The 144179-nt window shown below is 38.8% G+C and overlaps 1 protein-coding gene across 3 annotated transcripts; it reads left to right on the top strand.

Moving 5' to 3' along the window:
• Positions 1–57036: 57036 nt before the first annotated feature.
• Positions 57037–125740, top strand: mvb12bb (multivesicular body subunit 12Bb). 3 transcript variants are annotated; one of them, XM_041786776.1, is made up of 11 exons: positions 57046–57078; positions 59971–60064; positions 61779–61878; positions 72756–72851; positions 77805–77895; positions 78899–79028; positions 79180–79290; positions 92201–92262; positions 109289–109347; positions 113628–113687; positions 125467–125740. In XM_041786776.1, the coding sequence occupies exons 3-11, from the start codon at positions 61786–61788 to the stop codon at positions 125506–125508; spliced, it is 744 nt and encodes a 247-aa protein (XP_041642710.1). In that variant the 5' UTR covers positions 57046–57078; positions 59971–60064; positions 61779–61785; the 3' UTR covers positions 125509–125740. The 3 variants fall into 3 exon arrangements, with proteins under 3 accessions (XP_041642713.1, XP_041642710.1, XP_041642712.1); XM_041786778.1 differs by having other exon boundaries at positions 57050–57078; positions 92204–92262; XM_041786779.1 differs by lacking the exon at positions 113628–113687 and having other exon boundaries at positions 57037–57078.
• The last annotated feature ends 18439 nt before the right edge of the window (positions 125741–144179 follow it).

Here is a 144179-nt window from a genome sequence, read left to right as displayed (position 1 = left end):
GCCGCTGTTTGGCTCATGCCAGACTTTTTCTCAGGTTCACAAATGGATAGGGGTGCATGACACTGGATCTTTGCAGATATCTGATCCTACAATGACAGTAGGGCTGCAACAACGAATCGATAGAATTGATAATTAAAAGAGTTGGCAACGAATTTGTGTAACGATTCGTTGGGTCGTGCGATTATGGCGCTACTTGGCATGGCGCTGAGCTGTTTACGTCACACAAAGACGGCTGATAAACTTTACTTTAGCTTAGTTTAGTACTTCTCTGATTATAATCTGATGAGCAGTGGAAACATTTAGTAGATATATTCACAGTCAACCGTGTCTCATGATGGAGATGAGACACTAGTGATCTAAAAATAGCTCATTGTCATAAAAACTCAGGCGGGACTTTAGTTTAGTTTCTGTTAAGATAAGAGACTGGATAAAAACAATAGCGATGGACTGTCATACGTTCATGTAATCCATGATATTTGCCTTACTTTGTTTTCTGAATGTGTGCTAAAACTTCAACAGGAGAGAGGAAGGAAAAGCATGAGCTGCAGTCACAGGGCGAGAGGAGTAGTTGGGTGTGTGTGTGTATGTGTAACAGAGAAGAGAGATAGAATGTGTGTCCATCTGTGAGTTACTCGCTTATTCATCAAGCGAACTAATGTTAGCTGTAAGTGAGTGGCAAATGTTTGTAAGTTATAATATCAATAACTGTAAGAGACTATGACTTACCTGTGGCTCATCAGGGATAAAATAACTGCAAGAAGACATAATGAAAGCAGAATCCCACTATAAGAGTCTGTCATTCAAATCATATCCCCAGGCTGTTGTCACTAGTATGATCTTAGAGTGTTTATGTATGTGTTTAAGGAGGGAGCCAACGTAAAAACATAAAAAACATAATTTTCATTTTTGAAAAAAAAAATCAGTTTTATGATTTTCATGTTTATTCTGTGGCATGTTCAAACTATTAAATTTAACAGAACTCACAATTCAGTTTAATTTTAGCTTGAAGAATGTACACATTTAAACTCTAACATTATCTTGACAGCTTTCTCTTGACAGAGGATTTAACCCCCGCTCTAGAAAAAAAGCATCCGATTCATCGATGAATTTATTATTAATTTATTATGCAACAAAACTGCGTGGTGCTTCTTTTTGACAATCATGGAAAAAAGCTTAAATTAAAACAAAAAAACACATTGTTCTCGACTGTAAAAAAATCATCTAGTTGTTTCCCAGACATAAAAATTAGAAAAAGAGTAAAAGTTTAATCGAGGACCATTATTTAAAAAAAAAAAACAAACTCCAGCAGAGGCAGATGTGTTGATTCTAGTTTTAACTGCACAAACTGAAGCTCATTCTGGCAATATACACGACCAATATCAGTTCAAAATATCTGCAGAAACTGTATCCAACGCAAACAATAATTACCTTTATAGCTGATATCTGCCAATTTTAATAACATACCAATTAAAATGTGCATGTCTACAAACAGACTGCAAGTTAATACAATACAGCAAGTTGTTACACCACCTCCTGTAATGCAAACCAGTTGTGCACTGGTGCCACATGGTGGTGAGAGCTTTTTACCAACTTTCACAGACTTTCTTTCACGACCCTCCATGCCTAACCCTAACCCGCTACACATAAATGTGAGTTTAAGGAACCAATATGACATTAATGGAAAACAAATGTGGCTGGATCTTAAACATCTCCATATCGGGTTTCAAATACATTTCATTGTTTAAAATTCAATTAAAAATGTAACACTGATAATAAACAATTTATAGATAAATGACATGTGCCCAGCTCTAGTTATGACTATTGCTCAAATCTAATTCTTATCCCTAGTAGTGCCTTTGAGTACATGGTATGAAAAAATATTAATCACACAGTAACAGAAAACCACACAATGCTATTCATATTAAGAGACAATGAAATACATCTGAAACAATAAAACCATGCATAAAGTCTGTAATCCAACAAAACATAACTATCAGAAACAACTCTTATCAAAGTGCTTTGGTGTCTTAAACCGTATGAACTCTGCAGGCTCACCACCTCCTACTCCGCCTTTATACATTATATAATGTACAGTTTATATTTAATGTAGCTCTTCCTACACATGACAGGGATCATGATCCACACATGTAGATCCTGACAATACTCAACTGGCAAAACTAATTAGTGCTCTACATTAAAATATAAACTAATTAGATTCTTCTGGTGTCTCCTGAACTTGAACTCCTGAACAACCTTGTGTGACCTGTGAGTTCAGTGTTTACATTATTTCTTCAAGTGAAATGAAAATCATGCAGCTTGTTAGACATAGTCTATATATTTGAAATAAACTCTATAACATTTCTTTGTTGGAGCCTGTCATAGCTGTGTAGAGACAGCACAAGCTCAAGGATGTAGGAGATGCACGGACAGGGAGAGCACCTTTGCTCGTATGTTATGGAGCTGCAAGAATTCTGCAGTGATATTCACAAAAACGTTTTTGTTCTTCACCTGTCATATAGGGACTTTATATCCTCTGATGCTGAATGGTCACAGGCTGTGTATGCACAATAGAAGGCCCCACCTCTGTAAATTAAGGATGCACAAAAATAGATTTTTGCTGATTTCTCATTGGCCGATATTTCCTAAGACATTTAAGCAGAAACTGATGCCAATGTATGCGTGCACAATTGCGCTAATTCGATTATCAGGTAAATGATTCAATATCACAGTTTGTCACAGTGCATCATCCATACCTTTCTATATCACTGCACAAGGCTTTTATCAATGGAGGCAAGCTTTCTGATAAATATGAACTCCCAGTATCATTGTAAATTTCTTTCAGTTACAACCCAAACAAGGTGAAACCAGTCGATGTTTTAGTTTGTATTTATAGGCTGGCAAGTGAACTGAAATATTTCCATTTCTGAGAAACCCATATTTGAAACATTGAACGTAAATCCCTTCCTTCAGGGCTTCTGCAGTCCCAGCTGTAATATGTAAATCTGTAATATTGTGACTTTTGTCTGTTTTGAATTAATAAATCATTGTCCATGTTTGATATCTGCATGACCAAAAATGTAAAGTGGAAACGTGCTGTATTGCAGAGCGGGTTTAATTCACAGGTAGCCTCATGATAGCTGAAGCAGAAATGCAATATGTCATGCAAAATTAGTTCAGAGAGAATAAGTTTCAGGGGGAAGCAAAATGTTATGAGGGAGTCCATAATGGCAGAGGCAGCTTTATCTGTGCTGCTCTCTCACACACACTCTAATTACATTTCACAGATTGTACCACAATAGCTGCTGGTAACCTTTAGTGGATAGGCTTTTCAATAATGCAAAGTACACATTTTCATATCTATTTTTCCCTCTGTGCTTCCCATTTATTAATTTGCTGAACACAATAAAACAAAGACTCGCAGTAATGTGCTCCTTTGCTCAAAAGGCACCCAACAAGATAAAAAACACAAAGCCGTCCCTCTGTAATGAAGAATGGGCTCGCATGCAAACCAGCAGCGTAATGTGTGACGTTTCCAGGCTGAAAGGTCGTTTGGTCTGGAACTGTAAAAAGATGCAACGCTCTTTTGTTTCTAAAACCTCTGCTTTGTTTTTATCATGTTCCAAATATTTCATACATTCAGTTCAATTTACTACCTAAACACATATACAATACTGCATCAAATACAGTAAACATCATTTAAATATTTTCAGTTGATTTCAGTATATTGTTCTTTTTTACATCTCTTTGTTTTTGTTTGGACAACTTAGAAAAAAACAGCTGGCTAAAAGGAGCTGGACTCATCTAATGATATCAAAGGAGATCAGGGAGCAGAGTTCATATTTCTAAAGAGGAGTGGACTGAGTTTCAATCTGGGGAGATAGCAAGGGGAATGACATGGGACAAGCCATGAGTCAGATCTGAACCAGGACCACCAACCTGGTGGACTAAGGCCTCAACACAAGCAGTGCAACCTAACGACTGTACAAACCAGCATCCCAGAGTCAGTGGGTTTAAAGTGGATGTTAATCTGCTAAGGACTTGCAGCTACTTTCACCAGAATCTAAAACCACTGCCCAAATAACAGAATTTCAACTCTTAAAGCAAGCTACTGATGAATGCAACACCAATTTTTACATTCAAATGGTCAAGACTTTTAAATTCCACACACAAAATTGTTATGTAACCATCTGAATGATGTAAAACTGCTTTGACACATCAAAAAAAGCCTTATATGCACAGTTATTCATTCTAGTTTCATGTCTTCTTTTGAAATGGTAAAGGGATGTTTGACAACAAATGGCCAAACACTGGAATATGGTTCCTCTTTGTAAAGTAGGAGGCATGAAGGTTCATGAAGGTTATTTCATTTCTATCTTCAAAATTAACAAAAAGGGAACCATGAGACTAAACTAAATATGCAAAGTAGATAAATCTAGCTCCACTCTTTAAATGTTTGAAACTAAAGGTTATAAATAGCTTTGTTCAAATGATCAATTCAGGTCCAAATCCTGACATTTGAGTAAATATGCATAGCAAATGCCATCTACAGGTTGAAACCAGACAACTGAGCTCCTGACCTGGAGGTGGTGGTGCCCACTTTTGTCACCGTGTGATTTCAGGTGGAAATGTACCCATTAAAATCCTCAGAAAAAAAGGTTACTTCTGTTAAATCTGTTATAATTATTTCATTATTGCTAGAAATCAAATTTGCACATGCAGCATATTCATCCCATGGTGTGAAAGAACTGACATACTATAATAGTCAGGCATTTATCCAACATTAAAATGTACAGATGCTGAAAGGAAGCAGATATTAGCCATGTGTTTACCACAAATTCTCATATTATATTATATTGGGGATGAGTGCGGCTAGCTGGCTAAACAGTTAAATTTTCCAGATCAAGATAACCAGCACAAGAGTTATGACTCAGTTTAACAAGTTGTTTTTTTTTTTTGTTGTTTTTTTTTTTTTTAATAAACATAGGCCTGACATCCCGGTCACATGCTCTTTTACAACTGTAACCAAGTCTCCCTCCACCGCTGTAGATTCAGTTAATAGCCACTGCGTCCTGTTAGAGCTTGACACCAGATCTAGGCTGGACCTTAACTTGAGATGCTCAGTGTTAAATGTCTTGCAGGACCAGCGTGTTATGGGAATATATTGAACTGGAAAATGGACAAAAAGTTATATTTAGGTTGTTGAGGGTTTTGCTCACTTAAAACCACTCAACTGAAGCGATGAGTAATCACATTAGGCACAATATTAATCTGCAAAGAGGAACAAAGGCTGGTGGAGCTAGCTGCTAACTTTAGCCTCAATCTACTCAGCATACTGGCCTTTTAAATTTTTCAATTTAACCTTTATTTAACCAGATAAAAAACCCATTGAGATCACAAGGGTGACCTGGTCAAGAGGTCAGCAGCACATGTCAGAAGAACAGTTACAAAGAAATGACAGTATTGATCAAAACATACAATTTTTAGAGGTGTAATAGTGTTTTCAATAAGAAGTGTGGGAGCTATAACACAAAAACAACCAACAATTAAGGTTTAAACCCCAGGCACTGTTCAATGGTCTCATGCTGTCTGTCCCTCAGGATAGAATGGAAGCCCCCAAGTGGAATAACCAGAGAGTTTCAGTTCAGTCTGTAGAGTATTCCATGCAGAGGGGGCAGCAAAGCTGAAAGCTCTTCTACAAAATTCAGGCCTCACATACACAAACAGACACAATGACCCTGTGATGAATTTGACTGTTACCTTAGTTTTTTTTTTTTTCAAACTTAACACAAGACCATCAAACCTGATTTAAATGTGAATTTAGCCGGATACAAAAATAGCCGCCTAGGAACATCACTAATTGTGATAATGATGAAACTGCAATTGGTGGCCAAAAAAAAAAGGTTTTGCAGAGGCTATAAAAGATAAGCTTTGACAAAAAGGCCACTCAGTCAAGTTTCCCTCATGGACCCCTCCTCTGCAGGCCTTTTCCAACTAACATCATAATCTCTGTCCCATCCCAGCCTGGATTAACCTGGCGCGCCAGATAGTTTGTTTCACACATCCATCTGGGAAAGCTTCAATAGGAAACGTTTGAGAAAAGGCAGAGGCTTTGAAAAACATTGGGTGAACATTCGGTCTGTCACATCTCTACGGGCCAATCAAAGCAACACAACACGTGACATAGCCGCTATCGAGCTGCGCGTGCGCAACTACTGAGGAATAACATGAAACATGGTGACTATAAACATGTAGGTACTCGACCTTTGTCGTTTTTGAAAAGCAAACAACTCACTGCTGTTCTTTGTTCTTCTTTTAACAAAGAAATGTTGTCAAGTTCTGACAAAAACTGGCGCTTTAGCAGCATCTATGCTAATCTCTTCCTCCATAACTGCACCAGCTCTTGCTGCTTGTTTACATCACGACTCTGCTGCGCCTGAAAGTACTGCCCCTTGTCACTAATTGGTCTTGTCACTTTCTAACTGGGCCCAAACGGTTCAGATGGGAGCTTTGCAATATGGATTCGCCAGTGAAAAAACATGGAAACGGGCGTATCCATCTGCTTTGCAAGGTTAAGCCTGGATGGCAAATGGGATCTGAAACACTGAACAGAAAGAACAGGAACAGAAAGATAACTAGTAAATGCCTCTCTGTGTGGTCTGATGAGCTTATTTTGGCATTTTGATCAAATTAAAATGTGCAGGTTCAGCCACAATACTGTGAAGCTCTGCCTTTTTTCCCCTAATACCTACCACGTGTGTGGGATACTGAATGACAGCAAAAAAGAATAAATCAAACACAGTAGTCAGGTATGTTACTGAAAGCACTAGAAAGGGTTACTTTAAAATTTGAGAGACAAAATATTTTGACTTCACACAGATATTGGCATCTAGTGTCAAAAAAAAGACAAATACTTCCTGTTCTTTTTCTGCACTTAACATCAATTATCATCAGGATTGGAGGCAAATAATCATTACGAGCATATTTTGAAACACTACATGGTGCAGGTGGATAAAACATTACTCTGTGCAGACAGACCAGATTGTGGCCTTTGGTTTAACAATCCCCTCATACCACAAATAACATGTTCCTTTGATCCAAATCAGCTGTGGCAGCTGCTACAAGGGATTTTTAATTGAATGATTATTGTATTAAATAGTTGCTTTTAATGGAGCGTGCACCTCTGCAATTATTTCCGCTTTAAGAACCTGAACCCTGGGCAGGTCTTTACAGCCACGGGCGCTATGTTTGCTTCCAAATGAGTGGTCACTGTTGGTGTGAAGCCAGCCTTTCATCTGCAACGGCAAACAAACACCAGGCCCAGACTACCACACAGATACACTCCCATAAAGATCTATATAAATATACACAATCGTTTAAAGGCCAGTTTGTCCACAGTAGCTTGGCTGTGACTGGAAGCTGGCAGCAGCAGCAGGAACAGATTCACAGCACAGACGGCCCTTTCATGTATTATCTCTGTCTTATTCTTTCACAAGTTTAAAAAAAGACTCTAATAACCACTAATAGAACAAATCTGACTAACTTCTCTAATCCTGTGATAGGATCAATATTTGCCAGATCAGTCCTCTTATCCACACACAGGATGAAATATTGAATGTAAAAGAGGTGATAATGTTAGCTGGAGTCTTTTGTAAAGCCAAGCACGAGCCCAGATTATGGGATCATTGATGGAAGATTCAGCTGTTGTCTGAGACGATATTTTCTCTGACATTAGAAAGATGGAAGGCCTACATGATCAAATATTTGAAAGAAAGTCTCCTAGACTTCTGAAAAGATATTTAAGGAAGTTTCAGTGATGAATTTGTCTTATCTTGAGTTTAACTTTTACACAAAGACACAAACCGGACACTTCAAACATAACTGGATCCAAATGTTTAAATTTAGAGTCATATAAGCACATTTTTCTTGATAAAGAAAAAATATTATGATACACGAGTTAGCTTTTTTTTTTAAGAAAGGGTATCAAGAGTTTCTGTTGCCTCGTATTTACTGGTAATTTTACTATAAATCAACTACTTCCAGTTCCGTGCAGAGGCTGTTTGTTGGCTAATTTAGGTGATGAATATTCATGTCATCAGTGTGGATGACGTCAAACTAAGCTTATCTCTGGGTAGTGTAGAGCTACTGAAAACTATGCTTGTAAATTAGCACTATTGAAGGACTTTAAATTAGTCATCACTGCTGGTAATAAAGAAATCCAAACAAAAGGAACTGCTGAAAGCATAAAAAATGATGCAGCGGCCGGGATGAGGACAGACCTTGGTCAAGCAGAGGGCTGTAGTGGACTTTGATGAGAGGGTAAATTTACTTATGACTAATTTTCTGATGAAGTGGAACCGTATTCAACACAGAATCATGTCATGCAGAAAGGCGGCGATCCTTAGCACCCGATGGTGGGAGCGCCATCTTACCTCTCTAAAGCCGGGTGTTCATGCTTATCAGCAGCAGCAATGTGGGAAGAGCCATTTATAAGAGGAGGGCTGCACTGAACTATCCTTTCTTCAGGATAACTCCGAAGAAAGCACAATGTTTAGATTTAATGGTGGCTACAGTTGAGATCATCATTTTATGAAAACTAATATGGGACAACTGACAGTAAGACTCAATTTTCATTTGAAATGCTGAGTTTGAAGTTGGTGTCTACTGAACGTAGCATTGGTTAGTTACTCATCTGGATGATTTGTTGGTGTTGTTAGTGTGTTATTTGGCTGTTGTAAGTTGAAAGTTATAGTTGCAGCTAAAGTGCTATCAGGCTAACGTAGAGCTAATCATGCTAATATGAAGGTTATGTGATTGGCAGGGTTTGTTAGTTTGTTAGTTAGTTTGTTAACAACATAACTCAAAAAGTCATGGATGGATTTTGATGAAATTTTCAGGAAATGTCAGAAACGCCATAAGGAAGAACTGATTAGATTTTGGGAGTGATCCAGATCACTGTCTGGATCCAGGAATTTTTTAAAGGATTTTTTACTATTGAGAGATAGGGCTAATGGCAGAGGTCTGAGCTCTCCAAGTGATACTTACCTCCACCAAAGAGGTTATGTGATCGGCAGGGTTTGTTAAGTTTGTTAGTTAGTTTGTTAACAACATAACTCAAAAAGTCATGGATGGATTTAGATGAAATTTTCAGGAAATGTCAGAAATGCCATAAGGAAAAACTGGTTAGATTTTGGGAGTGATCCAGATGACCATCTGGATCCAGGAATTTTTTAAAGGATTCGGTCCAATTGGAGATGGGGCTAATGGCGGAGGTCTGTGTTACCACTTTAAGCCGGGAGATGGCGGACATGAGTAACTTCAATCCCAGCAGCATTTTGGGTGTGTTTCTATTCAAAGTTTTGGAGTTTAAAGAGTTTGAAAGACACACGCCCGGTTGAGGAGATGAGTCACGAGCGTAACAGAGAGAAAGACAGTGAATTGTAGCGAGAATACTCACAATGCTGGGAGGAACAGAGGAATATTCACCCTCTGCCATGATTTCCAGTGAGACCATGCGTGAGACCGTCAGTGTATCTTTTGGAGGCCGCCTGGTGATGTCAGAATATGCACATTAGATGACTGAATTTACTCCCATCACAAGTAGAAGTCTTACACCAACAAAATGATGGGGGAAAAAAAAATGTATCATCCTGTTTGGGGTTTCAGGGGGTTGGGGGCAATCCAAGCTGTCACTGGGTGAGAAGCGGGTACACACTGGACTTGTAACCAGTCCATCACAGGGTGGCATGAAGTCACACTCAAATGTATGGGAAATTAAGGGTCACCAGTTAACCTAATGAGCATTTCTTTGGTCTGTAGGAGGAAGCTGGAGTACCTGTAGAGAACCCACACATGCATAGGGAGAACATGCAGACTCAACATTGATGTCCATTGTATACAACATTCCAGCTAGCCATTGTAGAATGCAGACCTTTCAAATCTGCCAGAAAACATAACCATTACACAGTCGGGGGCATAAGGCTGTAATTGCATGGAAATGTAGAAGTTGTGAGGCTGGGTGTGCTCTGTTTGATAGTTCAATATGTAACTGATTTGCTTTAGATTCTATGAGATCATGTGACCAAAAAAGCTCCTGTCAGACAAAGGCACAAAAAGAGAAGAAGACATCATGGAACCAATTAATCTTTTTACAAAAGACACTTGGTGGGAAATGACTCTACAGGATTTCTAAATTCATTTTTTAAATATAAACCATGGAGATAAATGCCTGATGTATCATAACGTTTCGATTTGAGTAGAATATTTAAATCTAGTGGCCAAGTGGCCATGTCAGGTGGAGCGGTGGTTGGTGGAGCAGGGTAACATTAAGCACAGACAATATTATTTCCTTCCTACATATCTCGGGGTCAGACAGGACCCATTTCTCATTTCACTGTCTTTGATTTAATAACGCAGCCATTCTCTGGAAAATGAGAAGCACGAGTGATCGCTTTTTTACTTTTCTCTGAAGTTAGCTTGTCATCGCTCTCTCTCCTCTTTAACAGGCCTACCCAAACTTAAGTCCACCCTCTTCCCCCAGCCACTCGAAAATCCATCACCACACATCTCTGTCAGCGCCGCAGAGACTCCTAGTCGGGTGCACTGAATTGTCCACGCTCACCCGAGCACCGGCGGACCTCCGATGTGGGGGAAATGCTTGGCTGCAGAGAAACCTGCACGAAATTAAATTCTCCACTTGGCTGACTAGGGTGACTCGTCCTGGTCTGCCGGCCTGTTCCTTCATTATTCCTGGGCTGATAACTGACTGAACGGGATGTCTTGTCTGTTTAATGCCAGCTCAGCTGCTTCATGGGAGGAACGGGCTTGTCACTCTCCGCTATAACACACTGTATTACCATCTCCACTTCATTTATTTGGCTCAGATTTCCTGCGCCCGTCAAGGCTCACACACACCCCCCCAAAGACACTTGCAATTCACCACTGCTCAACCTCCTGCATCTTTTAGGAAACTACTCAAAATAACCTGTCTAAAATTTTCATTAAAGTGTCATTTAGATGTCACACCTTCGATTTAGATTGGAAACAATAAAGGTGACCTTAATTGTACTTTTTCATACCCGATCTCCCTCTCTCCCTGTCTCTCTGGAAAGCACTGGATGCTTGAATTCTCCTAATGCTCCCCCTGATATTCTACACTTGTGTTATGATTCGCTGCTATATAAATAAAATTGACTCGGCTTGACCTTTTATCGGCAGATGGAGAAACACTTTTCTTCTTGCATTAAGCACAAAAGCAGAAGCATGAAAAATACCCACTGACCACAACAAAATAGTCGCACAGAGGTTGCAGACAGGAGGCTCTGCTCGCCTGCATTTATGAGCATTGAGTTAAAGGTTTCTGCATGAGGGCACTGCATGATTGAACGTTGTGATATGGAAACACAGGCAGGCAGCCACTGTCAAAGACATGGCGTGCACTTGACCCCGCAAGCACTCAGCCCCCTACGCCCCCACCCCCACCACCACCTCACACTTTAACGTCTCCAGAAATGGCTGTCTCTCTTTCTCAGCGAGCTTTGTGGCATTTGCAGAATTTAAATGAAAACATCCCTTCCTAATGCACTGGTTTATATACTATGCTTATCATAATTCATAAGCCTAATGCAGGCTTTTAAGCCTGCATGCTGGTGTTGAGTCCTTGGTGCTCATTACGGCTAATCAATGGCTAATGCTTTTGTCTTATTGGCACGCGGTAGCTCAACAAAGAGCATCAAACATAATCGAAGGCTCGCTTCAGAGCAAAAACCATCTCGGAGTGAATAGTAAAAAGCGTTTGGAAAAAAAGAGAAAGAAATCAGTATTTGGAAGTCATTAAACATCCAACGCCCACTCCTTCTCTGTAACCACAAAGCCAATAGCATTGTGGGACAAAATGCTTTCCAATGTGACAATTGATTGCTGTTTGAGCTAGTTGTTGGTTGATTTCATAATTGGTATAATTTTTCACGAGTACATGAGTGTCATGCCATGATGGGCTTTGGAATCCTGGTAATGCAATGGCCCGTAGTTCAACCTTAAGATCAATAATGTATTAAAACCAAGAGCTTATTGAAATAATAGAAGGGCTTTTCGCCAAGGAAGAAAGGCAAGGAGAGAAAAATGCAGCAAAGAGGAGTGTTTGATTCGACGCCAGGCCTTTTTTTTATTTTTTTTTACTGTGAAGAGCATTGTTTTTAATGCCAGCGCTTTTACTCTGAGAAAAGAAAAGGACACAGAAAGTCTTCATGATGTAAAAACTCTGGACTCTGTGTTATTGATGTACAAGAACAATGTGTGAAACGGCATAAATAAAAGCAGCACTTGATAACTCAGAGTCCAAATGAACTGCAACACCAAAACTGTGAACACAAACTGTTCATTTTTTTTTCTTACTTGGAAAGCAGGCGGCGTGTTGATGAAGCAAATGATCCCAGACCGTTTTGCCTACGCAGGTCATTATTTGCAGCGCCTGATCAGTGTGTAACATTTGGCAATCTGTGGCTCCCTGCTGCTATCTCTTCCCTGTTGGATCTGGGTGTTTTGACAGTGTTTGAGAGAGGAACACTCTGTGAGGTGTCAGGTGAAGACTATATGTGACAGATTTGGAGGGGAAATCAAGAGAAGACAAACAGGCAGCTAAATGCCTGGGAAATGTCTCGGCGCTCAGACAGGAGGCGATAAGTGCTGTTGACGTGGACATGACAAGCTAGCAACAGTAAACCTCAGGACACGCAGTCCCACCGGAGGCCTGCGAGTGGACACGATTCTCCATGACTGCTGAATGTGCTTACATCTTATGAAGAGAATTATGAGCAAGGAGGAAGACCCCCCCCCCCCCCCCCCAGTACAACCAAACACACCCAACTTCAACCAGCCGTGCCTTTCTACTGTACGCTCTTTGATGTTTTTCCTGTTCCTCTTCGACAGTCAGCTTTGGTTTTGATCAAGGTTTGATTTCCTCCGACATATCTGATACATAATATGAAAGCCATACAAGCCCTCACAGAGAGGCAGGGTGTCTCTAAACTTTAACTGTTGCAGAGTTTGATGCCAAACAGGGCAATGACAGAAGTACATCTCCTTTCAAACAAAATAAAAAATAAAATAAATCTGTGCCTAAGAAGTCATACGAGTAATACGAATGTGTAAAGTTTGTGTTGATTTCTTTTCAAAGTGGCTGTATACTGTCATGAGAGCCTGACAGAGGAAAGAGAATATTTTCCTTTCATTCTGAAACATCAGAAGACCTGGCTTTTCTTTTCTAAACACAGGAATACAATAAAGAATCTGTATCACATACATGCCATAACAATAAGACTATTTAAAGTAGCCCAAATCAATGTAATGTCAACAAAGAAGAATAGCATGTCATCGGCATACAAGTATAATTTCTTTTATGAGCCTGGTTTTCTGTGGTATTTGTTTTTTCCTTTGTTAATGTACTCATATTCAACTTTATATCAGTATTTTGATTTTATATGAAGATTGTAGTAGTTTGGATTTAGGGTGCAAATACTGTGCACTTGTATTTATTTGATTGTTTGAAATGTAATGACTTTGTTAGAAGTCATCACTATTATTACATTAAATTAACCAGGATACTACTGTTGTCAAATGTTTTACATAATATCACATCTTGTTTTCACGTCACATCAGAGTTTGATAGAAATGCTGCTCCATTACTACTTGTACTACCAATACAACTTCTACACTGAATTTTTATTGTAACAGGTGAGCACCCTGCATTAAAAAGCTGAGTTTCAACTTAAAAATACTTTCTCTTTATGAGGTTTACACTTGTTACACATGCACTAGTGTTTATCCATTATGTATTTATATAATGATATAAAACCCCTGAGCAGTTAATATCAGTGCAGTCTGCTATCAGCCAATATCACTGCTTTCATTTAAAGTTAACAGACAACCAAATGCTACTTTTTTGTTCATTCTAAAGTAATTTTCCCACATTTACCAGCCACAGTCAATGGATCATTAAAAGTATCATAACAGAGAAATTTGTGCCAGAAAACAGTAATATTAATCCCCCAACTAGAGAGTAGCTTCCCCATAAGGTCAGGGGGAAGGCTAGTTGTTATTTTTCACCTGAACCAGGCGCAGCAGGAACAAACATCTACCTACTGAAGATGTGTTTTAATCCATATTTCACTTGTCTTTAGTCCTGGGTGCCTGAAAGAGGCAGACTGTGGCTTTGCATCTGATGATAGACACTGTCTATTCCTGCCAAGTCTTTCACAATAAAAGCCTTCAATGCTAATCATTATTGGGGACTTTTAATTTTGAAGAGTGACATCAGGAAATTGAGTATTTTCAGCAGCAACTTAACAACAAAGCTAAAACCACAGCATCCTAGAGCATGCTCATTCTTTATGATTTTGAAGCTTACTTTTATAACCTTTGAGATATTTTCATGACTGAAATTTGTCCTGGTGGTTCATGACACATTGGCCTGTCATATAACAAACCTAAGACACAGATTTTTTTGTATCACTTTACAGGGACTTTAAGCCAGTTTGTTGTACTCAGAAGGTGGGGGATGGAGTAGTCGGGAATCCCTCCCATGATTCTCTGTTTTTTGCCATCATCTTTTGTTATTGTTGTGATTGAAAGCCCACAGGTAGAGGAAACTTCTGTTCATGTTACCCACACGAGTCCCGTGTAAGGAGTCTCGAGTGTTGCGTCAAATTGAAAGGGAAATCTGTTCAAAGCAGCATTTTTAATGGAATATCAATGTCTGGCAACAATGATGTGAGGAAAAAAATAGAATGATGCTGTGGCAACATTTTTCCTACCCCTACTTTTAACTGGTTTAAGTAAGAAACTGGATAGCATTTTCCACCAGTGCTAGTTTTGAAGCTACAACATATGCTAAATGGCCGCCAGCTTCCTTGCTCAATCTGTGAGCATCCCTGTGTTTTCAATAACACCCACATCACACAGCTTTCACCTCAGATGCCACAGCTCCATCCGCATAAATAATGCCTATACAGAAAAACGATGCATACCTTGGTTCAAAATGTCTGCCCAGAATTGTACGGTGAATCAAAATTGGGATAAAACATTTGAATTACAGAACACAACTGTGATGTCTGCCCTCCTGGACTGCCAGATCATGAATATATATTGCATTATGAAGATGTGATGACATTTAGAGCAATCACATTTAACCCTCTCCTCTAGTGCCTCTGTTTCTCCTCTCTCCACTAATGCATTTTGCAGCAAGGGATGCATCTTAAAAGATTCAGGGAGAAATGTCAGCCAAAGCAGACACTGCCTGAGAGCTGGGGTCATTTCAGAGCGGTTTCTGAATTCTGGGAAGCACACACAAACATGCACACACAAGGGTGCTCTATCCTTCACGTCCCCCTCCCCTCCATTTTCCTTTTTCCCTATTCCTTTTCCGTCTCAGCCCCCTTCCACTCCAAATATTTCTGTTGGTTTACCCTTGTCCATGCGACTGTGTTGGAGGTACTGGCTGTGAGAGAGAGAGAGAGGCTTGACCAGTTGGGCGCTGTCTCCCACCTCATTACCAGATGCAAATGAAACGGGTACACATGTTTAATATTTAGTGGCAGCAGAAATGTCAGGCTGGCACAAGATGGAATTAAACAGCACTGTCAGCGCAAGTGAACTCAAGGCTTTCTCAGCTATTTCACTTCATATTGAGTTACTGTCACAATTTATTTCACAGCGCCGGGACGACTAGTGTGAAAATGTTCTGTGATGCCTTTAAGGACGGAGGGGGAATCAAGGAAGAAGTGTGAAGGGTATTGTTCAGATGAGGCTTTGTGTTGATTTCAGAGCTCTGTGACAAAGCTTTATTGTCTTAACAAAGAGCTGCTATTCATCACGACTGTTTTTTTAGATCATAGACGAGACATTGCTGTTTTTCATTGGATAGTATAGTGATAAAACACAAGTGAGAGCTGGCAAACTCACAATAATGTTAAATACAGTTATACTCTACACTTCTAATGGACCTCCCATGAGAGGGCTCTGGTTTAACTAATCCTAATGATCCATACCCGTATCAAATGTGTCATCCAGGCCACACAGAGAAAGCATAAGGGATTTAAGGCAGCGTGGCTCAGAGAAATATAAATGTACCCAACAGCAGACACAAAAATATGTCCAGCTTGATTTCGGCACTTTTGTCACCACACACAGATGCATGTTATCAGACTGAGGGCTAAAGCAAGTTAATGTTCAGTCTAATCAGCATGGCAGATAACACCAGGACCCACAGGGACCTAATTAAAGATACTGTATGGGAGAGGTTTATCTTCGCTGCTCTGGTCCCCACGTCATTTTATCCTGGAAGGAGGAAGACTTCAGGATTTATAGTTATCTTAAAGCTATTATTCTTCTATAATATTGGTTTATATCAGCGCTATGAGGATTAATTAAGTAACCGTTTAAAAGGAAATTAATCGCCAAACATTTTGAAAACTGATCATTAATGTAAACATAACTTTTTTAAATTATCTTTTTTTAAATTGGCATTATGCAAACATCTTCACAAAGTGCATCTCAATCTTTTATGTGTCAAACATACATTTTTACCACGGGTTTATCACACAGGAAAACAACTGAAAGCTAACATAAAAAAACTACTGTGTAAGCAGGGAGTGAGCTTGCCTATACAACAGAGTAAGGTATTTATGAAAATTATGACTGATACGTCCAACCTTTCATGCATTTTTCAGGCATGCAGATTAAACACTAACTGATTCCAACAACTTAGATAAAAGAATTTGCTTTTCTTATTAGAAAATCTTGGGTTTACACTTTTAACTTAAAAGAATGACATAAAGATACCATCAAACACTGAAGCCTGTACAGTTGTGCAAAAACACTGCAGTTCCTTTAGTGACCACTGGAGGCTGTCTCCAAAACCCAAGAAAGTCAGATCAGTTTTTACTAAGTACTTAATGCATTTTAAAATGTAGTGAAGTACAATACTTCCCTCAAAATGTACTTAAGTAAAAGTGAAAGTACTGATTTTGAGAAGTACTCAAAAGGTACAAGTACACAAAATGGTACTGAATTATATTAACTTTAGTACAGGTAATTAGTTACTTTCCACCCCTGATTTCTCTTTGTTTTGTACATAAATGAAAGTTATTACCATTAACACATTAAAAAGATTGATTTTATTTTTTTAGTTTGGATGTATGCTGATAAGGCTGATTATCAGCCTGGCTGAATATCAGGACAGATATGCAATATCTTAACAATATTTATCATGTTTAAAGCCTCTTCACACCCTGGCAGAGGTGCTGCTGATGGATAAGGACACACATTCTAACAGCATTTATTACAAACATGCACTCATTGCACAGCACTATCTTCATGATGGTAATTAAAGCAATACTGTGGCAATTTTCTAATACTTCGAGCTATGGTATTATTGTTTTATCACCCATTCTTAGTTGGTCAAAGTGATAACTCATATTTTCTATCAGTTTAGGTCCACAATTGTGGTCAAGTGCTCCGTATAAACTGTAGCACAGCTGCCCACAACTGGAAGCCATCATAGCTCTGATTATTTCTTCTGCTATGCCACAATGCTCCTTAACCCAAATATAGTCTAATCAATGATGAACTTATAGCAGTGTTAGCATCTCGAAGGACCAGCGCTGTTTAGCACTATTTTGATCAGGAAAATGGGGTTAAGTTGTCCGTAGGCTGTGCCTGCTTACACTCACATACAACCAAAGTGCTGAGGGACAGTTTTCAACTCATGAGTATGAACATTTACCTGCAAAGAAGATTGAAGGCTAGCAGCGTTAGCTCTGCTAATGTTAGCTACATTCTGTAAACCAACTTCACACCATTTAGGAGAGAATAGGGTCGGTTGTCAAACTCACAATATCTCGCCACCAGAAGGTGCTGTCTCCCAGAGTGGAAATTTCCAGAGATGACTTCAGAGCTGACCTAGTTTTCTCCTGAGTAGGAAAGCTGAACTTGAGTTCAGAGGACTTTTTGTGTTTTTATTGTAATGAAACAATCGTTACCCTTAAAATCGTGAAGGGAAAGCTGTAGTTTAGATTGTTGTTAGCTAGCTTACTTGTTGTTAGATGGTAGTTAGCCTTGATGCTAGCAAGAAATTTCAGTAGGGGTTGGTTGTCACATGTGACAATGTTGCTATAGGCTGGCCTAAACATGTTCCTATTCATGTTTCTTGCTCATTTTGTGTTAAGATTCATTAAGTTATGTATTTGTCAACTTGTCAATGCAATTCAAGTTTCAAATTTGGTTCTGCATTCTTTTCAAGATTTTTCCCATTAAAATAACAAACCCCAACACATTATGGGGATGTTTGTCACAGTGTGTCAGTTTTAATGATTAGGATAGTTTTATTTAATGACAGGCTTGAGCTCTATCACATGCTGTAAATCTAAAATCTAAATTACTAAAACATTCCAATGGCTCATATTTACTCAAAATGCATATTGTTTCCAAATATTGGTTTCATAACTTACCCCTAACGGGGGTCTGTGTTGTCCCTGAAAAAACAGTATCGGTCGATCCCTAATAATTAGGAGCACGGCTGTTCTGCATGAGTTTTCATATTCTTTTTTTGCATGATGTTTTGCCTCCTAGGACTCTCCTGACCCCCAATCATACTCTCATGCTCAAAGGTACATATGTAAACAGCTGACTCAGGAAGATTTCAGGGGCACTTTGCCTATAATTTTCCAATATTTTTAAGGAGTGCATATATGAAAAAGTTTGTCTATGGTTGCAAGTGAAAGCTCTTTAACTTTATAGAAAAACATTTTTTTTTTTTTCTTTTTTTTTTTAAGCAAAAATGATTAGTAGGTTAGTTGACAACAGCATTAATCTTTTGTTGCAGCTCCCATTAAAAGGGCTCAGCCAGAGATGTGGGGTATTTTCAGGCAGGGTCAGATTAAAAAGAAAGGGGACCTTGGAAAGACAAAAGAAAGACCTTTTAGGTTTTTAATTAACTGAAAGTATTACTGTACTATAATATATGAGTGAAGGGGAAATGGAAAAGTTTTGCTGTGGACAGGCAGTCAATGAACTCCCACTGCCTTCTAAAAAAATTGAAGCATTTCATTATTCCAAGGTGAGAGCTTTAAAACAGCATTTTAAATGTTACCCCGCTGTTCAAGATCATGAAAACCTTTAATTTCATGCAAATGAACAGCAAGGAGCAGGGAGCTTAATGTAAACGAATGCTTCTTTTGTGCCGCCCTGGAAGTGAGCTGGAGAGAGAGAGAAAGAGAGGGAGGCCAGGAAGAAAATTCCCAAGGATTCTTTAATTGCTATCTGAAATTATGTAAATCCCTCTGCTAGGCTGAGTGCAATTATCCAGCGCCTCTCGCTGCCAGCTTTACTAATGTCTAACAAAATATCGGTGGCTGACATTTAGACGTGGTAATGCAAATGAGAATTAATTTTTCTTCCAAGACAAAGGGCAGTGGAAAGATCACACCATTTTATACAATAAAGGCTGCAAAAAGCAGGGTTTGCAAGATGACAAAAATGTTGATCAAGAAATGAGCCAAAGCAATGAAGGCCATTTTAAATCAGTGCAGCGTGATACTGATTAAGATCATTGTCTCTATTCTGCATTATTAATCTGTTTCTATTGCCATGGAGAGGTATGCTGCAAGCAGTAGACATTCATTTAGGCTCAGAATTAATTGCAGAGTGTGTCTCATTTTTAGTAATGATATGGGAAACCCCTCCCTGCTCTCCATTGTTAGAACTCGCTCCTGCCATGGCTCTGATGTTGGACTGTTTGGGTCAAATTTTCCCATTTATCTCCCCAGGTACAGAGATGGATGTAGGCCAGACACTGCAGCCCAGTGAGACTCCCCTGTGTGCAACTCAGAACACCTGTCCCGCTGTGTGCCGGCACCCCCAATCTTTACCAGGCCAAGGAGGTGCACCATCTCTCTCCATAACACTCTCCATGACCTGAAGTCTTCAGGGAGCCTAAAGGAGCAGGGTGAGAAGGAACCCTGGGACCAGGGATGTTGACTGGGAGATCTACCGCCCAAAACTGCATTTCTAAATCTGAATCGAATCATAACCTGCTGACGAAGAGGAAACGCAGGCATTAATATTTTAGTATGGAAACTGTGTGCGAGACACTCCCAGCTGTGAGAAGGGGGAAAAAAAACATGATACACCAACAAGTGTGTCTACGGTGTTTTTACCAAACCAGCATAATCTAACAAAGCTACTTATAGCAGAAAAGCACAAACAGCCTAATGATGCACACATGGAGTCATCCAGGTGACATACAGTGATGCTGCTGTGTAAGAAAAAGCCAAAACTATTCTTATAACAAGTCACAGTCTGAAATTAAACTAATTTTTTAAAGTTGGTGACTTTCTTCCATAAATACTGACTGACTATATGATCCTTTATGGATTAAGAACATTCCAGAGAAGCTAAATAAGCCATTTAAAATCCCAATGCATTAGCAGGAGGATGATTTGTCAAAGCTGAGAATACCACCATTATTCTTAGCTCTGAAAAGTTGAATTTTGGAGTAAGTTTGTTTGGATTACATGAAATATACAGTGCTTAACAAATTTATTAGACCACCACCCAAAGTAAGGTTTATGCCACAGCTGCCCTAAATTAACAGCATTGTTAATTATCAAAATCATTTTTTATGTTTCTGCAATGGTTAATACACCAATATGTAGAAGCTCTTTCACCCAAATGCTATTTTTTATGCTAAAATATAATTATTATTGTTATCCATGAATTTTCAAATGTACTGTAAGTAAGGCACATTAAAATTTCTTGATTAATATGTGAAATTATAGTTATTTACTTGCATTCCTGAACAGAAAAATGAGTTTTAGTGCTTGAATGTTACGCTTGATTCATTTCTGACTTCTCAGAGAAGCCCAGTGAGCCAGCTCAAATTTGAGTGAATTCAGTTTAAAATTCCTCATTCCTGTTCAAAATGGTAAAACGTGGAGAGCTCAGTGAAAATGAAAGAGTCCGTATTAAAGCACTTCATGGTGCTGGATGCTCTCTGAGACAAATATGACAGGTGGTCTAATAAATTGAACCATGTGTCACTGTGAACTGTACTCACGAGTGGGATGGCCTTCTCTGTCCACTAGGAGGCAGGGGCATTGGTACACTTTTGTTTACAAGGCCATGCTTGGATTACTGCCTCCCTACATTTGCACTTTAATCTCACAGAGAAGTGTTGACTCTTACTCTTTACAATCAAATGATCAGCTGTTGCTCTCTGTTCCTTATGCCTGCACAGAACTGGAAAAGAAAGCCTTTGTTTACTCAGCTCCTTTTGCTTGGAACATGTTGCAGAGAGACTGGAAATTGTCTGAGTTCTTATCCTTACATGCTTTTAAAAACCAAGCTAAAAGCATTGGAGTCTGCCTAAATAATGTGCACTTGTTTTTCATAATCTGTGATTCCTCCTTATGTTTTAATGTTGTTTTAATTTTGTTTGTATGTTGTAACTGTGTGCTGAACTTTGCTGCCTCTTGGCCAGGACTCCCTTGAAAAAGAGGTATTTTAATCTCAATGGGATTCTCCTGGTTAAAAAAAATTGTTAAGCACTGTATGTACTAGTCACTAACTAAGCACATCCTAAATCGGAAGTCATTGTACACAGTGTCTACCTTATGTCTCACAGTTCTGTATAGGAACTACTGTGTGCAGATGCATGATGAACCCATACAAAACCAATACTCATTTCAAATTAAAACTTTGTGTTTCTTGGGGTCAAAAATGTCACTAATAAATCTTCAATAGCAAAGGTGCAAAAACACTGCAGTTCTTTCAATGACCACTTGAGGCCATCTCCAAAATCCACGAAGTTCCTATTTGTTCCTATATCTAAATGTCCAGTTTTTCGGCAAAAATAAACATGTTTGTAGCCTGATTTAAACAACTAATTTGATATTGGTAGCCAAACCTTATTGGTAAACATTGTACAGGCACTATCATTTTTAAACAACTTACTTATTTCAAGTGTGATAGGGCAAAGTTTTTCATAAATTTGCAAATCACTATGGTTAAACCTATTATCAACCTGGCAGATTACCAGGTCTAATATTTGACACATGGCCAATAATGTCTATCTAGGGATGCTAGATATTAACAGTTAGCTGCCTAGGCTGTTAGATCTGAATCCATCATTAGTTGGCACCAAAATTACTAGTAGGTTGAAGTAATCATTCATAATTTCTGTTTCAGTGTTACCTGGGGTCAAAAATGACCCTAATAAATCTTCAACAAAAGCAAAATCCACCAGAATGATCTTTCATCATCGTGAGATTTATGAATAGTCTAAAAGTTACTCCAACAATAGAAAAAGGGAAACATTATCTTGACTGGTATTTTGCAGCTGAACTGTAAAGTATAGGAATGTGTATCATCTTGCCTGAGAAGTTAAACTTTCTGAACATTGTTGCTACTTTTTCAGGCTACAACAGTATTTCTGACAAAACAAATATGCAATAGCTTAAGGAATAATGTTTATTATGACCATAATAATTCAGTTAAGACAGCATTTTTAACTGAAGTAGTGTAATAAAAGTGAGTGGTCTTCTGTGATTAAATGTGGTCTTTCTGCACTGTGGAGACTGAGAAGTTTGTGATGGTTAATGGTTGTTTTGTCATACTAAATACATTGAGGGTTTAAAATTAAATTAATCTACGTTCCTTTAGGGTAATTTTTGACCCTTAGGACAAGGAGAATATAACGAATTTTAAGGTAATAAAAGGGTTAAGTTACAGAAGAAATACAACTTGTAAATATATCTTAAACTGCCTTGAACCAACCAATGTTCTTGGTATTATTTTATGGACTCTTTAGTTTTATGGTTCAGTAAATCTTAAAACTGCACAGATAATTGAAAGAGCACTTTCTTCCCGACTGTATTCAGGGATTTTTTTTTTTTTTTAAATCAGAGAGGGTTGGTATGAGCAGTAATCTAAAAAAAACAAATAATAAGGACAAATATAAAGCAGAATTGTGCAGCCATTAAATGTAGTAGACTTGTGGAACAGCTTTGAAAAGTCAAACATACATTGTTGATTGAGTGTGTATTTAAATGCTCAAAATAAGGTCACAAATGAGCTAAAAGACACAATACAGAACTATTTTTATAAAGGCTTTGATACTAGTCAGCCTTTCTGTGCTTTCTGACTTGCCAAATGCAATAAGAATTTAAAGTTTTTATTTTATTTTTATTTTGTATGAAATGTGTGAAACACAGATGCAATCTAATGCAACTTAAACTAACTTGGTAAAGTGATGCATGTTTGGTAAAAAGGGTAGACAGAAGAAGCATTAGCTTCTGCCAACACCTTTTTTTTTTATCTAACTTGTTTATTATGTACTTTAATCCTCTGTGTACCCTTGCCATAGGAAATAAATTAATTTTTAAACAATAAAAAAACCAAGACTTTTAAAAAAAGGAGTTAATCTCTTAAACTTCAATTTAATTATACTAAAAGTTAGAGCAACTGTCAGAAAGGGTATTTAAAATTTTTCAAACTGCAGCATTACCGTTTGACTGATGAAGACGCATTGCGCGTCGAAATGTTAGTCCTCTGCACCTGATTAAACAGCATTAAGTGATTTGTTTCTTGATCAGTGATCAGTTTCTTCCTTGGGTTTACCTGTTAGATCCATTCAAACACCTTTGTATGTTGCTGGTCCTCTCTGAGAGCACCGACCTCCACCCGTGGAGGGGCTGAAGTGCAAGAGACTCTCTTCAACTGTCAGAAACATCGGTTCTGTTTTTGTTTTTGTGATTCCTGTAAAGAAAATGACACGTCTTCTATTCACACACTGCTCATGTAAAGGCAGTGTTCTCAAACTGAAATAAAAACATCCTTTCAATTTATTATTTTCAATAATCATATCACTTAATCTTTATTGTAGAACTATAATTAAACTAACTTTTGGTCCACATGTGGCAAAATTTTTATCTGACACTGATTCAGTGGAAGAAATGATGAAGGCAAATACAAATATAATCAATGCTATCATAATGGTCTTGTTTGCTTCACATTGAGACTTCAGCTTTAATGCCAGTAGGTTTTAAAAAGACAAAAATGTTAAGACCCTGAGTGTAACGTGTGCTGAAACCACACAGTGCAATTTTGAAGACAAGTTTACAGCTTAAATTTTAACCTAAAAGGGGAATTCAGTTTAGGTTTGTTTAATATTATTGAGCAAATAAAAGCAAAACTTGTTTTAAGTTGTTTACTTTGGACCTGCTACCGACCGGCACGGAGATCTCCGTTTAAGATTTGTTTTAAGTTGTCTTTTTCATTTGTAGCTTTTTCTTAAGCCGAAATAAAATAAGTTACAGAAATACAAGTCAGGTTTGGTGTGAAAAAATTCAGAGATTGTGTTAATAGGAAGTATCGCCCTGCACTAATGTAATTTATGTAATTATTACAACATGAATCAAAATAAACTACTACTAAACTATTAAACTGTTCAAGTAACTACCTTAAGGAGTTTCTACTATAACATTTGTGTTGTTGAGTTGTAAGAAAAACTATCATTTAAAGCTCCTGTGACCATTTTAGCTGGATATGAAACAGACTGAATTTTATACTGATGCCTCTTTATGAGTCACAAAAGTAAAGGAGACCATCTGGAACAACACTGTTTCTATAGAACAATTATTTAATGCCTGAGAGCTCAGCCGCAGGGTTAGTGTAAGACCATGCAATTCACAGCACATGGCAGAAACAGCCTGTTATTTACTATTTCTAAAGCAAAGATTCAAAATGAATGATATATTCAACTGTTTAAAGAGCAGGATGGGTGCAGGTTTAGCTCAGTTGGTTGTTGGGTGCCCATGTGCAGTTGCTGTAGTCTTCAATGTACTGGTTGTGGGATCGATTCCCTGTCTTGACGCCGTTTGGTGCATGTCTTTCCCCCTCTCTTTCTCCCCATATTTCCTGACTCTTAAATTGTCCTATCTGAAGGCAAAAGAGCACAAAAATGATCTTATAAAAAGAGCAGGATGAGATTTTCCATCAGAAATCACTGTTTATGTCAACACAGAACCAGATAAATAAAGAAAATAAAGGTAGGCCGACTACAGGAGGCACAAAATCGACATAAAAGTAAGTTTAGTCCAAGCAGGTTTAATAACATGGCTTACACGGGAAGCTACAGTTTTTCCAATCTCCCTTCCATTCAATAATTTTTACTTTCCTATAATGTCAGGAATGTCTTCAGCCTTGCATCATGACTCAAATTTTGATGTACAGATATTTTGATTTCCTAAATGACTTTCAGATTGCCTCTTATCATCAGTCTGTTTCATATAGAGAACAAATCATCGCAGGTCATAAGGAACAGGCTCTGAAAATTCACCACACAGGCCTTTTATTTTGTTTCGGAGATGGCCTGTCCAATCCAAAGCTTTATCGTGCATGCTAATGCTATCCCGGGCGCTGCATCTACTACTAATGCGCTGCATTTGTAGGTATTTACTATAGTATATAACCCCCGCCGCACCTCATATCACCCTCCTTCTCCTCCTCATCTCCTGCTTTCTAACCTCCATCTTCCCTGCCCCTCCACCACCTGTACATCCATCAGAGCGCTGTCATGGCAGAGGGGCTTCAGCGCTGCTTCCTGATGCGGCCATCAAGGCCCTCCATCTAACACAAGCCGACACATCATAATAACAGTAAGAGGCCTTTCCTGTCCAGTGTCATGCTTGGAGAGATTAGTTCCCCTCCACAAAACCCAGGTAATTTGCTTTTGCTGAAACACATTTGTAGATCGTATTCTTTCGGGTTAACTAGTTCATGAGAGGAGATGAGACACTTGCTGCACACTGTTTGCTTCTTTTACGGCGTTATTCCCCTCAGCTGTTTTATGTGCAGACCAAACAGCTTTTTTCACACCTTTATGGTGTGTGTCTGTGTGGAGGTGAATGCATTTATGTACACCTTTGGTGCTTTTTCTTATCATTTATTTATACTTTACATGAACACACACTAGGCCTGCTTGGCATCAGAAAAGCATGCTATGTGGGGTTACCTTGTTCAATATTGCAATAATGATATGCTGTTTGAAAGGTGTACACTGTCTTTAACGCACTGTTTCTATGTTGATGCTGTTACTTATGTTTCTCCTCAATCCAAAAAGCAACCTTTTAAAACACAGAATTGGCTCTAATAAGTCAGAGGATGGTTAAAAGCTAGTTTGAGATTCACCTGGCTGCATTAACACAATTTAGAAGCTTGACTGCAATACAAAGACCTCTATCTGATAGGTGAAACACATTAAGAGAGAAAAAGCACGGCTGTTACATTTGATTTCATTCAGTTCAATAAAAAGAAGTTCGTTTATCTGGTATCTGTGCAGATTAAAAGCTTTCAGTAAAAAAGAATATAAGTGCAGATTAAGACAGTCTAAAATGCCACCAGTAAGAGAAAAGCTGCACTAAAAATGTTGATGTATAGATAATAAATATTGCACTGAAGCTGGGTCAGGCTCAAAGGCAAAGTCAAGCTTTATGAGTGATACAGTAGTGTGCACAGAGCTTGTCATGGCATGCTTAGGCTCAAGAAGAAGGTAGCTTCATCTTACATTAAATTACTTTATTATTTATGTTTTAAAAATCTGACTTTTGCTATGCATTTACTTCACATGATCAGTTTAAGACAATGTGGAAGCTCTGATTTATTGTGCAGCTATGCTGCATGCCATCCTTGGGTGCATCAGCAGCAAACAAAGCTGATCAGTAAGCACACATGTGAACTAACTTTCCCATTATCCCAAAAAGGCAAACCAGAGTTTTATAATAAAAACATGTGTTTTTCCTCTTACAATTAAAAATGGCTGCTCTGTTTAACTGATCATGTGATAAGATGACCACAAGTCATGGATGTTAACAGCTGTCATTGATTTCACTGTATCTGAGTTACAGATAGGTAAGAATTTGACTATTTTGCTTATTTAATGGAATATAAATGCACTGATGACTCTGATAGAAAGACTGCCAAATATAAAAATTCCTCCTATTTATAGAAATATATCTAAAAGATGAAGGAGTTCACACTGAATAACATTTTCTGGCTATCCAAAGCAAAAGCAGAAGTCTTAATTTCAGCAGGTCTAATGTCGACCTCATCCTTTATTAATCACAGAGGAGTGCTCTAAATCCCCCCTGTGTATGAATGGGCTGTGCTCTGTGTCTTCTCACATTTGCTGCATGATCATATTTCATAAACACTGCATTTGAATTTTTATGTACAGAGTATGCAATATTCATGATAAACTGAATATGTAAATAGGTAACCTTTATTTATGAGTCCCTGCCAGACTCGTGCTCTTAAGTATTACTTTGGATGATAAGATGGATGGACAAAAATGTTAGTTAGGGGAATACTTGTGTGGCTGTGGGATGATTGATAATTAACAGCTTCATCTAAACATGCTGAATTCTCCGGCTTTTTTCAAGGCTGAATAAATAAATCGTATTTCACCAACAGAATATATTTATATGTAATTCTACACAATGGAATAAAATCTACTTTTAATATTCTCTCTGATATAGGGACAAAAAGATGTTCTTTTATGCTGCTTCCTGACTTCTATTAGGATGTATAGTGCTGTAGTACAGAGCTAAGAATATCCCTACATTTATTTGAATGAATCACCCAGGAAAGGGCCCAAAACTAGTCAAGTCTGTATCTTTTAGTCACACATTTAATCCTAATGCTACATTCCATTACATTTCCAGCCTGTAAGTGCTGCAGAATTACACGTCCCATCCTGGAGGAGTCCTTTTTCCCTATTGTTTAGAGAGCGGTTAGCATGCCAGGGATGCTCCAAATACGATTTTACATCCACTTATGGAAATCCATTGTTCCTTGAACATTTCCACATACAAACCAATATATGCTTTTCTAAGAGGTCTAAGACCTCAATTACATCAAAGGCAGTTTGTCCTGCTGCTGGCTGCCGGCTGAAGGGCTTAAACAACTGTGTCAATGCTACCCCCTTGTGACCGCACTGCAGCAGAGGCTTTTTCTAACAGCTATCTTTGAGTGCAGGGAACACTGGGAAAATGGTCCACTTTAAAAGCACAAAAACAGTCAGAATACAATATTTAACTTGTATGAAATATCTCAAAAGACTAACATAACGCAAGAGTCATTACTGCAACAGTAATGTGCATTAATCTGAGCATGCATCTCTAGTATACATGCCTTTAGAACAATGGAATCAGTGCTGTAAAGCTTGTTTAAAAGAGCAGTTGTCTGATGTCTTCACTGCAGTTTGAACAGTGAATAATAAAGATTAAAAGAAAATCTCGATGCACACTGAAATTGAAATGTGTCATCACTGCACCTTCTACATTTGTATCTCCCACATCTCTTTCATTAAAACCAGAGAGGAGAGACGAGGAGAAAGTTGCCGTGTTGACGTGCAGACAGATGTGCATGTCAGAGGCATGAGAGGGAATATTTTGGAGGGCACTCCTCCTGCTGTCCTCACCCCGTGAAGGGGAGGAGGGAAAAAAAGCAGGCAGTCTTTTATTGTATAGACTTGAAAAGAAATAATTAGACACACAGCTATATAATTCTGCAAAGCTGCATGGCTCACTTGTCACCAGTGGCAGATAAGAAAAAAGGCTGAATTCTCTGAAGTGCAGTTTGCCATTGGGCGCTACTTTTATTTCCCAAGTTTGCTCTTCCTTCAAAGACACAGGGCTGGTTTGGGAACTTTCAGCACATGGGTATTTATTTTGTTATTTTAGAGGAGCCTTGGGAGGGAAGCAGAGAGATTTCACAAATATTAGTATTGTCTGTGAAAAACCCCTTACTTTAGTTTAGAAGATATTTCATAGGCTCATTGTCAACCCCAAAGTGATTTTTATTAACCTTTTTTGGAATTGATTGACAATAAATCACCAAACAATGGTTTAAAAATACAATAATCCAGTTAATTTCATTATTTTAGAGCAGATGTATTCAGGAAGCATCTTCTATCACTTCCAACATAAAGTGCTGAGCTGTGGTTGATCAATCAGATATGGTATGTTGATATAAATAAGCACTGATAGTAGTCTGAACAGGAAAGGAAAAATGTCTCTCCACTCTTACTCCTGGTTAGGTTTTGCTTCCTGAAGAATATTTTTGATTTATATTTTGGCCACATTTAGAAAGTGTAAAGTTAATACAAAAGATTCAAAGGACATCTGTTCATCTGATCAACTTCACACTGCTCTATTAGACTTCAACACTGGAAATCAGGTACAGGAAGTCAGATTTAGCGTTTAAAAATAAAAGGCCAACAAAAAGACCTAACATGTCAGTAAAAGAAATGGGTATTAAAATGTTAAGAAAGGGGGAAAAAACGTTACATGGACAGAGATGATAACTCACAATAAAATTGAAAATCAATACCAATATGGGCAATTTTCCATTCAAAAAATATACACTGCAATACTTGATCTGATTTTGACCTTTCTTGCTTAAGCAGTTAGAGCAGCGTACATACACGGCAGAAGTGAAGATTTTTAAACTTAGCAGTAGTTTTGTAAATATAAAATTAGATAAGTGGTAAAAATACAAAATGATTTAAATAAGAAAAGGCAACAAAAAACAACATTTTAAAAACACAGAAGATATAAACACTTAAAAGTCTGCGCAAAAAAACAATTAAGGTGTCACATGTTGACATAAAGTGATGCAGTACCAGGGTGGATAAGTACACCACTATTTTACTCAAGTAAAAGTGAAGTTACTCTGGTTAAAATTTACTTCAGTAAAAGTACTGCTCCATAACTCTACTCAAGTAAAAGTAAGAAGTATTACATTTAAAGTTGACTGAAAGTACTGAGTAGCTACTAGGGCTGAATGATTTTGGAAAATAACCGAATTTGTTTATCTTGTGTGTTTTTCAACAAATGTAAGCAATGAATCTTTCAATATTAAAACCACAAAATATTAGATTAAACATAAACTGTTCTTTCCTGTAGGCGGGCATAAATGTAAGTATGACATGAATCAGTATGAATTACGCATCTTTATTCATCTATATTGATCACAGTATAAATGTACTTATCTTTTTTAATCGTACAGCCTTGTAGAAATCCTCATGAAAACTAGGGCGATTTGAAAAAAAGATCTAACTGCAATTATTTTGATTCATACTGCAGATGCAATGTACACTCTAGGGGGCATGATCATTTTTCTCATTCTAAATAAGACAAACATACAAAAATAAGAGAAGTGAGTGAGTGATTTTTTTTTTTTTTTGGCAAACTATTTCAGAAAAAAAGATTTTGATGTTTTCCTGATGTGTAGAGCAAAACATCTCCACGCAAAGAATTCTATGAAACTGTTTTTTTTAACTCATATTTCAGGTAAAAGAAATATCGAAACTTCTGCAATTTAAAAATTGCAGTACTACATACTGAAAATTAATCAAAATTTAGATTAATTACCCCGACTTAGCAGCTACTGAGAAGTTGCACAGTACAATATAAAATGTCCTTATTTGATTAACAGCATGAGAATACGGATCTCCAACCTGGTTGTTCAGGTGAAGTTACACCTCAATAGTAAAATAAAATATAAAAGCTATCGTCCTATGTGACGTGGAATCATTGTCTAACTGTGCTACTGTGTCGTCAAAACAGGTGGAAAAAGTACAAGACTATTGTAGTAAAGTTAAAGTACAGTATTTAAAACTTACATGAGTAAAAATAAAAGTATTGATTTCAAAATGTTCACAAAAAGTAAAAGTACATTAAAAAAATACTCAATTACAGTTATTTAAGTAAATGTAAAAGGTTACTTTCCACCCCTGCATAGTACTCTTAGTAGCAGCGGTTTATGTCGATAGGGTCCTATACAATCTGTTTTATTTCCCAAATTCATTTTTTTTCCATTTTAATTTTTTGTAATTCCAATAATTTTACCATCAAAGAGAGAAAGTGTCCTGTTTATTTAAATAAATACTCACTGAAGAGAAAAAAACTCAGATTTAGTTGACAGGTCAGAGTTGGCCAAGAGCCATAGTTTGGGCAACCTCGATATAAACTAATGACATTTAATCATGATTATAAGATATTTAAGATATTCATTAAACACTGTGAGGGTTTAAACACTTGTATATGGTCATTACACTGGATCCTGGCTGGTGTTTATAATGGAAATAAAGACATCCTTCAGCTCCCTCAAACACAGTAACAGTGAAGGTAACTGAATAAGAAGGTAATATTTGAGTTAAGTAGTACAAAGATAACCTGTTACCTGAACTCATCTTTCCTCTCACAATACAGCAGCAGTATGACATGAATGGGACAGTGCAAAAGAAGGAGTCATAATTGCAGTACACAGTACATCAGAGCAACATATAAGTAATATATCAGTAACACAACAACCTCAAAATAAAAGTTTTATTCATAATTACAAAGAGAAATTTGTAGGGATGCACATTATTGGATTTTTGCGGCTGATATTTATAAACTAATTTTTGCCAAAACTGATTGCAGTTCTAATATATGAAAAGTTCTGCCTAAAACTCCACAAACGTAACACACAGCGCCTTATAAGGTAAAGTAAGAGACATAGCAAAGGAAAGGAAATGTTTTTCAATTTCATTTTAGTCTTTCTAAAAATGATTTAATAAAACTATTATATTAACTTAGGAATATTTTCTGTATTATTTTTACTAGTGCCTGGTTGTAATGTAGTACTACTGCTGGACAGCAACTGTAGTGAATCTGAATGCTGTTTGCTAACCGCCGTTATACAACAACAGAAGAAGAAAGCAGTCATGTCTGGTAATGTTACTGAACCTTGAAAACTATCTTCCCTTATCTTCATACTCTTTACTGAACATCTTTATAAAAAAATAAACAATCTATTTAATTTAGTATTGTCAAGCAAACTATATCTTTTCCTGGGTAAATACTAGTATAACTAGCAATGAAAAATCTGTTAGCCTGTTAAAGGCAATTTCTGTTATGTGTTAGCACCAAGCTAACAAACAGATGTACATCGTTCGTGATATTTTTTGAAAGTGACTTTTGATTGGATGTTTTGTTTTTACTGCACCAATGTGTATGGCTACATCTTGGCTGTAAATGTTGACAGTCTACTAATACTGATAATCCAGTTTTTAAGCTATCATCTGCTGATATTGATATTGTGATAACAGTGGGCATCCCTAGAAATAAGGAAGAGATCTTTTTTTAATCTTATGCATTTTTGTTAAACAAAAAAAAAATCATAAATTGTGAAATTTTATCAGGTTTTGTATCATAAGTTGACCATATCATACATCCCTCTGTGGCACATAGCCCACAACTGAAAAACAGCAATTCTGTGATATCAGCACGTTGCATAATAATGCACCATGATATCAACATTAAAATATGAATGTTTCACACCATGTTTGGCTTCTGAATCACATTAGTCATAAGTATATCAATATTGCAGTATGGGCAAAATGCACTGTTGTTGAAAATGAAGGTTAGGTAGTAGGAAGAAGCAGTTCAGGTTTACTTTTCCTGTTGTTATCTGCATCAAGTTATAAGAACTGCCAGTGCACATGACATCTACAGGTGTGTAATTTGATATTGCAGTACTGATTTTGTTTGTTTTCCCCACCCCTATCTCTACACCTTTTCAAATATTGCTACAGCAAGAAACCCAGAAGTCACTTTCTGTAACCAAAGACACTAAACTTTTCAAGTTATTACAACAATATCTGTCTTTTCCCATGATACTTGACTTCTCTTTGCTGTTCTAAAATATTAACTACAGCAAAAGTTTAAAGTAGATAGTTTAAATAAAAGCCAAAGATTGCTCTGTAAAACTCCATAGTAAAAGAGGCTGGGTCACATAACCTCCTGTACACTCCTGGCCCATAATTCACTCTGCTCCTATGAGGCCATGTTGGCTGAGGCCATATTAGGAGGCTGCACGGCACTGACACACACGCAGCCCCCCAGGTTAGGCCGTGTCAATCATAGGACATGTGATTGCTCGAGCCCCCGCCTGCCCTCTCATTGACACCTCCCATTGACTTTCCTTCACGCAGATCAGTGAGCCTAAACCATTTCATTCAGGGTGACCCACCGCCCACCCCTCACACACTCAGTGGACAGGTTGATTTGTGCCTCTCAGGCTCCTTCACAGCTTGGACTTTTCTCCACTTAAGTATTTATATTATACCTGACTGTATGCTTCCATTTCTCATTAATAGTCCATGCACACTGCAAAGCAACACTCCCAGCACCATGTATGTACACTCGCCAAACAATGTTCACTTCAAAAGCAGTGAAATAGTGTTTGAATTATTTTCTCCCCTGACCTTAGGTCCCTGTATGTAAACATGTGACCTAATATCATGCTACAGCGCTGTTATTTATGTCATATAATCATTTCAACTCCCTCAGGACGCAGTCGGCACACAAACATGACCAAAATACATATTTAGATTTATTTGTCTGCAACTGTCCAATAAAACATATCCTTTGCTTTTCCATCTCTGGGCTTTGGTCCCAGTGGGAGTTTGCTGGCTGAGAAATGTTGTGCTTTCAAGCTTCAGGGAACAGCGATGTGAGCAATGTTCAGCGTGGAAAATAAAAAAAAGAAAAAGTGGTACGCTGCCTAAGTGTTGTACTATAAAGAGAGAAGAAGTAGGTTTTCACGTTCCAAAAGCCTCCAAGGGTTTTAGCTCTGCAGAGGAATGTGGCTGCAATCATCAGACTCATCTCAGGAGAGCCTCTCCACCGCTCACTCTCTCACTTTCTTTGTTTCATTCGGCTTTTATTTCTCTGTCTGCAGCGTCGTTTTGTGGCTTCTCGAAGTTTGTCCATCCTCTAATGCTCCCCCTCTCTTCAAATGAACCGTCTTTACAGCATGTTTTCTATCAAGGGGAAGCATTTTGAAATACCCAAATGAGCCTTGCTTATGTCATTCCTAGCCGTGGAAATAAAATGTACGGCTTTCTAATGAAACAAGTCGATTGTAAAAGGCGAAATGAAATATTTTATGGCGTGCTTATGAAGAAAAAAAGAGGAATGTCTTGATGAGAGCGGTGCCCTTGTGTGGATTGTGGATTTCATCCTCATGCCATCCACACATGTCTGAGGGTGTTTGTGGTGGGACAGGCATCCCCCCTCTGTGACCAGAGTCATAAATTAATTACTATAAAAAAGGTTACACAAGGACTGGATGGCTTTTACGTAATTGTGCAGCGGTGAAAAGGGGGTGAGGGTGTTTCCATAAAACTTCAATAAACTGTGCATTTTCTCAATGACTTGTTGCCCCACTGTACAGAACAGCAAGTACACAAGGCTGGGAGGAATGGGGTGCAAATGCTGGCAGAGGGGAGGTCATTTTGAAATGTTTAAATCTGATAACACACTTTTATTGAATGTGCATATTTAGGCTTATTTAAAATGTCATTAAAGGTCGTCTGCATACGTGACATCTGTGTAAAAATAGAGTGCTAAGTGTGCCTCACATTCTCACACAACATTACAGGACTAAATGAAATTCATGACCAGACGGGCGATCTCCCTTGAGGAAATCAAAAGCCTTAACATGGTTTAAAGTAGAACATGGATTTAACTGTGTTTCAGTTTAAGACATTTATATCTTACATTCAATCATGGAACTCTAAATTGGTAAGGTTAATAAAATGTTTTAAGCCCAAGTGAATTTTACTAAATCACACTCCTTAAAACCACAAACTGTGTCCTTACAAGATGATGCAGTTATCTATACAATCACAATGAATACAAGTACATGAGCATCAGCCAAAGATCAGTTAGATATTTAACATTATCTTCTTCCCACTTCTTACTGTAGAAATGTAAGAAAAAGAAAAGCTCTCATATAGAAAAATTATCTTAATTTAGTTGATTTCATAAAACTTAAACATGCAAACATTTCTCTTAAAGATAAATCATATTGATATCAACTATGTACAGTAGGTATTTCCAAAATAATTGTAGCTGATAGCAATATTTAGATGTAGTTTAGACCTGAGACTTCAGTCCTTAAAACACAAGAGTAGGGCTGAACGGTTTAAGAAAATACTCTAATTGCGATTATTTTTCCAATATTGTGATTGCAACTTAGTTCTAGCACAAGAAGTAAGTTATTCTATATTTAACTAGCATAGCATTTAATAGATTAAACCAGGGCAGAATGATTTGGAGAAAATATTCTAATTGCAATTTTTTTTAAATGGTATTGCAAATTCATATGAATTGTTGTATTGAAGAGGATGATCATTTTTATGTCATTCTCATTTTGATTTAGAAAAACTTGGAAAAATAAGGAAAGTGTAATTTTTGTAAACTATTCTAAAAAAAATGGCAGATGCTTACATAATGGGTGGAACATAATTCACAAAATATGTGTTAAACTATTCTAACACATTTCATGTCAAAGAGTAGTAGGACATATCACGATTTAATCTAAATCTCAATTAATTTACTTTAGAGTGTAAGAAATGATGATGGATTTAGAAAAAGACTTCTGCTGACTTCAGCCTAAAACTTAATTGACTTATTTGTTTGCATGGCCAATTACAGCTTACAAAAGCAGAATTTGAAGGTCCAACATAAAAATAATTTAGTTTCACAGCATTATTGAGTGGAGAGGCCCTGCTTAAAACGTGATGGCCCCGTTTAGTTGACAAGTATGCTCACAGCTAAACATGTTCAGTTGGCAGAACGTCTATCAAATTTACTGTAAACCACAACATCAACTTTACTCAGAAACACTGAGTTGAATTAACTCAGTTTTTTGTAACCTGTTATAAATACCTATTATAAACAAGTTACTTGTACTTCTTGGCCATATCAGCTAAAGGGCTCAATTTACTTTAGTTTACTTGAAACAATTAAGTAAATTAAGTAAAAGGTGGTTAAAATTGAGTTGTGTTTACTTCAAAATCCAAAACAGCAATTTCATCTCAATTTTTATGAGCTGACAGAACTCATTTTAGTTTTAAGTGAGGATGGCAAGAAGCTTGTCATCAGTGAGTGGGTTTAAAACAAGGTAGTCTCAACACTGTTCAAGGTACATCAGAGGATCTGCACAATCTCCCATTTTCCCAAAGCTTGGAAACTGTAACTTGATTGGAGTCTTTCCCAACGACCTTTCCCTCAGATCAGCCTGGATTGGAGACCCTGCCAGAGACGGAAAAGGCTCAGGCTCACACCCAGTCTGCAGAGTAGACTGTAGTTGTAGACGTGTATTGATCCCCGCTTGGACTGGAGGTAGGGAGATAGCCAGAGGAGGAATGTTGCACAGCTGAGGATTGCAAGGGCAGTTGGGTTTTTAAACAGTGCTCAAACAATTTAAGTATTGTTTTATAACTCAAATTATTTGAGTGATGACGGATCGGCAAAGTTTTCCCAGAATGCCTTTGGGCACTAAACCTTTATGCACCACGAGTGAAGTTGCTGTCTCAATTACAGAGCTCCCGCCTATTGGGGGACAATGTTAATGTTATTAATGTCCATGAATGTTTAATGGCACACTGACGTTAATGGAATATCAACTACTGGTTCAGTGGGTCACAGCCGTTGTTGCAAATGGTTGCACAAGCTAATCCACCTTAAGTGGAATGATAACTTAAAAAAAAACTTCATCAGTTTGACATTTTTGACATTTTAAGGTAAGCAGTTCCCTGATATTTTGAGTGTTATGAACTTATCAGTGTTGATAGTGCACTAAAAATGTTAAATATTGCACACTCATAGATGATTTAGCCTAAGTCCAGCAAACTTAAATAAACATTTTAATTTTAGTTCTGAGCACTTAAAATAACAGATTTTAAACTAGCAGTGAATACTTCAATAGTTAACAAATACTATGCACTAAAAATAAACACATTTTTTAACTCACAAAACTAGGGCTGATTGATTATGGCAAAAGTCATGATCACAGTTACTTCTATTGGTGTTGTGATCACGATTATTAAACACGATTACTCACCACATCTGCATCACAGCTACTGGTCAAACTAAGACATTTGTACCACTTTAAAAAAGGAAACAAAAATAAATTTAACCAAAATCTATAAAAAATAATAGTATATTTTAAAACAATAAACAAAAAACACTATTATTACCAAAATGTAACAACAAACACTGAAACTCTAATGACATGATTAATGGACAAAACAAGTGCAACACTTTATGCATTATTTTGTTTTCATTATCATATGAAGCCAAAATTGTGACTGAAATTGAAATGCGATTAATTGCCCAGCACTGGCCAATACTGATAATTAGGGCTGGGAAATTGAATAAAAAATAATCGAAACCCACATTTAAGGCCTCTGACCGACATAAACCCGCTGTGTCAATTATTTCAACTTTTAAACCCAGGAGAAGAAGAAGTACTAGTCATGTGACACCATCCCATCCAGTCCACTAAAACTCAAACACAGAGCTGACTGCAACATGAGCAGCAAAGTTATTTTCTACTTTTTATAAAACAGTATAAAATTTATTTTGTTAGCAAGATGTGCAAGTTCTTGATTTTCTACTTTTCTTGGAAAATTTGACTTTTTACAAAATAGCCAATGTGAGTTTTGATTTAAATTGTTTCAATAAATAAACGTAAATTGTTAATCTGTGCATGTTTCTTCCATTATTTGTTTTAAATTATACAAGTATTTTCAGAACAAACAGAGTAGCAGGTTGGGGGTGGAATAATCATTCATTAATCGTAATCGTGATCATCCGATGTTGATTTTCACCATAATCGCCCACCTCTACTGATAATTAACTTTTTTATGCTTGTATCTGCCTCTACTGATATCATGCAGATACAGGTAGTTTGGACCCAAAACTTTAGTCCTTAAAACACACTGGTCCAGCCTAAAACTCTTTCATACATTTGGCAAATACCTGCAGTTGCTATATCAGTTGTAAATATCAGCAGAAATGCTCACATCTGCTGATAATTAACTTCAGATTTCTGCCAATACCAATATCATGCTGATAATGTAAATCCAGCCTGCTGCCATATATTTTGACAAACAAAAGCAGGTATTGATTAGAGGCCCCTAAGCATTTAGTCTCTTAGTAGTTGTTGATTAAATATGAGAAGAAAAAGCAGCAAAACTAAATAAATAAAGATGAACTTTAATACCTGTCTTATAAAGACAAAATAATGCAGGTACCTAGGTGCACCAGCTGGTTGTCATGTTTAAAAGCAAATTGTCATAGTTATTTTTAAAATCTAATTATCATTGCCATGTTTGCTGTGCCCCATTTTCTTGCATGATAATTAAAGGCTAGCCTTGTATTGACAACTACTCCAAACAAAGGCTGAAGTTAATAAAAGCCCAGGCCATCAAACTAAGTTTTCCAGTATCTAGTAACCATATTGTTTAATCTCTATTGATCCATGCAAGGGCGTAACATCACCTTCTAACATTGCAGCCCCACCCACTTTAAATTGTAAAAATTTCTCATAGTTACTAAAATCAACAACTCTGGTTGATCTTTTAACCTTCAGGTAACTAACTACACTAACAAAGACATAAGCTCTCAAGGATGGTATGTCTTTAGAGCAGTATATTTATGCATCGTAGACACAATGCATGTCATTTTTCAAACTAACCGACCCCGTCCTGCCTCTCTGAAATGGTTGGCAGCTGCTCTCTTCCTATCTGGATTATTGGTTTCTCCCACTTTCTGTAATTAGCAATGATCAAGAGGAATTATAAGTGGCGGCTAACAACATTGGACTCCTCAATGACCCTGATAGATGGTCAATTATAATGATCAGGTCGTGTCGTTTATTGGATTTAAAGTGGCAGTGATGGGCCCTTTTGCCCCAGTGTGGGTAATTATCACATTTATGCATGATTTAAGGCGACAGTGTAGAACGAGGAAGACTTGACTTAAATTTAATCATTTTCTTATCTATGTATTTATGCAAGAGTTAACAATGGAGGGGCCATGAGTGGAATAATGCAATGAGACTGGGATTAGTGTGATATGCACGTATGGTGTATGGCTGCTGTGCAGGACATGTCATATCTGAGGCTGCAGGAAAATGTAATGCTGCCGACAACTTGTGCCAAAAGTGGGCTCTTTGCTGTCTAGTTTTGCATGCCGAATGCATAATTTACCTCAGTGTATCAGAAACGTGTTTTTAAATTACACTTAGACTTGTATTCAGCTTTATTTTCCCCATGTTTGACCTCCAAAAGGTCTTAAAGAAAGCTCAGACTAAAACATCTCATGGCCATCAGGCTGTAGTTTTGCTAGCAGGAGGAAACATGCCAATACATTGTGAATGCTGTCAATATTTTTTTTCTCCTTCTTCCCATGATCCATTATTCTCAGCCTACTTCACAGAAAAAGGCATCTTGCAGCTCTTTCTTAGGCGTCTGTAGACAGCCTTCTGAATCCAGACACCTGAATATGATCAACTGAAAAGCTGCTGCTCAGCTCCTCTGGTAACGCGGGGAATACATCAGTGCCTTGTTTATTTACTTTTCCCCACATGCCAGAAAAGGTCAGAGTCTGAGGATTATACTGCACGGACCAAGTAGAACTCAATAAAAGCCCGGCAATGAAAACAATATCATCCATATTTTAAACAGCTGGCACCAAGCTGAGGGAGCCTTACACTGGGGTGCCAATTATTCTCCTTCTCAGGGTTTTTGCTGCAAACCACAGAAGCTCAGGTGTACCTCCAAATAAAACCATTATTTTATAGAGTTTGTGAAAAATCTGGGACAAGTAACCAAATATGATAGCTATCATTTACACTTAGGTGTGTTTGAATCATAAAGCACTAACTAATACTTAAAGCTAAGGGGGAAATGTGCAGATTTATTGGTGTTTAAATGCAGATGTTTTTCAGGCAGCGAGTGTGGTTGTTTTCATAGTCTGGGTTTGTTTTTCCTCCATGGACTTATTAAAGTCAGCGCAGCACAGTCTGTGCTCTATAATCCTGATGTATTATTAATCATGTCTTCCATTGCAACTTGGAAAAAAAACTTCCTTTTTTGATTTTTAACGTGAAAGCGCACTAAATTTGAAACCGAGCCAAGTCCAGGGTGACAGGCTGCTTTATTTTCCTCCTGCTGAAGAATCCAAAGAAAGGAAACACAATGGCAGCATTGTTTGCTGTTGGAAGTAGTATTTGGCACAGTGTAAGCCTTGTCTGTGCATAGTATAACATGTGCATGGAGCATTGTGTTTCCAGCTTCCACTCTTGTAAGCTCAACAGTGCTGTCATGCTATAGAGATAACTGTGACAGGTCAGAAAACATTGTGCATAAACAAGAAGAATCACAGCTGATCCTTTTGCTTGAGCCACGAGTTTCTAGTATTGTATTAAACTGTCATGTAAACAAAAGTTTGCATCTAATAAGGCCTCATTGATTTAAGAGGACTAATGACTTGTTTCATTCATATCTTGTCAAATTTTTCTCCAGGGAACTTTTCAAAATGCCATCTGCTGTGATGCTAAAAGCCCATACTTTGCTCTCACAATACACAAAAGCATAGATCTTTGTGAAAGATGAAGGAAATCATGTTTGTTTGATGCTTCAAGCTTTGTCAAAATAAAGAAAAAGAGCAGCGCTGTCTGAACTGAATCCCTCAGAAACAGATTTTTATACGACAGACTGTCGCAGTGACATTCGATGAGGGAGGATTGTTTTTTATGAAGACAGCTACGCTAATGATACACATGTCAAATATACTGAAAATATTTTGTCTGAGTCATATTGTGTCTTCCCATTTGGTTAACACTTTAAGAAGAAATATATTTGTTATAAGTTTGTGCATACTTTGTGGTAATAAAAATTAAAGGTGGGTATAACGGTTAAACTTCAGGTATTGCATGATAAAATACAATAAGATACAATGAATATGATACAATAAGTTAGCATATGATACAATGCAATATGATACACTAAGATATAATGACAAACAATATCCAAAGAGCCTTGCTTCAGACATCCATAAACCCAGGCTACAGCCCCAGTCTGTTTAATTAAAAAACACACTTGAATATAAGTAATGAGTAAACTACCCTTCTCTATTTATAAAAGATTTTCTCTCACTAAAGGAGAAAAGCTGTTTAAAATAGCCTACACCTTCTGACTTGCGCCTCCAGCAGGCATGAGCTACACACAAAGCATTTTGGGAGTGCAAGCCCAGAAAGTGTCAACACTTTTAAACTTCTTTTCTCTCTCAATATGTCAAGTTCATCAGAAATGAAATGGTGGTTTACCTACACATTATGGAGTTCAGTCTTTTAAATGAAAGATATGAAACTAAATGAAACAGTAAGACAAAATATGACAAGAAAAATACCACAAAACACAATCTGATATGATACAACACGTTAATATACAATACAAAACGGTATACTATATGTGATACACAGCCCAGTAAAACATAGGGGTGAGCGAAAAATCAATACAGCATAGTATCATGATATTTTGCACAGTGATCTATTGTATCGTATCTTCCGCCAAGTGTCTTTTTTTTTTCAAATTAATTGCTAGTATGAACTGAAGTCTGTGATACTGGATAAATAGCGTCAGTTACTTTTCTGTCCGCTTGATGATGATGTTGTGCCCTTCGTCCAGTGAGGTCAGCAGAGGCGATGTTCATACAGCAGGAGGTAAGTACAGCCAATATAGCAGCACCAGGGAAAGGACATTAGGAATGCCAGCAGGGCGCTGTAACATCACCACTCCAGGTATCTGTGGTGGAACTTTAAGATTTTACATCTATTAACTGTCTGTCAAAAGTCATGATATTAAACTATGTGTTATGGAATAATATGATGCGTGTGTGACCTTTGTGAGTTTTTCAACACTAGAGGTTGCCACTTACAAGAATCACATCAAATGTAAAATTCTGGTATCCCCTCAGCCCTAATTGTTGTTTTGGCCCACCACCTGATGATGCTGTACATGAATGTATGACATACTGTAGGTGCTCAACAGTCCCAATAAACAACTTTGCAACAATGTGGAGCTCATGCTCACAAATACCATCCTGTCATCAGGTGCTCATGGCATTTTTTCTCCCTTTTTTTTGCCTCGCTTGGGTAAGATGATAATCCAAGCCTAGTCCACTGACAGACTGCAACATGATTCACTTGGACAGTGACTGACTGCACATCCAATTTGTTTCAACTCCGGAGCAGCAGCTTATTATCTGAAATGCATGAGATGTCTGTGCATGAGAGGCGTGATCAGCTGGGGCATGCGCCGGGGCTGCTGGGAAAGTAATCAATAAGGGATTGTCTCTTGTAGTTTAGGTCGACACATTATGACAGAGCTGAAAATTAAACAGGCAGATATTAATAATAATGGAAATCAGAGGCTCACGGGTGAGACTGGGGGGAGGGGTGAAACTCAAAATATGTATCGTGTTGTATGTGGGTGCGTGTGGGGGGGAGGGGCAGAAGGGTTCAGTATACATGGTATTTTGTTGCACTGCTTTTTTTCTCCACTGAAAACTAATAAAGTTTAAGACATATGCAACAGTGATGACTTTGTCTTTGAAAACTGGCACACAATCTATCTTTTAACCAATTAGAAACATTCATCTACAACAATCAAAGCAAGCGGCTTATATACAGACACGTTTTATGGAGTTGCTGGCTAAGAAATTAATTCTGGCAGAAGATTTAAGCTAATTGTGGACTTGGTGTGTATTGATCAAAACAGAACAATTAATTTTGTTTCTATAGAAAAGCAATAAGTGAAATGACAAAAGAAATCAGACATGTTCTAGATGAATAAGTACAAACATGGACAATTTAAATCAATTTGAGAAAAAAAAAGAATATACTGCAGCACTTTAACAGAGGCTGCTATCTGCTTTTGGCCTCTCCTTTTCATTTCTATATATAACCTTAAATTTATGGTAATATATAGATATGAAAACATTTAATTTATTAAATTATTATTTAAATTTAATATGTATTACCTAAAAGTATTACCAATATACAGTGCATTCAGAAAGTAGTTGTACCCCTTTCAATTTTTCCGGTTTTTAGTTGCAGCCTGATGCTACAATCCTTTAAATTATTTTTTTCTCTCATTAATCTACACTCAGTATCCTATCATGACAACCTGAAAATAGAATTTTAGAATTTCAGAATTTTAGGATGTTTTTTATTAAAATGAAAAACCTGAAATATCACACTGACATTCGTATCCAGACTAGGAATGGGCGGTAATCAAAAGGCAACCTTTGGTTCTGAAAAATGAGGCAAATGTTGAAGTGCAAAAAAGTAGCTATACGGCGACTGACCACTTGAAGCTGGCTGCAGGAACACCGGAGATCCTGCCTGAACACCTGTCAAAACGCCAGTTTTTACACTAGAAATAAACTGGTGTACAGCCTGGTTAAAGAAAACAAACATGTCTCATCAGCAAATGTCTTCATGTGCTCTCACTGTACGGGGGTTGAATGTTTTTGTACCACAATGGTTTAAATTATATTTAGGAGAAACCTCACTGTGCACTGATTGTCACGTCTCATTTGATTGACAGAAGCTACATTCCTGTCAACCAGAATGCTAGCTAGCTGACAGGAAGTCGAGCTCAGTGGGCGGGCCATTAGGTTGGTCCAAAGATAGGTTGAGACATTGATTTCAATACGGAAGCAGGGCGCGGCTTCAAGTGCTGTTTGAGTCCACCTATAGAGTGGTGCAGATTTGAGTCCTAAAACATGAAAGTGAGTTAGCATTTTAGCACATTTTAGCATTCCCTCATCTGAAAGTCTATGGGATTTTTGAATGAGTTTTTGGTTAAATGTCTGACATAAGGCCTGTGGTGAACACACGCGCAAGAGAGTTTTAAAAACCCATTGAAAAATCCCATAGGCTCAACACAGAGGGAACCCATGTGATGCTAACTTCTGGGTTTGCCTACAAAATTACATCACGACTGCACCACTCTATTGTAAGCAGATGGCTGACATCACACAGGCTTTGTCTAATTCTTTCTACAGTCTATGGCGGTAATACGGTAATACTGTATCCAAGGCTATTAAAAAATAGCCATGGTATTGTTTGAATTATCATTATGAAGACAGTGCTGTGTAATGAGCACACTTTTATAATAAAGTATGAGAGTCAATTCCCACCTGCAGCCCCTCTGCCTGCATGTGAGGTAAAAGTTAATAAAGAACTCTTGTCAATGATGTTGGGCTAATTTGGCAAACAACGAATGTTTGCATCTATACCGGCAATATATATCCTTGCACGACATGGCATGCATGGCTGGTACCGCAGTATGGTCTTCTCTGTAATATGGTCCATAAGTGAGTTTAAAAACACTTAATTCTACAGAGCCAGACCGTCAAAGTTTCTTTAAAATGTTGAACCATCTTTATCCTTTTAATGTGAAAAGTGGATAAAGTTTATCAGTGCTTAGTGGTTATTTTAGATGCTAAAGTATTCTGTAACTATTTATAAGCTTCCTGTGAAGTGAAACTCAGGCTGGAGGGAGCTTGCCATTGAAGCACAACGTGAACATAAATAGAAGAGTGCACATATGTGCAAAAAACGTGAGGAAAAAATGAGGAACTTTGTTTGCTCCTCTGTCCTGATGTAGCTCAATTTATTTATTAAGTAGGAAGAATCCTTCAACTATGAATCACTTCCAGCGCACCTGTAAACCTTGCCTTATAAACTTCAGGGTTTTTTTTAGACTAAAAAAGTTTTGATAAAGGACTTAATGAAATGCCATGGGAGGCATGTGCGCTGCTTGCTGTGCTTGTTTGTGCACACCTAGAAGTGCCTGTCTAGTGTGATTTTGTAATGTATAATGCGAAAAAAATGGCGGTGATACGGTATAACCCGGTACAATTTGAGGAGGGTATGACTGTAAAAAATTAATACCCCCAGTCCTAATCCAGACCCTTTACTCTATACTTAGTTGAGGTTCCTTTGGAAGCAAATACAGCCTGGAGCCTTTTTGAGTATTACACAAGCTTTACACATGTGGATTGGGGCGGTATTTGATAGGGTTCAAGTCAGGGCTCCAGAGGGGAAGAAACACATGCAGAGGAGTCAAAGTAGCGAATAGCAAAATATCTGCACTGATAACCGGCCAGATAGATTATTGGTCAACCCCTAGTTTGTAGTAATTTCAGCAGTGTCATTTTTAGAGAGCCGGGAGTGCAGGGACAGAATTTGCAAAACACAGTTGAGGAGATGTAAGATAAAGCCATTCAGGCCAGTCAGTGGATTTGGATGAGGAGGAATAATGCCAGCTGGGGGCAAAAATACAGGTTGACAAAACCCCTCCTCTATTCATCATTTTCTCAGAATCTCCTCTTTTCTCTCATGAAAATGAGGGAGTAGGGGGAGGTAGATCCTCAAGCTACGCCAGGTGGGTAGTGTGCTAGCCCCAGTCAGGAAACCTCACCTTTGTTCTGCCTCCACCACCCTATTGCTAAGATCTCTCTCTTCCCATCAGTCTCATTTTCTCACATGCACTTTGGGCAGTTTCCAAATGTTTGTACCAGGAGTAGTTGTCTTACTGTAGCTGTAATTATGAGTGATGTTAGGGTAGGCATTATCAGCATTGTCACTCCCTGGAGACGCATGGAGCCTGGGTCTGTTGAAGCTGGCATTGCTGTTTAAGCCGTGTGGGCCATGTTGTAGGCCAGGTATGATAACGATTTCTCCAGGGTGCGAATTGCTGGGGCGGATGAGGGGGATTTCCCCCCTTCTGGTTCTAATACCCCCCCCCATGATAAATTTTCATCCCTGGGGGGATACATTTTATCCCTGCCTCTGCTCCGACTTAATGCTGAGCCATGGACACGCATACGTACTGCTGGCGCACCCACATTTGCCCATTGCAGCACAGTGGCGTGGGCATATTTAGCATGTAAAATTATACATCGTAACTTAAGACAGCTCTGCCTGCTTGGTACAGTCTGCCTTTTGCAAGCACAATGAGACGCTGACAGACATGTCAATCAGCACTTCCAGCCTCATCCAATCCCCGCCTCCTGACTCAACTCTCACGAGCCAATGAAAGCCCGGTTTGCTGACACAAACTTACCGGTAGTTTGTTTACAAACTTAGCTGATACAGCAGCATGTTTGAACGACCACAACTATCTACATGTGAGCACAAAAAGGACATCACTAAAGGAGGAAGGACTTCTTTAGCGAAGAGAGAAGTTTTTAGATTTATCTTTTTACAGTGAATGTTTGTGGGAATCCTGATGCTCAAACCCTGCAGCTTTAGGTGCTGTTGTCAAACCATGTCATGATCACAGACTGATAGAACATCAATTTCTTCAGAAACTCAACGAGAAGCAACATCACCGGATCAGAAGCCAACCTCTCTTTAAAACCACCATCAAGTCCAGTCTTGAAAATGAAACTGCATAAAAACCCAGATTTCTGACCCTTAAACGGCTGCAGCAGCAAGATCATGCCCGTTTCAATAGAGCGCAGTTTCAGACTGATTCAGAAATCACCATCTCAGCAGTTTGATGGAACTGAAGAGACTTTACAGACTTCCTACGAACTGTACAGAGGACTAACTGGCTCAGAGAACTGAAAAGATGCTCCGTGAGGCTGTGTAAGCTGGCTGAGTTAACGTGTAAAGGAAAACTTTATTTCACCTGTGATTGTCTGTGATAAAATCAGAATTATATTCTGCAACTGTGCATGTTTGGAAGTTGAGTGGTGATCGTATGGCATAGAGCCTCTGTCTTTGTTTTCCCACATCTGCTGTTTAAGTTTAAATGAGGTTATAAGCGTTATTGTGCATGGCTGTTATTTTTCTGTGTTCAGTACGCAGTTGCAACAGGCCTGCATGTTGACTCACGTAGACTATAATATTGTTGACATTTTCAGCACCTTTGTGTTGCAAAAGTTTGTTTGCATTTTGCTTTTGACGTGCTGTCATCGTTCTGTTGTTTCTTTTGCAGCTTTATTGCTTCGTGCTTAGCAGACATTGGTGCTCCTCAGTATTGGCATGAAAAATGAAAAATTTGTGAATTGTTCCATGCTTTCCTAGAAATAAGAGTTCAGATGATTGTACTTTAATAACTTTTGACAGGCCCTGATTGACAGACAGAGAGAGAGAGAGAGGGAGGGAGAGATTAAGAGAGGAAAAGTGAGCGAGCGAGTCCATGCATGCATTATGCAGTTAATAGGAGGACAAATAGGAGAGAAAACAATCATTTGAAGTGCATGAACCTTCTGCATATAACTGCGTCAGTTATCGTAATTTCTGATAAAGTAGGTGTGCCATTAATATACAAAAATCCAGAGTCTTTGGAATTTATCAGGTGAAAATCCTGGTCTGCGTAAACTTTATAATTTCTTGTGTATTTCAATGTTGAGCCAAAAGGAGTGCCGGCTGTTGTGTCCTCACAATGCACTGCACTGCAAACTCAAAAACCAGGTGAGAATTGGCTTGAAGGCTCACAGTGTATGCCTGACTATAGGTCAGTCAATAACTTGCACCCTAGATGTCTCCATGTTGGCATTGTGGGTGGTAAGAGCTACCAATGAGGGGAATAGCTCTGGGACACTGCATCAGCCCTCTGGAGGTGTTGTAGGACAAACTGAATGAAATACTGACGAAGGAGGGTTCCCACATATCTGCTCAATTGACTTGTGAAGGAAAATTGCAATAGTCTTAGGGATTTCTTCCTTGAGCACTGATCCTTTTTGTGCAGCACAAGTATCTTGTGTTTAGTCAGAATGATACATTGGTTTAAGGTTGTTTTTCTTGCATTGTAAATTACAGGCTTTTTTAAAAACATATCATCTCATCTTCACACAAATTAATAGAAAAGCATCAACTGAGACCTGCTAAGGAGTCTACCAGGGTATCAATAAAAATGAAAGACACCTTTGTGTCATGGTTTCATTCATTATTGTTACATCCTTACATAGTTAACAGTTAAAGTGGACTTAATTACCTTAATTTTACATTTGTATTTGTCCGCCTCCATTGCCTCATATGTAAGCATTCAAAATGCTGGCAAACAACAGTAAAAAAGCATCTCAGAGTCTGTGCAGTCAGGAAAAACACAGAGACAACTAAAGAGAGATCCTCCTTCCTTGTCAATTAGCCGTGGCAATCCGTTTCTATTGTCTGAGCAACAAACGTGCCTTCCTGGGCGTGTAGGGGAGGGGGGCGGGTTGAAGTGGAGGAGTTAACAAACTGCATTACAGGCCATTATAGATGCAGTGTCATTGATTATTTATACCCTTATAAAATGCCCCAGCTCCCTGGTGGACTGGGCTTGCTTGGCTAGCTCTGATAAAATGTTCACTCTAAATCACCATACCGGGGCAAACAACGCATTCAGATCCATGAGAGGGTTGAGTGACAGAGTCCTGCGTGTATAATAGATGTGAAGATCATTGTATAAAGAGGAAGGAATAAAGGAACTCTTGTGGTAGCTAAAGCCTATCATTACATCTTATTAAAGGAATAACTCTTTGTGTTCCCCATTTTTGACATCTGATACCGTTTGTGTGTGGAAGAAGAAGAATTGGTTATTTGTATTGTGAGGATAATAAGACAGTGGATCACCTCCCCTCTTGGAGATTTGCTCACTGTAGATATTTTGCATTAGTTAGCAGGGGAGCAGATGGCTGCCGTGCTAGCTGTGCTCAGGCTCAGCACTTTTTTGAACTTTCATGTTGTAGGTGTCTGCTCAGAGCAGGACCTTCTCCATCCCGTCACCTCACCCTGGGAATATTCCTTCTCAGATATTAATGGTTGCCCTTGCCGAGGCCACCACCTCAGCAGAAAGCCCACCAGGATGCAGGAAAAGCAAATGGCAGACCTTTTTAGGAGCCTTAATGGCACTATATGACATTGTGCTGCCTTCAAAAACTCCCTGAATAACATATACCCACCGCTTAGTCGACTAAAACACCCGTGTAGTAATTTGACTTGCTACCCTCTGATATTTGTTATCAGTAAGATGTATTACTGCTTATGAGATGCATCCTTCATCAAACAGGTTAAAGGTGCAAATGCCAGATGTCCCGTAACACAGCAAGAAGAAAAATATGCGCAAGAGATGCAAGCTTCGTCACGACGGTGACAAACGCATGCCAAGTGAATTGCAAAGAGGTAAAGTAAGTCCATATTGGACACACTTCCCAGAGCACGGAAAGTATGAAAGAGAGGACAACATCTTGTATCATCTATCTTCCTTAAAGGCTGAAGCCGTGACAAAGTGGATGGAGAAATTATGATAAATGATAAGACGTATTTAGTCAATATCTGTAATTCTCCTTCTTCACTCCGCCGTGTTTCTATTCGCACATTGTTTAGTCGAGAAGACACCCGCTCATTTAAATAGCACTTTGAAGGCCAGATTGTGATCAAATTGAAATGGGCATAGTACATGTTAATATCAATATCTCCACCCAGGAGATGGATTGTCAGGGAGGGCTTTTTGTAATTTTATATCTTATTTAAAAAGTGAGAGGAGTGAATCTGGATGCAACATAAAGGAGACGTTTCTTATAACCTGGCTCCTCAGAAACACAATGATGAAACTCCACACTGTTTCTAAAATTTAACAACATTATATGCTGACTTTGAAAATGAGAATACCTCAGCCTATAATTTGATTAAGAGGAAAACCACTGCACAAGCACTAAGCAATTCAGTACAGACAGACAATGTTGGCATACCAGAGTGTGCTTGCATACAGAGCAACATTTTCTGTATTTACTTTGTCATTACATGCATAGAAAAATAAGAAAAGGGTAAATCAGATATTTCTACATTTATCTCACTGTTCATGACTCTTAATACATTATAATATTAAATGTATTTAGAAGGAGAAAAAATATATTTTAGTTATCATCCAGCATTACAAAATATAACATGCATTCATGTCACCAGGAGCACTTCAGTGCCTTAGATGGTCATGACATTTTTTAGGTTTATGCATCTGATTAAATCATAATTGAAATTGAGAAATTTGAGTTCTCTAAACTATGGTAAACTGTATAAGAGTATTCTACTATGCAATTTCAGCAAACAAATAACATCTGAAAGACATCATCACACAATGAGAAACATCCTATTATATCAAGGTTTAACAGCTAGAGGGCAGAGTGCAGGTGGGATAATGCTTTGCAGGAGATAAACTTAAAGAGTAAACATCCAGAGCCCTGTTTTCCACTGGAAACTTTGTGCAAATTTTGACAACTTAGTAAAAGTTATTAAAATTCTACATACTGTATTTTAAATACCTGTAGCAACTGCAATTGAATTTTTGTACTGGCTAGTTCAGGAGCTTCATAACCACAGAGCTTAACAGTGTCTTCCCACTTTTCACATACTGCTGTGGGATGGCATCCCATTTTTCAACCAGAATTTGTCGGAAGTCAGCCAACATGGTTGTGTTGGTCATTCTGGCATGAACAGCACGTCCAAGCTGATCCCACAAGTGTTCAATAGGGTTGAGGTCAGGACTGTTGGTAGGCCATTCCATCCTCTCCACTCCCAAGTTCTGGAGGTAGTCTCTGATAAACCCCGCTCTGTGGGGGTGAGCCTTGTCATCTTGGGGGATAGAGTTCGGCCCCAGACTGTGGAGATATGGGATTTCCATTGGTTGCAGAATCTCATCTCGACATCTCTCTGCATTGAGACTGCCTCCAATGATGACAAGCCTCGTTTTTCCAGTGAGGGCGATGCTGCCCCACACATCACACTTCCTCCACCAAAAGATGTTACTCTATCGGTGCAGAAATCAGCATAGCGCTCTCCACGTCTACTCCACACGTTGACTCTACGATCCAACTGCTGTAGCCGGAATCTGGACTCATTGCTGAACATAACGTTCCAAAACAAGAGTCAATAAAAACAGCAAAATCAGCTGTTTGGCATTGGCACAGAAGATTTGGCACATTTTTCATGGGCGCAACCCACATACTCAGCTCTGCTGCTCATCCCACAAATGCATGTTCCTTACAGATGTGTCACCACTTTAAAGGGTAATGAACAGGCTTTCCAACAGTATAAGATTTTTTGCCAAGAAGCATTGTTACAACAAAGATAACATGTACCAAACACAAATTTCTTTACTTTTTGTGCTATGTGTATATTGAGAATACATTCTGAGTACTACTTCACAGTTTTATTGGGGCTGTAGTCACTGAGCAGGACAAAAGCATTCTTTTAAAGGGGACATATTATGCAAAAATTACTTTTTCAGGCTTTTCTATATATATAGATAGATATATATCTATATATCTATCTAGATAGATCTATCTATCTAGATAGATATATATCTATATATCTATCTAGATAGATCTATCTATCTATCTATCTATCTATCTATCTATCTACCTATATATATATATATATAAATATATATATATATATGTGTGTGTGTGTGTGTGTGTGTGCCCCTGGCTTGTCCACAATCCCTCAAATACCAGAAAAATCCATTCCCCTCCCCCCTCTCTTTCTCCACCTTTCAGAAAATATGTGCTAAAACAAGCCGTTCTCAGATTTTCCCCTTATGACCATATGTGGGGAGTAAGCACCACCCCCAGCTTTGGTTGGCCCTCCCCACTTGGAAGAAAGTTCAGCCCTCGTCTTCTGATCTTCTTCTCACCCACCAGCAAAGATGCTGGATAGCACAGTGGGTTACCCTGCTGACTTTGGTCTGGGAGATTGATGGTTCAAATCCCTGTCAGGGCCTTAGCTTTGGATAAAAGTGTCCATAATATTGTAACATCAGGAGTGCCACATCCATTTCCTGAAAGGGGTGTGGTCAGGGGCAGAGTCAGACTCATTAACATTTAAGCCACTGACATAGAAACGGCTCATTCTGAGCAGGGCTGAAACAGAGGGCTTTTAAGTGAGTGTTTTTTCAGCAACAAACATCCCAGGCATGTTTTGGGGACCTCTGAGAACAATATACACTTGTCTTAAAAGGGTAAAATATGTCCCCTTTAAGTCTGAACACAGAGCTAAGAAAAACAAACCCAGAGAGCTTTTGCTTCACTGTTCATTTAGATGTCATTATTCAGTTTTTGCTATCCTAACATTCAGAATTTTGCACAGAAAGCTCTCAAATGACATTGATGATGGCTGAATACAATTTAGTTTTTCATGTCCCAGGCTGTGTTTGTGTGCATTCTGGCCAGCTCATTAGTGTTATTAGCAACACCTGTGCTCCCCCTGCTATGATGAGTTCAAATGTTTCTATTAATGCCCCCTAAGCAGAACAGGGGTATGTTTTCATATCCTCAATAACCATAGTGTATTGGTTACAGATAGTGGCTCTGTGTAGCCAGTGGGTTGAGAGGAAGTGCTGTGAGCTGGCAGTGAACTGACTGAGATGTGTGTCAGAACAAACAGCCCTGGGAACTGAGTACATGACAGGAAGATGAGTGAAAAGTAGCATGCAACACAACGCAACATCCCCTCTGAGGAGAAAGACGTGATGGTGGCTCATAATGTGTAATGTCTTGTTAACCTGCACTCACACACACACACAACTAAACCCAACTATTCAGAATCCATCAAGAATTTCAATTTCCAGCACAAGATACCTGAGAAGCATCTAATTACTGGAATGAAGCATGACTGAATGCTGTTGTAATGGACTGAATGGTGAGGCTGTGAAGTACCTTGTTACTAACTGTGCTTTGGATGCCATCAGTCACACTGCAGCAGGGAAAACACTGCAGCAACAGGTAGATGTCTGCACAGTCAGTGGACTCCGACCTCTGTGTGCTTTAGCACACAAAGTGAGAGACTCCAAAGGAAAGAGGACGAGGACAGGGAGGAGAGCAGAAGACAAGGGGATCATACTGCCCAAAAATGTTTGCAGAGTCGATACTGAACACCGTTGTTGAGGTTACTATTTATCTCATGCCAGCCAAGTTGGCACGCACATCTGGCGCTGGGTACTTAGTGCAATTATTTATGATTTCCTCCAAGATTTAAAAGCTCTTCGCCCGGCCTTGTAATGCAGTAACTGATTGCACTGCTAATGTAATTAAGGGGAGATTATGATGTCCACGTGGCACACCAGATGGTGGCATTCACAGCGATGGGGGAAGGCACAACTGGCACACCACTGCACAAGGGCAGTGAGGCGCAGTCAGTCGGAGCAGTCCAGACTCCCCACCAGACGGAGGAAAGTATATGTGTGTATGCATGCATGCGTGTGGGTATGTGTGTGTTGTACATGCACGGGCTCATGTGGGTGTATGGGTGTGTGTTAATGATAGTTAAGCACTAAAGTATAAGCTGGTAAAAGATGAGTGTATATAGAATACTTCCAAAGGTATTACTTAAGCTAGACAGAGTGAAATGGATATACATTCCAAAAAATGACATATTTACATCAGATAAAGACCTGCTGCCTGATCTAGGGAGGTTAAACCTATCAGAAATCTCTTTCTTTCTGGCTGTGATTTATTTTTAACTCCAAATATGAAGAATTACAAAATGAACCTGACAGTTCCAACATTTTCAACTTGTGCAATTCAGTCCCTTAGCCAAGAAAACAGATGGCATAAATGGAAAATTAAATCACATTTGGCAAAGCTATCATGCGTCGGGAGATTTTTCAGCCAAGGAAACAATGAGACTGCACCAAACTGACCTTTAATTAGAAAAAAAGCATGATATTATAGCGGCTTGCAAGGCAGTATCCTATGGGGGCACTAAGGGTAGGCTTCTTAAAGCTTGTTATTATAAGCTATTCAGGAGACACAGGGACAGAAACGGAGGGCGGGATGGTGGGGGTCATATATGAAATGAGACCTGCAGATTTCTACACAGCCCATAATGGGTTCATGCGGGTGATGGGGACATTGGGCCGCGGTAGATTTCCCAAGTTGAGACAGGGATATTATTACTCTCGGGGTGGCAACACAGAAATCTCCATCTTCAGTCCCCAGACTAGTGTCAGCAAATTACAAAACACAGGGAATGACCTTTACACATGAAAAGAAAACCTTTGCTGTTTTTTATCATTTGGGTGCAAAGTTGCTCACTGAGGTATAATTTTGGTCTGGAGCTCTTCTGTCATCCTCTGATTACCCATCACTACCATAACATTGTTAAGACATACCAGGATGTGAGATTTTGCACATGATAGGATGATCCAAGGTTTATGGGGTCGGCTTCAACTGAGATGTGTCATAAAGTATACATGAAACAAAGCGTGAACAAAGGAATCACAGTTTTAATGAACCTTTTCAAAATGCCAGCTGTAATGCTATGCATCCTACACTGGCTGCTCCCCCACAGAAAGCTGCCACAGCCATCATTCATCTTCACGCACAGTCCTCAGCGTGCGATGTGGCGCACATTAAAACACTGTAATAGCTGATGGCTTTCACAGTTAGCATGTGTTGCTGATATCTCCAGACTCCCGACGAGTGTTTCATCACCTACTCCATAATTAGACCATTACTTTAGCAGGTGTACCTCTTCTCAGCCAGAGCATGTGTTGTTTTTTTTCTTTTTCATCTTTTTTTTTCACTGACACCTGAGATTTTATCTTATCAACTTCAGCACCACCACATATTCAACATAAAATGAGCATGCCTGTTTTAGAGGCTTGTCAACACCTTGATGTGGGAGCATGTGTTTGTTAGATTCCATGTGTGGATGTGTGCATATGATAGGTGGGCGGTTGTGGTGTTACAGTAGATGACAAAGTTAGACTGCTGTACAGGGAAGCCCCCTCATGCATTGTTAATTTCTATGCAACAATTATAATCACTGATATTGAAGAGGATATTATAAACATCTGTGAGATATATGCATAGACCAAGGTTCCCCAATTAGTTTTTCCTGGGGGCCAAAAGTTTTCAAGGACAGAAAGCCAAGGGCCAGACATGATTTCTTAAATGTTCACATATATACACACACAGAGTATGGCTTAATTAGCTACTTTAGACAGGGGATTTATTTGCAAGTAATCTAAACAGGTCAGTCATAAATATGCTGTCCTTGTATCAGGTGGGAATTTTTAACGTTTTTAAGACCCACTGGAATATGGAAGACTGGAATATTCATTTTAAACATTTATTCAGCATGACTGTTTATGGCTTTAAACCTGGCAACCTGTTGTCCACAAAATCTGATCAGACCCTGAGATTATTTCAGCCAACCTGGGATTAGTGCAGAGTCCAGAAAGAGTGTAAGTAACCAAATTTAGTGTAAATGTTTAGCCTTGAGCGTTTCTACAGATATAGCCTTCTGTGATGGTTTATTTTCTAAGCTTTGCCTTGATTTAAGCTGAGGTAACTTTACTTCCTATTTAATAGTAGCAGACTTTTACTTTGAAGCCCATGTCTGAGCCACAAGAGTCGTTCCTCTGCATGCTCGTTTTCTCTGAGTCCCCCTGACATCCCTGGCGCATCATGAAGTGGCGCATCTCCGTGCGTAATTATGTCTGTGAGCACTGCACCAGGACCAAAAATGCCGATCTCTCATGTCATAGGACAGCCTGTGTCCAGGTTAGCAATACATCTTTAGTTATAAACCATTTTTTTTCATTGTTATGAGTGTAATTTTTCACAATTTTTTTTGACGAGACCTTGAGTTAAATACACATAGGATTTATAAACTATGTCCTGTTTAAATGTAAGTGATCAAGACCATAATTGCATGTCTTGTTGACATAACATTGAATTGTATGTAAATAATTGTAGTTGATATTAGTTTGGCATTACAGATTCTTTGTGAGGGATTAAATCAGGCTGACATTAAATTGTATCACCAAAGTGAGATACGCTGCGTTTGTGGCTGACAGACAATTACACAGGTAAAGTGTCTGCTATCCTGAGAGCAGCTGTTTTAATCCCCCACAGGCATAGAAGTTTGGTTTTACAAGGCAAAAGCATCGTTTAGGCCCGAGATACAGAAAACCTATCAGAGGTGCAGAAAGGACTGGACTCAATGAGAGTCTGTGCAGCTGTGCACGGGGGTTAAATTCTTCTTTTTCAACAAAAGAATCAATATTAAATTAGACAATAAATCCTTCTCCTTCAGTCTAAAAAATCATGCAGTCTGTATCAGCCTCTTTTTGGGCAGCATGTTTGCAGAGTTGAGGTGATGAAGTTGCGCTGCTGTGCGTCTTTTTACGATTCTCCTCCCTGCTCTAAAGAGAGTCCAACAGACCATATCTAACTCATTTATTGCATAGTATTACGATCCTTACTTTCTATAATTATAGAAAGATCATCATAAATGAGTGAAAATTTTATATTTTTTACACCAAAAAGGGTAAACATTAAAAATTAATATTTTTTTTTAAATTTCCCTTTTTTTCCCCCAAATGTCTCGCGGGCCAGATGACACCTGCTGGTGGGCTGGAAGTGGCCCGCGGCCGCCATTTGGGGATGGCTGATGTAGAGTAACTCTATAATGTACAAACTGGCTGTAATTTTTTAATATGACAATGAAATGGAAACTGTCAAAAGCTTTATATTTTGAATTTACTTGTATTGTTTGATAAATATTATATCCATAAGTGTAAATGGACTCAAATGTTACCAAAGACAACAATTTAAATTCTAATTTCTTGGTACCCCATGTAGTGTATTAATTCATGAATAATTTTAATAATGTTTGGAAGTATGAATGTATGTGCTTCACATATATCAATAAAAACAAGTTGGAAAAATGAGGGATGGCGTTCTTTCTAGCCTGTCATTATTTTTAGCATCATTGAAAAGCTGTTAGCTGATATGCTTTTAAAACAACACATTGCACAGTATTTCATATATGAAAAGACTGTTGCTGCACATGACATGCAACCGCAGGGTAGTGCTGTGTCTACCATTTCTACAAATGCACTGAGAAACAGCAAAAGGTTCTGAAAACAGGTCAAAATCAAAGTTTTTACTACACTTAATACTTTGTGTCACTATGTTGTGACTTTAAGGTCGGGGTGCTCTGTGCAATACCGAGTTCACGACTTGTAAATACGACTTGGAGAGACGTTCTATCTGCCACTTCCGGTCAGAGGTGGGGAAAAAAGTCGGATTACCAGTTACATGACAAATGGAACATAGTGTAAGTGTTATTTACAAAATACTTGAACCCTAATCAAAAACCGACACCACCATCAACATGGCGCTCTCATTTACTTCGGCAGAAGCTCTCAGCAGCTCTCAGCTAGCTTGACTGTTATAGTAGTTAAAATCAACCCAAGTCACACAGTGGTAACAGAAGCAACTTTCTCAAACTCAAAGCTTACTTACATATTGATGCAGCTTCTTTAGGCGGTTTCCATCTTCATACTTTTCCCCGTCCTTCCAGTAATCCATATTTGCCATCCTCTATCGTGTTCGCAGTTAGCATCCTCTTGAGGGAATCAGCCGTTGGTAAATCTTAAACCTCGTGCACGCTGAGACCCACTCCTTTTTCATTAGCAAGAAAAAAAGCGGTGAACAACCAGCATGTTTATCATACAAGCATGCCAGAACTTAGACTTCAGTGTAAACTAAACTGAGTCGTGCTGTTAATCAGCTGTAGTACTACAAACTGTCGGCCTTACCTTAGTATATTAGGGCTGTGTGTAGCTGGCTAACTACACAATAAACGTTCAAGGGTCACCGCCATGACGTCACAGAAACGTAACATGTAATTTCTGGTCACAAAACTAAAACAATGTTTTGACTTTACATGTTGATAACTTGATTGTATGATCAGCTGAATGTCCTGACTTTCAATGCTTAATACAGAGGTAAAAGGCTACATAATTGCTCAATAATTTTGTATTTATGAGACAGTTTACTATATTAAACCTTTGAATTAATTTTTTATTTCATTGAGTTTTTCATCACAAATTATTCTTGAAATTTCAAATAAATTAAAACTTTTAATGGTAGTTTTCAAAGGTTTGAAAGAGTGCACAGCTATTGTACTGAAGAAAAAGTACATTTAATCTGGTGAAAATGTACTTGAGTAAAGGTAAAAACAAAACAAACAAACAAACGAAAACTGGTGTATCAATCTACTCAAGTAGCCTAAAAGATTTTGTGCTCTACACATCATGCAAGCATTTAAGTGTCAAGTTTTTTTTCACAGTTTGCAAAAAATCCAACTTTCCTTCATTTTGCACGTTATTCTTATCAAGAAAATTAGAATGATATAAAAATAATTATACAACAATTCATGCTGAATTTGCAATATGTCATTCAGCCCTAACTGTTACTGATTTTAGTATTGATATTTACTCCATGCATGTTTAGCAGAGCCTTGTTTTGTTGCCTACAGGGCTGTAAGGTAAACTAACCAGTCAGTTTACTAGTGTTTTTGAAGTAGATAAATAAATTTATAGCAATTATATTGCTTAATTCCTCATCTACTTTCCTCCTAACATAGGCCTGGCCTACAGGAAATAACAGTTTATGTTTAATCTATCTAATAAGGTGTTGCGTACAATTCATTCATTCATTACTTGTTTTTGAAAAAAAAAAACACAAGTTAAGGGACTTACAAAATTACTGCAAATCTAATCGCAACTGCAATATTAGAAAAATTGAGGCCCAAATAGACTATTTTCCCAAATCGTTCGGCTCTAGTAGCTGCTGAGGAGATGTACAGTAAAATATGATCTTTTCCTTTCGACAAGAACAACATGATAATATTGCTATTCAGTCAGGTTGTTCAGTTAAAGTTTCATCTCTATAATAAAGAGAAAAACAACAGCTCTTTTGGGATGTAATGTGGAATCATTCTTTCTCTATGTGCTCCTGTGTAGTCAACAGAAGTGGAAAAAGTACAAGTACTCGAGTAAAGGTATAGTTACTCTGGTTAAAACTTAAGTAGAAGTAAAATTTATTTCAAAATATACTTAAAAATGCAAGCACCCAAAAATCTACTCAATTACTGTACAGTCACTTGAGTTAATATAATTAGTTACTGTCCGCTGCAGTAGTTTAATGGAAGATAAATCAATCCTTCTCCAGCAAGGGACCGGCTGGTTATTTCTGAATTGCATTTAAAATGTAGGCCTACCACAGTAGTCATATCTATATTAAGGACAGATAATATAGCAGCACATTGAGAATTTCATAAATTAAATTTAGAAACCCAACCAAACACTTGTCAGCAAACACAGGCATGATTTTGCCACCTTAATAAACATCAACAGAGTGTGGGGGGTGGTTGCTGGTCTGTGAAGTGGTAGGCTATTTTTACTCTTTACACTCTAGACAACAGTTTTTATGAAAATGTAAAACAACAAATAGAAAGGAATAAAGGGAGGGGGCCTGATCTCATCATGTACAGCCATGTAAACCCATGAAAGACATTTCACAGTGTGAAGCCCCAATGAAGACACCATGCTGGCATATGGCACCATGTCACAAAACAGAGCAACAAGTCTACGATTTGAATAAATTAGGATAATAGTTGCAGAATGAAATCATTTATTTGATTGGTATGATAGGAGAAGAAATAATAAACTTGTGATGGGATAGCATCTGTCGCCCTGTGGTGTTTTGGAGGGACTGAGGGAGATGTAGCCTCCATCCCAATGTTACTGCTAAGCTGATATATTTCTCTTTATCTTGCTTGTATCTGATTACAATAATGACATGTGATGATTGGAGAAACAACCAACTGTCAGAAGGCATGACCCATGGATACATTCATGTAATGATAGCCATCAAGTGAAGCACAGCCTTAATGTAGTTACCATGGCCAAATTAGATCTCAAAAGTTATTGGAAAGACATACACACGGGTCAATTCAGCTGCTGGCTTGTTTTTTTTTCCTAGCACATAAAACATTCATTGATTTTTTTCTGTGCTGCCATGAAAATGGCAGGCTGTTTGTTATTTATTTATTTATTTTTAAAATAAATTAGCTTGAAAACCACATTTACGGGAAAGAGCGCTGTTTTGCAAGTGTTTAGATATGTTTTTTTCTTATATTAATAATTAAAAGTTGTTCTAGGGATTACATCACTTCCGGCTGTTTGGCGCGGCTCGGTGCAAAGTCCGAAGCTGGAAAGGTAACAGCACTTGGGAGACCGACACGTTTATACGAGGTAAACAAAACCAACTGTTCACAGGTTTAGTGCCCAATTCCAGCTTAATACGTATTTTCTAATGGGCCTTCTCCAATATATTTAGCTGCAAGTTGGCACCTGCTTTGAGGAAACGTTGCATTTTTATCAGAAACGCGTGTATTCACCGGAAAAGGTGTTTCGGTTTAAAGAGTAACCATGTTGACTGGTGACTTTAAGAGACTATGGTTTCCATTGTTAGAATAGATGTTGAATAACCTGTTTTAAAGATTTAGATTTTCGTTATAATCAAAATATACTTTTGAGATAATTATTTCTATATTTTTTAAACATGTGTTACCAGGACAATCACTGACGCATTGGACGGAAGTCACCGGTAAGAAGGGTGACTTTTAAAGTGATACACCTGTAGGGCATCCTTCTGTTTACCTCCATCCTAGCCTAACAAAGTATTGCTATTATGCCTGCAACAAAGAGCTGTGTCATATATAGATGTAAACAGAGGAAAAAAATGATACTGGATCAGTAACCACCTTAGATAATGTCAACTACATCTGCTCAGTTTTCCAAGGAATAGATTTACTGTAATAGCCTGAGTGATAACAGAGACAACATGCTCATAAACTTGTATGACAAAAAGTTTTTGATAGTTCAACATGAATATGGCTCCTTTAATTGTGCATCTCCCTATTTTATGAAAGACTCAAATTTTATGAGACTTTGTTGTCATAAGATAGTACATTATATAGTAATAAAAGATATAGTTCCAGTGTAGAATATTTAAGATTGCATACCTTTTATCTACAAATATGGGTATTTCTCTGAGGGGTTGGAAATCACTTTGGATAGATGGTCCTTTGGTCTAGAAGTGTTTTTAAGCCCTCATGCTTTGCTGCATGGTAAACAAAGCTCATTTTGAGCAAATTAATGGTACAAAGAGATCCTTCATTCTATTAGCTAATTTGCTATCCTGTTTCATTTGAATAAGTACAGCTAGCTAACATTTGTTAAGGAGACAGCTGTTTCTGGAGCAAATCCCCTAATTTGATCAGCTTAATTGCAATAGATTTTGTAAACATCAAGATTGAATGTTGCAACTTTGTCAGTTAGAACAAGGATGCTTTAAAACTAATCCAATCAGATTGCATAAGGGAGCCATTGCAAAAGCCACTTAGACTGTAAAAGGCTTGCATACCCATTAGGGAAAAATTCCCTTAGACAGGAGTAGATAGCAATTGATTGGGACTTCCTTGAAAATATGTGATCGCTCCCTCTAATTTGTGATTTGTGAAGTCGTTGGGTGGTCTCCAAAAGCTGTTTGGTTGTAGGTCTCACTTGTCATTGGAGCCTAGATTAGGTGCCCAATTTTTCTTCTAGATCCTAATAAACCTCATCAAGAAGTCAATAATGTGGTCATTTTAGCCAAGGAAAGCCTTGTACATTTTCCATCTAGTGACCCTGAAGGCAGCCACCCTCATTTAGTTTCATTAGCTGCATTTTGTGCATTTATTAAATGTTTTTAAATTTAAATGAATGCCTTTTTGTGAGTGTAAAGTTGAAGTTTGCTTTGCACCATATTTTTTTCAATATTAACGAGCAATGCACTTGAAGTATTGCACTAAATTGCATGCTGTCTTAGGTTTATATTCAGAGAAAAATCAAACGTGCATCTTTCTTTAATGTTTTCTCACTAAATTCCAAATGTGAGATTTGCCTCTTCTCTTGTCTTCCACAGTTTCAACATGTCTGAAGTGAGCAGCCAGCTGCCCACAGAGCCCATCTCTGCAGTCGGAGTAGTCAGTTTTCTTAACAAGGCCCATGATGGCTTCTATGCTGTGAGTTTTCATTTTAAACTATAGGGAGCATTTTTTCATGAAACATCTTGATGTAATAAGGATGCACTAAACAAAACAAAGAGTTGTTATTAATAAATGTTGACATAATGTTTATTATAAAACAAAACTGATTCAAATGAGAAATTGATTTCCACCAGGGAAAAGCAAGGGCATTACTGCTGATTCTTTCACTCTATTCCTCTGTTTACCTGTACATTTTTTTTGTGTTTCTGCTGAAAAAGATATAAAAAGACCAAAAATTATAATTTAAAATAGCTGCATTTGGTGCACAACAGACACCATTAGAGTAAAAAATAGCAAGAACTATGACAGAAACATTAACAACTATTTTCCCTGAAATTAGTTGTGTGGCAACAGTTTGCCCCCACTATGAGACTCAACTGTCTAAAAAACAATGAAATGATGGCTCTAATGACCTATGATAACTACATTACATGTAGAAAATTATCCAGTTTTGCAGTTTTGTATGAATATATACAGCTGATGTATGTAGATTTTTTTAGAGCCAAAATCTCAGCTGGAAATATCAGCAGAAATTTTCATATTGGCATATATCAACTAGAAAAGCACTCAGAGAGTGCAGACCTCCGCCATCAGCCCTATCTCCCAATAGTGAAGAATCCTTTAAAAACATTCCTGGATTCAGATGGTGATCCGGATCACTCCCAAAATCTAATTCGCCGATTACTCCCTCCCCGGTGAGGTGGAGACACGGTGAGGCAAAGCATTGGCTTCGCTACATGTGGAAGTCATGGCAGAGGGTGAATATTCCTCTATTCCTCCCAGCATTGTGAGTATTCTTGCTACAATTCACTGTCTTTCTCTCCGCTATGCTCCAACTTGTCTCCACGACCGGGCGTGTGTCTTTCAAACTGTATAAACTCCAAAACTTTGAATAAGTAACTCATGTCCGCCATCTCCTGGTGTAAAGTGGTAACAGTGCAGACCTCTGCCATAAGCCCTATCTCCCAATAGTACAGAATCCTTAAAAAAATTCTTGGATCCAGATGGTGATCTGGATCACTCCCAAAATCTAATCTGTTCTTCCTTATGCCATTTCTAACATTTCCTGAAAATTTCATGAAAATCCGTCCTTGACTTTTGAGTTATGTTGCTAACAAACAAACAAACGAACAAACTCACCCAATCACATAACCTCCTTGGTGGAGGTACTAATTACTTTATAAGCTAATATCTGCCGATACCAATATTGACTGCTCTCCGATACCAGAATCTTACCAATATTATCATGCATTCCTACTCTATACACATATTTTTTGTTTCACTTCAGCTGTCCTGTCCAATAGTAAACAAATCCCTAAAATTAATCTAAAGAGAAAGAATCATTTACTAAATATCAGACAAATACTTGAGAAAAAAATCTCTTAGACTGAGAAATGGATAAATAAGCAGTAGGTACAAAATAAACCAGAATTACTCATCATAGCTGCCCACCATGCAGTGTGCCTAAATATGCTGCATGGAGTCTCTGACAAGGGCTCTGAAGTGAGTTTTGGGGTGAGACCTCAGACTGCATCAGTGTGGGCGAGAAGTAGGTCCAGGGTTACCAGAAAGGTCCTTACTGACCTGATCCTCAGTTCAACCTGAACGTGAGTCTGTTCATTTATACGACTGACATCATATCAGCAATTCATCTTTGAAAAGAAAGGGGTGGATCTCCAGTCTCCAAGAATGAAGCTTCATTTGTACTTTGGCATTAGACCTATATCATTCTCTGCTCACTGCAGAGTCAGATTATCATTGAGGAAAATGTCTAATTTGACATAATGTGCTTTTCAGTGTGTTTTAGTCCTCTGTAGATTGTACGTGTTATAGTTTTAAGTGATTATGTATCATAACTTACTTGCGGCATGCTGGCAGCCAGCCAGAATGATGTTCTTTTTTTGAAGATGATAGATGACTTATTCATAAAGTTTACTTTGATGATCAGTAAGATTTCCTTCCTGACATTGTTACTGGTTGCCACCAGTGTTACAGACACACCAGAGGCAATGGTTTAATGATGTTTGCTTGATGCCCACCAGTTTACCCCCCTGTTCTCCTTACATTACCAACAACTTTAACAACAGTGTGAGTATGTGGGCATGTAATGCAGGAATCAGTTGAACCTCTCTTTGTGTTGTAAAGGTTGGAGGGAGTTAAAAGAAAAGATTGTGTGTGTTATACAAAGCACAAAGCAAGCTCAAGGGCAGATCTCTCTTCCTCCATCTCTCTTCCTTTTCAGACTTCTTCTTGCTTTCAGCCTAAACCCCAAACCCCCCCAACACCGCCTCAGTTTTTATGTCTTCCTGCTCCACCCTGCACACCCAGCTTGTTCTAATCTCTGGCAGATGATGGTGGGTTGGCATCAGAACGGAGCCACTGGCAGGGAAGCTGCACGCACACCACACGGTAGTGACAAAGAGAGAGAAACCCCTTTAGACTTCCTCCTCTGCTGCTCCTCTGTGCCAGTGCATTTCACATGATGTGCAAATACTGTGTGCTTTTGTTAGGGCTAATGTCACCTGTTTTTCTCAGTTGTAGATGTTCAATACGATTTTAACACTTTTTTCTTTTGTTAGCCAACAAAACATAGTCAAGCTGTCTGAAATTTGGAGACTGCTCAGACTCCAGTTATTAAAAGCTCTAATAAATTAACATTTTAAAGCTGTAACAGTCACTGCATCAAGTATAAAGGGTTTAGGAATTATGAATTGAAAACCAATTAAAACTTCCACACAACCTCTATAAATCTTCAAAACATACAGATAGTGTTGTTGGCTAAAATCAAATTATTTTCACCTTATTTTTTTATCTAATTATTGTTTAACCGTGCTAGTAGTGGATTATAGCTTTAACTCTAACTCATTCTGTGAAAACTATTGTGTAGACTGAAATTCTTATTTATTAAAGACCGAAAGCTAATTATAGCCACCTACCCTTCATTTTAGTGTCAAAATCAGGTTTTCATTTAACTTTTTATTGTTTGTTTATTTTGGGGGGTTTTGTTTGTTTTGTTTTTGCATATCTGGAATATCTTACAAACATTTATATACACTGCCATGGAATTTGGTGCATATTTATATTATATTCATTGTACCCAGTGAAGAAAAATACTGAACAGATTTTGCACTTCTCTTGACTGGCTTTGGTCTGTCTCAACTGACATTTGTCCTTAGAGTCTTTTTGGCTGACCAATGAGGTCAGCCCTGCATATGGCTCTGTCCGTATACTGACTGACTAAATGCCTGAGTGAGTGACCCTACTTTATAAGCCATAGAATACAGGTTGGGTTTGCTTGTACTGAATGCCGTCGGTAATGGCTGCCTCCACTGTGTTCACTAGAGCCATACATACAGAGTTGCGCTATGGGTGGGGTTTAGTTGGACTGAAAGCCGTCTAATGGCTGCCTCCACTGCTCCAAATACCTCAGATATAGCTTTAGCATTGTGTCTGTTTATCCAGAACTGTACCACATTTCTGTATAAAATAAAGAATAAAAACAACCCTAACAGCTTTTCATGTTGGGAAAGATGTTTTCACTTTTCTCCTGACCTGCTTTGGCATCACTATATGATAGTTGAGGGGGAAAGGGTACCTTCTTGTATGAATATGAGTCCGCCACTTGGACTTGAGTCGCACTTAAGTCGCACACCGGTGACTTGAGACTTGACATGGACTCACACGCACAAGACTCCAGACTTTACTTGGAATCGTGATTTGAGACTCCTGCTTGAATCTTCGGTTCTTAATTTTTCCATCATGAGCTCCTGTCCCCCTGTCACTCTTTCTCCTATCGTCCCTTTCTCTTTGACTGTTCGTGTGTCTTTTACGCGGCAGCGTTGGCTGCTCTCCTCTGATCCTGGTCTTCTTTCATTCTGCATAACAATGACACACACAAACGTGACACTCACACAAACACCTACACTGAAACGCAGGCTAACATGTTGGTAGTGTAGACTCAAAGCTTCTATCTGTTGAGGTAAAAAGTTTCAGAATACTTGAGGACAAACACCTGAACTTCCTCCTCTAAAAGCTCCTCTCTCACCATGGAGGACCAGTGCATCAGCACTGTGTGTGTGTGTGTGCACTCCAAGTGTGTGTCTCTGTGTCACCTGCATGAGCCAGGGTTGTGTGCTATGTTAAAATATATTTAGTAAATATTTCCTTAATACTATATCTGTATGGGGAACAAATAAATGTTAAAATCTCTGCATTTGTTTTGTTAAGAGAATGCTACTTGAACATTTGACACGTCTTCATTTGCAAGGAATACGATAAATGTGATGTTTATTGATCATTAACGGATATAAAACACAATAGAAACACTAAAGTAGAAATTCAGCTTAATTTTACACATATAAAGACCCTTACACACCTGTCTGAGGAGAATTACAATCGTTCATGAAACCTGCTGTAGTTTTATTTTGTTTAGAATAAACGGTTCATTAACAGTAAGTTTTTTATTGTTAGTATAAACCTACTACCATTTAAGACTTATATCTGACAAACAAAAACATTTAACCTCCAGTGACTCAGTGTCTGTCTTTATCAGTGAAGTCTGACACATGTCTCTGTAGAGTTTCATATGCACACAGAGAAGAGCTTTATTAAGAGGAGAGACAGAGAGAGAGAGAGAGAGGACAGCATGTAGCTATACATTTAAGTAGCCACAATAAATTTGGCTCACAAAAAATAACAATAATGACAAAATCACTAGGGTTGGCCATATTCTGGGTTTTAACCTGGTCTTGTTATTCTGGCCTTTGTCCTTTCCCGCAGAGCATCATGTGAACTGACTCCAAGCTATCGCAAGCTAACCTTCTGCCACCTAAAACGGTCTGCCACAAAACACATTATCACTGTAAAAACACGTAAATGATGTATAATCAAGTATGCATGCAGTTATGTGATTGCTAACTGAATGCAGAGTTAAATATATATCTGGCTTAACCACCTCTTTGTAATAGGTCAGACTTATTCCACTTACAACTACTTCTAGTTACAATTTAAACCCTTCAAATCGCTTTTTGGTATTATTGTCCACTAGCAAATGTTAGCAATACACTGAGCTGTCAACAAAAGCAACATTGGAGCTGCTAGAGAGAAAAAAACCTGCTAAATAGCAAAAGTTTAACATGGTTATTGCTACTATTATCTTTAGTGATGCATTTCAGTCTGACCTGGTTTTACTTAGTAGAATCAAAATCTATAAAACTCATCCTTCAACGTTATGAAATATCGAAATCCTATCTGCAATAAGAAGTCAAGTACAAGTTAGCCTTCGAGAAAACATTCAAGGCATTTCAGTCTCTGATAAAAGACTTCTAATGCATTTCTCCAATCCTCAAGAAGATCTTTGAACATCACGATGAGGGCTTTCATCTGCAGACAAACAAAAATATCACCGCTCGTCTTCAGTGTTAATGCAGCTCTGAGAAGGGGAAGTCTCCAGATATTACACTGTATTGATTTTTTCTTCCTTTCAAACTAGACTTCTTTAAGAATTCCTCCTTAATACCGACTGCTCTCCATTCTAACCATACTTTTTATACAGCAGATCAAAGGCCTGATTAACTCTTTTGCTCTCTGATTCGAGGCGCTCACATCTCTGAACTTGAGCAGGTTGTTCCAACACTCGAGAGCACAGGCCCAGATCAAACACTGCTCCGCTGGGATCAGGAGCTTTGCTGAAGCACCAGCAGCCACCCAACATCAAACACTGGGAGTGGATTCATGCACGCTCACGCTCTGTGTAGAGGTTACTGAGCAGATAGGCGTGTGTTTCAGATTCACCTGAGAATCTGACATCCTGTGCTCATAAACTCATTACTTTAGGTAAAGAAGACTTTTACTAGCTTCTGATTAGCTATCATGCTGCAACACTCCGAGAGCTGCTTGTCTATTTTTCATCTTTCAGGATATAGTGTGACAGTTAAAAATAAGCTTGTTTTAAGCTTGTTCACTTTCTTGCCAAGAGTTATAGTGGATGCATATACAGTCGTATATCTGTGGGCTGATTCTGAAGTAAGGAGGAATTTAGCTTTGCATGATGAGTGAAAAAGGGACAATAAGATTAGCTAGCCTACTCATTAACAACTTTACTGGCACTCCTATGCCTCAGAAAAAAAACTATGTTGCTTCTGAACTGTTTGATTATTGAGACACAACAAATAGTGCACTGCAATAGCTACAAGCAGAAGCGCTTCATGAAAGTCCTGGGCAATCAGAAAAACAGTTTAAAAGAAAGAAAGAAAACTGAAATATTGATGTTCCCAGATGGCTACATTTAAAGCTGATTGCATGGAAATCTAAATTTAGACTTGTTGACTTGTCTCAAGTACAGAAAACACTCAGAAAACAGTTAAAATTACCACAAGTCACCCACAAGTATGTACAGCATCATAACGGTTTGCAGAGTGTAGCCAAAGTTTGCAGGGCTAGTACAGCCAGCTTTAATGTTGTCCTTGCACGTCTGCATTCCTGTACTGATAACACTTTTTATGGTATTATAGTCAGTGGAGGACGGTGGATAGAGTCAGATATGGGGATGCCAGAGCAGGGCATGACATGTGGGAGAGGAGCTACAGGCCCAGCGCCACCATCTGTGTGCCATTCTCCACATTTAACACAGCCCCCTGTGGTCTAAATGAAATGACTTTGCTGTGCTTTGGTTAAAATATAAAATGGATCAAACACCAGATGAGGTTTTTGACCCAGTATTGGGAATGCACACATACAGTTACCAGTATCAGGTCTTGGTTCTAAGGCTGCTTGATTACAGTAAAAGTCATGATCATGATTATTTTCATTTATATTGGGATCACTATCGGTCAGCTCCGGGGATACACAATATTGTCAGCCTGATATCAGTGCAGGGAGATATTAGCTTAAAAAGGTGAATGTGGGCACCAGCAGATACCAAAGTTTCTTCCAATAATTGCATCTGATATATTAACTGTATATTTTGGCCATATACTAGGGCTGGGCAATTAATCACAAATTAGTTTAAATTGCAATATAAGCTGCTGCCATTTTCAAATCACAGACAGTGCAAAATTCCTTAACCTAACGTGTCAAAATACCAGTTTGATAAATTTGTTTTTGCAGCACAGATTTTATACTTTACACATTATATGAACATTCATGTCTTTTTTTTTTAGAATAGTTTACAAAAATCCTGTTTCCTGTTTCCTGTTCTTGTATATGATTTTCTTAATCAAAATGAGAGTAACATAAAAAATGATCATCTCCTTCAGCTTAGAAATTGATATCAAATCTGCTATATGAGCCAAAATCGCATTTGGATATTTTTCTCAAATCTTTCCTCCTTAGTTTAAATTATCTAATGTTGTGCTGGTTTAATGTAGAATGATTTATTTCCTGTATTTGTTGAACCTAAAAATAATTGTATGTTAAATCAAAATCGCAATATTGGGGAAAAAATAGCAATTAGAATCATTCAGCCTTACCATACACACTCATAAATTCAGTTTTAGGCTGGACCAACAGACCTATGTCAGTTGAGGTCTTGTTCTTTTTGTATCCCCATTCTTTAAACCTTAAAGGGTGTTTTAAGGACTAAAGTTTGTATCTTTGTTCATCCTCAAACCTTTAAGTGTGTTCAAAGGACTGAGATTTCAGGTCTTAAAAAATTAAATTAAATATTAGTGTCTGTATTTGGTAACAGCTCAGTTGAATCTGTAAATATTGGCATATCAGGTATTGGTAAAAATCCAATATCGTGCATCTCAATACTTGTACCAGGCTTATGTCCTTGTACTATTACTCATGAAACATTGCAGATACTGTGCTCGGTATCATTTAAAAGCATGAGTTAGCCTTTCATTATGTGAGTACGTAGTCAAAGTTGGAGCCATGTCTACAGTTCCGTGATATTTTAACATAAATGAGGATGACAGAAGTAGAGAATGAAACTATGCACTGATAAATTGTGAAGAGGGGTGAGGAGCATCTGATGGAGATAAAACAAACTTTCAAAATAAAATTTAAAAAAAAAAGAGTTATGGTGTTATTAAGTTCTCATGTTTGTACTTGTTATCTCTGAGTACCCAAATGTTAGTACTTGTACTCGGTCTGGAAAAATGTGATATCATTGCATCCCTACTTCAGTATAAACCAGCTCTTTCTTGGCGCTTGTCTCTGTAAATGCAGAAGAACTCCTGCTCCTTCATCTGGAGTTCAGCTGGCCTCAGCGATGCTCTTAACCGCATTAATGACTCCCTTCCAGGTTTGTTTTTTATTCCATTTAATGCCACTTTCAGGCTGACAAACAACACATTTTCTTGACTTTTTCTCCTCTGAGCTGGAGATTGCATGTGTTACAAGAGGAGCACTCTTTTTTGCCGTGTTACATACCTCCATGTCATAAACTCTGAGTGAGGCCCGCTGAACTGTGAATATAAAAAGGCATGTTATTTCAATGACGATTGTTTTCGGGCAACGTATTTATCAACATCCGCTCCTTAATGCACTGATTAGCAAAACGTAAGTTTCGTAAATCCCATGTGGACCGTGTCATGAGAGGATTTCCACACCCACATCTACACTGGTCTCTACTCCAGATTGATAAATGAAGGCCAATGAAGACTCCAAATGGAAGATTTTTTCAATCTCAGATGTAGGCTGAGCAAAAACAAAGGTTGGCCTTGGCTTATTTTAGATTTTGCACATCAGTTGATACCCCAGATACCCACATTTATTCCCTAAATACTGAAAAGGTGGAGTTTCCATGATATGTCTCATTTAAACTTTGAAGAGGGCTATGCTAGCTGTTATTCTCCTCTTATGCTAATCAGTCCCAAACTCCACTGTTAATGCCCAGACTCCGTACTTCATGCACAAACTTAAGAGCTGTTTTCTCAAGCCAAATACCCCCAGAGAACACAATGTCAAACTTGAACTCAAGTCTTTTTCACTGTAGTAGTTGATGAAGCTCTTTACAGTCAGCAGTCATCTCTCTTAAAAGAAACAATCTGAACCATTTTCTATTTTCAGTCTTTTATGCTTCATTGAAGGGACTGGTTTGTTCCCTGTACCTCTCTTTATGTCTTTTCCACCTGGTTTCACTCCCCTGAGATTTCTGATTGTGTGCCGTTAGATCGTTTTATTCACAGCTGCGCCTCTCATTGCTTCATAGAAACTTGCTGGTGGCATCTGTCTCCAGAGATCCTTCACAGGAGAATTCAGCACCCCCTAAAGACTCGTTTCATAGGTGGGCTTTTAGATCACTGTAAGCTCCAGATTTCAGGAAGTGGCAGTTGAATCTGTCATTGCATTTTGATTCAAATGCTACAAACATATTTCAATATCAGAGCCTGACGTCTCTTATCAGACATGTGGCGCTCTTTTGATTGAAGTCGTTGTAATGACGGAGCCGTACAGAGGCACACTTGAAAGTATGAGAGAGGAGCCACCGTAACTTTACACATGCCTCTCCTGCAGTAGCTCAGCAGTTGGCGTTTCACATTCAAGGTGCGTCGCAGCCTTGCTGCCGGCGTCTGTGGCAGGATGATGCCTGAGGTGCCTCGGAGGAGGAGCGTGCCCTCGTTACTCCTCAACTTGACTTTGGGTTTCACAAAGCGAGCCCTTTGTTTACGCTGACAGGATGCGCTGGCTACTGACCTGGAAAAAGTGGCCAAGACGGGTTGTCTTGTAAGGAAGAGGGAGCCCGGTGATGTATCGGCTCCTTCTGGGACCTTTCATGGAACTGCTGCTGGAGACGCCCCGCCATTCCTCTCGCCGCTCGTCTCCCGCTTTTTCTCTCTCTCTCATCCCACTATCTATCTCTGTTCCCCAGTCTACTCTCTGCTCTCATCCCATCTAGTCAGTGGTGGTTTTTCATGAATCTCCCCATGCCATGTTTCCCCCCAACCCAGTCACCGAGGTCATTCATCATTATTGTCAAGGGGGTAATGTGTGTGGGTGGGTGCAGAGATCTATGACTTCTTCATTTGAATGAACCTCATTAGATTGACTCTTCTTTGTAAAGGATCCCTTTAGAAAATAACTCTGGCAGTTATTTAGGTGATTTTCACATGATAGCCAATGGAACATGACGCTTCAGCCGAGCGTATTTGCTGGAACGATGGAGAAGTGTGTGTGATGCAGTCTGCAGGTTGTGTTTTGCTTTATCATTCTGCTCTGCACACCTACATTTACATAGCAATGTTGTGTTGGGCCTTGAGCTTGACTTGTGGTGCCTACATGCTGTCAATATGGTGCACTTCATTATTTTTACTGACTCCACTGATCATTTACAACTAAGAATGAGCCTATTGTACAAGGACGAGCTGCTTAGCTATTTGGGTTTGAAATTATTTATGCATGCACATGAAATGGTTTAAATCCTCTGTAATTTATTCTTGGAGGAGTTGACTCATAAAATAATAGAAGGATCCACACAGAAGAGGTGGAGCAGTAAAAATATTTAAGGTACATGCGTCGTATTCTTAGTTAACCTGTTTCTTGCTCCTGGGATGCTATGTTTGCTTTATATAAAAAAATAAAAAATACTTTCCCCATTTACCCCTGCTTTCCCACAGAAACGCACTGAAGTTTGGTTTCCTTATTAGAGCAGATCCTTGTCAGGGCATCTTTAATCAGCCTGGTCCCGGGGGATGATATTTTTAGCCACCTTTTTGGAGGCTAAGACTCCTTTACCCACGCAGAGCACTAATGAGATGGAGCTCTAGTGTTGGCAAGCGTTAATTAAGGCTAGTATGCAAGGGAAGAGGCAAAAGCAACACGCTCATGGCATACATACATTAACTTTATCCCACCTCCTGCATGTTTTTTCTCTCCTTGTTTTTTTTCCTCTCTTTTTTTCCACGTAGGTTGCACAAACAACAGATGGCTCTGACGCCGACCTGTGGAAGGACGGCTTATTCAAATCCAAGGTCACCCGCTACCTCTGTTTCACCAGAAAAACTGTAAGTGTGAACGTAAACTTCTGCCTCTCCCTATGCATTCTGCACTCACACATCATCTGCCGCACCTTTTGGGCTTGCCAGCAGTTATTAAGTCGGTTTTGTGCAGCCAGAATATCTTTATGCACTTTACACTTTGATCTGTGAAAGTCCCACTTAAAAAAAGGGCCAGCGTTGGCAGTGCAGTTTTGAACTTTTACATATAATGAATTTGCATGCATATTCCAGATGAATAATACCTTGGTGAGATATTTTTCATGTTGTGCATCCTCCTGAGGATATTATTTATGTTTATTCATGAAACAACAATGAGCTGTATTTTAACTATTCCAATTTATTCAATCAGCAGCGTCCCTGTAGAGGAAGCTGTTACGAAGCAGTGATTCTTGAAAGCTGATGCACATTTAATTGTGAATGTAAAAATACTCCTTTTATGTAATGAATTTCTACTTTAAATTCTGTTTGGTTTCAGAGCTACAACCCCATTTCCTAAAAAGTTGGATAAGCACTAAAGGAAAATAAAAACAGGATGTGATAATTTGAAAAACTGAATCCCCATTTTAATTGAAAATAACAGAAAGCAGCATATCAGATGTGGAAACTTAGAAACATCATTGTTATGCACAAATACATCCACTGACAGCAACACCATTCAAATTACCTGATAAACCAGTTAGACTATTTCACATGTCCATGGCATGGCATATATTTCACATATAACAAGGCAAGAAATCATAAATGGTGTATGGGGAGGGCAACACTTTCCAAAATAATTCCTAGAGGGTGACCGGACAAAATTTCTGTCTTTAACATTCAATCAGAACAACTAAATGTAGCAATGTAGTAAGCATGTGCTGCCACTGAGAAACAAACTACATAAGCTCGACAGGCAGCAGTTATCATTGTTCACTATCAGTGGAGCCAGTTAGTAGATTAAACATTCGCTGAAGCTGGTTAGTTAAAGAGCAAAACAACCGTCCTCTAATAAAAGCTCTCAATGTGATTCTTTGCTCTTTAGATTAAGAAATGTTCTGTTCTGATAATCTCCCTCCCTCAGTCCCTTAGCTACCACCTTGTTCTCCTTAAATGACACCAATTGGTCCACCATTCTCTTGCTGGAAACAGTGTTAATTTCGGCAGCTATTTTTAATTTCAGTCTTAGTTTTAGTCTTTAAATGAAATGCGTTTTAGTTTTAGTCACATTTTAGTCTAGTTTAAAACTCAAAATATTTTAGTCTAGTTTTAGTGCATAAAAAGTCCCCACATTTTAGTCTTTACTTTTAGTCCAAGCATTTATTCTCTTGCCTAAATCTGCTACCAAGTCATGGTAGTGTGTTCTGTGCACTCTGCTAAACCTGGGATCCCTGTTTTCTACTGCTGAGAGGCAGAATAGCTATAGATGCATTATTTTTTGACAGATTTACCCACAGTGGAGAACTATCACGCATTTTGAATGTCCGACAAAAACTAGACTACATTTTAGTCTAGTTTTAGTCACTTTGAGGAAACTAAACTTAGTTTTTGTCAGTTTAAGTCATCACAGGTCAATTTTTGTTAGATATGGTCTAGTTTTTGTCATGGAAAAAATGGCTGTCGACAAACATTTTTAGTCATAGTTTTAGTTGACGACAGTAACACTGGCTGGAAATGACATTTCATTGTGTAGTTTTGCAAGATTGACCTGCCTTATGACAGACATGGAATTTGACTTATTTGTCAGCTTTACAAGGTTACCTATTGGCAAGGAATTTGCAATATGAAAAGATTGAAAAAGTTTTGAAAGGGGGCCAAGTGTTAAGCCTTCCCAAAATGTTCTGTGGTATACAGAATAACCACCGTGTTTTAAAAACCAAATTATAAAAGAAACAGTAACGACCAATCACTGAGCTAAGTGCACAAGCAAAGGGAGCAAAGTGCACACCTCTACACTTATTTCATTCTCTCTACTCTTTTACAAAAAAAATAATTTATACATATTTTTTTAAACAAGACATGACATCAGCAATGAAAAAACAAATCATTGCCAGCCATTCAACATTCCATTTCATCATTTCCATTTAGCCCATCTTTTAATGTACAAGTTATTTCTTAGTCTCAGTAAGAAAGTCAGTCTTTCCATCCCATAAAGTTCTTTGGTAAGTTTAACTTAGTGGTCTGTTGTGGGAGGATCCATCTGTAACCATTTGAGGGGGATTGCCTTTTTTGCTGCCACTGTAAATTTTCAGTAGGCATTTGTCACATCCTGTTATTTCTTTAGGAAGTCAAAGGGATATGTAGTTTGCAGTAATTCCTCTACCCTTTGATTAAGTTATGGAATTAGTAGTACCTTTATATGCCTTAATAGTTAACTGTAGTATATAGTTAAGTTCCTTATTGTTTCATTTTCCCCTATTGCTTTACAGAGATATTGTCTTAACTTTAAAAATAAAAAAAGGCTGATTTTTCTAAGTCATACTTTTCTCTTTATAGTTGTTACGCGTTTTTCATTATTTACAGTAGACGCTGATACCTCTATTTGACCAACATATAAACCCAGAATCCATGCATCCACATACAAAATGCTTTAAGTATTAAAGAGTTAAAACAAAAGAAGGATGTTTATTACAGGGGCGCTGGAAGTGATTTATAGCTGCAGCCTTTCCCTCACACTTTACTGGTGAACTGAACTACATCAGGACAGAGGATGAAATGGAGTTCAGTGTCTTTTTCCTCTCCTTCTGTGCACAGTGGTGAAGATGCGATTTCTTTTCCCCCTTACTCAGAGTTTAAGAAAAAGTAATCAAAAACTAATATATCACAGGATGCTAGAATCATTTTTGTAATTTTGAAAATACAAAGACAGGCTGTAAAATGATTTATTGTCAATCTGTGCAACAATGAAGAGCTTGATCTGTGAGTTCACTTAGCAGGAAGTGTACAAAAAGCAGCTTCAGCACCCGAACCAACCAGTAACAATGACATTTATCTGGATATCGCATAAAAGAGGTTGATAGAAATTAGAGCATTTAAAAACAACTGTTGATGGTTTTAATGGTGCTTGGCATCGCTGCTGCAGCACCCTGCATGCATGGTTATAAACACTAAACTTTGGATCATTTTAGTCACTAATTCACCCCCAGAAAAGACATTTATAAAGTTTTTCAACTGACATTGCCATGGGTTGCATTACAAGCAGTTGTGCATGTTTTACAGTTTCCCTTTAGGGAGGACCATTGCACATTATAGTCCAGTGCCATGCTATGCCATGACATGTAAATATGAGTGCATATCAGTAGCAGTGGCATACTAGGCCTGCATCATTAACAGGAGTTATGTAATAACATTTATGGCATATTCAAACACAGGCAGAAGTGCTGCTGCTGGAAATGGACACACGCTCCTTAGGCCTTTATTATAAGCATGCGCTAATTACACAGCACCTTCACTCATGATTGTAATTCAAGCAATCCAGTGGGAATTTTTAAATACCCTGGGCCAGGTATTACCATATTACTGCTTGACCTTAGTGTGAAATGAAGGAAAACATCCAGTGGAACATCTTGTAATCAATTAGTTACAGGTTAGTAAAATGATTAGGGACAAAAACAGCATCCCTTTTAAAAGATTGAGGTTGTGTTTAGCTGTCTGTAAAGTCCTAATTTGAGCAGCGTTGACTCTCCTATGGATAAAGTGTTTCCCATAATGCTGCTGGGTCAATTTTGGATTCCTGCACTCAGCCTACAGCTGCATGGCTGTCAGCAGCTCTATCCATAAATACACCTGCTTACATCTCTAGCATTATCAACCTGTCCAACCTCAGCTTATTCAGCTCCCTATAGGCTGTCTCTTCATTTGTTGCTATGTGCAGTCTGCAGGCAGACATTGCAGACAATATTGTAAACAAAACCTTGCATTCTTGTTCGTATTTTGCATCAGCTCAATCTTAGGACTTAATCAAGTCTCTTTTTTTATTTTTACATACTTTGTAACAGCATGCCCTCTAAAAGCCAGGCAACTTGGCAGCTTCTGCCTCACGCCTGAGCTCAATCTGGTCTTTAGTTTAGTATATAGCATACAAATAGCCTTCCCCTAGTTCCTGTATATCATCTTAAAATGAATGTCCACATTGTTTTAAAGACTTTGACACAAATAAAACATGACAGAGCCATCAACAAAGGCTATTTTGTCTGCCAGTCAATGGAGCTCCCACTGTAATTGTCTATGACAAAAACAGATTCTGTAAAATTAGCCCCTGAATTACGTGGGGGGAAGTAAATAGTTTGTGATTTATCATACTCCAGGTTGGAGGTAGAAAGGCCCTTTTGTCAGGCACTGATGGAAGAAATCTCTGCAGCAAAAAAGAGGGGAAACACTAAAAATGGTTCCATGCATAGTAATAACATTCATCCATATTCCTCCTTAAGTCGGTATAAAAACTATGAATAAAAAATGCCTCTAATGGTAATGACTGTCGGGCAACAGTAGCAGTGAAATTCAGCCTCTTCGGACGCATCCAGTCACGCCTGGCTCGCCCCACTCTCCACCGCCGCTCTGTATTATTGCAATTTATTATGGCAAAAAATGAAAACGTAATGGGAGGCAGGGAAGAGTCATGCTTGAAAATGTCAACTACACAGTCCCTGATTGTTTTTAACCAGTCCCATTCTGTTGATTAGACTGCCTCCTCTGTCTCCCATCATCCCACAGCTTCTCACCAAAAGGTTGAGAATGATTACAAGTTCACAGATGCATTCTCTCATAGTAAAAAAAAGCTATTAGAGAGTAATTACTTCAGCTATTTTGTCAACCCTTCTCTTTAGAGACTTCCTGAGCTTTTAGTAAATCATTGGCTCTTATTATCTCCACATTTCCTTCCCCTGAGCTCTCCAAAAAACAACTAACCTTTTCTCTTTCTGTCCTTTTTAAGAGTCAAATTTGCATACATGGGTTTAAACTCCCTGACTCTCTATCTTTAAGGGGCCGGAGGTTGTTGTGGACATGAAGCTGATTGACATAAAGGACGCGTTGCCAGAGGGCTTCACACCTGTGGAAGAAACAATGGACACAAGTAAGTAAACAGTCAATACCGACCGCTCTCGCTCTTTTCTTCTTTTTGTTTTTTCTCCCTCTCCGACCAGCGTATGCTGAGGTCCTCGGGGGCAGCTTTGCTTGAGATAGTGAATGTTTTATGGGTGCAGGTTAGCTTAATTTATGGCAGAGTCTGGGAATAAAATAAACATTTTGCCCCGGAGGTACAAGAGGAGAGAATCATGAGTCATTGTTTATCTCAGCTGGAGCCGTGCTTTTCTTTATGAGGGGCTTATTTATTTATGTATTTATTTGGGGAGAGGACGAGTGGATGGGGGTTATCTAATATTAATGAAATGCATTCCCCAATGCTTTAGTGCTTTTTGAGTGCTATGTATTTCCCCCTCACTATCCATGCCTCGGAAATGTAATAATATTTTGGTGTGGGGAGTGAGGACAGCTTGTTTATTATTTTTATTATCATTGCATTTACACTGCACTTTCTGGTGTTGCAGGGGAAATAAATGAGCGAGGCATGGATGCAATATAGAAAGGCACAGTGATGTTTTTTTCATAGAATGAAGAAAAGAGATTATGTTTTGTTCGGCTATGGTGTAATTTAATGTTTTATTACTTTGTGTGAATCCCTGTTTAATGTATACATGTGACATTATGTATGAGCTCCTATCTAGAATATGCGGTTTAAATCCCTGCTGTGCACTAAAGCTGATGGAGGATGCACTTGCTTTTGTCGTTTTACCTACTAAAATGATAAAAATGATAATAACGCATGTTGATTTTGTGGCTTTTTGCTGTCCAGTTATTTCCCTTCGAGCACAAGCAGAGACTGATATTAGCTCATCTCTTATTCTGAGTCCACTAATGGCTAAACAGCAAAGGCTAAGAGGGATTTGTGAAAATATATGCATCCTGGAGCTTCTATGCTATTTTTTTTTTCGTAAGCTTGAAACTGGTAGATGACAGAATTGGATATGCGACAGAGAATTCCTGTCTGACATCCTCGTGTGTGCCTGACTCATCAGAGGAAACTGCCATGAGGAAGAGGAGGCTCTGTGTGAAAATGAGCCCTCGTGCGGCTGCTGAGACGGCGATATATGACATCCAGATCACTGCGAAGTCCAAGTACCACCTTGTTAACTACACCTGCATGGGGTGAGCTCTTTGGCATTGGGAATAAATGAATTCATGTTTTGTATCTTCTGTCAGTCATCACACTTTTTTTTTAACATATGCAACTCTTTATTAGTACTTTGGATTTGCTTGCCCACTTAGTGAAGCATTCTTTGTGTGTCTCTTTAAACAGCGAGATTAACAATATGGGTCTGTGGTATCGGTTGGGAGATGTTCCAAAGCAGCAAGCATCACAGGCGACGTCCACAATAACTAACAGTGAAGCTCCAGCCTCCACAGCAAGGTAATATCATGTCCATGAACTGTAAAAGTTGACATGGCCTTTGATTTCAAAGGGAAGCCAGGTGTCTCCGTTAACTTTCACCAGCTCAGGACCATTTCTTACCATTCAGAAAATACAACAACCCAACAGTAGCGAGCACCTGTGGGAGTGACAGAAGTGAAGCTAGCTGCAGCAAAGGCCTTTCAACTTTTACTCACACCAGCGCAGGGACACTTGAAATGTTGGTGCTATAAGAATAATTAACAAGTATCACATAAAAATGATATGAAATTATGTGTTATTTAATTTATCCAAAGGCAGTTTTTCATCTGGCTGAGGAGGCGTGAGTCAGTGAGTCAGTGCAGTCAGCTAGCCTGTAATCTTTTGATATTGCGTTCAAGCCAGTTGGTCAATTATAATGTCAGCCTGTGGAAGCTAGTGCCCAAATCCCTTAAACCTGCATTTTTTCTGGAGACAACTCCACTGGTTGTGAAAAAGCAGTCTGATGTATTCATCAAATGAGTAAATGAGTCTTCTCTTCACCTGATTTATAATCTAAGTAAACATTAGATTTTGGTGGTCAAATCCATTTAGCCTCAGGTTCTCTCCTTACTTGTGAACACGATTTCTATAGAACACTTTGAAGGATTTGAGGTTTTTCAAATCAAAGGTCACAAGGTCTGTTGTTTTAACCCTTGCTTGTGAGCCGATATAGTAAGAATAATTTGATGGATAATGTTTAAACTTTGCAATAATGTCAACTCTCACTCCAAGTTTACCTGAATAGATTGTGGAGGTCTTGGTTTAAAGGTCAGGGCAATTTAGCCTCATGCTTAGTCCTTCGTTTTAAACTCAATATTATAAGGAGGCTTTATGGAAATTTCTCAAAATTTTCAACAAATGTCCACTCTGACTTGGGATTTTGGAGCAAAGGTCAACATCATTTGGTCTCATATTCATTCCTTCATTGTAAACTTAGTATTATAAGAGGAATTAAGGGACTTCCTCCAAAGTTTCCATAAGCTGCTGGCGTTGGGTCAAAACCCTGTATCTCCTAAATCACCAATTTTAAGGAAAGAACACTAAATGGTCATACTTGGCACCTTTTTTGACACTTTATATTGCTTTAAGATTTGTTAAAACCCATTGACTGATGTAAAGGGTGACTGATTCATGGAAAAAAAAAATCCTGTAAAATGGAAATGAAGTGTTGACCTGATGCCAGCGAAGTTTCCATCCTGACTCAAGATTTCTTAAGACATAGGTCATCTTTTGGTCTTATTTTCATTCTTTAATTGTAAACTCAATATTTTAAGAAGACTTTAAGGGATTTTCTCCAAAGTGTCCTAAAAATATCCATTCTAACTCAAGGATGACTGGACTAGATTTTAGAAGTCACTGGTCAAGTTCATTATAATTTGGCCCATATCTGTGAACATGATATCTTCAGATTGCTTTAAAGGTATTTTCTTTAAACTTTGCAGAAACATCCACTTTGCCTCAAGTTTTGGAAGTTAAAGTTCCAAAGTAAAAAATGTGGCCTTATTTTTATTCCTTGCTTGTGAGCTTTATATCTCAACAACACTTTGAGTGATTTTCCTCAAACTTTCCACAAATGTCCACTCTGTTCAAGAATAAACTAAGTAGATTTTAAGGGCAGAGGTCAAAGTTAAAGAGCTTCATGCTCTTCACTTTCTTTTCATAAGAACACATTGATGGATTTTCTTCAGACTTTCCACAAATGACCTGATCTGACTAAATGGTAAGCTTGTAGATCAGAGGTCTCCATCATTTGGTCTTGTGTTCATGCCTTGGTTGTGAAGGAGATATCTCAAGAATACCTTGAGGTATTTTCTCCAAACTCTGCACCGCTGTCCACTCTGACCCACTGATAGAAATTATTAAATTTTGAGGCCATAGCTCAAAGGACAACAACATTTGGCCTCATGTTGTTCTTATGAACGCAATGTCATCCGAGCAACTTGAGGGATTTTCTTTAAATTTTGCAAAAATGTCCACTACTCAATAATGAAGTAATCAAATTTTCCAGGTCTTTGATCACAGGCCAGCGTCATTTATCACATAGTTCTCAAGAACACTTCTTTAAACTTTGTGAAATGTTCACTCTGACAGATGACCTGATGAGATTTTGGAGGTCATAGGTCAAGCTCATTGGACCTCATGTTCATCCATTGCTTATAACATATCCATGAATCACGCTGCCACAGAAACCACCCAAGACCCTCATAAAGCACCAATGTACTTTCACTGTCGAGCAATCGCATACAACACAGAGGCATGGTATCATGTAGTTTGGTATCTTGTAGTATCATTCAGTACTATTGATTTATGATCTTGTACTGCTGCTGGCTGAAGCTAGCATCCTGTCAGAGGGTTCATCATGTATTCTTAAGTGCTGGGATTTTTTTGTGCTTACTAAATTGCTTTTCCAAAAAGCAAATCTTCGGTGTTAAAAATAGGATTAGTGAATCTTTATTCCCTAGTTAATTTTGTTACTTTTGGTCCCATTCAGAGTAAAATCAGGAATGCTCAAGTGCAGGACGATATGTAAGTGACATGTTTCTACTATGGTGGCCTATCGACCAGGATAGGAGATGCCAACCTGTCATCACTCTTGGCCCCCCCCAAAAAGTCCAAAGGGTCTCAGAAAAAAAGGGGTTTAATAGGCAAACGGGTAACGTTACAGAGGCTTCATTCAACATGTACAGTCTATTGCCACTCTGCAGCAGTGCCTCTTGAAGTTTTATCTCCCTACTGCCCTCTGTATATTTTTATAGCCCAGTGTACTTTAGAGCTGTTTTTACATTTCTTTTCCATGTGTAGCAATGAAGACACCAGCCATTGATCACTCCTGAGCAATCTGCCGCAAAGGTTGTGGCCGGACAACGAGGCAGTGAGGGTGAACTGGAGAGACAGGCTAACTAGACAGGATCTCCTGAACAGGAACATAAGTTCAATGAGGGCTAAACTCGTGCTATTTGCGGTGTGTCCCATGAGGCAGAAGCAGGCAGGTCTGCGCTCTGACTGCGCGCTGACAGGAGCGTTGTACTCTGCAGACAAAGAGGAGGAGGAGATGTAGCCCCGAGAGCGAACGACAGCTGCAGAGGAAGGGAGGAGAGCTCCAAGTTCTCCGCCACACTGCAGTGTGTGCGTCCCCTCCTCTGCCTGGGCTTCCTCCGCCTCGGGCCTCGGAGTGAATGGAGCAGCCCTTTGTACTGTGTCCAGATCAAACAGCTCAATTATTTATCGCAATGAAGAACTGGGGGATTTCCACAGCAAATTGTAAATAAACAACCGAGACTCCTCCGGTGTGGAGAGGGGAGCTTTGGCACCGGGCACTGTTGGCTTTGCCAGCTTGAAGTGCGATGCCTTGCCATCCTGTGCTGAGCTGAGTAAAAGCCACTTAAAAGCCACAACAGGCCGGAGCGATTGAGCCAGCAGGCAGATTCAAAACAGAGCTTCTGTTCTCACGGCCACTCGGCGGGATGAGAACAATAAAATGGACAAGCCTTGAATTCAAATCTCAAGTTCAAACCAGGTTGGCTTTTGTGAATTGTCCGTATTTTTATAAGTGGATGGTCAATAATCTTTGATGGTTTGAAGCGATGGCGGGTGCTCGGGCCCATGTGTACGCCTTCCAAACTCTTACCGGTAATCCTCGGTTCTTTTGAAGCCCACTTTCAAGTCGAAGAGGCTCAGAGGTTGGAATAAATTGCACCTCGAAGCGACTCACACCCCCTCCTGATGCCTGCTGAGATCACAGGCTGCTGTTTTTGTATTAACATTAAAATTCATTCCACAGTCAGAGAGGCTTCTTTTCACAGTATTTCCATCCATAATGCTCTGACACATAAGGACGGCACTGTGGGCAATTTAGACAGCGGCAGGTCTTTGACTATTTATCTGCCATCCTTTCTGTGTAGTTACACGCACTGCAGACAGCCATACATGCAGCTCTAAAGATTTCTTTAAAGTCACAGATTAGATGGTTTGACACTGTGATATATAAACAGCTCTTCAACACTCACTGATTGCTTAAGTACAGCCCTACAGTGTAACCGTGTGTGCAGTATCACCCCACTATACTTTATTCATATTCAGCAGAGAAAACTCTCTCCTCCATGCCTCCTTCGGGCTATCTATAACAACTTTATGGCCTTTGGAGAATAGCACCTCTTAAATTTAAGTGCTCTTTACAGTCAGTGGAAAAGATGTTTTAAATACAGTCAATAATGTGTAAATTTTTAATGACCCTTATAATTTTGAAAGCTGCAGTGATCCCTTTCAACCGTTGACTTGCCTCAGGCAGCGGGAGCTTGTTAGAGTTGTGTACAAACCTAAACTGCAAATCAGTTTTTTTTTTCTTTCAGCGGCGCAGAGCTGCAGTACACAGTAACTGCAGGGTGTTGCATCATTATGGGATGCACACAGTTACCACATCAAGGCTGAGGTGTTGTGTTTAAATTGTTTTTGTTATTGTTTTGTCAGCTGAAAACGGGGCATCTGCAGGTCTTTAAAAGTTTTTCAAAACTTTGAGTGCAGCTTCCTCAAAATCAGACCCCCTGTAGGGATTAAAGACAAGAGAAAAGAAGCAAATTTATTTACAGGAGTCAGATATATTGACTCCTGCCTGCTGTAGGCTGGGAAGATGCTTATAAAATGTGTTTGCATCTTAGTCTTTGTTTGAAGTTTGCAAACTTCTGAGCTTAAAGTTTGATTGTTGCAACATTCACTTTTTAAAATCAGTCTCATTCATTACCATAGCAAGAACTTTTAATGCATTTTACCACAATAAACAGAAGCTCATTCTAACTTGAGACCAACCTTTTTTTTTTTTTTTTTTGGCAAAATCAATAGATACAAACCTAACATCCATTGCATTAGATGTATTAAACATCTCTCTGTCTAGCACATTAATTATAGTTCAAATCAGAGCAACATTACATATGATGTTACAGACATGTGCTGCTCTGGGAGGTAGCATTTAAGGTCTTTGCACACTGGGTCCGTTATTTTTGGATGTTTTCTTTTTTCAGAACTGTCATCCAAAAATCGTCACACACTCAGACCTTGCACACTGAGTCCAATGCATTTTTGATTTGCCTTCGCTGTGAAAAAATTGTAGAATGTGGCAAATTGTTTTGTATTGCAAGCCTCCTTTAAACCCCGCTGGATCCATCCATCCTGACATAGAGCTTCATACAGCACACACTCACGCGTCACAGCGCTGAGCTAAGTTGGAGAGATTGAGAGAAACTTTTTTATTCATCCTCTGTTTTGACCTGTGAGTAGGCTACAAATGTATGCCATTATCTGTTATATTTCCATTTTCCATGGTTGATATCCGTAGTATGATAATAAAAGGGGCTGCACGGTGGAGCAGGGGTTAGCACTGTTGCTTCACAGCAAAAAGATCCTTGGTTCGCTTCCCAGTCAGGGCCTTTCTGTGTGGAGTTTGCATGTTCTCCCCGTTCTCTGGTTATTCCGGCTTCCCATCACCAAAAACATGCTCATCAGGTTAATTGGCGACTCTAAACTGGCCGTAGGTGTGAGTGTGAGCATGCCTGGTTGTCTGTCTCTATATGTCAGCCCTGCAATTGGCTGGCGACCAGTCAAGGGTGTACCCAGCCTCTCGCCCAATGACAGCTGCGATTGGTTCCAAACCCGGGTAAGTGGTATAGAAAATGGATGGATGGATATCAACATAATACACCGGTGAACTACAGTGTTGGAAGTGAGATTTTGGTGCAAGAGAGGGAGAGAGATGGGAAGTGGTTGGGCGGGGGTGAGCGAGCGAGAGAGAATAAAGCAACAGGTGCTGATCTGAATCATCAACCACCCATCTATCTGATATATTTACATGGTTGATATCCACATATTAAATGAGCAAAGTTTAGTGTTTAAAGTGAGGTTTCGGTGTGAGAGAGAGAGAGAGGAGGGATCCGGCGCTGGTGAGCAAGTGAGGAGGAAGCAGCGGGCACTGTTTTGAATCATCAATCACTGGTTTAAATGACTTGGACTAATGCAAAATTTTGCATAAAATTGAACCCGTTCCAAAAAAAATAAACCTCGCAAAGCTGACAGATACGCCCGTTTCAGTGTTTCTTTCTGGCGGATCCATCTTGTGAAGCGCAGTGGAGTTGTGATGTAAGCAAGCAGCAACAAGAGGCCGGTGCAATTATGGCAGAAAAGATTAGCGTGGATACTGTTAAAGCGCCAGTTTTATCAGAACTTGACATTTCTTTGTTAAAAGAAGAACAAAAAACAGCAGTGAGTTGTTTTTAAAAATGACAAAAGTCGTGTACTGACATGTCTACAGTTGCCATGGTTCGCGTTGTGCAGTTCTCTATGGAGTTTACTCCTCAGTAGGGGTGCAGCTCGGTAACGGCTACATCACGTGTTTTGTTGCCCTGATTGGCCCGTGAAGATGTGACAGACAGAGCGTTCATCCAATCACCCTCCAAGTTTTTTTTTTTTTTCAAAGGCTCTGCCCTTTCCCAGACACTGTCTATGTGGGGTTTACCAAATGGATGTGTGAAACAAATCCATCTGGCGCGTCAGGTTAAAAAAAATCAATGACAGACAGAAATTTCGGCGTCATTGTGCAAACATAATTGGAACAACATGAACTCAGTTTTCTTTTTTAACGTGCAAAAAATTCAGACGAACAAAACTGAATCAGTGTGCAAAGGCCTTTATTACATCTGCCAAGGAGGTTATGTGATCGGGTGGGTTTGTTAGTTAGTTTGTTAGTTTGTTTGTTAACAACATAATTCAAAAAGTTGTGGACGGATTTTGATGAAATTTTCAGGAAATGTCAGAAATGGTATAAGGAAGTACTTAGATTGTGGAAGTGATCCGGATCATCGTCTGGATTCAGAAATTTTTTAAAGGATTCTGTTCTATTGGTAGATAGAGCTAATGGCGGAGGTCTACACTCTACAAGTGCTTGTCTAGTAGTTGTTTACTATCAGTAGAGCCAGCTGCAAGTTCTTGCTGAATTCGGTGAGAAGAAAAGGAAAAACATCTTTCCACCAGGAAAAGAACATTTTCAAGCTAATATCTCCAGAAAACCTTGAGGTTTTTAGTTTAAAAGCTGCATTAATGTCCACTCTGACTCAAGGATGATCAGAGTTTGGAGGCCAAAGGTTAAGATTATTTTGGCCTCATGTTGTTTCCCTGAGAGCACCTTTAGGGAATTTCTTCAAATTAAGTAAAAATGTCCACCCTGACTCGAGGATGAAGTAATCACATTTTGGAGGTCTGCTGTTATCGCTGTTTTTTTTTTTTAGTGGAGCCAGCTGGTAAATCAAAGTCTTGCTTAAGTTGGTTGGGAGAAGAGCAGAAACATCTCTCCACCAGGAAAAGCTTACATTGCATTTTTTGCTCTTCTTTTAATAAAGAAATGTCTTCCACTTTTGATAAAAGCTGTATCCACCCTAATTGTTTTCACCTTTTGCCATTATTATAGGCTTGATGTACAACTAAACCATACCTGGAGCTAATGCCTTGTTCTTCTCAAAGAACAAAATGGCTCTGACTGGTTTGGTCGCTCTCTGACTTGGAACAAGCGTTTCAACTCAAAGCTTTACAAAACAGATCTGCCTTATGACGGACATGGAATCCGGCCGATCCATTGTCTTTGCAAAGTAAATAGAGAAGAATCTAATGATTACTTTAACATTCAACAATGTGATTGTCGATTAGTTGTAGTTGTGGAAAATCTGGATTTTAAAAGATAAAAATCTGTTTTTCTTTTTTTTTGTTTGTTTGTTTTTTAATCCGTCTCCACCAGGAGCAGAGCAAAAACATCCTTCTGCCAGGACAAGCTTATATTGTGTTTTTTGCTCTTTTTTGATAAAGAAATGTTGTCCAAGTCCGATCAAACTTCTGCTGTAGCTACATCTTTGCTAATCTCTTCATGGTCACCATTGTTTACCGGCTTGTAGTACACTTAAACTGAGCCCATAGCTACTGCTTTTTTCTGCTCATATGAGGCTGATTGGTTCGTTCATTCACTGACCAGGAAAAAATGTTTCAGCTTCAAGCTAGGCAAAGCATCCGCCTGATGAGAGAAATGGAACCTGACCAATCCATCTGTTTCGCAAAGTTAATAGTTACGGCAGCAACTTTTGTGCTTTTTACTGAGTAATTCATCAGACACCTTTCTCAGTCACTCAGAAATTTCTGTAATGTGTTAGATTTCCCAGGGCAATAAATCAGTTTAATTGATTAGTTGTTTTGGTGGAAAAATCTGAATTTAAAACATAAAAATTAGACTTCTTCCACTGCTTCCTATGCTTGAATACAGGCAAACTGGTTGGTAAAACCTTGTCAAAATGAGAAACATCTGGATAATTTTTTTGTGCAGCAGCTTGCTTCTTCAAGTCCTCAACACAGACATGAATATACACGTGTCTGAGCAGGCAAGCACTGACAAGCAAAGGTTATTCCCCTCACAGACTATTTCTGGTATATCTGCCCATCGTTTTTATTTTCTTTATCCACATTCAGTCAACATACTTGTTTTCAATCTCCTTCTCTCTCTACTCCTTACATACATGATGCAATATCAAGCCAGGAAGGAAACTGATCAAAATTGAAAATTATATCTGATATGAAAAAATCTGATTTTCTTTTTTCAGGCCAAAGTATTACATGTAAAAAAATAGTGACTATCACCATCATAAACTTCCCAAAACACAAGGTGATGTCAGATTGCTTCTAACATTTTTACTATTTCATCCCACAGTAACCATAAAGCTTATTGCTCTCTTATAGACCAGTCTGGATTTTGCAAAAACAAAAAAAATATTGCAGCAACTTTTGATTGTTTTACTTAGCCATCAATCTGCTTATTTTTCCACTCAATCTCTTGCTTACAAAGTGTACTAAATATCAAGTCTGGCCTGTGGCTCCTTTCCCTCATATAACAGCAGATACATTGCAAGAATTCTTTTCTACTTCATCCCACAATAACCATTAAGCCCATTTTACTTTATGGGCTAATCTTAATCTAGCAACAACAACAAAAAAAATGATTGCAGCAACTTTTCATTGATCCACTTAGCTGTTAAACCCCACTCAACACTGATTTGTTAAGTGTATTAAATGTATTAAAAGCTGTTCAGAAACCACCCAAAGCTCAAGCAGACATCCTCAAACTGCTTATTATAGCCTTTTAAGACTTGTAAACTCAATATATAGCATTGTCATGCTTAACAGCTTTAGAAAAGCTAAATCGGGCTTTATCAAAAATGAAACCGTTTACAATTCACTTTGCTTTAGTTGACTCATTTACTGGTTGCTGTAGTTTAGTTAAATCGCGTTTTTGCTGGTCAATTTATCATCCATTTTCTGCCACTTAATCAAGTCCAGGCTCCATTAATTTCATTACTAAAAATCAGGGAGGAGTTATTGCTGTGTACTGCTAGAAAGTGTTGAAATAGGTGATTTTAGAAGCGCAGAATTCTCAGGAATATTGTCCCTACTTGTTTGCCATCATAGTTAAATGCTTTTAAAGGCCTAATTTTGAAACAGGTGTAAAACTGAGCCCAGTATGTGGTTAAAAAAGTCCTAGAAAGTCTTTAAACAAACCTGTTATGCCCTGTGGAAGCCTTTTAAAAAGGTATGGGAGTAATCATTTCCTCAGTTCCAGTAAGTTTCATCAGCATCAGGCAGGATCGAGAATAAACACTAAATGTAAGATAGTAATTTCTTATTGGCTCAGGCTGTCGCACCATATTGAACCACTAAAACTGCTAGTGTGCAGACCCTCTTTACGCTGCCTGCCGTGCAAATGCATTTCAACCTTGTGTGTTTAATGTCTCTTTATCAGGTTTGTCTAAAGCGCTTCAAACCGGCCACAGCGCTCTGTTTTGATTCATAGCCGCAGCTTGATGTCAACCACGTCGGCTTGTTCTCTGTCAAGACGGACCGTATCAGCCGCTCCCTGACTTTATAATGTGGAAAACATGCGCCATCCGGTCAGCCTTTTAATGTGTCCAGTAAAGTATCCCCCTCCTTCCTTCTCCAGGCCAACGCTGCCATTTGTTCTCCTGATAAAACTGTCATTGCTGAGGCTGATATCTGACCTCTACGCTGACTGCTAGCATAAATTAGCCTTGTCCTAATATTGCAATTTCTTTCGCTTTCACTCAGAATCAAGGTTTTTGACATTTCTCTTAGAACAATAGGCTATTGTACACATGGAGACTTTTTAAATCATACTGTACAGCGATAAAAATGTCACAAGAAAGCACATGCTGCGGTTGGTTTTCCACATGACGCTAAAGTCATCAGTGTCAGGATTGGTGTGCATATTGATATGTTTTGGATTCTACCTGTGACACTCTGCAGGAGCATTGTATCAGCTTTCATTGCTTGCTGGTTAACCAAGACTTCCCGCCGCACACGACTCTTGAGAAAAAAAGACACCATGACTGTCAGTGTGTCGCCTGACAGATCTCCCATCTGAAGCGCCGCAGAACAATCACACCCAGCTCAATCTTCCTCATTACTTTGTTGTGTTCACAAAAAGTTGCCAAAAGTAGCAGAGATCAAGCAAAGACGACGCCGAGCGCTGCCAGGAGTGATCGAGTGATCAGCCGAGATCTGATGGGCTGCGACTGCTCGCTGATTCTCCCCGCCATATTCACAGAGAGAGATCCTCCTTTTCAGTACCTGACACGGAGCTTAAAGGAGGATAATGATGGGTGAGAAAGCAGCTCCCACAAAGCAGCACTGTCGGCACATAGAGGAAGGTGTGGAGATGTTGTCACGGGGAAGGCTGGATGTGTGTCAAAACAAGAGCTTCCAGCGCAGCGTATCGCGGCTCGGGCTCTTCAGCGATATTACTCTCATCCTCAGCTTTACCTCTCTGCTGACTTCTGCATGTCTGTCCCTACTCTCTCCCACTCTGTCTTCCTCTTTTTTTTTTTTTTTTTTTTTTTTTTTTTATAAAAGCATCAACACCTCTTTTTCTTATCCCAACATAAAGAACTCACACAAAAAAATGTTGAACTGATGTCGATAAATCCTCAGCGGCCTGGTTCGGCACCTAATATGATTTTAACTTCCCAGATTTCCTGGGAACACAAGACTCTTGATGTGCGTTGTAATTGCGTAAATCTTCCAGGCCGTGTTCCCAGTTTAACCATAATTTGATGAGGAACTACACTATAATTGAATATTCAAATTAGGAATATGTGTCAATATGGCTCTCCTTGCCTGAAATGAGGATTAATTGTTGTCAAAACTCCAGTGGCCGACATAATACGAGCCCCCAACACTGCTGTTGATTAGCAAATGCACTTGCCATGTTTTTGTTTTAAGAATTAGTTGTCTAATTGATTTGCCATATGTTACCCTCTCCAATGCACCTAAAATTGTATTTAGAAATCACCAATTTGGATTGAGACAGTTTTGTGTTTCAAACAGATGGGAAAGCAGCCCTGGAGGTTGCCTGTAGAAAAACATTTCACAAGCACATTTTCCTTTTTAGCACCACTTTCAGCTGCACTCATAAACAGAGGACTTATTCTTCCTTTGCTTTCTTTGTTTCTTCGGAGTACTAATTTTAAAAACACAAACACAGACACCTTATAAAAGGCATCCCTCCTCACTTTATCATTCTCTAGGATGTCTCCGCGCTTTGAAAGATGTGTACCTTTCTTCCTCAGCAGTGGAATCAACCTTTGAAAGGTAAAAGAAGTCTGCGTCGAATATGGCAATCGTTCCCACAAGATTGATGCCAACCTTTTAAAAATTCACCATTGGCCTGGATCTAACATGGCCAAATGCTGATGTAAATGAGGAGGGGAAAAGTCGACCCTTTCATTGCAAATAAATCTGAGTTGCAGGCTTCAGCTCATAAATACCACAGCCTGTCAGAAGTCTTGTTTTATTGCTCTTGATGGAAATTATTGCGTTTATTTATCTCATATGAAGAGATAAGGCTTCGAACGCTACAACTCATACAGCAGCAGATCTGCATTTAGCCTTAAATTTGGAGGATTTTGATTTAATACACCTTCAAACAAGCAAGGAATTATTATGTTATCCATAAAGAGGAAAAATACAGAACACAATGCACAAAACACACTGTATTATTTGCAGCTTTGCACCTGCTCACCTCTAAAATATGTCTTCTAAATTCAGTGCTGTTTTATCCTTCTTCTACTTCAGTCTCTAACTTTTCCACCTGCGCGTCCAATCAAGGCGTCCCCTTTTTAATGATATCCCAGTCTGTTTTGCATTATCATTATAAGATCATTTGTTTTAAAATGCCATCCTGCAGCTCATTTTACCTTCAGAGCATGTCATGTTATGCAGCTCTCTCTAGAAGCTGTGCATTTTTTCCCCCCTGCTTGCCGTGGATTTATCGATCCGTAGGGGTGAGTCACAGGGTGTGATTCATGATAGCTTGATTGATGAGGATTTCAATCTTATATGGTTTGTTAACTTCAACTGCCCACAAAGTGCATTCTGTGCTGTTTTCTGTAATACAAGGCCATGAAACGGAGGGGGGGGGAACAGACTTCCCTTGAATAATGGAATCTCTCAGTTCCTCCAGAATTAACAAGATCCCGCTCCAAACCTCCTGTTAAAGGTCTGTTTGAGCCCCTGGGCAGCTGAGGCACAGTTTAACTTCGACCAGATTTCTCTTCTTCACATTCATCCTGATATTTCAGTGCTTTGTTTTGCCTTTAGACATATGAAAGAAGTCTCTCTGTGTGTGGAGGGAGTTGCATTCCTTCTATGATAAATAAGTTCTCTTGCATTGTATTTTTAGTTTGAAGAGTTTGCCCGAAAACATTGTTGTCTTTGTCAAATTCAAAGTAAACTTTATGTTTATTAAGGGGAAAATCAATAGAGTAGCATTGATCAGTTGTTACTTTCTTTTTGCCAGCAGGAGGACCATGAACAGGCCGTACTATGAGCACCAGGGCAGCGGGACCTACACCATGACAGGTAAATGATCTTAGCTAATGCATTGGTGTGTATACAGTTTGAACCCTGTCTTAGAGAAGAGTGTAAAAACTGGTATTTCCTGTTGTGCCTAGTCTGAGAATCTCTACCAAACATACCATAATGAAAGTATAGGATATAAAAAATATAAAAAATAACAAATGGATTTCCTTTCAACCAATCAATCAAACTTTATTTATAGAGCACCTTCCAGGTAAGTTTAGTTGCATTTCAAAGTGAAAGAGTGACTAACTAAAAGCAGAAGTCAATCAACAGATTAACACACACTGATATCAATTCAGTGAAAACTACTTTGTCAAGACATGAAACGTCTCCATCAGCTAAAATCAAGAAAATTTGACTTTTAGTAGCTCTCTACTTGTACATTTTTCACCACAAAGAAGACACTTTTTTTGTTCCCCTTGGACACGCTACACACAGTACTGAGTGGAGCTTTTCGGCATGTTTGAGCCAAAACCTGAGACTTAAGTAAGGCGTGTAATAGCAAGTAAGCCCACCTGAGTGTGCCATCAGGCGGAATAGAGGATTGACAAAACCCATGTCGGTTCTGGATGTCTTTGCACATTACCATAAGCATGGGAAAACAATCTGTTGAAAAAGTAACAAAGCCCACACTTTAGGACTTAGTCAGGGGTACCTTCGGGGCGGGTCCTGCTGTGGATGCCATCAAGCTTCATGATGATTCCTTAACGCCCTATATGCCTTAAACTTATGCACATGACGGCATTTTAGAGGGTGTTATGGAGTTATTTTGTGAGGCACAATGAACTAGAATATGTGCATTTTCAATTTTCTGCCATTTTTTGACGAATTAGCCTTCAAAGTGCTGGAAAAATAACAATAGTGGGTAAATATAGTAAGGAGTTCTCAGTCCCTTAAGATACATGAATAAATAAAAGAGCCAGACAAGAAATAATAGAGTCATGAATGAGTATAAATGTATTGCACTGATTCAATAAGGTGACTGAAGTGACAGATCTCTTTTATTCTTATTTATTTTTTTACTGTCAATACAATGAATTTTTAAACTTTTTTCTCTAAAGACCCTTCTTTTATAGTTATAACTAATATCTTTATCATAAAATACTAGAAAGATATTTGCAATTAGAAATATATTAGTTGATAAAAGCAAATGAGTGACAGTTTCACCTATTGCTTTATTATTTGTTCTCTCATTTTTTTGTGAATATATTGTTTCAGAAATCAATCACAGATTATCCCTCTAAAAAATATTAAGAGCAAACAGGGAGTCCTGTCTATATGAGACACTGTAAATGTCATAAAACTGAATCATTTATTCAAAATGATGTTTCTCACACCCTCAACATGAAAAATACAGAGGGTTGGAAGAGGGGGATTCAGAGGTAAAGTGAGGTCACAGTATGAATAACATTACAGCGCTAAAGTTAGCTTTCAAAGTTAGCTTCGTGGAAACCTAATAGGTTCGCTGTCCCTCTCAATAATAATGCGATATGTCATCACAGCCAATTATAATGAGCCACGTCATAGAAAGGCGCAAACCCCGGAAAGATCGGTCAGTCCAGACTTATCTGGTACCTACACCGACCTGTGGCTCCTTTGCTGCACGTCATTCCCCACTCTCTCATTAATGTCTTTGACTCCATCCACTGCTGTCCTCTTTTTAACCATCTGTCAATAAAGCATTAAACCTCCAGCTATTTTTTTTTCCCACAAGAATGCCGATAAATCATGACAGAACTGCCTCTTCTCAGATACACACGTCTAATATTTTCCTTTAACATAAATGTTGTTGTTTCAGAGGCCTGTAAAAAGCCACAGTGCCATTCAGAGGCGCATTATTTCCCATTATTTTATTACTATTATTAAAGCCATCTTCATTCAATCCTTCTCTTATTGTTGGTTTAAGTGTCATTCCTTAGGATTAACAAATTCTAAAGCCTGTAGTTTGTTGGATCAATATTTTCAATTGATTGACAGCAGTAACAGAAACATGAACAATGTTCACCCATATACTCAAGGAGTTATTCAAACATTGAACATTTTCATGTTTTAGAGGTGTGCTTTATTTATGAGCAGCACGCAAACGTATTTTAATTTCATTTTCAATACAAACACAGCATACATCCCATTTTTTACTCACAATGTCATTTCTTGAAACATTTTTTTTATATTCCTAAAACATGCACTTGAACTCATTAGTTAGGTTGTTGAATTTTCTTATAAATCCTGGCATTTATGAAAAAAGGAACAGTCTAAAATTTAGTGCCTATAGTCTGATTTTTCACTATTTAAGTAAAAACTTCCTGGTATTGTGGCAACACAAGTCAGAATACTGAAAAGCTTCAAATTAAAGCCCATCCCAAGATCAGAAAATGATCAGTTATTTACTCTGTTTATTGAAATCTGTATTCAGTGCACAGATAAATATCCTGTCTAGTTTAAGTTTACAGTATGTACGTTTTTTTTTTATCTTTGTCTTGCATAATTTTTTTTTCTTTTTTTTTTTTTTAAGTAAAAGGCCTGTCTTGTACTGAAGCCTGTCAAAATGAAGGCAGTCATTTCATCGACTAAAGTAAATAACACCCCAGGCTTTTAATTGAATTTTTAGGGAGTGCTCTATGGTAATGGTTAATATTTCACATCACTTTTGGAGAAAATAAAGGACTGCTATACAATGTGCTGATGCAAGAGCTGACAAAGCCCAGTCTGCAGCTGCACACACCACAAAGACTCTTCCTTCTAAAGTTTTTATTTTAGATTGATTTTAGATGAAACAAAAGCTGCTTTTCAAACAGTTAAGCAGCAGATCTCTGACTCTTTGCCAACTTGCTGTAAGAAGTACAGTGTTTTTCAGAGAAAAGCTTCAGTACTTGTTCTCGTGCTCTCTATGTAAGCTGAATACTTTGTGCTTTCTATGTACGCTGAATACTTTGCCTCTCCTGCGTCTGTACATGAAGGCGGCTCCTGTGGTACTTGATCTACAAACGCACTGTGTCTAGATCCCCTCACTGATGGATACTGTACCGAGCTCTGCTTATCAGAGCGAACGTGACTTCCCAGAGGAGCGGCGCATTACACTCAAGAGAACATTTAACAGCTGTCAAAGATGATCCATCACATGGCATACTTACATATGTACTGAGCACGCACTGGACGAATTCCCCCCTCTTTTTGTCAGGGAGAAAACTCGGCTAATATAGCACAATGCTGCGGGACTAAAACAGAAGAAAGGCTAATTCTTTAGGAAGCAGAGCTTAGCTGTGACAGCCTCAGAGACATGGGAGTCAGAGCCGAGGCTGAGACGCTCGAGTCTTAAAGAGAGTCTGATCCACGCGAGGTGAAGGGGGGAGGCAGGTTTTTTATCCAGCTGGAGAGAGACACCATGTGGTGAGGATTCCTCCTGCTGCTCAGGCTCAGGCACACCCAGGCTGTGGCCACGTTGCACCAACAATCTGGCTTTTTAGTGCCAGTCTAGCTGTTAGACAATGCTGAGGGATACATGATAATGTTGGAATTTATAAAACAAAGCTGCTTTTTTGTTTTATTTCATTGTTTGGCAGATTTTTTACAAAAAGGAAAGCTTTTATAAAACCTAACCCCCTGAAATGCTTAAAAAAAATCCTTAAATTCTGTGTAATTTTTCAGCTTGAACGGCCTAAATAATTATTCCTTCACTAATTGCCAAAAAAATGATTAATACATCATTGTGTTGCTGTGACAGTCACATTATAAGTTAGTCAAAGACAACTGTGCGGAGTGTGGCCCTGAAGGAGCCGACATTAACACACAGCTGAGTGCTTTGTGGCACTGGGTGTGCTATTCCTCCGCTGGGACGGTGTTTGAGTGACAGTGAAGAACATGCACATACTGTACAGGACGCTGCCAGCACTCATCATTTATCTGCAGAAAACTGTCCTTTGCAGCCTCCCTCTCTCCTCCCTACCTTCATGTGTCCCTTCATGAGGTTTTAAAGTAAAAGGCAGATAATGGAGTTAGCCTGAGACACTTCTTGGCTTTATTTCTTGAGCCGCGCGGCACCACGCTGCGCATGTGAGAGAACACATCTTCCCTTCATTAACAACGTGATAGCCTGCAGACTGAGTGTGAGGTCGTAGCCGACAGCCTATTTGTGTTAATTGTTAGCGGTGGTAGCTCTGGTGTGTGTGGGTGGCTGCGTGTGCCCACAGTGTGCGTGTGGGCTGACAGCTGGCCAGGTTCGAGTTGGTCTAAAACCATGTGCGCTCTGTCAGGGTTGTACAGGCGCCTTCTTTAGGATTGATGAATTGCCTGCTTTCTTGATTAAACCCTCCGTCACTTCCCAACAAAACAAAAACCCCAACACACACACGTGCAGAAAACATAAAAAAAAAAAGCAGGCGAGTTGAGGGGAGGAGAGGTAACATGTCTGGGAAATCTGTCATCTGCAGTCACATCATGTACACATGTGATGTGCAGGCGCTTTGACATTTATTACCAGAATATTAAAAACTAATCCACATTTATTTCACCGCCCTCCTTCACTTGACAGTTCAAGCTCATTGGGAAAGTTATCAAGTTTTCATCGCCGCTCCCAAACCTTTTTGCTTTTCTTCCCCACGTTTCTTTGATCCACGCCAAGTCTCTTTGCCAATTAGGTCCGTTATTTACACATTGACAGGAAAGCGGGATATTTTTAAAGGTAATTACTCTTGCATTCATGAAATGTGTCTAAAAAAAAGCATACGTTTGATAAGAATAAATGCAGAAAAGAGAGCTTTAGAATGCAGTCTTCCTTCATTACCTGCAGAGCAACATATAGTATTCAGCAGGCATCCACCTGATAAAAAGGTAAACGTAATAAAAAGTAATACATTTACATATCTATCGCATTAATCAAAAATAAATCCTGACATTGGCCCTGATCTAACGTAATATGGAGAGCAATTATTTCCCGATCCATTAGAGGAACTTCAATTAACAGACGGGAGACAGTTCATCCTTCAGAGGAGGAGGAGGGAAAAAATAGGAGGCTCAAAATTAACTTGGGTTTGCAAAATATGTTGGCAGGATGACAGTGATTTTTGATTCTCAGGAAACAATATTAGAATTCTTATTAAACTATGTGCATCTGCTTTTAATTTGCTGCAAATAATTGGAAAATGCAATGGAGCTTTCCAATTAAAGCTCCACTTTATGCTGTTTAATAATACCCTCATAATATTATAGCTTATGAAATGACAGGTGAGTTGGTGTATGAATAAAACATAAAGCCCCGTAATAAGAGACAGAAAAAAAGACGAGACAGTTGTTGGGGGGCTTTTAAATGCTCGACATAATTTGCATATATTAATCTCCTCTTTTCAGCCTTATCAAGTATTCCACTGTATTTGAAGTTAAAATAGTCGTGACAGGCAGGGGTATGCTTCGTTTTTCCAAGGATTTATTACTTGTATAATTCTGGATCTTTAATAAGCCAATATGACTGATCCTCTGAGTTCTGTGGAATTTGGTTAATTGTTCCAGATGGTGCTCACTGATTATGCAAAATTACTTTCTTTCTCCTCTTTTTCCCCCAACTACACCATTTCTTGATTGACTAACATGGAGAAAAAAGATTATTTTTGGCGCAGCACTTTCATTAAGAGGGTTCTCATCAGGTTTCAAACAAAAGTTCCATCTTATCTCCCCCGTGTAGTTCTGGGCGAGGCTGTGTGGAGGGAGGAGATCAGCTCGCTCTTATCTTTAAACGTGATGGATCTCAACCGCTTCTGCACCGCCGGGGTTATATTTTAGAATAACACAATTCTTTAGGCTGAGGGATTAAAAAACACGACCTCTGGATTGCTACAAAAAAGTTATTATTAGTGTACGCTTTTCTCTTCTTTCTCTTTCTCCTCTCGCAGAGATTGATGAAATTACTAAGCAGCAGGGTTGGTCCTCCATTGCAGCTCGGGCTCCATCGTCCACGACTCACTAACATTCTGTTTTGCATCAGCTAAACTGAGCCGAATGAATCATTTATGGAAGTGTTATGGGGGAGTATGGGGCAGATTTACTGCAGAGCCTTTACTTTAGATGGAATGGGATTTCTATGAGGCCGATCTTGATGTCTGAAGTAATGCCAAAGCTTACATCAAGACATGAAAGGAACGCTCTTAAAACCAGCGTTTTGCCTCTTAATTCCCCTGGTCAGCAAAAGGCGAATGGAGGGTGGGGGTGGGGGGTCTGCAGGAGAATAGTATTTACACTTAATGTATTCTCTCACACACACAATTCTACAACCATTTACTGCTACTTAAGGAAAGGCTGCATCCCTTCCTTCGGCAGTGAAATGCTTTGAATATTACACTGTTTAAATTAACTTTATTTTTAAGCAACATTTTCAATGAAAACCGCACGACTGAATCAAACAAAAAATGACACAGATAAATTTATGCTCTTTAAACAAATACAACAAAGATGAGATGAGTTATTGTCACTTTTCAACATGAAACTCAGACCGAAAAAGCTGAAATCATCCATTTTATGTCATTTTCCAAGCAGTTTTATTGTTAATGGATCAAAAAAGGAAACTTACTCAGAATAAGGGTTGTCAAAATTGTCAAAACTTCAGTACTTCTCAATATAATATGTTCCTGAATGATAGTCTCTGTTATTTTAATGATTAATAGAATTGAAAAGTGCTGAAGTTTAAACAAAAATCTACACCTTCAGTTAAAATTCACCAAAAGCTGCTTCAAGAAAATTCTCTGACCAACTCTGACGCTGATTAATTTTTTTTGCTATCTCATAAAGAAGAAAAGTCACATTTACATTTCTTACACAAATACAAAAGCATTAAGGATAGGGACGCATGATATTGGATTTTTGCAGATATTCGATATGCCGCTATTTAAAGTTTGAGGATGAACGAATTTGAGTCCTTGAAACAAACTCTAAACTGTAAGGGATGATGATGAATAAAGAAAAAGACTTTGGCTGATGTAGGTCAGTTGGTTCAGCCAAAACTCCACTAACTTTTTTGTAAATAATTCCAGTATTTACAGATTATATAGGCAGAGTTTTAATGCCAAAATATTAGTTGCAAATATCATCAGAAATGTTCATATCTGCCAATAACGGTGATTACTTTTTATTCTGATATCTGCCAATACTGATATCATACCCATAATAATGTGCAACCCTATACATGATATAGATTGGGTAGGATTTATGTGTAAACATTTGAAATTGTAACCCTTGATTTAAGAAAAATTAAACATAAAAAGCAAATTTTGAGGCTCTAGCAATGCATTTATTCATGAAATTGCAGAAAATGTTTATAACTGACACAAAGGTAACATTAAATACACGCTCATAAAAGTTCTGATTATTTTCAGGAAAAAAATACATTTTTGTTCTTGGAAGGGTCCATTTGTTTTAAAACATCTGTCTTTTTTGCAGTCGTTCATCTTAACACTCAGCAGCAGCGTAGTTAGCTCCAGATTTAGAGCTTCTGAGAAAACATTTGGGGCTAGAGCCCTGCAGGCCACCATCTCAGTCCACCTGTGGTGACAGGAAAGGTGATACTGCCTGTACTAGACAAGCACTTGGCAATGTATTTGTGGAAATTAGACAGTCCTGAGTTTTGACCACAGATATTAGTAATTAGAACAAAGGAGTGGTCAAAGCAGCGTTTAATTTTTTTACTCAGCCAATAAAATGCTGATTTTCCCAACTCAATTATTTACACAGTGCACTAAATATCTAAATCTCAAGTCCAGCCTGTGGTTCCTTGACTGCCTGTCTCTCCCCCTCACTCTTTTACTCCATTTTGCGACTCTATCCTGTGTCTTTCTCTATAAAGAAAGGCAGAAAAGCCCCCAAAATATATAAATATATAAATTTAACAAATGAAAAAAAGAAGTTAGATTTTTGACTCTTTTACTTACAACTTTACTCAGAATAACGTAAAGATTCAAATAAAAGCCCCAACCCAATTAAAAGCCCTGTCTCCGTTACTGGCCTGGTTTTGCTGTAACAGTCTTTCTAATAAAGGCGGGCCTCTATAGAGGTCTCTGTTCAATAAGTGCTAGAATAGTTTGCGGATCAAAATTAAGGAAAAAAAAGCTGCAGGACGGACACTTTTTCTGGCTTTACAGATGGAAATTAATGTTGTATTTATAAAAACACACATTTTGACATCTCTAATGAGGATTTTTCTATAACAGGCTTGACAAATGAAAAGATTCTGATTTGTTTACACATCTCCATAGACCAGCACAGCATTCATTAGTGATTATAGGGGTACAGATAGTGGTTAGGCCACACCCCATGTACATGGGCGGCCCAGGTTCAAGTCCCATCTGCGGCTCCTTTCCATCCCTGTTTTTGACTTTCCAGCTGTTCTCCACTCTGAATAAAGAATCAAAAATCCTAAAAATAATTCTTAAAAAAAAGTGATTATATTGACAGGAGTCATTTGCAGGTTGGCGTAGATGGGCTGTCTTAAAACTCAGGAGGACATCAGTGATTAGTGATTTATTGTCCTTTAGTTTACAATTTGCCTTATGCATCTTTGCTCTGCCCCAGTTTTGTTTATAAAAGTCCCATTTCATATCACAGCTGTCACAAATTATGGTAGGAAGACAAAAATAAAAGAAATTAAAAAGGAAACAGGGCTGTTATTTTAACTTTTATTGTAATATTTTGTGTTACTAAGACTTTGTTTCAGTCATTTTCTATGGAACCAGTTTAATTGGACCAAGAGAGACCAGAGAGAGTTTGTCTTTTTTGAGTCTTGGTTTGTGATTGTGCGTTTGTGGTTTTAGAAAACAAAACATTTTATAAAAAGTATCTAAACCCAAGTGGTTTCTTTCTATTAAAGTAAAATCCAAAAGGGCACCATTAGACAAACATCTGTGGTCTCATTTGTGACGGGAATAATTTCAAACAGCGACCAAGCCAGCCCAGAATGAAAATCTGAGGTTTTTATTCAGTATAAATGGAGCACATCTCCTTTGTCATAAAACACTATGACCACCCTTTAAATAAAACCCTGTTCACATTTATCCCACTGATACTTCTTAAATTCTTCTTAGCTGTCTTGGTTATTTTCCAAACATGATCGATCCTGTGACGGTACCATTAAGTATTTGAGGATCAATCCTGAAAGAATTGTAATGGAATTTCTGACCGGAGCCTGCGGGCCCTCAGGCATTTTTGGACCTTTATTACAGTCAAATAAGAGACTTTAAATGGCTTTGCATTTGCAGGCCAGACTGGACTCTGGAGTCTCATCCCTCATTGCTTTCTATCCATCCCTGAGATAGCGGCAGTGCTCCATTAGTTTCAGTGTCCAGACGTGGACAGCCTCAATGGATGGGCCTGTCACTGCTCCCTCATTTGCCCCGTGTACAGCAGGGTTTGTTATCACACATCTAATTAGAACTTGATAAAAAATATTTCACAAAAAATCCAGTCATTAAATATAGTTTAAGGAGATTTATGGTGGAATATGCCTTAAAGATCTTTTAATGGCTCTGCTGACTTGTTAAGTTTGTAATTAATGATCTTCTAATACATACTGTGGTGTGATTTAGAAAGCACAATGAGATTCTGGGAATGAAGTCGTTTTGGAAAAGGGCATCTGGGGCTCCCAGAAGCTATATTAAATAGTTCTGCTCAGGCTGGTTTGCTTAGAGCCATGAAGTGTGCTGTGAAAAAGTTCAAACACATCAGCGTCTTCACACAGATGAGGCTTTTTTAATGTTAGGGTGCGAGGAATAGCGCGTGATTATCGTGCAGCTGTTTTGTCATTTTATAATCGTCAATTAGTGTGTACAGAAAAGTCCCTAGCTGCTATTTAGCTGCGAGTTTTTAAAGTTGAACATTTTTATTTAAGTTATGGAAGAAGTGCACTAATCTACAAATAGTAAAACTAATGAGCAAATGCATGTATATCAAACTGTAAATGCATTATACTAATAACAGTGGCCTGTTCCATCAGGAGAGTAATGGCGTCCTTATTAGCATAATTAATGACAAATGGCAGCGCAGCATTGGTGGATTGGTTCTAGGGGATGATAAATTGGTGGATGCCCAGGTTAGTGGCTGCCAAGGAGGCCTCTTTGGCTGTCATCCCTCCTGCTTCCACTCTGGCACAGTTCATTACTCACCGTGTGAGATGCCACTTTACATTGCCTGGTACTGTGAGCATGGAGAACTTAATAACGCCACCCAAAACCGCACAGGGCCTGCTGCTTTACCCACAGTCCAGAGGGCAACCAGCTTAGCGAGGGCGAGGGTTTTTTTGAGGAGAAAGGCGACCCGGGAACAGTCTCCTGATCAAAACAGATTGCGCGTCAGTCTCTTCTTTAGGGGAACCGGGGCCATACGACCCGGTCTACTGTGCTGGTGAGTGTTTCTTGTTAGGATTTCTGGGGCTCGCCACATCCCTCGCATCATTACGGGTTAGTTTGCCCACAGAACCGCTAATTAAGAGGGGATTTGTGTAATTGTGCCTTCTGCTGTGTCCCATCCGGCACATGCAATTTACTGTCAGCCCTCTGCCAGCTCTTACACTTGTCCAGAGAGGCGTACCCCATTTATACACACATTCTGCTGCACATTTACCAGCAGCCACAGCTGGGGATCAATGCCAGTGCCATGGCAATGTCTTAAAAGACTCTGTGCTGCTGATTAAAGTCTGATTGTCCATTTAATTTCATGAGCGCGCTCAATAGCCAGCCAGCAAACGGGGCTTTCCCTCTAATTCTCCAGTGCTGCTTTTAAAATGGTTAGGAGACATTTTTCTAATTGCACCAGAATTTTGCAGCTCATATGAATAACCTCTGGCATACTGTATATAACATTTACAGTATGGCTGCTCAGGAGAAGTTACCACATGTGTACACATTTCTTCAGAGCAGTCGCTGTTGTGCAGCAGTGTTTGTGGCCAACTCACCCTAGGTGTTTCTGGCTCTGCCCACTTTCTGGAAGACTGATGGACCAGCGCCCGGCTGGGACTGCCTCCTGGCTCCCGACCCACAACCAGATTTCAAGGAGTGCCTGTCACAGATGGAAAAGTAAGTGGGTCATTCTACATAAGCTTGCCATTTTGCATCCCTCCAATAACAAAAAAAGGGAATTTTATTGTTTTTGTATGTAAACCAATTAGTTTTTGATATTTTCACACAAAATTAAACTCTTCAACCCAAGTTTTAAGTAGACTGTAAAGAATATTGAATGCAGCCTTAAGCCAGGTTTGGTCTATTTAATACACATTAAAAATTCTGTTAAATTTGTTGAAAAAATAGCCCCTTTTCCAGCTAAAATGCTTGAATTTGTCTGTAAAGATATTCATCAAAGTGGACAAGCGGCAAGCTTATGTAAAATAATTCAGCTTCTTTCCACTCCCTTGGTGCCTCTCTTCTGTTTTCCCTCCCCAGTTTCCATCCATAAACCATCTCCATAAATGTGTGCGAGTGTAAAGCAGCCCCACACTGCAGTATGCAACTATCAGCGCATTAATTCATTGGATGTCTTACATACTTCTCCGAGCATCAAGATGCATTTAAATTTGTTTACTTTTTGACTATGTGGATGAGATGAAATTAATATTTTAGTATAAACTAACCGACTCTGTGTCGTGAGGATTGCAACAGCGAGACTGAGAAACCGAGCTGCACACAGCCTGCAGAAACAAATAAAAATAGCCGATCTGAAATCCTCAACATCATTTCAGAGCATCGTCTATTTAAGAATCAGTGCTATACGCTTTTTAGAATGCTAATTGACTCTGCGGTAAACATTTAAATAATTTAAAAGTTACACTTCCACTTTTGCAAGTGAGATTTTTAATGCGTCGAAAAGTTTTTTTCTTTTTTTTATGCTCGTCTGTCTAGAAGGCTTGAAAAAGCGGGAAAAGATAAAAGAAAAAGAATGGGTTTCATAGAGCCATAGTCATTAAAAGAATCTGAAAATAGCAACTCGCTATCATCTGTTCTCATAGCACGGGTCAGGAGCTCTGACACCTCCAAAATTCCTCCTGTCAGGGTAGGGGGCCATTTGTATTCTCTCTCATTAGGCAATTTGACTAATGACCTGCCGCGGCTGCAGAGCTACTGAGGGACCCGGAGCCTCGCGCCCTCTCTCTCCAGCAGCCGCCTGAACACACACACCCTCTATTGGAATGGCACAGATGGCATGCCCGGGCGACAAAATAAACTACAATATGTCTCCGAGATGCTGTCAGGCCTGGGCACTATTCCTCATGTCAGAGTGGGGCTAAGGGCTGAGTGGGCATAGGGGGTCCTCCTCCAGCTCTCTGTTCATCTACTCACCATTATCTGCAGAGGTGACAGAGAGCGGGGTCTGCAACTAGAATAGCATCTCCATGGTCTGCATAAAGAATCCGCCTCAAATTGAGAGTCACAGCGACAGGAGAAAGGGATTGCACTGTCTAGACCGGCTACACAAAGAGGGAGAGCAACATCCAATTGTTTGGACTGTGAAATACAGCAGATAGATGGGTAGCGTGTTTATTTGCTTATTTTCTTATTATTTATGATTCTAAACAAGAGAAGTCAACTCAATTATAAGTGGAGTCCTTATACTTGCGGATTATTGCCCCGGCTGTGACTTTCTCACTTAATTCAGGTGCGAGGCAGATTCACCCACGTAATCATGCCAGACAGAGATCAATGCAATCCTGCTGAATTAGTGAAGTGTAAAATAAAAGTTCATCAACATTCCCAAAGTGTTACTCTTGAGTTGTGGTTCAGGTAATATGTGGTATGCTCGATCACCCACGCATATTTTTCCATCAGTCAGTGTCGGAGAACAACTCGCCGTGGTTTATGTGTATGTGTGAACGTACGCCTGAGTGCATGGCCATGTCTGTTAGCACCCTGGAAAATGCAATGTATGGCGTCGGAGAAGTCCTGGGTGACAGTGCATCCAACAATGGAAGAGTGAGGGATTAGTGCTCAGACCGGTGTACGAGGGAGCCCTTCCCGCCCTGAAACAGCCATTCATCTGTGCCCAGGGGCTGCAGATGACAATGCAGCCATTGCTCATCGCACCTGACGGAGCCATTAATAAGGCAATGATCCACACGGGCCCTGTGCTGACTCCGTTCTTTACACTACAATCACTCAAGCCACAGGGTCCTCCTTACTTAACGCCACCTCTGTGTTCACCGCCGCTATCATCATCAGCATCATCATAGTACCAAAATTCCTGCCAGATGTTTTCATATTGACTGCGCTCACGGACTCCAAAGCCAAATAAGAACCCAATTCCCTGCACTGCAATCCAGTCATGAGTTAATGGACTGTAGCCCAGCCATTTGGGCGATCACAACATGCTTCATAGTGGGCTTCCTGGTCAGAAGATTGGATTTACATTATTTCTGCCCTTTGCACCTTTTGTATTTCTCCATGGTATCCATTCCTTACCACCAAGTCATCTCCAGCTCCTCTCCATTTGTCTGGCTGTGAGATAGCCGCTCCAGTATAGATGGTGCAGGAATACAAAGTGAGATCTGGTTTTAAATGTAATCCTTGAGCAATAAAGAAACTCTCTGGCCTTCAGCACTGCGCATTCATCTGTCCGTGCCACGCAGATCCATCAGGAGCTACAATCTCAGCTTCCAGTAGCCGGCTCTCGGTTCTAATGTATTCTCTCTCTGCCTATCTGTGCCTGGAGTTGCCGCTCCCAGCAGCACAGGAGTGCATGTTTATTCACTGTTTTTAGGAGCTTAAACAAGTCACTGTAGCCACCCAATCACCTTGGTTTGCCTACAGCTCCAGATAGCAACTCATCTCTGAGATGACTGGAAAGGGAGCAGAGGTTTAGCATCTCACATGTTTGCCATGGTTGCAGCAGTGTTTTAGGGATTACTTTGCCAGTCTATTCACCAGTTTATCCAGAGATTGGTTGGTCTACTACTTTGACACTAGCTGATACATCTCAGAGGTGTTTGGACGTACTGCTGTGAAATTACATGCAGATAATCATGGTCCCCCTATAAAAAGTAATCACCCCCTTGGATGTTTTACCCTTTAATTGATTTTATGAATTATTTACAGTCAGTATAATTTGGCATTTTTGACAAAAAGAAATATATACAAAAATAAACTCTCTCATTTCAAAGTGAAAACCGATTTCTACAAAGTCATGCCAATTAAACAAAAAAATGTAAGGTAAAATAAGTGATTGCATTCACCCCCTTAAAGTAACTGACCTAACTCAAAAGAGGTCCAGCCAACTGGTGCTAGTAGTCTCACAATTAGTGAAATAGGGGTTACCTGAGTGCAGCGAATGTGTCTCAGGTGATTGTAGTATAAAGACACCTGTGCCTGGAAGGTCCAGTCACTGGTTAATCAGTACTCCTGGCTACTGTTACACCATGAAGACAAAAAAACACCCCAGGTAATTTAGAGAAAAGATTATTGAAAAGTTAAAGTCAGGGGATGGATACAAGAAAATCCAAGGCACTGAACATCCCCTTGAGTTCAGTTAAATCTGTCATTAAGAAATGGAAGGCACATGTGTAAATCTGCCTGGATTCTCACAAACTGAGTAAGTGTGCAAGAAGGAGACTAGTGAGAGAGGCCACCAAGACACCTATGACTACTCTGGAGTTACAAGCTTCAGCAGCTGAAGGAACTATACAACAACTATAGGCTGGGTTCTTCACCAGTCAAAGCTTTATGGGAGAGTGGCAAAGAGAAAGCCACTGTTGAAGAAAACTCATTAAATCTCAACTAGAGTTCACCACAAGGCATGTGGAAGACTCCATGGTCAAGTGGAAGAAAGTCCTTTGATCTGATGAGGTGCTTTTAGGCCATTAGACAGGGCCCTATGTTTGGTGGACACCAAACACTGCACATCACCAAAAACACACCATCCCCCGCTGTGAAGCATGGTGGTGGCAGCATTATGCTGTGGGGATGCTTCTTGGCAGCTGGCCCTGGAAGGCTTGTAAAGGTCAAGGGTAAAATGAAAGCAGAAAGATATAGGAATATCCTGGAGGATAGTCTTATTCAGTCTGCAAGAGAACTATGGCTTGGGAGAAGATTTATCTTCGAGCAAGACAATGACCCAAACATACAGAGAAAGCTACACAGAAATGGTTTGAAGACAACAAGGGGAATGTTCTGGAGTGGCTGAGTCAAAGCCCAGACCTCAATCCAAGAGAGAGTTTGAGGCTGGACTTGAAAAGCGCTGTTCACATCTGATCCCCCTGCAACCTGATGACATTACTTTGTTGAAGTATGTTTTCACTTTGATACCAAAGAGGTTTTTGAATTTGTTTTTGTCAAAAAAAAGCACCAATTTATATTGACCATGACTGATGTATAAAATCAATAAAGGGGTAAAACATCTGAGGGGATGAATACTTTTTAAAGGCACTGTTGTTGCTGACAAACTCAATAAGATTTCTCCTGTACCTTTTCAGCCAGTGTTATCACATCAGGATTGCATGTTCCTCAGTGTGTATGTTTTAATTCCTTTTTGCAAACACAGCACATTAAACTTATGTGGTTAATAAGGCTAACATTTAAGTCGTATAGGGGCACTGGCTCATTTGCTGGAACAGACACCTCATAGCAGAGGCTACAGCCTTCATTGCAATGGTCGCGGGAACAACTCTCTGCCCTGTCGCTGTTTAATTCTTATATCACGCTCCCCACATTTTCTCTCTCTCAGGCTGTCCAGTCAAATGATGGTTAAAAGCCCCCCAAAAGCATTTAAATTGTGCCACATGAGCCACCTACTGTTACTCTGGGTATGTTTGCAAGCTGACCTTAGCATTTAGGTCTTAATGCAGCCTCACAGAGCTGCTAGTATGGCTTTAGACTCTTGTAATGTCTACACACACACGCTGTGGGAGACGAATCAAAGCCAGGAATCTAACTTTCCTCTCCTGCGGTCATGAGGGTGATTGTCACGCTTTGGTTATAAAGATCACATTGTGCTACACTTATGTGAAGGTGCCAAACCATGGACCAGGGGAGGAGAGCAAGTCGCATAAGTATCAAACTTTGAAACACTGCTGTGAAGACCAAAAACGGTGTCAGCCCCAAAATGATGACTCATGAACAGCTCTGGCTTATGAGTTCCATTTCCTGTGCCAGCGGCCTGATGGACTGTGGGTAAAAAAAAAAACAAAAAAAAAAACACCAGTTGGAAGCCTGGCCTCTTGATATTTGGGTCTCCTGTTGAAAAGCCAGTGGCAGCAAGTTTTGTGCCTCCAGATTTTGGAGTTTTCTAATGAAGCCGAGCAGCTGCAGTTTTCCCTTCAGTCAGGAAACGAGAGGCTTTGTGTCCCTTGTCACCCTGTGTTAATTTGGGCCCTAATGTATTTTATAAACAAAGGGCTGCTCTCTAGCCTGACAGTCGTGACACCTTGATTCCAGTGCAGGATGCATGCAGTACGGGGTTACACCATTAATAATCAACTGGCAGCCATCACACCATTTTAACCACGATCATTATGATAAAGGGCATACACTTAATTACAGGCCTGCTTAATTATAGCTCTGTTGAAGCTCGTTTGTTTGGTCAAATGCTAATTATACCACCACGCTCTTGGCAAGTCCTCATTTCAATCCACTTTTTCCCCTCCGAACAGTGTGCCTTATTTTCATGCAAATTTGATATTTGGTGAATGTTTTGTCTCTCTTCTTTCCGCTTTTCTGTGCCTAGTGTGAGTGTGTCTTTGTTTCAGAGGTGAACATCTCTCAGACAAGATGGAATCGGGAATAATCAAGAGTAATTAAACTGGAGGAGGGGTTGGGGAAAGGGCTGGGCTGGAGGAGAGAGTGGAGGTGCTCCTTTACAGCGAAGAATAAAAAAGCCTTTCATCTTCCCTCCATAGACGGAGGGAGGGGAGGTGTCAGGGTGGCTGGGGATGTTGATAGCTTTGCAGTATTATAAACCCACGTTTAGTCTTGTGGATATACTCAGGATCAAGAATAGGGAGTCGTATTTCTTTTTTGTTGTTGTTGTATGGGGAAAAAAAAAACAATCTAAACTCTGTTTTTTCTGACTTTTTCAGCTCTGGATGATGTGCCTTTTATGATCTCTGAGAAGTTTTGCGGAAGAAAACCCAAAGAGGTAAATATTCTTTGAGACATGGACAATGCACTCAACTCACAATATGAAAAGTATCCCGATACTGGGTTCATGACATGATTTAATCACAATTAATTAAAGGTTTAGATTGAACAAATGTTTTATGTAAATTCTGTGACAATAAAATGCAAAATATTCCTTTCCCTTATTTTTCTCTATAAACACATGAAGTTTGTTTTTTTAGATTTATTTTTGGTCTTTTTTATGCTTTTATTTTTGAAATGTGACAGTGGAAAAGGTTAGGAAAGAGATGAAATTTGGGAATGGCATGCAGAAAGCAGCAACATGTTGGACTTGAACCTGGGTCACCTGCGTACCTGAGACACAACCTCTAATTGCTAGGCCATCAGTGCATCAGCTCATAAAGTGTCACTGATGGGGGATCTTTGAAGTAAAATCCTAAATCCTTATCCGAAATCTCATAAAACATGTATAGCACAGGATTGCTGAAAATCCTTAAGAAAACATTAAAATTTACGGGGTTAAAATGTCTTTATTTCTTTGGTTCATTAATAGGACCCCCTTTAGCACTATGAAAAGCATCGGCTGTTCTTTCTGGGGTCCAATGTACTAAAACGAAATCTGAAAAGCTTCTGCACTCTGTGGTGCAGAAAGTGCTTGCTTTTCTTTGTTTGGGAATTTAAAAGGTCTTCAAATGTCATGGAACAGACTTTTTAAATTGTCCTGCAGCCTGAGTTGATTTGCATTCTGTTTTTCTGACATTGCAAAAAGAGAGCCTCGAAAGGACACTGTTTTTTTCCCTCAACTGTGTGTCTCCTAATCAGTGTTGGGTGTAAACCTGTACAAAGTAATGCGTTGCTGAAATCGCATTACATTTTTTCTGTAACTTTGTAAAGCATTACTGCTGCTAATATAGTGATCAGATTACTGTTAGGGCACATTCACACCATAGCTGTTTGGTCCACTTTAAACAAACTCTGGTCCGTTTTCCTGGATAGTCCGGTTCATTTGGAGTGGTGTGAAAGCTCACGTGAACTCTGGTGTGGACCAAACAAGCAGGCTCTGGTCCACTTGAAAACAGGGGGTCTTGGTTCACTTCAAAACAAACCCTTGGCAGTCCGTTTGAGGTGTGAAAGCAAAGCAGACCAATTTTTTTTTTATTTTATTTTTTTTTTAAGGTTTATTTTTGGACATTTTTGTGCCTTTATTTGATAGAGGAGGAAAGTGGTTAGAGTCAGAAACAGGGATGAGAACAGGGGAGAGACATGCGGTAAAGGGCCTCAGACCGGATTCGAACCCGGGCCGTCCTCATACATGGGGCGCACCTCAACCACTCGGCCACCTGCGCCCGCAAAGCGATCAATTTGTGAACCAAAGACATAAGGGGGCAGAAAACGTTATATTTTACAGATTTATATATGTGATTTCATACACTCAAATGCATGTCAGTACCTCACTTGGCGTCTGTGTAGCCATAGCAACACATTGTAGTTTCTCGCTCACATGTTGGCTCGCCTTTTTTCTTTGGTACCGATTCAGAATGACATGCTGGACAGCTCACTGCTTCACTGACTGCTCGTAACGCCCCAAAACAAAAGCAGAAATCCCAAGACAACATAAATTTGTTTTTGTTTTTTTTGCATTGTTTATGTGGAAAAAAAAAAGACCGGCAGAAGGAGATGGATTTCCAGTTTCGTCTTTTACTACTTCTCCCTTTCTTCACCGATGCTCTTTGTTTGGACAGTACCACAAACTTATGGTTTGGTTCGTTTGACCAAGGGCAATGCGAATGCAAAGCAAACCACATGAAAGTGCAACAATCTTGCAATTTCCGTTCCAAAACGGACTGAGTCCCCTGGACTGTCAGGTGTGAAAACGACCTTACGGTAATCTTGTTACTGGTGTTACTGTAAATCCACCAACTACCTGTAAAACAGGAGCGGACAGTTAACAAATCTAATATCCCTTTGAACACAAGTTCATGCAGCACTTGCTGATCATGTGAATGACACATTAGCTTAAGTCCACAGAAGAGGAAGACAAAAGCAGTGAAGCAGTTAAAATAAGGACATCTTTAGATGTGTGGAGATATGAGCACTACTATGAATTTGTTGAGCCCTGGTCAGAAACCACTGTCCACTGCTGTGAACTGCACATCTAATCTTTACAAACACCTGCAAAGGCCACGACACAAAACTAGTACCTTCAAACCTCCAGAGCCCGAGTGAGACCCAGAATAACTTCATGACCCTGACGCACTAAGCGGTAAATCTTGATTTCCAGCAACAGCAACAGGTAACCACAAAAGCTGAGATAAATAGGCTTGTGGCAGCATATATGGTGGAGGAAAACACATGACTGATAGCCCACTCAGCTGCAGACTAACTTCTCGTGGAGGACATGCACACTAACACCTGTGCTTATGTCACTCACGCATCCTTATGCCTTTTACTGCATAAAATAGTGCCAGGGTTTAGCGCTCAGATTAGAAACACCAAAAGTACATAAAAAGATAGATAAAAAGTATCCTCCAAGGACCATGACATACCGAACTAAAGTATATGTTTGTAATGTCAATACACCTGGAAATATACAAGTCAGGAAAGTAGCTACTTTCCTTACCTGAGAAGTAAAATGAATCCATGAAAGACATTCAAAAGAAAAAAATCTCTGGAGTCCTGAACTACTAAGTTGAGATGGGGTCAGATAACAGTAAGGGGATAAAAGATCCACCATGGATATCATGTTGTGCTCTGTTTTTATCTTTTGTGGGGCATATTGGCTGTTTTAAAGGGATATTTCAGGATTTTTGAAGTTGGGTCATACGAGGTACTTGGCTATAGTAGTGGCATTAGCCTCCACTGATTTCTGTGAATGTTGATCCTGTGGTTATTTTGAGCTCAGAGAGATCTGAGGCATAATGGCTGTAGATGGGATCACTTGACCTGTGTATTTTAACAAGTTTTACATAAAAATGAGCCAAGAAAATATGTTGGCTCACCTATACACTGTGTCGAAAACGTACAAAGCGATTCATTTCTCCTAAAAATGGATGCAGCTTTCGCCATCTTGTCTCCTTCCACCGTGCACTGTTATCCTCTGGTCAGCTGTGTGGGTGTGCGAGCTCCTACAGGGATAATAATGCCACACCAAGTTAAAACAAAGATAATATGAGTGATTTCGACTCAATTGATGATGATGTGCCATATACTATGGATAGGAGGGGATATTTGTATGAACCGGAGTACACAGAAGAAGAACTTATACAGATGGAGAGTCAGCGGTCTGAAAGAGAGAGCAGAGAAACTTCGTTTGAAAGTTTTGAGCAGGAGAGATCCCAAGCATGGGTTCCCACACCTACACCGACAGGTCCCCGTATGGATGGCCCCTAAGATCAGTGAAGTGTCCACTTGCAAAAAGAATGGGGCGAATTTTTATTTGTGTAAGGCCATGCAGTTATGATGTTGCATGTCATGGTACTTTATACAGATTATATTTGTTGCTTAAGCAATTTTTAGATGAAAGAAAGGTATTAAAAGTGTGGCCCTGCACCAAATTTTACAGGATTTAGCGTTTTAGCACGGTTTAACAAGCTGCATCATTTTGGTTGTTTAATTTGTGTCATCAATCAGTAACTTGACTATTTTCACACGGCTTTTTTATGTTTGATTTTTGTTGTTTGCATTCTCGACCTCTAGATCTTCACTTGTTTCTGTCGTATCTGTATGCCTCTCTCTACTTACGTCAAACAAAAGTCTGCTGGATTTAAAAAATATTGCAAAAATCTAATTTGATTAAAATTTCTCATATTTTGATGCATTTTTTTTTCAACCATACTTTGAGAAATGTCAACAAAAGCTGAGTTATTGCAGTGTTACAAGGGTCATCACATCAACTATACATTTGCCTGAACAGAACTGTTATGTTCAAAGGACCACTTCCTGGTCATCATATTTGCTCCTTTTTCAGACTAAAGTTCTTCTTTCACTCCTTGGCTTTTCTTCCATTCCCTCTTGTCTCCTTCTTTCCTTCCCTTCCTTTCCTTTCTCCTCTTCCCTCCAGACTGAGTGATGAATGCGTGCAGTCAGGCAGTGCTGGCTCAATGCAGTCCATTTGGCTGGCTGGCGGCGGTTGTCACTATAGCCCCGTTTGTATTGACACCAAGAGGGAGAGGATTAAAGATTTTAAGCATGCTTACTTAGCCATGAGCCTAACCGCCATGTTTCTTGTGTGTATTTTTTTCCCTTCCTCCTCCTCCATCCCCCACCTTCCCCCCCTCCTCTCCCTGCTTTTGATTTCAGATGCAGCAAGTCAATTTAATGGGCATTACGATCAAATCCCTGGCAGAGATCGAGGAGGAAGTGAGTAGAGGCTGCAACGCTCGGCTGCCGCTGACGCCGCTGGCCCAGAATGCAAAGCAAACGGTCTTGGGGTTGTAATTAAGTGTCTGAGACAGCGAGGCCCTGTTGGCTCCACTAAGCCCCCAATTGAATAAAAGCATGGCCAGGCGAGGCAGCCATTCTCTCTTAAAAGCTTCGTCTCCGGTTCCAAAACACTTGACTTTTATTCCCCAATACTTCTCTCAAACAGCTCAATCTAGCATCTACAAGGCTGCGCTGTAGAGCTTCTCTGGTCACATTCTGCATGTTTAACTTTTTCAAACAGCTTCATCTTCAGTAAGGAGAAAAGTTAAGAGATCATAAGAGCAAATAAAAGCACAACGAAGTCCTTCTTATTCCTGATGAAACACTGTAGCCTGCAGGCATTCGAAGGAAGAAAATCATGTGTGCAGCTCCGTCTTTAGAGCCCATGTGTTTGCAAAGGGAGGAAAAAGTCTGTGTGTGTCTGCGTCTGTGTATGTGTGTGCTTTAAAGAGAGTGACAACCCCCCTTCTCTCTCATTAGCACGGTATCTCGGTATCAGAACTGCCAGGAAGTGACAGACCACTGTAAAAGAACAGGTGCTGTTGGGTTTGAGATGTGTTACAGAGCAAACACTCCCTCATCAAACTGGGTGTCTGTTCTGCACTCTGCCTCTGTCTTCTGTCACAAACTATCCAAATCACACCCAGTCGCCATCTTGTCATATGGTCATCTGAATGAAGCTCATTGTCAAGCGCAGGTATTAATGGCGTGTACGTGTATGTGGGTATTTTTTCCATGGGTAGGAGACAGGCTGGCTGCTCATCCTATATGCTCCTGTCTGTTTTTTCCCCTCCTCTCCTCTCGTCTCCTCTCCTTCCTCCTTTTCTTCTCCGAGTGTGATTAGCAGCAGGACACATGGTGAGCTGAGCTGGGGAAGGAGAGGAGAGGGGGCATGAGAAATCATTAATTACAGCCGCGCTGGAGCTGATGAAGTAAATGTGAGATAGTGTAACACACAGGATTTAGTGAAGTGGACGACAGCACAAGATTAATGGTGGGGCCAGGCTGATGAGGATGAAGTCACAGCTTAGCTTGATAATTAGTTTCCAAGTGGAAACATCCCTCACCATTGTGTTATTTTTACTTCTCTGCTCTTATTATTATAGCACAATGATGTGTGCAGAACAAGAGGCGGAAATATTGTCAGAGATGTTCCTGCAAACATGTTGGGCAGCAGAAACAGAGCGATGTTTTCTTTTCTGTCTAGTTTTGCTCATTTTCCCACAGAAAAATAACACTGTAAACGTAGTGTACTCACTGTTTGCCTTGCTTCAGGTTTCTGCTGAAGTGGCAGCTTTCTGTTGTTGACACAGAACTAGAAGTTACATTATCTCAAATCAGAAAAAAAGCTTTTTTTGTAATGATTCCTACTTTCTTCCAAAGTTTCAGCTCTATCTTGGTGTTATAATACAGAAATCCACTAATATAAATGCACATGTAAACAAAACAGTCTTATTCTTTAAATGTATAATCCAAACTGCTGCCCATGCATGAGATTTCTACAGAAGATGCAGCTTGTATTTGGTGATATAAAACAAAAAGAAACAGCATTCAAATATGCATAAAAGCTCCTTTTGTCTTGCTATTTAGTTAGATTGTCCTCTTTGTTGTCTGTACTTGATGTTTCCAGAAGTAACAGTTAATTTTTAGTGATTTAAACTATAAAATGTAATTAAAAAACAGCTGTATTTGAAACAAATCTTATACTTTAGATGCCATGGCCAACTTGTAGTCTACTCCAGGCTTCTCGGAAGGTTTCAGCTCATCTTTGGAGATTTTTAACACAAAAAGTAAAAAATTCTTACCAGAAAAAGCTTATTTTTTTAATAAACTGTTTTCTTTAGGTGCAATTTCCTCCTTGAAGTCTAAATTCAATGCTGCAGCTCTGTTTTGTTGATAGAAGATAAGGATGAATGATATCAGTGGTTTCATATTGGTATTTGCAAGTGTGAAAGTTTGTGTAGATATTTACAACTAATATTTTGAGCATAAAAATCTGCCTGTTTGAGCTGTAAATATTGGCTGTGCAAACAAATAAGTTAGTGAAATTTTAGGCTGGGCCAACATACCTGCTTCAGCCAAAGTCTGTCTTTATTCATCATCATTCCTTACACGTTAAACTGTGTTTTAAGGACTTATGTTTGCTTATTTTTTCCTCCTCTGACTTCAAATTGTGTGTTTTAAAGCTGTGGTTCTCAACTGTTTCATTATCAGGGCCCCTTACAAACTCCTCAATGACAAATCGTGATTCAGATTTCTTGAATGTTTTGATCATTACCACTGTTATTAATAAAAAAAAATGGGGCAGTTTAGCTGTGAAATGGAACAAAAAATGTACAGAAAAAAAAGAATTAAAGACATTTCCTTCAAAATAAAAGCCCATCATAGACTTTTTTACGCATACACTATATTGCCAAAAGTATTTATTCACCTGCCTTGACTTGCATATGAACTTAAGTGACATCCCATTCTTAATCCATAGGGTTTGATGTGACATTGGTCCACCCTTTGCAGCTATCGCACATCACAACATCACACACTAATGTTGGACAAGAAGGCCTGGCTCTCAGTCTCCACTCTAATTCATCCCAAAGGTGTTCTGTCAGGACTCTGTGCAGGCCAGTCAAGTTCATCCACACCAAACTCTCTCATCCATGTCTTTATGGACCTTCCTTTGTGCACAGTCATGTTGGAACAGGTAGGGGCCATCCCCAAACTGTTCCCACAAAGTTGGGAGCATAGAATTGTCCAAAATCTCTTGGTATGCTGAAGCATTTAGAGTGCCTTTCCCTGGAACTAAGGGGCCAAGCCCAGCTCCTGAAAAACAACCCTACACCATAGTCCCCCTCCACCAAACTTTACATTTGGCACAATGCAGTCAGACAAATACTGTTCTCCTGGCAACTGTCAAACCCAGACTCATCCAATAGATTGCCAGATGGAGGAGCACAATTCGTCTCTCCAGAGAACGTGTCTCCACTGCTGTAGAGTCCAGTGGCGACGTGCTTTACACCACTGCATTGCACTTGGTGATGTATGTCTTGGATGCAGCTGCTCAGCCATGGAAACCCATTCCATGAAGCTCTCTACGCACTGTTCTTGAGCTAATCTGAAGGCCACATGAAGTTTGGAGGTCTGTAGTGATTGACTCTGCAGAAAGTTAGTGACCTCTGTGCACCATGCGCCTCAGCATCCCCCGGCCCCCGCTCCACCATTTTACGTGGTCTACCACTTCATGGCTGAGTTGCTGTCATTCCCAGTCGCTTCCACTTTGTTATAATACCACTGACAGTTGACTGTGGAGTATTTAGGAATGAGGAAATTTCATGCCTGGACTTGTTTCACAGGTGGCATCCTATCACAGTACCATGCTGGAATTCACTGAGCTCCTGAGAGCGACCAATTCTTTCACAAATGTTTGTAGAAACAGTCTGCATGCCTAGGTGCTTGGTTTTATACACCTGTGGCCATGGAAGTGATTGGAACACCTGATTTCAATTATTTGGATGGGTGAGTGAACACTTTTGGCAATATAGTGTACTTTGTTTCAGGCACACATCTGCGACCCACTAAAAATGACTTTGCGACTCACATTTGGGTCTTGAGCCACCAGTTGAGAACCAAGGTTTTAAGGTCTGAACTTCATTTAAATATCGGTATTGATATCAGTATCACCTTACATTTTTCTGTAAATATTGGCACATTGGAAATCAGTAAAGATCAATATTATGCCTCTCTAATTTACAACAAAAACATGAAGAAAATATAAATGCATAAAGGCTTTTTTTTAAAAGAAATTTTACACTTTTAGTGCATTGTCTAATAGTTTCTATTAGTTTCAGCTCATTCTTGAAGATTTTAAACAAATAAGCCACCAAATTTAAATCCAGAAGAAGCTTTATTTGACATGAATTTATTAACTTATTAACTACTTAACTTATTTTGGGTGCAGCTGGGGTTCATTAGGTAAAGCCAGTTGTCTCTCAACTGGTAGGTCAGGGGTTTGAACCCCAGCTCTTCCAGTCATGTTGATTTTCAGTTCAATTCTACAACTTTATTTATCAGTCAAGGGACGATTGGATCAGAGCAGCTTGTACATATAAACAGATTAAACACAGTGGCACAGACAGCGACAATATGTGTAAGCTAAAATACAAAACCTAAAAATGGATGCTGTCTTAAATTAGCTTGAAAAAATAAATAAATAGACTTAAAACAATGACAAATAGTCTACTAAAAGGATAAAAAGATCTTTGAGGGTAAAAGACAAAAGGGACTGTAAGATATATAAAAACATAAAAACTTTACAAATCTCACATTTAATAATCTGATTGCAGAGGGAATGAATGATTTTTAATGGCGGTTAGTTTTACAAACAGGTAAAACATAAAGATATCCTGATGGCAGCAGAGAAACAGGATTAGAAGTATATGATTAGAAGAAGCCAGAATATACATTTGTTATTGGCAAGAGCCTAAACCCCAGTTAGTCCCACTGTTGAGTCAGTGGTGGGTGAATGTGTATGGATGGAATCATTCGACACTACTGGCCACTCTTGGAGCCTCCGCCATCAGTGTGTGAGTGTGTGAGTGTGGAGTGAATGGTAAAGTGAGACTGGTGTTTACAGCACTTTGAGAAGCAAGATGGCCGGAAAGGTGCTAAACAAGCTCAAGTCCATTTATCATTTATTTTTTGTCCAGATTTTTATCTGTACTTATTTTAATGCAGAAAGAGCTGTTTGATAAAGTTTCAAGTTTAGATGTAATGGTATCTTTAAGGGCTGCTGTACTCAAGGCTTTTTAAGGAATTGCAGCTCATTTTTGATGATTTACTGCAAAAGAAGCTATTTTTTAAATGACTCCTTTTAAAGACCAGTTTTTGGGTGGTGTTTGACTTTATTTCGATAGGACAGCCGAAGAGAGACAGAAAAAGTGAGTAGAGAGAGTGGAAGACATGGACCAAACAGTGCCGGGATTCCATCCTGCAGCCAGTACTTAGAGGACTTCAGCCTCTGGCCTGGCAACCGAGCTAAACCAGTGCCTGATTTTTGTTTTTTGAATGGATCGTCTACTTTGTGGTCTGTGGCTAGGTTTCTTAAGAGGTTGCAGCAAATTTTTTTGGGTGATTTAAATTTAAAAAGCGCAAACATTTCATACAGGACAGCTCTTTTGAAATCAGTCTTACTTTTTTAAAAATATATTGGGGCATTGATGCCTCCATTAAGAGAGAAGGATAGTGGATAGAGCCAGAAACAGGGACAAGAGAACGAAGTAGAGACATGCAGGAAAAGGAGCTGCAAGCCAGACCTGAATCTGGGCGCATTGTCCACTCTGCAGTCTTTTCTCAAGGCTTCACAAGAAGATGTGGATCCTTTTATAAGGTTTTTTTTCTAAGTTTTTTTAATAGGACAGTTGAGGAGAGACAGGAAATATTGGAAGAGGTTAGGATTATTTGACTCCATAAAAAACTGTTTTTGAAATGAATTGTACCTCTAGTGCATTTTACACCTTTTAATCCATGCTTGCGTCAAAGATTCAGAAGTTTTGTTGGATAATTTGTCTTATATCACAAGAATAAACCAGTTCTAACTTAGAATAAGCCCTTTTTGAAATTAATCTTAGATTTTGGGTGCAATATGAACTTTGTAGTCTTTACTCCTGCCTTGTTAAGAAGTTGTTGATCCTTTTTGTTGATTTAAAACAAAGACATAAATCTTCAATTATGATTAAGTTGTTTTTGAAATTAATTTTACACTTTACATTTTCCACTTCATCGTCAGTACTCAAGTTTTCTTCAGAAGATTCAGCCTATTTTGGGGCAAACAAATCATACATTTTTGATTTAGTAAAAGCTCTTTTTTGAGTCAGTCCGTACTCAAGCCATCTTAAGAGGTTTCCAGATCATTCTTGGTGATTTTAAAGAAAAAGTCTCATAATTTAACTTATAAAGGAGCTGTTTTATTCAAGAAACTGCACCCCAGCTTTCTTAAGACTTTTGTTGTTCCCTTCCTCCTCCTTTTGTCCAGAAGAGGTCACTGTCAGTGCCTGACTTGAGGGCTTTCTTCCCTCTTCAAAAACAAGAGGTGCCTTCTGTTCATAGTCTAATTGCCTCTTTTCTAAAGCCATTAAAAATATAGATTCATGAAAGAGATGTGCTTTGTAGAATTGTACATATGCACATGTAATTGAGGAAAACTGTTGTAATCACCACCACAGTTGTAGATAAGACCATTTCCTAACAGGCATCACTTAAGCTGTGTCTCGGATGATGTTGGTTCCAGCAATTAGGCATTCTTTTCATTTCCCAAATGACTCACAAAACTTGCGGATATTATAATTGCTTTTAGCCACGCATATCTAATTTGTGTCTTTTTAAGTGTTAATTAGTAAGCGATTTAAAGTGACGTCTTTATGTAGTTTGCTCTGCTGAGAAATGTTGTTGGCGGCTAGCTAATGATTTTCAGAGAGAGTGTGTGAGGGTGGAGAAGAGGAGTGTGTGCACACATGACAAGATTTTCATTAGCACCTATGTATGATGGGCTTTCAGTGTTTGCAGGAAGTTATCTGTGTGCGCGCCTGCTTATGTGGATGTATGGGACAGTAGTGTATGTGTGAGGTGCGAGAGGGAGAGCTCCAAATAGAGGTGGAATTAATGAAGACAACATGTCACATATTTTTGGCAGTGCAGCGGGGACAGGAAATGAAGCCGGGCTCGTCTAGGTGACTGCCGCCCATGTTCCAGTGTGTCACTGTCCTGTCAGCCTGTGTGTAAAACTGGCAGACATTGATACATGCTCTCCCTGATAACACCCCATTCCCCCATCCATCATCCACACACTCACACTAACACGCATGCACGTACACATAGGATTATTTATTTACTGTGCCAGATGTTGGGACTGGATTTTTGTGTGCTGGGGGGGCCGGATTTCTTCACAACTAACAGGCTTGTGATGTGTGACAGGTTTTTGGGTAACTTGCAGCTTCTTCCCGCTGCAGATGAGAATCAGGGAAGGTGGTGTTTTGATCGAGAGAAGCCGGCTGGAGCCATTGTGGCTCAGCGGCTTCTGTGTGAGATTTGGAAACTTGTTTCAGTGATCAAACAGCATCACCTAGTGACACACTGCAGTAATACAGCTGTCTAACTTTGTGAAATGAGCTCCCATTGTTATGAAGTTCCCTCCCTTATACAGAAGAACTTCACCTACAAAACACCCATTACTGTGTTCTAATTTAAGGCTGTTTGACTGTTAACTAACCAGTAATTATACTGTTTGTTTAACTGTCTCATCTGCTTTTTCCCCATTGTTTTTTAATTAATTTTACTGGAAAATGGCTTAGAAAAAGTCACAAGTCTGAGTCCTTCCTTAATCTGACACTACTTTTAAGGGGTTTACTGTCCCAACTTTTTACGCCTTTTGGCGGTCTATCTTCCTATCCAGGCCATTCTTGTGAACATAAACTCTCAAGTATGCTTTAAGGGATTTAAGGGATGTTTGGCCGCCTGACCATCACACCAACAGAGACTGTAATGCCTCTGTATTCAAATACATGTACTTTCATATGGAGTTCCCCCCTTTGCAGCAATAACAGCCTCCACCCTACCTGGAAAGCTTTCCTCAAGTTTTTGGAATGTTTCTGTGGGATTTTTTGAACACTCATTCTGTAGAGAATTTATAAGGTTAAGTACTAATGTGGGATACAAAGGCCTGGCTCGTGATCTCTGTTCCAGTTCATCCCAAAGGTGCTCTGTGTGGGCCTGTCAAGCTCTTCACCAAACTCATCAAACCATGTCTGTGAGACACGGTCATGTTGGAATAGAAAAGGGCCCTCCCCAAACTGTTGCCACAAAGTTGGAGGCAAAGCATTGTCCAGAATGTCTTGTAATGCTGAAGCATTTAGATTGGCCCTCACTGGAGATAAGGGGCCTAGACCAAACCCTGAAAAACAGCCCCATACTGTTATCCCTCCACCAAACTTTACAGTTGGTACAATGCAGTCTGGCAGGTAATGTTCCCACAGCATCCACCAAACCCAGACTCCATCTGGCTGCTTAGCAGAGAAGCGTGATTCACTGCTCCACAGAGCACATTTCCGCTCCACAGTCCAGTGTCGGTGTGCTTTACACCACTCCATCTGACGCTTGGCATTGGACTTCGTCATGTGTGGCTTACATGCAGCTGCTCAGCCATGGAAACCCATTCATGAAGCTCCCACCTCACAGTTTTTGTGCTTCCATTAATGCCAGTGGAAGTTCACAACTCTTCAGCTATGGAATCAGCAGAGTGCTGGTGACTTTTACACACCGTGTGCCTAAGCAGTCATTTACCCTGCTGTGATTTTACGTGGTCTTCTGCTTTGTGGCTGTGTTGATGTTGCTCCTAAACTCTTCCACTTTCTAATAATATCACTTACAGTTGACTGTAGAATATCCAGCAGGGATGAAACTTCACAAACAGTCTTATTACAAAGGTGGCATTCATCCCAGTACCACGCTTGAAATCAATGAGCTCTTAGAACGACCCATTTTGTTTCACAAATGTTTGCAAATGGAGACTGCATGGCTAGGTGCTTGATTTTATAAACTTGTGGCAACGGGTCGGATTGAACCACCTGAATTCGATAAACTTTGTTGTCCCACAGAGTGAGAAATTTGCTCTGGGCTCTTCACATATGCTGCAACCATAAGACAACATTCAGCAACATACACATCTAACATGAAAACAGCTTGACATAAGACATTATTTGAAAGCGTATTAAAAGATAGTTTAAAAAAAAATCTTGGCCCATGGTTTATATTTGATTGCCTCGCACAGATTCTAAAAATAAAATAAAATATGGCTGTTAATTCTGTAAACAAACATTTTAAGCAGAAGGATTTGTTGACTAGCTTTTTTAATAACTAAACTGACACAGCAAAGTGAATGGTAAACATACTGCCAAACAAAATAAGATATCTTGACTCATAATGCCTTGACAAATAATGAAGAAAGGATTATGACAGCGAATAGCAGCAAAAGCACTCATTTTCTCCTCTATCTGCTCCGTCTGAAGGTCTATAAAGCACGTTGCTCCAATCATCTTTCAGCACAAACACTTCTGTAAAGTTTGGCAGCCTTGTGCAGATTTTTCTTTTTTTTGAATCTGAAGATGAGATGAGCCATCAGCGTCTCTGATGTATGGAGCATCGATTTCATCTTCACCTGGGGCAGAGCCAGTGATAGCCAGGCCTGGTCCAGAATTCCTTACATCTAACCCCCCCCTGAATTCTTAACCATGTTTGGGTCTTTGTCTTGTCAGCAGTTAAAAAGCCAGTTAAGAATATTCATTCACGAAGCATATCTTAACCTACATTGGATTGGTTTTACTAACTTAAAAATGTTAAAAGTACATATTAAAGTGTTCCTGAGAGCCTTAAATAAGTTGGTTTGTGGCCCTCAGTGAAAAAAGTTTGGACACCCCTGCATTCGATTCTTAGAGTACCAGTGCAAATATCCAAAGAGAAACAATTCACGCCATCAGCAATTATAGAATTATAATCTGTATAAGTGCTTTCACTTACCCAGATTAGACATCTGAATACTTCACTGAATAGAACAAGCAGAATTTTTTATGTGCTGTATGTTAACTATAGATCTGAAATTGCTATGGGCTGTTAAACTGATTGTTAGTAGCCAGTAGTTGAATTATTGTTTATTTTTCTCCTGAAAGAAAAATACATGAATATCTGCCCTTAAACAGCCTCTATGTTTGCAGTCAAGCAATGCCTACTGTGTTATATCCCATTCTGGGATAGTCCCAAATAGGACTAAATTAGACTTCTTGTATCTCTGTTTAAGTTTTCCAATCAGCAGTTTTTTTTCCTGATATAGAGAAGTGGAAAATTATGTGTCATAAGATCAATTGAGCAGTAAAACAACAAAAACACTTATTTTTTCATTTAAATATGAAGCAAGATAATAATTTTTAAAGAACGCTTTGATTTAAAGTGTAATATACTTGACCAGTCACAAGGGGGAGCTGTTTGTTTGCTGTCTATTCAGTCAATGTGCTGTTTGAGACAACCGTAGGCCTTTAGATTCAAAGTAGGACAAAACATTCATATATTTTAAATATTGTTTAATGAAATATCAGACAATTATTTATTTTTATTAATGTGGTTGTACTCAGTTTGGAGCAATCTGCTTGACACTCTGGCAGTTTATAAAACTGTATTTACTGACTATTCACTTTATTAGGTATACCTGTTCAGCTGCTCATTAACTCAAATATCTAACCAGCCAATCACACTGCAGAATCCATCACATTTAAGCAGGTAGACATGGTCAAGACAAATTGTTGAAGTTCAGTCTGAGCATCAGGATGGGGAAGAAAGGTGATTTAAGTCAGCGGTCCACAACCACCGGATCATGGACTGGTACTGATCGGTGGGTCATTTGTCACTGGGCTGCACAGAAAAAATGGATAACATATTTTACTGATTATCAGAGTCTGAAAGATATTTTTTTGGAAAAATTACCTTCCATTGTGTCATCTGTCTGTGTCCTTTGACCTCTTGCCACATGTCGAGATGCTTGTCTGGGTCACATGATACCCCAAAATAAAGCCCAAGAGCTAGCTAAACGAGTAAAAAACAAATGTTGGAGAGCTTCTTTGCAAAGGGGAAACTTGTGGAGAAGTAGAGCCTATGACTGCCAATGAAAAGAAAGCAGCATTTAAAGACAATACTAGGAGTCCTACTTAAAGTATATGGATTAATTGTGACAGGTGATTCGCACAGGTCCACTAATTCAGCATTATGATGTGTTGTAATTTTTCTGCCCTTTGTTTTTAGGCTGTTTATATAATTTTATTTCAGAAAATGTATCCCCCACACATTAATAGCTAGTCCATGAACATGTATGTCATGAAACTGGTCCATGGTGCAAAAAAGGTTGGGGACCGCTGATTTAAGTGACTTGAACATGCCATGATTGTTGATGATCTAGCAGGCTTTCATGTTGTTTACACTAAACTCTGATCCTATTTTTCAAACATCACAGCAGAATTCAAGACTAATCAGACCAGGCAATATTTCTCCAATCTTCTGTTGTCTAATTTTGGTGTGCTATGTGAATATTATGCTCAGTTTCCTGTTCTCAGCCGACAGGAGTGGCACATGGTGTGGTCTTCTGCTGCTTTAGCCTGTCAGCTTCATGGTTTGATTATTGTGTATTCAAAGATTTTCTTCTGCGCACCTGGATTGTAACGAGCAAGTATTTGAGTTATTGTTGCCTTTCAAATCAGTCTCATATCAGCCTGGACTTTCTCCTCTTACCTCTGCAATAAAAATGGCATTTTGACTAAGAGAGCTTTTCTCTTTTTCTCACCGTTCTCTGAGAGATGGTTGTGTCTGAAAACTCCAGTAGGTCTGCAGTTTTTGAAACACTCAGACCAGTCTGTCCGGCACATTCAGAGTCACTTAAAACCCCTTTCTTCCCCATTCTGATGCTCAGTTTGAACAGCATGTTGTCTTAACCATGATGACATACCTAAATGCACCGGTTGCTGCCATGTGATTGGCTGATTAGATATCTATGTTGATTTGCAGTTGAGATTTACCTAATAAAGTCAACATGAGAATGTATATTCTCTTTCAGCATTATATTACGCTTGTTGAAGGATGATGAATATTTTTAAAGGCTTGACAGTTTTTTTTCCTTTTTTTCTGCTTGCAGTTTCAATACAACTTCAGTGCAGAGAGAAGCATTGCTGTGTAACTTCACATCAAACTCTCCTAACCACAGAGACATGGTGCAGCAAGGACCAGAACTCTACAAAAAGACACCAGGATGCAAAATAATGGACTCATGGAATTTAAATTTTTTTTGTTATTAAACAGAAGTGTATATTTTGTAATTTAAGTCAAAAAGTATTTAACTGTAACTGATTTTATTGAAGTGATTTATGAAGTAAGTTTGATTATGTACAACTTTGCACATTAAATTTTAAAGGTGATTCCATTTATTTTTGAAAGTCGTTTTTATTTCCTTTTCTTTCTCCTGTGGTCAAATAAGAAGTTTTCAAAGTGTCATCACAGTGAAAAAAGCTCAGATTTGTTGTGCTCAACAGAGTAACACTGCCGTGTTGACAGTGAGTAGCAGTCATGGAGGACAAACAGGCTCCTCTGACGTTTTATTTTCCAGCAGAAGCATCTTTCCATCACAGAGTTCTTCATGAGCAGCGTGCAGCAACAACGAGCAGAGCTACGAGACGTGGGAGCCTTTTTACCCCAGGCGCCTAACCACGTCAGGTCCTTAGAAACACAACAGCACATTAAATATCCATATTTTTGAACATGTTATACCTGTATGAAGCTGTAGTTTTGAAAAAGTGACTAAACCGCAGCAGAATTTACACTTTGATACCAAAACATCACAGTCTTCTCACTCCTGCTTACAAGTGTCGTCTGCAGCTAATTAAATTGTCAGAATCCATTTGCACATTTTTTCACATGTAATTAGTATTAGAGACTAATGAATGGGGATTAATGTGTCTGTAGTTAATTAGATTCTCCACCTGCTAAGTTTGTGAACTTGTTGGATTGTGCTAACTGCAGGTATTTTATTTCTTTTTCTGACCAAAGTTTTTAATGGCTCCTGGTGTTCACAGGTGTTTAATGAAGCGAAGAACAGATGACAACCCTCGGCGAGTGTTCACGCTAACTCCTCTGTTCTGCCGCTGGAGTCAGAGCGACGGTCTGAAGCATCCCGTGCAGAGGGAACAGCTTTTCACGCTCCTTCATGAAGGTGACACTCATGTCAGTGATGCCCTGGAGCACAGTGACAGGCTGCTGCAGCACTCCTCCCTGCTGTGCAGAGAGTGCATTCCTACAGTATGACACACATATACACATTTCCAAACACTGTACAAGCAAAGGAGAACGTGAGACAACTCTGGTGTGTGTGAGAAAACTTTGCAACAACTTTCAATACCACTCTCTACATTTATTTACATTTTATAGGTAGTTTCATCTCTCATTGTCTGGTTTTATTTTAGTTGTATAGCAGTTGTATTGGTAGTTATTTTTAGTACTGATAATATGCAAGGGACGCAACAATGCAACTGTGGTGGAAACTCTTTGCATTTCACCTTGTAGAGCCTTAAACTCAGTTTCTATCTTCCTCAAAGAACCAAGCATATGATTTACATGTAGAGATGGGCACATTAATCTAAAAAAATACTTCGCTATTAATCTGTTAACAAAGATGTTTGTTATAATAGCAGTTAATCTGCTAATTCTGTTCATAATCAGTGGGAGTTAGCATTAAAGCTAGCACCTGTTGAAAGTTCAACAGAGATTCCTTTGGCTCTCAATGAGTTTTCTCCTCGTTGTCAATTATCTTTACCGAAATGTGTTTAACTACCGTGCTTTCTTGCTATAAAGTTATTATTCTTATGATTCCATCCATTTCAAAATCATTCTAACACAGCAGCCACTCTATACGCCCCTCAGACAACAAACAAACAAGAATTTTCCCGAGTCATTTGACTTACCAGCTAGAGACCAACTGTTCTGTCCAGATCATAATGTTCCAACAGAAACAGGCCCGCTGCTTCAGAAAGGGTCCCCATCATATGACTCCAGTAGAAGATTTAATCCAATCAAATTACATCCATAAAGAACCACGGATTACTTCAAATCTACAAATAATTGAAACTTTTTTGTAATAGCGGAGTTCTGGAAGTACATCTTTTAATGTGGGCCAGGTAGAATTTCCCAGCAAAAGTGCCTTTTGGCTCATCTTCAGTAAGCTCTAAAGAACAGGAGGTCTTTAAGCTCTTTCTCAGGTTTTCTGTGACCCATCTCACCATGTAAGAGCAAGGTTTGGACCAGTCCTCTCTCCTAGGTTAATAAACAAGGGGTAACCGAGTACAAGTTTGTTTGAAAATTAACTTTGCAGAAAAATTTTAATTTAAAGGGAGTAAAAGGTTTTGATCATTGATTTTTAAAACTAATGACCACCTTAAAAGTTAATGAGAAACTCATGTTGTTCCTGGTTAACTTGACGCACTGGCGTTGGCTGTGGCCTCTCATCTAAATTTTTCATGATTTTATTTTCAATTTTTCTTATTTTTTCCATATACAGTGCTTAACAAATTTATTAGACCACCTGTCATATTTGTCTAAAAGACCATCCAGCATCATGAAGTGCTTTAATCACCCAAATTTGAGCCGGCTCACTGGGCTTCTCTGAGAAGTTCGAAATTAATCAAGCATAACATTCAACCACTAAAACTCATTTTTCTGTTCAGGAATGCAAATAAATAACTATAATTTGACATATTTTGTAGATCAGTAAATTTAAAAATATATGCATAACAATAATAATTATATTTTAGCATTAAAAATATCATTTTGGTTAAAGAGCTTCTACATATTGGTGTATTAACCATTGCAGAAACATAAAAAATGATTTTGGTAATTATCAATGCTGTTAATTTAGGGCAGCTGTGGCATAAACCTTACTTTGGTTAGGGTTAGGGTGGTCTAATAAATTTGTTAAGCACCGTATGTGCTATTGATTTTCCTTCACATTTGTCAGTGGGTTTTACAAATTCTGAACCAATGAAAAGTGTCTAACATGGTGCTGACTAAAGCCCTATACGCACGGGATCAGGATTACCAAGGGACGTCTGGTAGTTTGTGACAATATCTCAGGATGGGAATCAACAACTGGTTCCAGTTGGTTCAGTCCATCGACATCATTTACATTTAATCTTAACAATTCCGTCATCAGTGCCTTACTCACAAACACAGTCTCGTGAGAGGCAGTCAGCGAAAAGAACAGAGAAGTCGAAGAAGGAAACACGGTGGACAGTAGGATTGGAGGGTATTCATTTTTTTAATCAAAACACATTATACACGGGCGTGGTGCTACCCATGTACATGGGCGGCCCGAGTTCAAATCCAGCCCCACTCTCTCTCCCATTTCCAATTCTATCCACTGTCCTTCCCTATCAATGAAAGGCAGGAAAGCCCAAAAAGAATCTTTAAAAAAACAAACACACATTTAAAAAAGCACTTGATGGTGTGCACACACCACTGCTCTCTTCATATGCACAGCATTTCTGCTCTTCCTCCTGCAGCTTCTTTTTGCAAGTGTGTGATCTTATATCAGTATTATATAGCTGTATATCTCATGCATAACATAATTTACTGTTGTAAACGTGCCCTTTAAGAATCAGTGGTTATGCTACAGCATCCGATCTGCGTGAGGAGGGTTGTTGTGAATGAGAAATGATCCCAGATTTAGAGCATAGAATAACATCAACATCAATCAAAACTGTTAAAAGTGAGAGATGTTTTACTGGAGAGAAAGGGTAAATTTGTGCTTTTTATTAGTATACAGTGCGTTCAGAAAGTGTTCAGACCGCCTTTGCTTTTTGTTTAGCTTTGTTATGTTTAAGCCTGATGCTGCAGTTGAAAGAAACATTTTTATTCTCATTCATCTACACTCAGTAGGTACTCCATCGTGACAAAGTGAAAACAGGATTTTAGAAATGTTTGCAAATTTATTGAAAATAGAAAACTGAAAAATCATATTGACACAAGTTTTCAGCCCATCTGCAAAAACCCTTGAAATTTAGCTCAGGTTCCTCCCATTTCTCTGGATCTTTGCTGAGACGTTTCCACACCTTGATTAGAGCCCACCTGAGGTGAACGTTTGCACACAAACTTATGTGGCCACTGTTGGGTCACTCCAGTCAAAAAACCTTTAGCTCCACCCCTGTAGCCAAACTCCCATGTATACTGAAAATCAGCCATGAAAGGATCTTCTTACCAATAATTATGTGGATATTTAAAGAGTGATATGGCTTATTCCCTGATGCTTTGTGGTCCGAACACTTGTATTAAAATCACAGTGAGTTACACCTCAGCACTGGGTGACTATTTCCTATATTATAGAATAGGAGACTTTAGTTTAATATAAATTCACTCTACATACTTTGTTTTTGTTGTAAATACACAAATCTTGAGCTGCAAATACTTCCTAACACAATCATGTCATTCCTGTTTGAGTTGATTTCAATGAAAAAGGAAACAGAGCTCCAACAACTCTTGTGCTTTAGAGAATAACTTTATTAGACTGACATGTTTTGGCTTGTTGCTTTCATCGGGATCATGAGTTCATTAAGCTAAAAGCACTGTTCACCAGCACTGCTATACAGTTAGTCAATTTGAATAGAAGTTTGTGTAAATGATGTGCTAAGTTTGATAAATCCCACACACAGAATTTCTATCTAACACAGTCAGTATATGATAAAACTGTTAATGGATTGTTACAGCATAGATTTCACATCATACTGGGTTAGTTGATTTAAATGACAAGAATGAAGCACTGATTTTTTTCACCAGTTAGACACTTTACTTCCTGGTAATAACAATCCTCAAATATCTGAAGAAAACAGATTTAACAGTGGTACAACAGGATAAGAAAGCAGTATCTTTTACACAGACTTATGCTGACACTAATTGAATGTATCAGTGGGCAGATAAATAAAGGAAAAACTAAGATGGTTTTTTATGAAGTTCCCTCACAAATCAGTGGTTGCTACTATAATGTCAGGGTCTGAAGGTACCTGGTTTTGAGCTCAGTTTGACCATCATTCAAAAGGAAACACTGACAGAATACTTTCATCATAAATACTGAATAAATGATCTAAAGCAGCATTTACCAAACTTCAGTCTGCTGCAGCACAATTTGAGACCTGACAATCTTTTGGGGTCCACCTAAAAACCCTTTTACAATCGTCACACGAGATTCAAATAAATAATATTCGTTTCATGAACAGGGGATTTCCATGCAAATGCTTTGTGCTCTGATTTAATCTCCCTGAAAGTGTTTGTGAGATCACAAAGTACGGTTAATGAGCTGCCGCCATTTATTTAGTTTGATCTGGCTTCTGCAAAGTCACTTAAATTTTTGTATTAATTTTCATCTCTGTTAAAGTTTTCTTTTGGTACAGAAAAATCTTCACAGAGTAGAATGTTTAATGGAGTGTCACCAGTTAATCCAACACCAGTTAAACCGTGACACTGGTTGTGTACATCAGACAAAATAAATGCAAAAAGGTGACATGACTTAAAACTTCTGACTGTTCTGTCACTTTTGAGTCTTAAAGGTTCAAATTTCTTTATTAGTACCTGAAAGGTAAATTTGTTGTGCAGACAGGAGTCTTGGCATCCAAGAGATAACGACAGCAAAAATAACAATCAGACAAAATACATTTAAAATCTTAAAACAAACATAAGTGTTTAAACCAGGTCATGATAAAGTGCTTTTGAAGACTCCCTAAGTGATTTCAAATTCCATTAAAGTTAAAGTGCATCATCCTGTGCTAGTTTTGCTGAAAGGTGCAATAGCTACAAGTATGAAAGTGCCCCTTCAGGGTTTCCTTTAGGAGCAACAAAGCGACGACCAGAGTGAAGAAGTTGAAACTGTGAATTTAAAGGCTGAGAACAGTCATGGAGAACAGAGCAGGCTTTGTGCTGTAAATAAATAAATAAATAAATAAAGATGTGATAGATTGAGTTGTAGCTCGGTTAAGTATGTATTTTTTAAGACAAGTTATCAAACCATGAAACCAGTGAAAAGACAGGGCAGATTCAATGAAAGCTTGATGGAATAAAATCATCAGAGTTTTATTAGTGTGAAAACGAGCAAGTGTCTTAAGACAAGATAGACAGCGGTGTGCCTTTTTGCACTTGTAATCAGGATCAATAAAGCACGGTTTCGATATTTTTTTTATTTCTAAGATTTTTAGTTATTGTTAATTACCTTTCATGGCCCATCTATAGTACCCTTGGGGCCCACACTTTGAGTAGCACTGATGTAAAATATTATTTCAAGTGAATCTGACTAGGAAATGCTTTGTTTTCTGTTTTGAGAGATTACAAAAGTATTCAAACTTACCATCTGAAATACAGTCAATTTGAGGTGTCAGGGCAGCAGGGAAACTTATTTTTTGTTTAAATAACTACTTTTCTTTTGGTGTATATGGAATAAATTCAAAATAACCTGCAGAGACTGTGTTTTTAATAAGGGATGTAATCGCCTGTTGTGTGACAGTGCAACTCACTGTAATGATTTAACAGTGGTAGCCTAAAATATTACAGAGTAAGTCATATCAAACTTTAAACATTTGTTGGTGTATATAGTGTGAGAATCATTCAAGCTCCTGCTCTATTCAGAGACCAGCAGCAGGTAAAGTTTGCCATCAGCTCTGCAGAGAAATTATCAGAGTTTAAATGAAGTTAATCAGCGGTTTCAGTTTCTGATATTAAAAACTTCACCAGCCACACTCTGCAGATGGACAAAGAGCAATCGAGCCCTCAGTACCACAACTCTCTCATGAGGCGTGCCCAGCAGCACCCATCAAAGCTGCCTCACATGGTTTCACTTTCCCTCCTCTCTGCTTTATGATATGGAAAATAATGATGATTTCAGAGACCACACCTTAAGATGAAAATGGAAACTACTACTTCTGCCCCTAGCAGCTGTTAAAACTATATGTCTAGTTAAAAGTGAAGTGCTGCTGTGGTACACTGAAGGTTTCATGTTGAATCTGTTTCATTCAGTCCTTTCACTTCCTTATCTTTGACCTTCCACTTCAGGCTGCTCTATCTCTGCTGCTGCGTTGATAGTTTTTTTTTTTTCTCCGTCAATGCTGAGCTGAAATGCAGCAGCACATCAAAGCCCCACCCTCTGTGAGTCGACCAGATGTCCCGTGGTCATTTTTAAACTCACACCCCAGCACATGACATGGAGCAGTGTGTAAGCATGTAGACAGAGGTGGATGGGCCGCTTGGAAATTGGAAAAGGAAGCCTGTATTTATGAGGTGGTTTGAGGTGCTGTGTTAAGACAGGCTTAGCCTGCCACTCTCCCTCTGACAGCCCTGTTTCCCCCTGAGCTGGGGTGACCAGAGACTCAGAGAGGTGAAGGAGTGAAGGCAGGAAGCCTGTCAAAGCAGGACCAGACCAGAGCTGGACCCAAACACAGTTATGGTGCAGGTGAAGCAGCAAATCACACTGACAAGATGGAGAGCGGCATCTAATGTTCACTGGATTCCTGTTTTCCTTAAGCACAAGCAGGAAACAGAAACTGTGTTTCCTTATGTGAGGCATTCAGCCCAGTGCATGCTGGGACATGTTAACCCTTCAATGACCTTGATAAAGATAATTTTTGTTATATAAATTGTAAAAGCAAGTTGTAATAATTTATAAAACACTACATTTTGGACCTAAAACTATAACTATCCCTGCACAATTGGTCACAGTTTTATTAACTGACTTAAACATTCAGGATAAAAACTCCACAGTAGTCTGATTTTATTGAAATAAAAAGAGAAGTGTTTATGTTAAAAGCTATTCTTTCTTAAGCTCAGTTCAGACCAAAGATTCACAATGCTGCAGGACTGTTAAAAATGTTGCAGGTAACAGTTGCAGCTCTAAACTGAGTCACCCCAGCTTTAATCGAGCAGTCTGTTGATGATGCCTGCAATTCAGTTATTTTAATTGCAAACATCTGGTTTTTGCACATTGCATGCAGATGAATGTGACATGAGAAATGGATAGCGGTGGCAAGAGTACAAAACTATTGTACTCAAATGAAAGTACAGTTTCTTTGGTTAAAATTTACTTAAGTCGTAGTAAAAGTACTGGTCTATAAATCTAAAAGGAGAAAGTAATCCATTTTAAGCTTACTCAGGTTACTGAATAGCTATTTAATGATACCTTGGGGGAGTTGTAGAGTAAAATATGATCTTGCCTTAAAGTGTGATAACAGAAGAATATAAAACTCCAACCAGGATGTTTATATTAAAACACACCTTTATAATAAAAGGAAATGCAACAGCTGTTCTAGGATGTAATGCAGATTAATTTTCCAATCCAACGACCCGCCAGTTTTGTGTCGTTGACAAAAGGCTTAGACTTCCTTTTTTGACTTAAACATTACGTTTTTTGCTCTGTACTTGATGCTTTTAACAAGGTGTCCACAGGGTCTAAGAAAGTATTCAATACAGGACTAGAAGGTGTTAAATGTATTTTTTGTTGCTGTTTTTCTGAATTGTATAGCCTATTCAACTTAAATAGGTTGTAGGCTAGTTTTTTCTGATTTTGCTTTTTATGATTCGATTTAATCACATGAGGATTTTTGAACCCCTGCCAGATCTGATCTGAATTCTTCCTAGACTTTTCACAATGGATTTTTGAAATAAATACAACACAGTTATTGTGAGTTATGGCAGATCAGCTGCAACAGTAAAGTGATCATTGACACTTCAATGCTTTAAAGTCAGAATTAAAGACTATAAGTATCCTGATTTTCGCAATTAAACCTTGTTTTTTATTCTTTAAACCTAATTGTAGGCAGTTCAGCTTTTTAGTTTTAAGGCCAGTGATTGTAAATAGGCACTTCTGGACATTAGAATAACTACTTTTAGGCCACTTAAGTAAAGGGTAAGACCACCCATTCAGTGACCTTGTGGCAGCTGGCTCTTTTTCTCGTAATCTAAGCTCAAAATGCTCCACCAGCCACAACATATACAGAACTTTGCTGTTAATGTAACTGGTTAAAAATTTAAGATGCAATAGGTCTTGAAATGTATGAAGAGAGTCGTAAAAATGTCTTGAAAAGTATTAAATCTAATGTCAGATTTTCTGCATACACCCATGTAGAGAAGTACAAAACTTCCTCCAAATATACTTAGGTAAAATGGACATTTCTTCTTGATAGGCTATAAACCCTAATAAATCAAAGTTAAAGGTATTGTGTTGGATAAAATCATCCCATGAGTTTTAGAACTTGTTGCATCATCTTGATGACTTTTTACATGGAAACTCCAGCCTGAAAAATACTCCTGCCCCCCTTATCAGCTGTGCACATAAGCAGGATGTATTGGGCTATACATGACAAACTCAAGGTTTTAGTAGCTACATTTGTCCATGGGAAAAATATGTTTCTCTGCAGATATCTTAGTAATATTAGACTGAGCTAGCAAAGCTTTTTTGGGCATTTTTTGTGCTCTGCAATTTTTCTTTAAAAGCATTGCATTTGCAACTAGAAAAGCACTCAGAGAGCGCAGACCTCCACCATTAGCCCTATCTCCCAATAGTAAAGAATCCTTCAAAAAATTCCTGGATCCAAACGGTGATCTGGATCACTCCCAAATCTAATCAGTTCTTCATTATGCCATTTCTGACTTTTGCACCCATACATTAACACAGACTTTACTCTGCACCCATACATTTGTCCTCTTTGGTGTTTCGCAGCTTTGATTTCATTGCGGGGAAATGAAGGTGGAGCTATCAGCAGCAGGCTAGTAGGTGGTGTAAAAACTATCTTTATTAGCACCTATGAAGGTGGATTTGTTTACCACTGTTGTTGCACATTACATATTTTTCTTATCTTGCAGACTACCTTTTACTGGACGTTCTACCTGTTACCCGCAGAAGTCTCCTGTCTCTTCTCTCCACACTGACATCATCAAGATTTCGAGCACCCCTCTGAGATTTTGAGTCTGAGGTCGGACGTGTGGTCTTCTCCTTACAGCCACCTTAACAAGCCCCCAGGCTGCCCTCCGATGGGAGCCGCACATCAAATCTGTCTGTGCGTACCTCAGCCTGAGGTAAGATGAGTGATCTCCCAGAGCAGGGATCCCCTCTCCTCCCCCACGCAGCGGCCTTCCTCCCCTCCTTCTCTCCCCCTCTGCCTCGGCGGCCAGCCCATGTGAGTCAAATTACTGTAATTGAGCAGGGATGGAGCTGGGTGTGAGGTGATCTCTCTCTTCATCCCCTCCCTCTCTCTCTCCCTCGTTTTCTCTCTCAGATATTCCTGCACATGTTGGGGAATGACCAGCAAGCATCTCTTTTTTTCTGCCTCTAACACAGAGATCAATTAACTCCTTTCATGTTAGATCAAAGGCCCAATACACCGTCCAGATCCGTCCTCAACCTGTGGGACAATTAGCTCTCCCTTTGGACCACGAGCAGGCCGACAGATGAAGGGAGACTGCTGCCACTGTTTACATGTGTGAAGCAGTCGTAAACAAACAGGAGGAGATCTCCGGCATCTCCATTAAAATTACCAGTCAGTTGTGCAATAAAACAACAGTGTGACAGCGTCTCTGATGATAGCTTTCATTAATCTGTTAGAAGAACAAAAAAGAGCCAAAAGGCCAAAAAACACTTCTTTCTATGGCTGTTTATGCATTTTGTCTCATATCATTTCATGGCTGTAAGAGTCACATGACCGCTTAACATGACCGGGGCTTGTTAAAGTCCCTCACCTCACCTAAAGCTGGAGCAAGACACAATTACTGAAAGATACACAACACCACAAACAATATGGCTGCTAAGCCGGTTAGGGGTTATTTATTATGGTCAATTATTTTTGTTCTTCATTTCTTTCTGCTTGTATCATTATCAGTGTGCATCTCTTTGTGGTTATTTTGCAATTTTTTTAAAGTCTTTGTAGTTTTGCTTTTGTCTCTTTATGTTTTTTTTGCTTCTCCTTGATGTTACTTTTGTATTTATTTGAAGTGTTTTTCCTCATTTTTGTTTTATTTTTGTCACTCTGTTGTTCTGTATTTGTTTCTTTTTTCATTGTTTTGTGTTTTGTTGTGTCTTTATTTGAAAGTGTTTTTTCTCTTTGTGTTTGTTTGATTCTCTTTGTTGTTACTTTTCTGATTTTTAAAAAAAATATTTTTGCTGTTACTTGTGTTTTTCCTCTTTCCTTTTTTTGTCTCTGTTGTTTTTTAGTGTCAGTAATTATTTTTGTCCATATTTGGTTGTTTTTGTTGCCATGTTATTTTTTTTTTTGTTTTATTTGTCTAAAGTATTTTGTGTCCTTATTTCAACTCAAAATTAACTATCTTTATGAATGCCAGACTCTATTTGTTCTTACTTTTGTATTTCTTTAGAGCACTTTTACTCTTTGTTTGTCTTTTTGTTTTTTTGTAGTTTGCTTCTCTTTGTTGTTACTTTTATATTTAATTTCAGTATTTTTTCTCCTAATTTGTATTTTTGTTTCTGTTTTTTTTGTGCTTCTCTTTGTTGTTACTTTTATATTTAATTTCAGTATTTTTTCTCCTAATTTGTATTTTTGTTTGTGTTTTTTTGTGCTTCTCTTTGTTGTTACTTTTGTACTTCTCTGAAGTATTTTTGTATCTATTTGTGCTGCTTTGTCTCTGTTGTTATTTTGTGTCTCCTTGTTGTTGTTTTGTTTCTTTGTTGTTACTTTGTTACTTGTTTGAAGTTTTTCTTCATTTGAATTTTTGTTTCTTTGTTGTGTTACTTCTCTTAGTCCAAAAGTATTTTTGTTTACTTTGTCTCTTTATTGCTATTTTCTGTCTCTTTTTTGTTGTTTTGCTTCTTTTTGTTGATACTTTTGTGCATTTTAAAGTATTTTTTTAATCCTATATATTTTGTCTCTTTGTTGTTCTTCTTCTTCCCTTGTGTTTTTTATTGCATTCCTTTGTGGTTCTCTTGTGTAAAGGTGTGGTTGGTTTTGTTTGTTTTTTCATTTTTGTATTTTTTGTCTCTTTGTCTTCTTTACATTAATTGTCATTGAATATCTTTGAAGTATTTCTGCTTCCTTTGTGTTTTTGGTCTCCTTGTCTTTTGTTGTGTTTCTGTGTGGTTACTTTGATTCTCTGATGTTTTGCTGTTTTTCTTTGATGCCTCCTGCATCTCTGGGATGTTGCTTTGCTTTTTTGTACTTATGTTTCACAGTTATTTGAAGTGTTTTATCTCTCTTTGTAGATTTTCAGGCTGTGTGTGCAAATTCTGTTTCTTAAGCTGAAGCATCTTTGGAGTCATTTTGAATTATCTCAGAATTCTTACACTCTGTCTCTTTGTGGCCCATCTTTGCCGTGTTCAGTCTTTTATGGTCCTTCTAGATTTCTTTGTTGTCTGTTTGTGTTTCTTGTTGCCTAATTTTTGTCTCTTTGTTGCTGTTTTGCAGGTGTTTGTCGTTGTTTCCAGTTTTATATTCTGATTTCAAACTGTTTTGAAGTCGTCTGCTGCTTCTATGTTGTCACTTTGAGTCTCTTAATGAATGTTTTGTGTTGTTTTGGTTGTCACTTTAGCATCTTTATAGACTTTTTAACTGCTTTGCAGTGGATTTGTATTTGTTTATGTGGTTGTTTGGCTCTGATGTGTTATTTAGCATTTAATTTAGTTCTCTCTGCTTTTTTCTAGTTGTTATACATGCTTTTGAACTTAATTAGTGTCTTTTTATGGGTTTTTGTTGTTGTTTTCTAATGTCATTTTGTTTTTCTTCTGAGTTGTTTGGTAGTTTTTGTGTTTTTATGAGCTCTTATTAACTCTGGTACTGGCGCCCCCTAACCCTTGTTGTATCTGTTCCTGCCCAAAGTGACGCCCTTTGTGCCTGGATGGGCACACTTGTGCCACAACTTTGCAGTGTGTGAGTGTAAACTAAGTGGACAGGGGGGAGCGAGTGCAGCTTTCGTCCCCAGACAGGTGCACTGACCCTGTCCACCCTCGAAGGTGCCACTTGCATTTTATTGGACATTTAGGGCCGGCCAGCATTTTTTAACAGCCACCTGGATGCAATAAAGGGCCGGCTCCTGAGCTCTGGCTGCCCAGAGGATTTCCCAGCAGCCCCAGTGGGACCTCTGGCTAGTTAAGATGTTTATTAAGCTGAAAGTGGTCCAGTGGGAAAACACAGCACTTCTGAGAGATTCGGGCCAGCAGTTTTCTTGTTAGTCGCAGCGCTCCCTGGAGGATTGGGTTTCTTTTTCTTTCAGACCTCGGAGGGAGGACAGGGTCAGTTCACGGGGCACGAGGTTGACCAACTGGTAACTAGGCACATGAACCCAGGAAGGGAAATATCTAGAGACCATCAAGGTCAGCTCAGAGCTATTCCCACAGTTCCACTCAATGTTGGCTTAAGACAAAGTTAGCTCCTAAATACAGCAGCAGTGATATGAGCTAATGGGAGGAAAACTTATAGATGCCAGGATTGTTCTGAAAGAGAAGGAGACTTCATTTGTCTGCAAAGAGTTTGTTTTAACTTACAAAGTGTTACCCTTTTACTAGTTTAATGAAACTAAAATGCACTTTTTTTAGCTTCCATGCACATTTTTTTCTAAGTAAAAGCTGTCTTTGGCTGAAATCGTCCATCCAGACCATGCTGAAGTTAGTTTTGCTCGCTGTCTGACAGATCTTGACCTCACTAAGCTCTGCTGGACCTCGAGTTCAAAGCGCTGCTCTTTAGCCTCAGGCGCTCTGCTCCAATAACTTCAGTTAGCCTGTTAGGCTTTTTTTTTTTCTTTCCAAAAGTTTAGCAGACAGTTTTTTTCTGAGAATGTTTTTTAAATAATAGAGGAACAATATAGTTAAAACTCCTTTTTTTTTACTGCTCAGCTCCTCTTTTATTCCTGCCTTAATTCTGAACTTTTGTTTGCAGAGCTTGTGGTTAGCACATGCGGCCGGTGATGGGTTTTTAGTGTTCTCTGCCTAATGTTCAGGACAGATTAGAAATGTTCGCCTGTGACAGATGCTGTCTAGATCTTCACTACCAGATCCACCCAGCTGCAAAACATCTGGAGGATTTCTACCTTTTTTCTCTGAAGTGCAGCCTATTAATGACACACCCGCAATCATATATGTGGACATACACTTACTTTAAAAAAAACACATTTAGTTGTATTTTATGGAGACACTTATGCACATGTCTCATGGTGAGGATTTTTTATCACTGCCTGGCTAGGATGTCACATTTTCTGCATATTTTGTTCCCAGTTGAGTGATTAATTTCTCGTTTTGTCCTGTTTCTGTTCACGCAGACTAAAGAACACAAGGATTGGAGCTTGACCCAGGCTAAAGAGATTTTTGAGGTAAAACTGAGCTTTTTAACTCCATTATTTATCTAGATGTATGCAGAATACCTTTCACTTCTTAAGCCACAAACTCTGCGAGCACATGCAATTTATTCAGCTGAAACAGAATTTATGCATTCCACATGAGGAGCGGGTACGCTTGTTGTTAATGGCACACATCCTAAAATCATGCTCCTGGCCTCCTGCAGCCTCCCCATTCCTTCTGTCAGAGGAAACATTATTTCTGCTTAGACAAATCCACTGAATAACATGATCGTCTGATGAAAGGCGCTGCAAATCTTTCCTGAGCTCAGAGCTTTTTGCTAATGATCAAAACAGTCACGTAACAACAAATTCCCCATACCCCGCTGTGGAAGTGCAGACCGTATAATATCAGTTGTATATATGCACATGAGCCAGAGTGTTTCGAGTTTTCTCAAAGGCCAAACCATTGTTTGGTTTCTGTGTCGCTCCTCAACTCAGCACCTCTGGGTGGGAGATGGAGCGGCCCTCGGTTGGAGAGAGATTTAAGATTTCTCAGGCGCTCATCGGCAGTCAGAGGAGGTCACAGATACTTGTGGGTGCGTTTCTCTCGGGGACATTTGGAGCCCAAAGTTTAATTTAGTTTAAAATGACCGAGCAGTTTAAGTTGTTCCTCATGTGTCTGCACAGCTTAAGCTCACATGAAGATGTTTGGCCGTCGCCTGTGTGTGAAGTGAAACAGAAGGGAAGGGGAGATCCCCACATCACAGGATCAAGAGATTTTGTTATTGCTGCGTTTCATAATGTATCATCTGTTACCATCTGGGGTCCAACTTTGAAAAACTTTGTTGGATGTTTTGAAGATAATCCCCTGGAAGAAGAAAAAGCATTCGATTGGTTTTAACGAAACATTTGGAAGTTGTTTTCAATTATTACGTAGAATGACACAATGCATAAAAATCCCTTTAAATTGACAATTCAGTATCAATCAGAACCACAAACCAGTGAGTAACACATTACATATCATTGCACATTAATTATTATAGAAGACATTTGTTTTCTGTCATGAGTTAAATAAAACTGAATTATTAAAAAACTCAACAACAATCCTAAATATTTGGAACAACAAAGAAATGGATGACTAAAGAAATATTTTGTCTTCACTTTTGAAGTAGCTTGTATTTTAGACGTTTGTCCCTTAGGAAGCTGACGTATCAGTGCAGAAATGAGCACACTTAGAGATGCCTTTATATTTAAAGGAGAAAACATGCAGCTTAATTATTTTTCAGCTTGCTTTGTATGGCTTTTCTATGTATTGTTAATTCTAAGTTACTGTAGAAATGATGTGACGCTACTGCAGATGTATTTTAGCGTCAAGCTTACTCTGGTACAGCGCATCAATGGCAACATTTATGTTTAAGCTTGTATATCAGTGGTGGGCAACTGGTGACCTGGGGGCCACATGCGGCCCTCTCCTCACTCAGTGTGGCCCTCAGGTTCATTTTAAATATCTTAAAAGTGTGGAACATGACACATGAAAACATGAAAAAAAAAACACATTTCTAAAACTACCTTTGATTACTAGTATATTTTAGTAAAATTAGAAATATCATTGGCCGTTTACTGTTTAAAAAATGTGTCTGCATCATTAAATTCATTTGTGTAATAACCTAGATACAACTAAAAATAACAAAATAATCATAAACTTCTATGCTCATAAAAAAAACATTTGGATGAAAAAGATTGGGGAAAAAAATCTAATTAAAAGTAAATGTCTTTTTTTAATTGAGAATATTTTGCAAATTGTCACCAAAGTTGCCCATCCCTGATGTATACAGTCACTTTAAAAATAACATGAAAGTAAATTAAAGTTTGCACTAAATTTCTGCCCATCAGCTGGGACATAAAGGATTACAAAACATATACAGACTAAGCCTTAAGAGGAAAGAAATGAAAATGTAAAAGCAAAATAAGAACCCATATATCTAAACATCAACCACATATCGCTATCTTTATTAATATCTCTGTTTTCTTTCTCTCTCTCCAGACATAACAATAAAAATGTAACTTTTATTAAATCTACTGATTAGTAATGATTAAATATTTTATCTTAAAAAAAATAAATCCCGTCCAAAAAGTGTTGAGAATTCAAAATGGTCCCTATAACTGTTATTTGCAGACTTCTGAAGGTGAGATGTCAACTATACCATAACATGTAATGATTATTTTTATTTTCCATATGATAATTGATGGAAACAATTTTCATATTATCCTAATTAGAGATGTCAGTTAATGAAAAAATCAAACTAATTATAGACTTTGTAATTAACTGCAATTAACTGCATATGTAGATAATTTGAGAATGATTGCATTGCTGGTAAATTTAAAGATTACAGTGACAGAACAGTCAGAAAGGTCATGTTTCTGAATGGCATCAAAACTTTCTTCTAGCTTTTAACACACAAAAAAAGTTGAGACAAAGGACAGATTTTCCACTTCAGTCTATGATGGTGCTAATCTGTAGATTATGGATTTTATCCATAAAATTTTAGATATTGAGAGCACAGAATTTTCACATTTCACTCAAACAACCAACCAAATTCCAACTTTTAATTGTTGCTCAGTTATTATTACCAATAGAAAAGTTTTCCAACTTTACATGCAAATTTATCAACATCTGAGTTAAAAAAAATACTTTTACACATTTACAACATATAGCAATAACTCAGAAAATGCCTTTCTACACTTTATCCAAAATTAATTAAAAACAATCAATGTAAGTTTAGTCTGGAAAATGTTGAAACATACCTTTAAAAAACAAAACAAAAAAACTGAATTGGGTAAAATGTCTCAGCTCATTTGTACATAAATATAAATTATGTTGATTATTGTTTCTACCTCATGTAAATCTGCCATACTATTACATATTTTCATTATTTGGATCATGTCTAGTCAGCATTCTGCTGCTTTTACACACCTTGAAACCACACCATCGTCTACATTGATTTGTATATACTAGTAAATACCTAACAAGAGCTTGAATATTTTTAAATATTCATTTTTAGACTTTTTTAAAGTTTTACTTATCTGGTATTAAATGTTTAATTCATTGAGAGCAAGAATCTGTGCGAAAAAAAATCCTAATTTCAGTACTGGAGCTTCATTGCAATTACTTCGACATAAAGAAGTAGTTTTGGTTTTCTTTGAAGATGCATTTCACCCATGTAGTCTCCCTTTTTAACCTGCCTCACAATGTATATCACTAATATTTTCTTAATTGTGTTAGTTTTAATAAAGCTTTTTTATTATTATTATAGGGAGTTTTGCCTCGGAGCTACAGAGTAAGCTGTACTTTCCTCTTTTGTCCAGCAGGGGGTGATATTGTAGTTCAGATTGCAGGGTTGAAGGGGGTTCTGGGGGTATATTTAATACAACAGTGAGGTAATGTGTGTCCAGACAGAGTCAGAGGACATGGTGCATAAATCTGACTGCATCCTGGATCACTGTCACCAGATGAGCCTTCAATAAAACTACAACCCAGCCTCTCTGAGGGGAGAGAGAGGTGTGGAGCTCTCAGTGATGATGTGCAGCAGTGGTAAATGCCAGAATAGCTCTAAAAACATTTTAAACTGCCTTGTAGAAGGTTCTAAAATTTAAGATTAAATTGTGATGATTGAAATAATTGTTTTTGTGTAACATCACAAATTATTACACCTGAAATTTGGAATAAAAACAACAAACAAGGAGCGCTGATGGCCTATTAATTAGGTTGCACCACAGGTACAGAGGCTTTAGTCCTCCAAGCAAGCAGGCCGGGTCCGGGTCCGGCCTGTGGCTCCTTTCCTGCATGTCATCCCCCTCTCTCTCTCCCTCATATCCTACTCCATTCATTATCCTATCAAAATAAAGGTAAAAAGTCCAGAAATAAAAACACAAACTAACAATTTTAAGATAAAATAGAACTAAAAAAATGTAAATGTGGTATTACATTTTTTTGCATAGCCATGACAACGAACTCATGGTATTTCTCTGCAATGCATGGGATTCTCATCACTCATATGTCAACTGAATTATAGCAGTTTATTTGCATAAAAGGATGTAATCACAAAAAGTCAATATTTACCTATGAATTACTTAGGGATTTTAAGTTTCCCTCATATCTATCTATCTATCTATCTATCTATCTATCTATTGAATAAATATTATTTTCACATTAAAGTATAGGGAATTCTTTATTTTAAGGATGATTTAATTGTGTAAACATGGATTAAATCTGTTGTAGTACACGTTTAGGCCTTTGTTTATTTTTTTACTTGTAATGTTTGTATTAAAATGTGTATTACTGGTCTTAGATCTTATATTAATGTAATTACAGCTCAGGTTTTTTTTTCTCTCTGTGCTTGAATAAACCACACAGCTGCAGGTAAACATTTCTCCATCTTGTCTGTCACACAGAGACTCTGTCAGACCATCTGTCAGGAACTCAATAAATTTGTCAGTGAAAAAAAAACGGTAGATCCAATAAATCATAACATAAACAAATCTCAGCATGGGTTGACA

This window comes from Cheilinus undulatus, linkage group 5, assembly GCF_018320785.1.
Source record: "Cheilinus undulatus linkage group 5, ASM1832078v1, whole genome shotgun sequence".
Lineage (NCBI taxonomy): Eukaryota > Metazoa > Chordata > Actinopteri > Labriformes > Labridae > Cheilinus > Cheilinus undulatus.
Note: the sequence above shows the minus strand (reverse complement) of the source record. Positions and strands in the feature narration are given on the sequence as shown.

Bases quoted from the DNA above. Each gene is read 5' to 3' on its own strand.
- mvb12bb (XM_041786776.1), top strand. From the start codon at position 61,786: ATGTCTGAAGTGAGCAGCCAGCTGCCCACAGAGCCCATCTCTGCAGTC. The intron at 77,896-78,898 runs GTAAGTAAACAG...CTGACTCATCAG, and splicing joins GGAAGAAACAATGGACACAA to AGGAAACTGCCATGAGGAAG. The intron at 79,029-79,179 runs GTGAGCTCTTTG...CTCTTTAAACAG, and splicing joins GTTAACTACACCTGCATGGG to CGAGATTAACAATATGGGTC.